Here is a 133,127-nt window from a genome sequence, read left to right as displayed (position 1 = left end):
ATCTATCTATGTTTGCAGGGACAAGCAGGCAGCTCCCCTTTGTTTTCCTGGCAAATTGGTCTTTTTAGTTGATGGTAAATTCGTACGATCGTTCTGAGAAGATCGTGGTCTCACGATGAGCATCTGATCTTTTAGAAATCTCAACATCTATGGTCAGCTTAAAATATAATTAATCCTTATTGGAGGCAAAACCAGCCTATTGGGTTTATTAAATGTTTACATGATTTTCTAGTAGAAGAAGAAAAAGAAGAAGTGAAATCAAAACACTATTAATCCATAAACACTCACTTCAAAGCAAACTAGTTCAGTGTGGCGCCTATGTAGTATGATTGGCAAAACTGCCTTAAGTAAAACTTAACTTTTAATAAATTAGGCTAAAAAGAGAAAAGCGCCCACGAAAGACAAACCCACTGCTAATAGCCCATAAGGCCGCGGCGCAGGAACAATGCCCCTAAAAAACATTCAATTAAAAACCAGCAAATGGTGGAAACGGTGGTATCTTAATCAGCCCAAGAAAATACTTAGACGGTAGTAGTATAAACCATTGGTTAGAGTGCAAACACTACCCGCTCCCACCCTTCCATTTGTGCCCCAAAGTGGGAGCTAGGCTGCCACCGTCCACCTATGACGCCCAACGCGTTTCGCTGACTACATCAGCTTCCTCAGGGGCATAAGTGGTGGGCGGTCATCTTTGCAAAGTTTAAATAGGCATTCGCGCCACGTGTTCGCGCCGCGTGTTCGCGCCGCGTGTTCGCGCCGTATGTTTGCGCCGCGTGTTCGCGCGAGATTACGCTGGACACGATTTCCGGGTATTGCGCATGACATCATCAAAAAAGGTCATGGAGACGTTTTCGCTGGCGTATTTTCGCACAGATATATTGCGCCTGCGCGCCTAACAAGTATGCTGGCGTATTTTCGCACATTCATATGGCGCCTGCGCGCCTAACAAATAAGTGGGAGTTTTTTAATAGGAGGTGCATATTTAACCCCCTATAAGGCCAAAAAAGGGGTACCTAGGTGCAAAGTTAAAGAAAAATAACAACAAAAATCAAAAGAATTAGAAACATAAAAAATAGTCACTCAATTGCAGGAAAAAAGGGGAAAACTGCCAGGCAAATATTGCCTAGCTCCCACTTTGTCCCTACGTAGACAGGCAGGTTTTTGCTGACAAACTTGGGGCACAAATGGAAGGGTGGGAGCGGGTAGTGTTTGCACTCTAACCAATGGTTTATACTACTACCGTCAAAGTATTTTCTTGGGCTGATTAAGATACCACCGTTTCCACCATTTGCTGGTTTTTAATTTAATGTTTTTTAGGGACATTGTTCCTGCACTGCGGCCTTATGGGCTATTAGCAGTGGGTTTGTCTTTCGTGGGCGCTCTTCTCTTTTTAGCCTAATTTATTAAAAGTTAAGTTTTACTTAAGGCAGATTTGCCAATCATACTACATAGGCGCCACACTGAACTAGTTTGCTTTGAAGTGAGTGTTTATGGATTAATAGTGTTTTAATTTCACTTCTTTTTCTTCTTCTGTGATTAGTAGTTAAATCTACACAAACTTGCAGTGTGGTTGCCTTCGTTACACTGTGTCTACGGCTGCTCATTTCATTTTCTATGATTTTCTAGTAGACTTAAGGTATGAAGATCCAAATTACGGAAAGATCTTATGTTTTTTTTTCCACTAAGAATTGTCAGAATAACTCAGATTTTTAGAGGCTGTAGAGGTATCTGTATTTTTATTTTTTTGGATCTTTTAATAAATGGCATGACATTCGTGGTTTTAAAGAAAGTGAGTTTAGTCGTGGTTTCAAAGACCTCTAAAACCACTACAAGACAACATTTAATAATAGGCCTCTTGGGGTGAGATTAGCACCTTTTCAATTGGTCTTCATTATTTATTTTTTATAGTTTTGTTAATAATTTGCCTTCTTCTTCTTCTGACTCTTTCCAGCTTTCAAAATGGGGGTCACTGACCCCATCTAAAAACAAATGCTCTGTAAGGCTACAAATGTATTGTTATTGCTACTTTTTACTACTCATCTTTCTATTCAGGCCTCTTCTATTCATATTCCAGACTCTTATTCAAATGAATGCATGGTTGCTAGAGTAATTTGGACCATAGCAACCAGATTACTGAAATTGTAAACTGTAGAGCTGCTGAATAAAAAAAAATAACTAAAAAAATGAAAACCAATTGCAAATTGTCTCGGGATTTCACTCTCTATATCATACTAAAAGTTTAAAGCTTAAAAAAACCTCACACACATGCTCAGATTTGGGGCAATTAGAAGCCCGTGACAAATCTCCTCTTCTTCGAGCGACTAATCTCCCCGACAGGCCCGGATTTGTGCCAAGCCCACAAAGGCTCTGGCCTAGGCTGCAAAATTTAAGTGGCGGCATTCCCCCCAGCCGCATCTAAAAGAGTATTGGGAGCCGCATATGCTTGCGCGCTCACTCATTTGCAGGGTGAGGATGCGTGCATGTTTCATCGGCAGGCACTAGGACCTGGTGGCCAGCGCATGTGCTCAAAGGGGCACGGGCGGGTGCTAGGACCCAGGCTACCCAAAGATACTCAGCTTGAGATAGGATCTGGAGCATCCAAAACGTTGCTGGAGCTATCTTTTGACTTTGAGCTATAAGGTATGTGAAGGTGAACACATCTTTTGTGTGCACCCCCAGAAGAAAATACATATAACGTGCGCTGGAAGATTGCTGTTTGTGGTGCTAGGACCCAGGCGGCCTAGGGGCGGCAAAAAAGGAAATCCGGAAACTTCGGGCGACTTCGGAAAATGAATTGCTCCGAGTGCCATCCCGCCAGTGATTTACATTCTAGCCAGCGGGAGGCAGTTCGGGGAGATTAGTCGCCCCCGAAGAAGAGGGTATGCCCTGACCCTAAAAGTTGTATCTTGTCATTACTCTTTGTTATCAGTAGGTGGCAGGGCTGCCTCGCGTATTAATCAAACATAATGTTAATTATCAAAAACAACAGGTTTATATTCACAGATCATAAACCCATCTTCAGAATTTATGCTCCTGCAAAAAATGTGTGACCTGTACCCCCATATTGTAATGGCACGGGGACAAGGCTATGGAGTCAGGCTATGTACAACAGCCTCTGTACCAACTACTCTTATCTGACTTGCCTAGTAAACCATTCATGCATCAAGCGTTAGTAATCCTTAACCCTTTGCTGGCAACTTTTCTTCCAACAAGTTACATTTATAAAACACCCAGTTTAGGTGAAAGCACAGGGTCACCCAACCTGGGAATCACAACTAGATCCAGTTATACACTAGCTATGTCACTGCTCATACCCTGTGCTAAGGTGAGCCTATATTTTTACCCATTGCTTGTAACCAGGGCGGCCATTAGAAATCACGGGGCCCCGTACAACAATATTTTTGGGGGCCCCTGGGACCAACCCACCCGCCACTTGTCCCCCCTGTCCCCCCCTGATGGCGGCCCTGCTTGTAACTATGGTGTAAGGAGCTCCAAGAAGCAAGGGAACCCTGTGTATACCATATAGCAGGGGTCCTCAATCACCGGGCCGTGGACCAGACTATATTAGCTGCACAAACAATGAAAAGGGCCCTAATTACTTGGAATCCCAGCTCCCTGATGCTCCATTGCCATAACAGCTGTGCGAAGCCCAGAAAGATTGCAATAAGGACCAAAATATTGTTTGGACAATTTTTTGATAAGCCTAAATTGCACCCTTCTTCAACCCCCCCCCCCCCGCCGTCCTGGTAAAAAAATTATTTTTTGAAACTGGTCTGTGGTGCAAAAAGGGTTGGGGACAGCGGCCATATAGGATTTCCTTAATATATTTATTTTTGTGCAAATTATCATCTCCCAATATTATTGGGAATTTCTCTGCTGTTTTTGAGGTATGAACAACTTTTCAGGCAGAAATCACCCCAAAATTGTTACGTATATTACAAGCCACACGCTAATGTCATATGGCATATTTTCTCTGCTAGAGGATTTTTGGCAGCTGGTTTGCTGGTGCTGTACTAATGGTGAGAGAAGGCCGTAGAGGAAAGATAGGACCCTAAATCCCTGACCTGTCTAGGACCCCATTCACAAAGAGCAATCGCTTTATAAAATTGTTATATTATTGCCTTAAACAGTTTAAAATCAGACTGGCCACTAACCCATAGAGTGGAACCTTGTCTATGGGATATCATTCTATTATTTATCTATCTATAACAGGGATCCCCAACCTTTAGAACCCGTGAGCAACATTCAGAATTAAAAGGAGTTGGGGAGCAACACTAGCATGAAAAATGTTCCTGGGGTGCCAAATAAGGGCTGTAATTGGCCATTTAGTAGCCCCTATGTGGATTGCCAACCTACATTGAGGCTCTGTTTGGCAGTACACCTGGTTTTTATACAACCAAAACTTGCCTCCAAGTCTGGAATTCAAAAATAATCACCTTCTGGGAGCAACATCCAATGGGTTGGAGAGCAACATGTTGCTCACGAGCTACAATTTGGGAATCACTGATCCAAAGTGATGGTGAATAAATTTGAAAGGTGCGAATTTGTGGCGAATTTCTGCTTTTCGTGAAACTGCGGTTAAAAATCTGCCTGCGTCAAAAAAAAAATTGACGTGTGAAAATAATTGACACCCCTTGACTTCAATGCATTTCGCAATTTTTTTGCGGTTTGCGCTAATGCACACGCAGCGATGCGTTTTCAATAGTGGCCCAAAGTTGCCTCAGGCGATGCGTTTTCAATAGTCGCCCAAAGTTGCTGGCAACTTTGGGCGACTATTGAAAACGCATTGCCACGTGTGCATTAGCACAGGCGATTTTGCGCAGTTTGGGGAGATAGTCGCGCAAAAGACGTGGCGATAAGTCGCCAGGCGACAAAACCTCCCCGAATCTCCTCGTCTGGCCTTACCCTTAATGTTTATCTCACCTAGTGGAAGAATGATATCCATATATACGTTACGTAGCACCCAACCAATGACGCACACTGATAGATGCAATTCCTTATCAGAAACAATTCATAGAGTCATTGCATTTGGACATAATTAAACCTACATGGTTAGAGATTTTGCCAAGCTTTGAGCTGACATCTACCTCATTCCCCTGCCCAGATAAGCATTGTGAAATCAATGATATAAATACTCGGCTAATCACAGGGATCGAATCTATTTATTTACAGTGTAATTCATCTAATTACATAGGTCATAGAGGGTGTAATTACAGCTTTCCGAGAGATGAACACTGATTTTTAACTTGGCTAAATTGCAGCAGTGCACTTCATTTAAACATAAAATGGAGGTGTGGGGGGTAATTAAACCTATGTTCTTTTATTACGGCAGAAGTGCCCTATTAGTGCCCGCACTATGAGACTCAAACACTGGCATTCATGGGATTTATGGCTGCTGCAGCTGTTCGATTGTTTGCACCTGAATTTAAGAATTGTCTCCACTCTAGTTTGATGCCATTTTGGGAAACATTTATAGGACAGAACCTAATATTTCCTTGATGCATTGCTATACTTGTTGACTGTTGTAACAAAGTCCAGGGCGCAAATTGCAAAATATGGGCACAAATGTTTTTGCAGACTGCACCGTGAGTAGTTGTAACTCTCTAAAATCTAACATGCCCCTTAGTGCTCTATTACTTGCAACTGAGGTCATTGTAAGCAACCACCTTGTGGGGCACAAGAAGCACAAACCCAAACTGGTGGCCTTGTTGTAACTAATCTAACTCTGGAGCAGGTGCAGAATGTGCACCCACCTCCCCACACAAACACTCTGGACTCATGCTACATGCACTGCATATGTTTGCACATAAAATCGCCCTGCCCACCCGCCAGGAATTTACCTTTTTTTCTGGATCCCAAGGGGGTATGGGGGGTGTAGTTACATCACTAACTGGTGGTTTATAGACCATGATGGTGGCTTATGGCCACCAGATCCAATAGATTTAGCGACTTTATGCCCAATATGTTTGTACATAGAAAGGTTCCTGTAGGTAATACTGTAGATCATGTAGCCAGGATTACATTGTTTGTAAATTGTTCAGCTGGGCAATGTCACCCCAGGATCAACACAGTATTAGTTGCCTTAACGTCTAAAGGGTTCCATGTCTGGTTAACATGTAGATAAGGATCTATAGCTTTTCTCTTGCTGCGGTATCATACCTGTGAGAGGCGGCGGGGGATATGAAAAAAGTTCCCAAGGGATACAAAAAAGGGCTGTTTTTGGTTATTTGGTAACCCTTTGCGGACTGATAACCTACAGGAGACTCTGTTTGGCAGTGCACCTGTTTTTTATGCAACCAATACTTGTTTCCAAGCCTGGAATTCAAAAATAAGCATCTGCTTTAAGGCCACTGGGGGCAACATCCAAGGGATTTGTAGGCAACATGTTGCTCACAAGCCACTGGTTGGGGTTCACTGGTCTAGAATAACAACTGGTGTCTCTCTACATCTAAAACCCATGGCACAAGGAGCATTGGCGCCGCTGCTCTTTTTTGCAGGCTGAGAGAAGGGGATCCATTCTCTTCCCCAGCTCCCTTTATCCACGCTGAAAATGACAGCTTCTGCATGCAGGCCACAAGCCTGTCCAAGTACTGAGCGTTCGGAGGGTTTTTCAAGGATGCCTGACCTGTTGCAGGACTTTACTCTCAGTCTAAGGGGAAAGAGGGATTTACTTGCACGTCTACCTTTACCACTGCACACAATTAATGGCAAGAAGGGCTATTGTGAGGATGTTAAATGCCTTTATCTATTAGGGCTTTAGCACACGGGCAGATTCGGGGAGATTTAGTCGCCTGGCGACTAAACGCCTCTTCTGCGGGACAACAATCTCCCCGAACTGCCTTATCCCTGCCTTCCGCCTGATAAGGGCTTTAGCACACAGACAGATTTGTGGAGATTTAATTGCCTGGCGACTAATCGCCGCTTGTTCGGGGCAACAATCTCCCCAAACTGCCTTCCACCTGCTAAATTTAAAAATCGCCTGCGCAAAGGAATGGTGGCGCTTCGATTTGCAAAGTTGCCGGAAGTTGCCTCACGGGGAAACTTCGAGCGACTTTAAAAATTGAAGCGCCGAGAGTGCATTGCCGCAGACGATTTTTCAGGCCAGGCGACTAAATCTCCCAGAATCTGCCAGTGTGCCTTAGAGGAGTGAAGCTGATCAAGTTCAATGTGCTTTTTTCTGGATTTGTAGTGGAAGTTTTTTCTAGCTGTGTGGAATTGGGATAAGACTTGTCTCTTTGTTGGATGAGTAAAGCTAAGCAAGCTTACTGTGCTTTTGATGGACAGGTAGAACTGGCTAAGCAAGCTCATTGTGCTTTTAAAGGATGGGTAGAAGTGACTAAGCAAGCTTACTGAGCTTTTGATGAACAGGTAGAACTGACTGAGCAAGCTCACTGTGCTTTTGATGGAGAATTTGAAATGAATAATGTTTAGTGTAACTTACTTTGGACTTTGAACAAACATCCCCAACAATGTTCTTTCCCAGCCGTCTTATCACTGCCTTGCTATAAGCAGATATATGTCCATACAGACACTGCCCAACCATCTGAGCATGTACTATAATCCTGTAATCCTGTTGTGGACTGAATTGAAGATTTTTATCAGTTGGCTGAAAGAAAGCAAAGAAGAGGGAAGGGACAGTAACAGTGCAAAGGTGCCATGGATTATTACACTGTTAAACCCTCGGCTGAAGTTTTCATACCTGTGGAGATGGTATTTAAAATGTGTCTGAAAGAGTGCTTTTCCTTTGATATGCATCACCTACAGAGTGTTCACCGCCACAGTCATATTCAATAGGATACTAATTAATGCAGATCCCTTTAGCTGCAGAAAAAAATATAAATCAGTTCCATAAACCATGGAAAACAGTGGACCTGGCCTCTCAAAAGCAGATATGTCTTAAATATACAAACTGCCCTCAATATGTCTCTACTACAGTCAAATGAAAAAGTTTGGGAACCCTTCTCAGTCTGCATAGTAATTTATTCCACTTTCAACAAAAAAGATAACAGTGGTATGTCTTTCATTTCCCAGGAACATCTGAGTACTGGGGTGTTTTCTGAACAAAGATTTTTAGTGAAGCAGTATTCAGTTGAATAAAATTAAATCAAATGTGAAAAACTGGCTGTGCAAAAATGTGGGTAATGTAATTTTGCTAATTTGAATGCATGTAACTGCTCAATACTAATTACTGGCAACACCAATTTGGTTGGATTAGATTGTTAAACTTTGAACTTCATCAGCAGGTGTGTCCAATCATGAGAAAAGCTATTTAAGGTGAAAAATTGCAAGTTGTGCTTTTGTTTGACTCTCCACTGAAGAGCGACAGCATGGGATCCTCAAAGCAACTCTCAAAAGATTTGAAAACGAAAATTGTTCAGTATCATGGTTTAGGGGAAGGCTACAAAAAGCTCTCTCAGAGGTTTAAACTGTCAGTTTTAATGGAATGTAAAGAATGTAATCAGGAACTGGAAGGCCACAGGAACAGGTCTGGCAGGCCAAGAAAAATACAGGAGCGGCATATGTGGAGGATTGTGAGAATGGTTACAGACAACCCAAAGATCACCTGCAAAGACCTGCAAGAACATCTTGCTGCAGATGGTGTATCTGTACATCGTTCTACACAATCAGCACAATTTGCACAAAGAACATCTGTATGGCAGGGTGATGAGAAAGAAGCCCTTTCTGCACTCACACCACAGAGTCGATTGTTGTATGCAAAAGCTCATTTAGATAAGCCACAGTCATTTTGGAACAAAGTCCTTTGGACTGATGAGACAAAAATTTAGTTATTTGGTCATAAAAAAACACTTTCTATAAAAAAACATTCCAAGAAAAACACCTGCTACCTACTGTCAAATTTGGTGGAGGTTCCATCATGCTGTGGGGCTGTGTGGCTAGTTCAGGGACTGGGGCCCTTGTTAAAGTCGAGGGTCGGATGAATTCAACCCAATATCAACAAATTCTTCAGGATAATGTTCAAGCATCAGTCACAAAGTTGAAGGTACGCAGGGGTTGGATATTCCAACAAGACAATGACCCTAAACACACTTGGAAATCTACAAAGTTATTTATGCAGAGGGAGAAGTACAATATTCTGGAATGGCCGTCACAGTCCCCCGACTTGAATATCATCAAAAATCTATGGGATGATTTGAACCAGGCTGTCCATGCTCGGCAGCCATCAAATTTAACTGAACTGGAGAGATTTTGTGTGGACGAATGGTCAAAAATACCACCATCCAGAATCCAGACACTCATCAAAGGCTATAGGAGGCGTCTAGAGGCTGTTACATTTGCAAAAGGAGACTCAACTAAGTATTGATGGAATATCTCTGTTGGGGTCTCAGATATATGCACCTGTCTTATTTTGTTATGATGCATATTTTCTGTTAATCCAATAAACTTTATGTCACTGCTGAAATACTACTGTTTCCATAAAAGGAAGTTGCTGCTTTGAAAGCTCAGCCAATGATAAACAAAACTCCAAAGAATTAAGAGGGGTTCCCAAACTTTTTCATATGACTGTATACCACTATCACATCGATTTATTATCTAATAGTGGTCACAACCAACCATTGTGGGCTGCACAGAGACTACCCAGAGGCTGTTGGCTCAGTGACAGCATAAATCTGGTGGCCGCATGGTCAGTTTAAAGAGAACATTCTCCCCACTATGCAAAGAAGTCTCTGACTTTTCAACAATATGGTAAATCAGCAAAAATGAATTGGCCCCACGAACACTGGCTGTATTATCAGTTCATCTGTTTCTGATGCGCGTGCTGTACGTTCCTGTAGGATGTACTAAAAGTCTTGTACATGCCACCCAAAGCATATAACAATTTGCTTCCTTGTGTGAATCACTAATGTGTATCAGAGCTGCACTAAATTCTCTGGATATCACAGTTGTGTGCTGGTGTTCGTTCCTCTGCTCTTCCTTATTGGGAGCAATACAGAAGTAGTTTGGAGCACTATGAAAATGAGTTGCCACAACATGCCAACAAACTGCACGTTTCACCTACTGTTACTGTTGCCAAGCTACCTGTATATATGGGTACCCAACCCAATCTGAAATCCAGAAATGAATCACAGATCTCCAATACTCTCGGTGGAGAACGGACTTTAAAGGGGGGGATCTCCACTCAAAAACTGGTTTTGGTACATAATGGAGGGCAGGGCCGAATTTACATAGTGGGCGCCCCTAGGCCCATTGCAGTTCGTTGCCCCTGTCCCCTCACCTTTATTCGTGCAAATTTTCATCATCTGGACCAGAGCAATGGGGATTGGCGCACGGCAAATTAAAAATATTATTGTATTTCCAGCGCATCCCCAGCATTTTTGAATCATGTAGGTGTGGTTCGGCAGCATGCCGCCCAGTAAAAACCTGCTGCCCTAGGCACAGGCCTAGGTGGCCTTTCCACAAATCCAGGCCTGATGGAGGGAAATGTAATACATAATGGGGAATATTTCTATCATATTTCTATGTTAAGCTTAAGTTCTCCTTTAATAAAATATATGTAGAGACCCTGAGGGTCCCGGCAGCCATCTGAGGGTCCCGGCAGCCATATTCCAGCTCTTCGGTAATCTTCGGAATGAGAGCTGCACTTCGGCATCTTGCGTGACTTTTGGCGCATGCACAGTTGTCGTGAAACAGAATATTGCTCCAACTGCACATGTGCCCATACGCCATTTACTTCCCGAAGATTACCGAAGAGAAGAAGATGACTGCCGTGAACTCCACTGGACATAATCTGCACCAAGGGGTAAGTAAAGAGTTAGGGGCATTTACCTGGGGTAGCAGCTAGGCTGGGGGGAGGAGGGAGGGGGTCTATGTAGGGTAGGGGGGAAGGGTATTTTTTACTTTACAGTTGATTTCTCCTTTACAAATATAAAAGGGAGAGCAGCATGTGCTTGTGGCTCTATTCCTGGAACCTACCTTGTGGGGAGGTGGGTACAGGACTGGGTCTGAGCAGGTTACATGCACTGGCAAGGGTCAGAAGTTAATGTAATAATATCTGTAGGAGTGAAAGTTAGAGTTATCTAGTAAGCAGCTTTCTGGCTTGAACAAGGAGAGTAGTTGGGGTTAACACCCTTGCGGTGAGCAAACCGGCCAGACAGGGACATACCATGGCATACCTCCCAACATTTGGAAAATAGAAAGAGGGACATTTGCCGCTCTTAGTGAAAATCTATTTGACCATTCCCATTTATGGCCACACCCCCTAAATACCATATCTTTTTTTTTACAAGTTTTGCTAATGAAGGTGAATTGCCCTTTAAAGGAGAACTAAAGCCTAAAAATGTCTAATAATGCCATATTTTATATACTGAACTTATTGCACCAGCCAAAAGTTTCAGCTTGTCAATAGCAGCAATGATCCAGGACTTCAAACTTGTCACAGGAGGTCACCATCTTGGAAAGTGTCTGTGACACTCACATGCTCAGTGGGCACTGAGCAGCTGACCCCTAAGCTTAGGGGTCGTCACTAATTATTCAGCAGAAAATGAGGTTGGTCTGTAATATAAGCTGATGCTACAGGGCCCTAAGGTCAGTAAGTGACAGCAGCACAGAGCATGTGCAGTGAATCAGCCGAAAAGAAGACGAGGAGCTACTGGGGCATCTTTGGAGACACAGATCTTTACTGCTAAAGGGCTGTTGTTGCCTTGGGCTGGTACAGAAGCACAAAACATAATGTACAACAAAAAATGGGACAGTTGTGAGGTATGTAGTGGGTCAACTCAAGAGCAGGGAAAGTGCCAAGGAGCAAGATACCCAGTGGGATCCCTAGTGCTGGGAAAAATAACCACTGTCTAATAAATAAGATATTTGTTTGAAGCAGCCCTCTGCACTGCTGTTACTTCCCATCTGGTTAGTCTGTGCACCAGGAGACACCGCATTCCCTCGAGAGTAAGGTTCTTAAAGGGGCCAATACACACTGCTGAGAGTTGCCACCAGATTATGGGTGCTGGGCATACTGTTAGCAAGTCACACTGCTTCTTAATCACTTATCTCAGGCCCACCTATGGGTGTGATACATATAAAGTATGAGTTTATATTTAGTTTCCTTTTCCCTCAGATGCTGACGCCACGCCGGAGCATTGTTCCAGTCTTTACACTGTGAGCTCACGCAGGGGGGACCCTTCCACGGCTCCTGCCTGGTCTTGCTTATTCATTGTCTCATGTCACAGTTCCCCTTTACACTTGTTGCTTTCTAGACGTCACCATTTTACATGAGAAACCCTAGCTTTGGCACGGTGGCGTAACAGCTTGGAACGGCGTGGTTCTGTAGCAATGTAATTAGGTATTCAGCTGCTTATCCAGTTATTCAGGATCTTCCATATGTGTAAGATTTAGTGTAAATGTCAGAGAGAGAGGGTTTGTTTCGGCTGTGAAACCTCCTTGTGTTTGAAATGTTTTTATCTGTGACCTAGAGACAAGTCTGTAAATGCTTTAACACCTTGGGTATAAGGTTAAGATTGTAATCCTGTAAATAACGTGATATTGCAGGCAGGGCATTTGCTTGTTTTCTATTTAAAGGGAAACTAATCTGTAAAAAAACTAAATTACTGGAAATGCTGTATTTTATATAATGAACTTTTTGTAGCAGCCCGGAGAAGAAGCAACCCTATAACATGAATGATCCAGGCCTTTAAAGTTGTCCACAGCAACTCCCCATCTTGGGTCTTGTTAGGCCATCTTTTGTGTGTCAGTGGCACTGCACATGCTCAGTGTGCTCTGTATGTGAATCAGTGATAAAGAAGACAGGGAGCTACTGTGACTGAACCCTCATCATGAGGCACAGATCTTCTGGGCTGTGGTCAGTGGCATAACTACCATACAGTAGATCTTGCTGGTCATGGGAGGCCTAGGTTAAAAGGGGTCTGGATTGTGGGGTCTGTGTCATTGAAGTTCAACTCCCCAGCCAGTTCGAACTTGGTGGCAAATTAAACCTCATCTGAAGGCACAGTATTTATCTTGCCATGTGTTCTGGGTTATGTTACATGGAATTGGCACTGTATTTATCCTGCCATGTGTTCTGGGGTATCATACATGGAATTGGCACTATACTTATCCTGCCATATGCTCTGGGGTAATATACATGGAACTGGAACTATTTATCCTACCCCTGTGTTCTGGGGTATTATACATGGAATTGCCAGTGTATTTATCCTGCCATGTGTTCTGGGGTATAATGTATAAAGCTGGCACTGTATGTATGCTGCTATGTGTTCTGGGGTACTATACATTGAATTGGCACTGTATTTATCCTGCCCTGTGTGGGGTTTATACATAGAATTGCAATTGTATTTTTCCTGCCATATGTTCTAGGCTATGGTATTATACTGTACATGGAATTGGCTCTGTATTTATATTGCCATGTGTTCTGGGGTATTATACATGGAATTGGCACTGTATTTATTTTACCCTGTGTTCTGGGGTATATTACATGGAATTGGCACTGTGTTTATCCTGTCATGTGCTCTGGTGTATTATACATGGAATTGGAACTACATTTATTCTGGCATGCGTTCTGGGGTATTATTCATCGAATTGGCACTGTATTTATCCTACCGTGTTCTGGGGTTTTATACATGGAACTGGCTTTGTATTTTTCCCACAACACACCGGCACAACATGGGTAATTCTAGCAGGTTTAACCTTGCTCGTTTATTTGCATCCGCAATAAACGAGCAAGGTTAAACCTGCTAGAATTACCCATGTTGTGCCGGTGTGTTCTGTGTCTACGCTGTTTTTGAGGTTGCCCAATTCCTCTAACATTGAGCACCTGGGATTCGTTTGAGTTTGGACGGCCAGGGTGTGCGAGTGTAAGTTTTTCTTTTTTGTATTTTTCCCACCATATGTTTTAGGGTATTATACTGTACATGGAAGTGGCTCTGCATTTATATTGCTATGTGTTCTGGGGTATTATCCATGGAATTGGCACTGTATTTTTCTTGCCATATGTTCTTAGTTTTTATAAATGGAATTGGCACTATATTTAACCTGTCATGTGTTCTCCATATTACAAGGAGCAAGAGCTACCATACTACTTTCTTTAGCACAGACATTCTGCATAAATTCCATCAAAACAGAAACATCTCATAGTTAAACATTTCTGGTTTGTTGTTATCTATTACTAATAGCTCATATGTCTAGGTAAGCAATATGGCATCTTCCAATAGAATGTTTAGAACGCAGATATGCAGAGAAGCAATGTACTTTGCACACAATAACCTATGCCCTCACATGTTAGTGTATGTTAATCTAATAAAAGATAACCCTCCTGCTTGGGATATAGTTTTCCTTCTTAGGGCAAGTAATTACTGTTCAGGAGGAAAAAACAGTGTAGCTTTAGAGAGCATTTATTTTTTAGATCGGGTCAGTGATCCCCCCATTTGAAAACTAGAAAGAAGAAGGCGAATAATTACAAAAAACTATAAAAAAAAATGAAGACCAATTAAAAAGCTGCTTAGAATTGGTCATTCTATAAAATGAATTTAAACGGGTTGTTCACCTTCCAAACACCTTTTTCAGTTCAGTTGTGTTCAGATTGTCCTGCAGAAATAAAGATTTTTTTCAATTACTTTCAATATTTTAGTTTTTTACTGTTTTTCCAAAATCTAAGTTTAAAGTTGAATGTTCCTGTGTCTGGTGTTTGAGTCTGGCAGATCAGTAATTCAGGTGCAGACTAGACTCTAAACTGTTACAATTTTGCAACATTTAGGGGCATATGTATCAAGGGTCGAATTTGGAATTGAAGAAACTTCAAAATTTGAATCCAAAAAGACCAACTGAAATTAAGTCGAAGTTTTTTTTTGGTCGAATAGGTCAGTTTTCGATTGAATAGGTCCATATTCGGCTGAATTCGAACCGTACAAATAGACGGAATAGCGCAATCGATTGAATTCGATTCAAAGTTTTTCCCCCCAAAAAACTTCGATTTTTCAAAGTCCACCAATTGACTCCAATTAGGTTCCAGGAGGTCCCCCATAGGCTAAAACAGCAATTTGGCAGATTTTAGATGGCGAATGGTCGAAGTCTAATTTTTAAAGAGACAGTACATGATAAATTTTGATATTCTAATTTTTTAGAATTTGAAAATCGAAATTCGAATTTTTTTCATTTGAAAATTCACATCGACTTTTGATAAATCAGCCCCTTAGTTGATATATTTCTTAGCTGCATCTCTGGAGTATTAGCAACTATTGTATCAATTCTAACAGCTGCCTGTAATGAAACTCAGGGATTCTGCTCAGCAGGGACAAAGATAAGAAATATATCCACCAAGGAGCAGATTTATCAAAGGTCGGGGTGATTTTTTGAAGTTAAAAACATCAAATTTCAAGCTATTTTTTGTGCACGTCCACTATGGAATAGTCCAAATTCGATTAGAATTTGAAAAAAAACTTTGAAATTCGAATATTGAAATGTATCATGTACTGTCTCTGTAAAAGTTCGACTTTGACCATTCACCATCTAAAAACTGGTGAAGTGCTGTTTTAGCCTATGGGGGACCTCCTAGAACCTATTTTGAGTCAATTGGTGGACTAAGTTTTTTTGGGGGAAATACTTAGAATTGAATTCGAGCAAATGCCTTATTCCTTCGATCGTACGATTCGAATTTGGACGAATACGGACCTCTTCGACCCAAAAAACCTTCGACTTCACTTCGGTTGGTCTTTTTGAATTTGATATTCAAAGTAATTTCAATTCTATGTTCAAACCTTGATAAATATGCCCCCAAATGTATCAATTTAGAACAGTTTACAGTGTCGGCGACCCCCCTCCCAGAGCTGCTTTAGAAGGCGAAAAATGACACTTTACACTTCAACATTAGAAAAACGATCACACCTAGAAAATAAAAAGTATTTGAAAAAAACTATTGAGTCTATATAGTCTGAAAACAGCTATTTGTATGAAGGTGAACAACCCTTTAAGGTATCACCCAAATCCTTAGGAAGATGATCTGCCACAAATATATTAAAACTGTGGATCCCCACTAAGCTCTCTGTGCTCCTGGGCCCTGGGTTTGCTTTTATATGAGTGAAGGCTGACTGGAAGCAAATCAACAGTAACTCTGTATGAAACATCTGCTAAGTACTGTTCAATTACTCTATTATCTATTGTGCAAGATGAAAAGTGACCCCTTAACACCGTTCTTGAGTTCCGGCCAGATTCCCAGGAACTTGTTTCACCCTCCGTCGGGATCCCTGCCAACTTCTCCATCACTTACATCTTAGTGTATTGTGTGCAAAGAAACTACAATGAGCTTATGGCACTGAAAGCTGTGTGAGGGCCCGTATACAAACAAGAGGTATTCTTAAGTGCACTTCAGGTGGAGGAAGCTCAGTTCCTGCTGGCAAGAAGAATACGGATCTCTATGTACAAGATGACGCAAGCGATGATGGTGGATATGCTTGTACAGGTATGGGACCTGTTATCCAAAATGCTCCGGACCTGGGGTTTTCCAGATAATGGATCTTTCCATAATTTGGATCTTCATGACCTAAACCTACTAGAAAATGCTTTAAACATTAAATAAACCCAATAGGCTGGTTTTGCTACCAATAAGGATTAATTATATCTTAGTTGGGATCAAGTACAAGCTCCTGTTTTATTATTACAGAGAAAAAGGAAATCATTTTAAAAATGTTGGATTGTTTGAATGAATATGAATATACCCCTATGGTAGACAGCCTTTACGTAATTTTGAGCTTTCTGATTATATAGTGAATAAAGTACCACCTCTTGTAAAATATAAGGATATTATAAGTTACCGAGGAGTTTCTTGACCATATAAAAACATGAGGCCGAAGGCCGAGTGTTTTTATACAGGTCATGGAACTCCTCGGTAACTTATAATATCCTCATATTTTGCAACTGGGGGTACTTTATTTATTATAATACACAAATTTCAGTGAGTCATGTGACAGAAATGACATCACAACTCACCGTTTATAACTGATGACATCAGAACTCACCGTTTATAAGGATATAATTTACAGGATATTCATGGCTTTTGTGTATTGATATCATTTCTGTCACATGACTCACTGAAATTTGTGTATTATAATAAATAAAGTACCCCCAGTTGCAAAATATGAGGATATTTATAAGTTACCTCTGAGTTCCATGACCTGTATAAAAACACTCGGCCTTCGGCCTCATGTTTTTATATGGTAATGAAACTCCTCAGTAACTTATAATATCCTTATATTTTACAAGAGGGGGTACTTTATTCACTATATATCACACAAAGCATCCATAATAATTACCTAACTTCCAGAATATCAAAGGATCTATGTTCAAGTTTCAACTTCTATTAGCACAGGTATGGGAAACCCATTATGGAATGGAAACCCATTATCCAGAAAGCTCAGAATTATGGGAAGCCCGTCTCCCATAGACTCCATTTTAATCAAATAATTCAAGGTTTTAAAAATTATTTTCTTGCAATAATAAAACACTACATTGTACTTGAACGGAACTAAGATAAAATGAATCCTTATGGGAAGCAAAACCAGCCTACATTTAATTAATGTTTAAATTATTATTTTTTTTCTATAGACTTAAGGTATGGAGATCCAAATTACAGAAAGATCCAAGAATTCCAGATGTCCCATACCTATACATTAAAACAACTTTTCCACGGCAGTAGTTAGTGCCACAACTCTGCCTATTTCCAACCTGTAACTGAAAATGACATAGGGTTGTCAGGGTCGCTGACCCCAGCAAACAAAATAAGATCCACTGTGTTTTATTATTAATTTTATTATTCAGTTTCATTATTATTATTTTAATTGCTTATTTATGTTTTCAGGTCCTCTTTATTAATGATTCATTAATTCTTTGAAAGCTTTGACATCTCGTTCAGCAGAAGATCCTTGTCCTGCAATTCAAGCAGATGAGTTTGGTGAGGTGAAGGCAATAAAAGAAAGCCAGTTGCTGAGAGGGTGCACAAGAGAACATGTGCCATTCTTTCCCTCACTGAGTCTCACTATATGATTATAACTTCTTGTTAGTATCTATTTCATCATTCACACTATGAAATTACATACCTGTACAATTGTTCATATTGTTCTATCATTTCATATCTTTTTGTAACCTTAAATAAAGCTGCCTCCCTCGAATTCCCTGGCAGAACTCATTATAATTATGGCTTAAGGCCCATTTACTAAACAGGTGCTGAGTGCGAAGAACAAACAGGAACACCTATAAGTGCAACATGCACACGGAACTCTGGAATAGCTGCTTGTGCAAAGCAGATGAAAAGTTCAGGACTATCTAGCAGCCTATTCTGCAAACCAGTGCACAGCTGAAGTATGAGAGCTGGTTGGTGCAATTTATGACATTTTGACTGGTGCAATTGAGTGCTTATATTTGCACCTTGCAGTCATAAATGAGCCCACTTGTGTGTTGTGAGGAGATGCCAGCAGGGATATATGCCCGAAGTCCCATGCATACAGAAAACCAAGAGAGCACCAGCAGTAAGTAATAAGAATGTAAGGGAAAGTTAACCAAGGCATCTTAAATAAGAAATAGTGTCTATAAACACCTCTAACAAGGAACTATGGCAGATATATTAGGGATGGTGCCTATAGTAACAGTGGGATAATAGTCTCTGGGAAGGGAGTGTGGCTGTGGGATAGCAGGTATAGTAGGGAGAGATGGTGCCTATAGTAACAGTGGGATAATAGTCTCTGGGAAGGGAGTGGGACTGTGGGATAGCAGGTATAGTAGGGAGAGATGGTGTCTATAGTAACAGTGGGATAATAGTCTCTGGGAAGGGAGTGTGGCTGTGGGATAGCAGGTATAGTAGGGAGAGATGGTGCCTATAGTAACAGTGGGATAATAGTCTCTGGGAAGGGAGTGGGACTGTGGGATAGCAGGTATAGTAGGGAGAGATGGTGTCTATAGTAACAGTGGGATAATAGTCTCTGGGAAGGGAGTGTGGCTGTGGGATAGCAGGTATAGTAGGGAGAGATGGTGCCTATAGTAACAGTGGGATAATAGTCTCTGGGAAGGGAGTGTGACTGTGGGATCGCAGGTATAGTAGGGAGAGATGGTGCCTATAGTAACAGTGGGATAATAGTCTCTGGGAAGGGAGTGTGACTGTGGGATAGCAGGTATAATAGGGAGAGATGGTGTCTATAGTAACAGTGGGATAATAGTCTCTGGGAAGGGAGTGTGACTGTGGTATAGCAGGTATAGTAGGGAGAGATGGTGCCTATAGTAACAGTGAGATAATAGTCTCTGGGAAGGGAGTGTGACTGTGGGATAGCAGGTATAGTAGGGAGAGATGGTGCCTATAGTAACAGTGGATAATAGTCTCTGGGAAGGGAGTGTGACTGTGGGATAGCAGGTATAGTAGGGAGAGATGGTGCCTATAGTAGCAGTGGGATAATAGTCTCTGGGAAGGGAGTGTGACTGTGGGATAGCAGGTATAGTAGGGAGAGATGGTGCCTATAGTAACAGTGGGATAATAGTCTCTGGGAAGGGAGTGTGACTGTGGGATAGCAGGTATAATAGGGAGAGATGGTGTCTATAGTAACAGTGGGATAATAGTCTCTGGGAACGGAGTGTGACTGTGGTATAGCAGGTATAGTAGGGAGAGATGGTGCCTATAGTAACAGTGAGATAATAGTCTCTGGGAAGGGAGTGTGACTGTGGGATAGCAGGTATAGTAGGGAGAGATGGTGCCTATAGTAACAGTGGATAATAGTCTCTGGGAAGGGAGTGTGACTGTGGGATAGCAGGTATAGTAGGGAGAGATGGTGCCTATAGTAGCAGTGGGATAATAGTCTCTGGGAAGGGAGTGTGACTGTGGGATAGCAGGTATAGTAGGGAGAGATGGTGCCTATAGTAACAGTGGGATAATAGTCTCTGGGAAGGAAGTGTGACTGTGGGATAGCAGGTATAGTAGGGAGAGATGGTGCCTATAGTAACAGTGGATTATAGTCTCTGGGAAGGGAGTGTGACTGTGGGATAGCAGGTATAGTAGGGAGAGATGGTGCCTATAGTAACAGTGGGATAATAGTCTCTGGGAAGGGAGTGTGACTGTGGGATAGCAGGTATAGTAGGGAGAGATTGTGCCTATAGTAACAGTGGATAATAGTCTCTAGGAAGGGAGTGAGACTGTGGTATAGCAGGTATAGTAGGGAGAGATGGTGTCTATAGTAACAGTGGGATAATAGTCTCTGGGAAGGGAGTGTGACTGTGGGATAGCAGGTATAGTAGGGAGAGATGGTGCCTATAGTAACAGTGGGATAATAGTCTCTGGGAAGGGAGTGTGACTGGGATAGCAGGTATAGTAGGGAGAGATGGTGCCTATAGTAACAGTGGGATAATAGTCTCTGGGAAGGAAGTGTGACTGTGGGATAGCAGGTATAGTAGGGAGAGATGGTGCCTATAGTAACAGTGGATAATAGTCTCTGGGAAGGGAGTGTGACTGTGGGATAGCAGGTATAGTAGGGAGAGATGGTGCCTATAGTAACAGTGGGAAAATAGTCTCTGGGAAGGGAGTGTGACTGTGGATAGAGGTATAGTAGGGAGAGATGGTGCTATAGTAACAGTGGATAATAGTCTCTGAAGGGAGTGTGACTGTGGGATAGCAGGTTAGTAGGGAGAGATGGTGCTATAGTAAAGTGGATAATAGTCTCTGGGAAGGGAGTGTGACTGTGGGATAGCAGGTATAGTAGGGAGAGATGGTGCTATAGTAAAGTGGATAATAGTTCTCTGGGAAGGGAGTGTGACTGTGGGATAGCAGGTATAGTAGGGAGAGATGGTGCTATAGTAACAGTGGGATAATAGTCTCTGGGAAGGGAGTGTGACTGTGGATAGCAGGTATAGTAGGGAGAGATGGTGCTATAGTAACAGTGGATAATAGTCTCTGGAAGGGAGTGTGACTGTGGGATAGCAGGTATAGTAGGGAGAGATGGTGCCTATAGTAACAGTGGGATAATAGTCTCTGGGAAGGGAGTGTGACTGTGGGATAGCAGGTATAGTAGGGAGAGATTGGTGTCTATAGTAAAGTGGATAATAGTCTCTGGGAAGGGAGTGTGACTGTGGGATAGCAGGTATAGTAGGGAGAGATGGTGCTATAGTAACAGTGGATAATAGTCTCTGGGAAGGGAGTGTGACTGTGGGATAGCAGGTATAGTAGGAGAGATGGTGCTATAGTAACAGTGGATAATAGTCTCTGGGAAGGGAGTGTGACTGTGGGATAGCAGGTATAGTAGGGAGAGATGGTGCTATAGTAAAGTGGGATAATAGTCTCTGGAAGGGAGTGTGACTGTGGGATAGCAGGTATAGTAGGGAGAGATGGTGCCTATAGTAACAGTGGATAATAGTCTCTGGGAAGGGAGTGTGACTGTGGGATAGCAGGTATAGTAGGGAGAGATGGTGCTATAGTAACAGTGGATAATAGTCTCTGGGAAGGGAGTGTGACTGTGGGATAGCAGGTATAGTAGGAGAGATGGTGCTATAGTAACAGTGGGATAATAGTCTCTGGAAGGGAGTGTGACTGTGGGATAGCAGGTATAGTAGGGAGAGAGGGTGCCTATAGTAAAGTGGATAATAGTCTTGGAAGGGAGTGTGACTGTGGGATAGCAGGTATAGTAGGGAGAGATGGTGCTATAGTAAAGTGGATAATAGTCTCTGGGAAGGGAGTGTGACGTGGGATAGCAGTATAGTAGGGAGAGATGGTGCTATAGTAACAGTGGATAATAGTCTCTGGGAAGGGAGTGTGACTGTGGATAGCAGGTATAGTAGGGAGAGATGGTGCTATAGTAACAGTGGATAATAGTCTCTGGAAGGGAGTGGTGACTGTGGGATAGCAGGTATAGTAGGAGAGATGGTGCTATAGTAACAGTGGATAATAGTCTCTGGAAGGAGTGTGACTGTGGGATAGCAGGTATAGTAGGGGGGGGGGGGGGGGGGGGATGCAGGTAGTAGGAAGGATGTGACTGGGATGAGTATAGTAGGAGAGATGGTGCTATAGTAACGTGGATAAAGTCTTGGAGGAGTGTGACTGTGGATAGCAGGTATAGTAGGAGAGATGTGCTATAGTAAAGTGGATAATATCTCTGGAAGGGAGTGTGACTGTGGATAGCAGGTATAAGGGAGAGATGGTGCTATAGTAAGTGGATAATATCTCTGGAAGGAGTGTGATGTGGATAGCAGGTATAGTAGGAGAGATGGTGCTATAGTAATGGATAATAGTTCTGGAAGGGAGTGGACTGTGGATAGCAGTATAGTAGGAGAGATGGTCTATAGTAACAGTGGATAATAGTTCTGGGAAGGAGTGTGATGTGGATAGCGTATAGTAGGGAAGATGTGCTATAGTAACAGGATAATAGTCTCTGGAAGGAGTGTGACGTGGATAGCAGGTATAGTAGGAGAGATGTGCTATAGTAACAGTGGAATAATAGTCTCTGGGAAGGAGTGTGACTGTGGATAGAGGTATAGTAGGGAGAGATGGTGCTATAGTAACAGTGGATAATAGTCTCTGGGAAGGGAGTGTGACTGTGGATAGCAGGTATAGTAGGGAGAGATGGTGTATAGTAAAGTGGATATAGTTTGGAGGGGTGTGACTGTGGATAGGGTATAGTAGGGGAGATGGTGATAGTAAAGTGGATAATAGTTTGGAAGGGAGTGTGACTGTGGGATAGCAGGTATAGTAGGGAGAGATGTGCTATAGTACAGTGGATAATAGTTTGGAAGGGAGTGTGATGTGGGATAGAGTATAGTAGGAGAGATGTGCTATAGTAAAGTGGATATAGTTCTGGAGGAGTGTTGTGGATAGAGTAAGTAGGGAAATGTGTATATAAGTGATAATAGTCTGGAGGGAGTGTGAGGATGGTATGTAGGGAAGATGTGCTAAGTAAGTGATAATAGTTTGGAAGGAGGATGTGGATAGAGTATGTAGGAGATGTGTTATAGTAAGTGGTTATTCTGGAGGGAGTGTGATGTGGGATAGCAGGTATAGTGGAGAGTGTGTATAGTAAGTGGATAAGTTTGGAGGAGTGTGATGTGGATAGCAGGTAGTAGGGAGAGTGGTGTATAGAAAGTGGATATAGTTTGGAGGAGTGTGATGTGGATAGAGGTATGTAGGGAGAGATGGTGTATAGTAAAGTGATAATAGTCTTGGAAGGGAGTGTGATGTGATAGAGGTATAGTAGGGAGAGATGGTCTATAGTAGTGGATATAGTTCTGGAGGAGTGTGCTGTGGATAGAGGTATAGTAGGGAGGATGTGCTATAGTAAGTGATATAGTCTTGAAGGAGTGTGAGTGGGATAGAGGTATTAGGGGAGATGTGTATAGTAAAGTGGATAATGTTTGAGGGAGTGTGCGTGGTGGTATGTAGGGAGAGTTATGTAGTGGATAATGTTCTGGGAAGGGATGTGACTGTGGGATAGCAGGTTAGTGGGAGAGATGGTGCTAAGTAAAGTGGATTAGTCTGTGTGGGAAGTAGGGGAGATGTGTATAGTAAGTGGATATATTTGGGAAGGGAGTTGATGTGGATAGTTAGTAGGAGAGTGGTGTATGTAAGTGGTAATAGTTGGAAGGGTGTGACTGGGGATAGCAGTATAGTGGGAGAATGTGTCTATGTAAGTGGATAATAGTTTGGAAGGGAGTGTGTGGGATAGCAGGTATAGTAGGAGAGAGTGTATAGTAAAGTGGATATAGTTTGGAGAGGATGTGACTGTGGATAGAGGTATAGTAGGGAGAGATGGTGCTATAGTAACAGTGGATAATAGTTCTGGGAAGGAGTGTGACTGTGGATAGCAGGTATAGTAGGGAGAGATGGTGCTATAGTAAGTGGATATAGTCTCTGGGAAGGGAGTGTGAGTGGGATAGAGGTATAGTAGGGAGAATGGTGCTATAGTACAGTGGATAATAGTCTTGGGAAGGGAGTGTGACTGTGGGATAGTCAGGTATAAGGGAAGATGGTGCTAAGTAAAGTGGATAAAGTCTCTGGGAAGGGAGTGTGACTGTGGGATAGAGGTATAGTAGGGAGAGATGGTGCTATAGTAACAGTGGATAATAGTCTCTGGAAGGGAGTGTGACTGTGGGATAGAGGTATAGTAGGGAGAGTATGGTTGCTATAGTACAGTGGGATAGTTAGTCTGGGAAAGGAGTGTGCTGTGGGATAGAAGGTATAGTAGGGAGAGATGGTGCTATAGTAAAGTGGGATAATGTTCTGGGAAGGAGTGTGATGTGGGATAGCAGGTATAGTAGGGAGAGTGGTGTTATAGTAAAGTGGGATAATAGTCTCTGGGAAGGGAGTGGGGATGTGGATAGAGGTATAGTAGGGAGAGATGGTGTCTATAGTAACAGTGGGATAATAGTCTCTGGGAAGGGAGTGTGACTGTGGGATAGCAGGTATAGTAGGGAGAGATGGTGCCTATAGTAACAGTGGATAATAATCTCTGGGAAGGGAGTGTGACTGTGGGATAGCAGGTATAGTAGGGAGAGATGGTGTCTATAGTAACAGTGAGATAATAGTCTCTGGGCTATAAACAGTCTGGATGTTTATATTTGATATATAAAAGGAGATATATCTCGTGCTACGATGTTTCAGACATAAGTGACAAGTCCACACAACAGACAGGTGCAATAAATAAAAATCATAGTTCCCTCGCAGTACACTGGAATGAGGCTGACAGACAGGTACAATCACGTGGTACAACCAGGTAGCGCCATCTTTAAAGGGGACAGGTGCACTCAGGGTCTCTAGAGGCCTCTGAATTAAAGGTACAGGAGACAAGAGAAATATTATAAGTAGAGTTCAGCCCCAGTCACACATCCCACTTCTCCCCCCAGACACACTGTGCAACTCCCTGCAGCGTACTGGGAATCCATTGCTCACTGTATTTGCTCAGTGTGCGACCCCCGGGGTAACAGTGAGAAGAGAACAGAGCCGGGGGCGGGGCCTCGCACACAGGGAGGAAGAGGAGTAGCCGGCTGTTCCTATGCCAGGATTTGTAGCCAGGGGTGGGGTGAATGTGACGTCACGCGGTTTGATCTCCAGCAGAGGAGGAAAGTTACCGGGGGAACCTGCCGACTGAGTGAGTCTCAGTAGTTGAGATCGGACGGCTGCGGAAGGAGCGTGTGACTCAAGCTCGGAACAAGTGTCCTAGTGTGTGAGCGGCGAGGAAAAGTAGGACAGGTATAGTGAGCAATGGATTCCCTGCACGCTGCAGGGAGTTGCACAGTGTGTCTGGGGGGAGAAGTGGAATGTGTGACTTGGGCTGAACTGTACTTTAATATTATAATATATAATATAATATTTATCTTGTCTCCTGTACCTTTAATTAAAGACGGCGCTACCTGATTGTACCACGTGATTGCACCTGTCTGACTGAGCCTCATTCCCCTGTTGTGTGGACTTATTCCTCTCTGTTGTGTGGACTCACTCCTGTCTGTTGTATGGACTAGTCACTAGTCTTTCATTTAACTATTTGTTACCCTGGCAAGCGAGCACGTGTGTCACCTGTCCTGATTTAATGGGGCACTACCACTGTGTGTTCCAGAGCTGTACCATCAGTCTTTTGGGGGGGAATAGACAGATTTCCTTTGCTTTGGGACACTGTGGGAACACTTGCCTCTGGGAACAGAATCTACCTGATTCCACTTGCTCTTTGGAATCCTGCCAGGCTGATCCATACTGACTAGGCTCAGTGGTGGGTTAGTAGACTTTAGGGATAATGTGCTGTGCTTGTGAGTTGTCAGGGGCCACTTGTGGGGCCCTCTGAAAGACTTTCCCTTCACTGATGAAGTAGCAAGCTGGGAGTTGTGTTGCGTTATTCCTTATATACAGGAAGAAATCAGGTACCGCAAATTAAAGATGCCCGTCAGTAGAATATATAAGACGGTGACTGGTGCTATCTTTATAATTTCTGGAGAAGCCAACTGTAGGGTTTCAGGACACAGAGGAGTGGGGGAGATTTTAGTTGAAAACTAGGCTACTAGTTTACATTTGAGTTAACTGTTAGTATGATGTAGAGGGTTATATTCTAAGACAATTTTCAATTGGTTTTCATTTTTTATTATTTGTGGTCTTTGAGTTATTTAGCATTTTATTCAGCAGCTCTCCTGTTTTGCAATTTCAGCAATCTGGTTTCTAGGGACCAAATGACCCTAGCAACCATGCATTGATTTGAACAAGGGACTGGAATATGAATTGGGGAGGCCTGAATAGAAAGATAAGTAATACATAGTGGAAATAACATTGCATTTGTAGCCTTAAAGCCATTTTGTTGTTTAGATGGGGTCAGTGATCCCCATTTGAAAGTCAGAAGAAGAAGTCAAAGAATTTAAAAACTATAAAAAAAAAAAAAAATAACCACCAGTTGAAAAGTTGCTTAGAAATGGCCATTTTATAACAAGAGAAAAATTGGAGTGTGTGCTGCCACAAGAAAAATATAATGTAAATGGTACCACTCTAATAAACCAAAAAAATTTCGTGATTAAGTAAATAGCAAGGAGATTCACTCACAGTATGAGTGCCTATGAGTAAGTGCCCTATCAGGCACGAAACGCGTTAGGTTTTATGTCCTAATACATTTTCAACTTTTTTTAAAAAATATTTAGCTCTTGATTATTGGAGATCCTCACATTTTTCCTTTTGGATTTAGTGTCTTGCATTTTATAACAATACAGAAAGTTAACGTAAAGGTGAATGGCTTGATCACATTGGAGGGTGCGTGGGGTATTTGATGGTGTTTTATCTTGGTGACGTTTGTCCTGTGTATGGGAACTAAATATCCTAACCACTAATATCTGGTCAGATGTTGGCCACATATCGGTCAGACCGGCAGGAAAATCCAGTTAAACGAGGATCACATTTGGCTGCTGCCTTCTGATCACTCTGCTCTGGTCTCTAAAGTTGCTTAATCATTGGCTTCAGGGCACAAATTGGGGCACCAACTGGTTGATAAAATTAGGCCGGTTCAGCATTTTGCAGAGTATGCGAAGTGGAGTTTTGGGGCCACGCATGTGTTGTTTTCTATTTTCCTTTTAGCCAAAAACCGCACTGGGCAACATTGTCCATACAGCCAGATGTTTGTCGGATTGCAGTTGGTCTTCTCTAGTACAAGTCAAACGTGGGGGATCGGAGCGGCACAGCAGCCCTTGGATCTCCTGATTTGTACTGCCATACTGTTTTGAGTGTTTACTGATCCAAAATACTGTACATCACTAGTAACCGCAACTCCCAGTATCCTTCGGACAGCCTTCAGTTTGTTCTAAGGGGGCAGCAGTAGAGACACTTGAGGGTTTCCTTTTTGCCCATTGTGGGGTGTTAATTGGATAACTGGATAGGCCAGAAGGAGATGGGAAGCCTGTTTATCTGGTATTCCCTGGCTACTTAATCAGCTCCACCTTTTTTCCAGTTAAGGCCTGTGCCGAAGAGGGGTCATTTTTTAAAGGACTAGTGAAACTACAGGGTGGGTTGCTGGCCGAAGGGCATGTGCCTTATGGGACCCTGCTGACTGTGTTTGGCTAATTTAAAATTAACTGTTAGTATGATGTAGAGAGCGATATTCTGAGACAATTTACACTTGGTTTTAATTTTTTATTATTTGTGGCTTTTGAGTTATTTAGCTTTTTATCTGCAGTTTGCAATTTCAGCAGTCCGGTTGCTAGTGTCCAAATTATCTTAGAAACCATGCATTGATTTGAATAAGAAACTGGAATATGAATAGCAGTGGCCTGAATAGAAAGATGAGTAATAAAAAGTAGCAATAACAATACATTTGTAGCCTTCCAGATCATTTGTTTTCAGATGGGGTCTGTGACCCCTTTCTAAAAGCTAGAAAGGCAAATAATTAAAAAAACTATAGAAAATAAATAATGAAGACCAATTGAAAAGTTGCTTAGAATCGGCCATTCTATAACATACTAAACATTAACTTAAAGGTGAACCACTCCTTTAATTGCAAATTAAAGTAGTATCTGTCTCTTTTCTTCTTGTTTCTGACTCTTGAAACAATGTATCGGCTGTTGCCTCGTCTCCATCGGAGACAGGTGTGTTAATCGGCTGTTAATCAAGTATCAGAACCAGCAGAGCAACAAACTGGTTTCAACTGCAATTACGTTTATAGATAAAGGACTCGCCCTCCTGCATGTGTCAGAACCAGCAGTGATACTATAGACATGATGGTGACAGAGCCCCCCCACCCACCCCTTCCTTCCTGCTCACTGAGAATATGCTCAGCAGTCGCGTCTGTCAGTGCATGTGTGGGTCACCGGGTTGTGGTTGGTTGAATCATTGTCACTCCGGGGCAATATGTACTGCTGCTTCCACCTATGCGTATAATAATCTGCTTTCTAGTTCTGAGTCAGACGGACGCACAGACTGGTGTCACTGATACTGTACTGACCGCAGCTACACGGATTCCTTGTTTCAGTGCTGGCCACTCTCAGATTAACCCCCCATGTTTCTTAACCATGGCTCCCCAAATTTTGCTGACCTACAACTTTAAGCATTATTTTACGTTGGAGGATTGTGGGAGTTGTAGTCCAGACTGGGTCCCCAAAGTTATTAACCCATAGAATAATTAAATGCACCCCCCAAAGCTGTGGGGCTTGTCTCCCTTGGGGACGTGGAGCTGTATAAGGGGGGCTCAGCCTGAAATCCATATTAGGTGAGATCTTGGGGTTACAGGCATGGGACCTGTTATCCAGAATGCTTGGGACCTGGGGCTGTCGGGATAATGGATCTTTCCATGGGAGAAGTAAATGAAGTCCATGGGAGACGGCCTTTCCGGAATTCTGAGCTTTCTGTATAATGGGTGTCCGGATAATGGATCCTATACCTGTACTTAGAATTTTGGCCATATAGTGTATATGTCATTTGTGCTGAAGAGGCCTTTTCTATATTTGGATTTCCATAATTTGGAACTTCATACTTTAAAGTGGACCTGTCACTCAGACATAAAAAGCTGTATGATAAAAGTCCTTTTCAAATTAAACATGAAATCCAAATTCTTTTTTTATTAAAGCATTCATAGCTGTTGTAAGCTCATTTAAAAATCCCAGCTGTTAATCAAATATTGTCTGCCCCTCCTCTATGCCTTAGGCATAGAGGCATTGCCAGCAATTACTTTCCATTCAACACTTCTTAGATGTCACTGCTCTCCCCACATTCCACAATTTCCCTCCACCCTTTAATTGTGTAGCCAGGACATGGGGATGGACATCAGGTCCCCCCATTCTGGTGCACAAACAAGATTCTGAGATGATACAAGGCTTGTCTTAATAACAGTGTCCACAAAATGGCTCCTGCCTGCTTGTTATAATTATGAATTCCCAGACTGATGGAAACAAGATTCAAATAAATGAGGGGCTATTCTAAGCACTTTTGCAATGTACATTCATTATTTATTTAGTTTTTATTGCAAGATATTAAGGGATACATATACTGTTAATATGAATGAATTTTGTTACAGCAGCACCACCTGCTGGTCAGTTTCCCACCAGTCTGACCACCAAGTAGTCAAGGAAGTTGTCAGGAGAAAGAAAGAGGCTGCTCTGATGTTTTTCTGGTTTTCCTAAGCAGAAGAACATCAGAGCAGCCCCTTTCTTTCTCCTGACAACTTCCTTGACTACTTGGTGTTGCTGCTGTAACAAAATAAATTCATATAAACTACATGTATCCCTTAAAGGTGAACCACCCCTTTACAACTAGTTGTTTTTAGATAGATCGCCAGAAATAGAGACTTTTTCCAATGACTTTCTATTATCTATCTGTCACTGTTTTTCTAATATTGAAGTGTAAAGTGTAATTTCTCGCCTTCTAAAGCAGCTTGGGAGGGGGTGGGTGGGTCGCCGACCCTGTAAACTGTTCTGAATTGATACATTTCTTATCTTTGTCCCTGCTGAGCAGAATCCCTCGGTTTCATTAGAGGCAGCTGTTAGAATTGATACAATAGTTGCTAATACTCCAGAGATGCTGCTGAGAAATGGATCAACTAAATGTTGCAAAATTGTTCACCTGTTACTGAGCTGCCAGACTCAAACATCAGACGCACAAACATTCAATTTTAAACTTCGATTTTGGAAAAACAGTAAAAAAATAAATAATGGAAAGTCATTGAAAATAGTCTTTATTTCTGGGGAACAGTTTGAAAACAACTGAACTTAAAAAGTGTTTGAAAGAACCCCTTTAATATCATGGAATTTAAAAAATAAATAAATAGTAAATGTAAATTGCAAAAGCAATTAGGATGAGATTCAGGGTGAATGCTTATTTGCTCTGATAGTCTATACTGGATGACACAATGTATCCCAGATCTATAACCTTGCTATCAGCTAAGGGGGGATGTTGCAGAACTAAGGTTGACATTCCAAAAAATCCAGCAACCAATGCCTTATTATTGCTCATACCCCAGTATTGTGCAGTCTTAGAATATCCAATGGGAAGCCTTATTGCATGCACCCCAATGTGGGGCAGTCCCAGAATAACCAATGGAGCACATGGCACACCCCTATTGTTCTCTTTATGAGGTTAAAGCAACAAGTCAGATTAAAACGACATTTAATTTCTAAGTAATAACATCCCAGTTAGAATATTTCTCCCAGGCATAATGGTACAAGTTCAGTCTCTCTCGGCTCAGTTGGGTGTTTATTTCACTTTGCACTGTTCCCATATTGTGGAGAATTCCCCGCTGTAGTTTATTAGGACATGAGTGGAGCTAATTACAGTGTATCCAGATGCTGCACAATACAGTAACAAGGCTTAATGGCTTGTGGGTGTAATGAGTTAAACCTCCAGGGAAAGCACTTGTGCTGAGCCAACCGCACGCAGTAACCCTTACACTGCCAAATAGTGAGCCATGTTGCAAAGCGGCTTTGCTCTCGTTGGGAAGCTGGGAGTTGTAGTTCAAGTACAGCTGGAGACCTGATGTTCACTTTATGAAAGCAGTAGAACTGCTGCCCTTTGGTTTAAGCGGTTATTCACCCTTAAGTTAACTTTTAGTATGTTATAGAATGGTTAATTCTAACCAACTTTTCAATTGGTCTTCATTTTTTTTTAATATAGTTTTTCAATTATTTCCCTTTCTTCTGACGCTTTCAAATGACCCCCATCTTAAAAAACAAATGCTCTGTAAGGCTACAAATGTATTATTTCTACTTTTTTTTACTACTCGGCTTTCTACTCAGTCCCTCTCCTATTTATTTTGCAGTCTCTTATGCAAATCAATGCATGGTTGCTAGGGTAATTTGAACCCTAGCAACCTGATTGCTGAAACTGGAGAGCTATTGAATAAAAAGCTAACTCAAAAACCACAAATGATGAAGACCAATTGCAAGTTGTCTCGGAATATCACGCTCTACATCAGTGATCCCCAACCAGTAGCTCGCGAGCAACATGTTGCTCTCCAACTCCTTGGATGTTGCTCTCAGGGTCCTTAAAGCAGGTGCTTATTTTTGAATTTCAAGCTTGAAAGCAAGTTTTGGTTGCATAAAAACTAAGTATAGTGCCAAATAGAGCCTCCTGTAGGCTAACCAGTCCACATAGGGGCTACCAAAATAGCCAATGACAGGCTTATTTTGCACCGCAAGGGACTTTTTTTATGCTTGTGTTGCTCCCCAACTTTTTTTTACATTTGAATGTGGCTCAGAGGTAAAAAAGGTTGGGGACCCCTGCTCTACATGATACTTAAAGTTAATTTAAAGGTGAGCAACCCCTTTTAACTATTTGTATGCTTTAGAGAGTGATATTCCGAGACAATTTGCAATTGGTTTTCATTTTTTATTATCTGTGGTTTTTGAGTTTGGAAATTCAATTTTACATCCCCTGATTTTAAGTTTACCCCCATTTTACATTGTTGTTTTGTGGTTCCACCTATATATTAAGCATAATACATTTCCCTGACGTTACATTTTCCGTTTTTTTAAAAAAAAATTCTGGTCCCCTGAAAAACGTAAAATGGGGGTTCTTCTTGTGGTTTTTGAGTTATTTAGCTTTTTGCTATTCAGTTTGCAATTTCAGCAATCAGGTTCCTAGGGGTCCAAGTTACCTTAGCAACCGTGCATTGAATAAGAGACTGCAATATGAATAGAAAGATGAGCAATACAAATTAGCGATAACTATAAATGTGGAGCCTTACAGAGCATTTATTTTTTAGATAGGGGTCAGCACATTTGAAAGCTGGAAAGAGTCAGAAGAAAGCAAATTATTCAAAAACTATATAAAAAAAATAATAATGACCAATTGAAAAGCTGCTTAGAATTGGTCATTATACAATATACTCAAAGTTAATTTAAAGCTGAACCACCCCTTTAATGTAACGCTGGTAACATTTACTCCAGTTCCTGTAACCCATAGCAACCTTTGAAATGCCTGCTTTTATACAGGAGACCAGTTATTGCTCCGTGCTGTTTGGTCAATATGGGTTACTGTACCTGGGGCAAACTTTGCTTGTGTCACATTATGTCTTGGAGTTTTAGACATTCTATCGGGACATAAATAAACGTAATATGCCCCTATAATGCTCTGCTGCTCCCTATGTTGAATCTGGACCGTGAGTCGTTATTTTCTCAAGAGGAGGCAGAATAAAAATAGGGAAGAGGCATTTGGTCAGTAGTCAGAACTTGCAGTAACTTTAGTCGCTATTAGTTTGCTCTAGACTTCCAGGGGCTGATGGGAAATGTAGTTCACTGCCCCCCCCTCATGTTCCACTATAATGTACTTTAAAGGGGTTATTAACCTTTTCACTATGATGTAGAGAGTGAAATTATTTGACAAGTTGCAATTGGTCTTCATTGTTTTTATTTTATTTTTTTTACATTTTTTAAATTATTTAGCTCTTTCTTCAGCTTGGAATTTCAGCAGCAATCTGGTTGCTGGGCTCCAAATTTCCCTAGCCACCAGGCAGTGGTTTTAAAAGGGAAACTGGAATATGAATAGGAGAAGAGGATCTGAATAGAAAGATGTTACAAATAATAATAATACCAATAAGGATTAATTATATCTTAGTTGGGATCAAGTACAAGCTACTGTTTTATTATTACAGAGAAAAAGGAAGTCATTTTTAAAAATTTGGATAAAATGAAGTCCATGGGAGACAGCCTTTCCGGAATTTTGAGCTTTCTGTATAATGGGTGTCCGGATAATGGATCCTATACCTGTACTTAGAATTTTGGCCATATAGTGTATATGTCATTTGTGCTGAAGAGGCCTTTTCTATATTTGGATTTCCCTTAAAGTGGACCTGTCACCCAGACACACAAAGCTGTATAATAAAAGTCCTTTTCAAATTAAACATGAAACCCAATTTCTATTTTTTTATTAAAGCATTCATAGCTGTTGTAAGCTCGTTTAAAGATCTCCGTTGTCAATCAAATATTGTCTGTCCCTCCTCTATGAGGCGGGGCAAGCAATTACTTTCACTTTCCATTCAGCACTTCCTAAATGTCACTGCTCTCCCCACATTACCCTTTTTCTTTACCATTTTATTGTGTAGCCAGGGCATGGGGATGGACATCAGGTCCCCCATTCTGGTGCACAAACAAGATTCTGAGCTTATGCAAGGCTTGAATAACAGTGTCCACAAAATGGCTGCTGCCTGCTTGCTATAATTATGAATTCCCAGACTAAGGGAAACAAGATTCAGATAATTTATATAGTGTAAAATAAGTTCATTTTGCTTGACTAATGTGATGAAATAGGATTTTGAATAATGTTTTTGGGTGAAGGGTCCCCTTTAAAGCTTTTGTCTATAATCTCCCAGTAAGATAAAAAATGGGCACAGCTGATTGGACGCTGTTGTTAAAGGGCCTCTGACATTTAACATGATATGGAACCTGTTATCTTTGAGCTCCTGTACTGAGGCATTATCAAAGTTCAACGGCCTTGTTTGTTTTGTGTCATCCAAATCTCTCCTATTCTAGCCGATTAAATACAACTCCCTGCAACAGTGTAATTATAGGAATTGGGCTTTTCTGTGTGTGTATGTTACATACTACTAAATGCAAGAATTCCTCTAATGAAGTGCCATTGGGTTAAAGGGGTTGTTCACATTAAAGTTTAGCATTTACTATGATGTAGAGCGTGATATTCTGAGACAATTTGCAATTGGTTTTCATTTTTTATTATTTCTGGTTTTTGAGTTATTTAGCTTTTTATTCAGCAGCAGTTTACATTTTCAGCAATCTAGTTGCTAGGGTCCAACTTACCCTAGCAACCACTCATTGATCTGAATAAAAGACTGGAATATGAATAGGAGAGGGCCTGAATAGAATATGTAATAAAAGTGGAAATAACATTGAATTTGTAGCCTTGCAGAGTATTTGTTTTATATATACCCCCCCCCCCATTTTAAAGCTGGAAAGAGTCAGAAGAAGGCAAATAAATTAAAAAAAAACTACACCAAATAAAAAGCCAAATAATTTAAACTATAAATAAATAAATCATGAAGACCAATTGAAAAGTTGCTTGGAACTGGCCGTTCTTCTACATACTTAAAGTTAAAACAAAGGTGAACCACCCCTTTAAATGAAACTCTGAATCGAATCTGAGGTTGTGGGTCGTACAGCTGGTGGTGTGTATACCTTTAAACAGCAAATCACTGCTTGAAAGTCAAAGGTTTAGTTTCAGGGTTGTGACTGTGCCACTTATTTAAAGATAGGGGAGTAGTTTGCTTGCGGTTGGCATTGCTTAATCTTCACTTTCTGTTGAGAAAGCCTTGGGGTCAGTTCAGTTCATTGCTTTGTTATTGTAATCTCTGCTAACATTACTGTTTGGTAACCACATACACAGTTACCTGCCCACCTTTATTATCAGACCCTGCCCAAACACTAGTGGCCTTAAAGGAGTTGTTCACCATTAAGTTAAATGTCAGTGTGGTGTAGAGAGTGATATTCTGAGACAAATTGCAATTGGTTTTCATTTTTTATTATTTCTGGTTTTTGAGTTATTTAGCTTTTTATTCAGCAGCTCTCCAGTAATCTGGTTGCTTAGGTCCATATTACCCCAGCAACCATGCATGAATATGAATAAGGGACAGAAATATGAATAGGAGAGGGCCTGAATAGAAAGATGAGCAATAAATAGTAACAATAAATGTGTAGCCTTACAGGGCATTTGTTTTTTTCAGGTGGGGTCAGTGACCCCCATTTGAAAGCTGGAAAGAGTCGGAAGAAGATGGGAAACTATAACAAAAAGACAAATTGAAAAATTACTTAATAGAACTGGATTATGAATAGGACAGGGCCTGAATAGTAAGAAGAGTAATAAAAAGTAGCAATAACCATGAGCTGCCTCAGCGTTTTTCCCCATAGGTTGCAATGAAAAGTCGCCTGCGCTAATGCAAACGCGGCGATGCGTTTTCTATAGTCGCCACGACTATAGAAAACACATTAGCGCAGGCGACTTTTCATTGCAACCTATGGGGAAAAACGCGGAGGCAGTTCGGGGAGATAGTTGCTCAAAAGACGAGGCGATTAGTGGCCAGGCGACAAAATCTCCCCGAATCTCCTCGTGTGGACTAGCCCTAAATGTGTAGCCTTACAGAGCAATTGTTTTTTTAGATGGGGTAAGTGACCCTCATTTCAAAGCTGGAAAGTCAGAAGAAGAAGGTAAATAAATTAAAAAAAAAAAACTAGGGATGCAGTGAATCCAGGATTCGGTTCGGGATTCGGCCTTTTCCAGCAGGATTCTGTGTGTGTGTGTGTGTCTGTCTGAACGGAATCCAAATCCTAATTTGCATATGTAAATTAGGTGTGGGAAAGGAAATTTACATGAATTTTCATCTCAAAACAAGGAAGTAAAACATTCTTTTTCCACTTTCTTTCCCCGCCTATAATTTGCATATGCAAATTAGGGGTCGGTATTCGCCCGAATCTTTCGCGAAGGATTCTGGGATTTGGCCGAATCCCAAATAGTGGATTCAATGCATCCCTAAAAAAAACCTATAAAAAATGAAGGCCAATTGAAAAGTTGCTTAGAACTAGCCATTGTATAACATACTAAACGTTAACTAAAAGGTGAACCACTGATTAAAGCCATGGTCAGGTTTTATAGCAGCAAAGCATTGGGCTGCCAAGTATTAAAGTAACACAGTCGGGTGCTGCGGGGCCGGCAGCCTGAATAAACACCCCGCTCTGTAGGGTTACAGCAAGGATTGAATTGTGACGTCACCTTGCTTTCCTACCATGAAAGAGAATTTCATGTTTGTTTTTAGTTTCATATATTTCTCTCTTGAGCAGAGTAGGGGGTTCAGATTTGTTTATAATCCCCCTGTAAGGGGCACAGACAAAGGCTGGATATGCAGGTCGGGGGTCATTACAAACAGTTCTGTATCGAAACAAACAATAGATAAGTATAAAACGGATTGTAATGGGCCACACTGTGCAGTCACACCATGTGCCTCCTTATTTGTGTATTGTGACGCTGCCTCTTTATTGTGTGCATGTGTTTAAAGGGGAAGTATAGATAAATCAAATGAACCATTACACATGCATGGGACTCTGGGTTTTCCCGCATAATGGATCTTTCCATAATTGGTGATCATGGGACATTGAGAAGATGGTGACGTGGAGCCCCCATAGAAAGGGTTGTGTGTTTTTCAGTTCCAGGGCTGCTGGATCTATTCACTCGGGTTGTGCCAGACATTGTAATCCACCTCCCATGAATTGCACTTCGTTAATCGGGACATAAGTATAGACTTTAGTGCCTAAAAGTTGGTCCAACCATTAGAACTATGCCAGTATCTGGGCAGCTTCATTGGCTTTGGTCTCAGGTACTTCTGGTTCTAAATATAACCGGGATAGAGGATTCACTACTTTATGGCACGTGACTTCCTTGAGGAGTTTCACTTGGTGAGTTGGGACAGGGCAGTGCCAGACAGGTGCCCACGGAGGTTCCTGTTGCGTTTAAGGAAGAATTGCTGAGCAAATATGAGAAGCGTGTGTGCGTAAGTACTTACTTGGTACTCGCCGTGCAACAGGTTTTTGGGGTGTGTCGGGTAACTCCAGGATTTTCTGGCATGATGTACTGCTATGGAGCTTTCCCAAGGGAACAGACTTGTACAGATGCTGGTGTGTGTGTGGTGCAAAGGAGATGGTTACGGGCAAATCAAAAAGTCTAAAGTGAATCTATTCTCTTCCAGCCCTGTTTCCTCTTCATTCTCTACTTTCTCTTCCAGCCCTGTCTCTCCTCCATTCTCTACTTTCTCTTCCAGCCCTGTCTCTCCTCCATTCTCTACTTTCTCTTCCAGTCCTGTCTCTTCTCCATTCTCTACTTTCTCTTCCAGTCCTGTCTCTTCTCCATCCTCTACTTTCTCTACCAGCCCTGTCTCTTCTCCATTCTCTACTTTCTCTTCCAGCCCTGTCTCTTCTCCATTCTCTACTTTCTCTTCCAGCCCTGTCTCTTCTCCATTCTCTACTTTCTCTTCCAGCCCTGTCTCTTCTCCATCCTCTACTTTCTCTTCCAGCCCTGTCTCTCCTCCACTCTCTTCTTTCTCTTCCAGTCCTGTCTCTTCTCCATCCTCTACTTTCTCTTCCAGCCCTGTCTCTCCTCCATTCTGTTCTTTCTCTTCCAGCCCTGTCTCTCCTCCATTCTCTACTTTCTCTTCCAGCCCTGTCTCTCCTCCATTCTCTACTTTCTCTTCCAGCCCTGTCTCTCCTCCATTCTCTACTTTCTCTTCCAGCCCTGTCTCTCCTCCATTCTCTACTTTCTCTTCTCCATTCTCTACTTTCTCTTCCAGCCCTGTCTCTCCTCCATTCTCTACTTTCTCTTCCAGCCCTGTCTCTCCTCCATTCTCTACTTTCTCTTCCAGCCCTGTCTCTCCTCCATTCTCTACTTTCTCTTCCAGCCCTGTCTCTCCTCCATTCTCTACTTTCTCTTCCAGCCCTGTCTCTCCTCCATTCTCTTCTTTCTCTTCCAGCCCTGTCTCTCCTCCATTCTCTTCTTTCTCCTCCAGCCCTGTCTCTCCTCCATTCTCTTTTCTCCTCCAGCCCTGTCTCTCCTCCATTCTCCTTTCTCCTCCAGCCCTGTCTCTCCTCCACTCTCTACTTTCTCTTCCAGCCCTGTCTCTCCTCCATTCTCTTCCAGCCCTGTCTCTCCTCCACTCTCTACTTTCTCTTCCAGCCCTGTCTCTCCTCCATTCTCTTCCAGCCCTGTGTCTCCTCCACTCTCTTCTTTCTCTTCCTGCCCTGTCTCTTCTCCATTCTCTACTTTCTCTTCCAGCCCTGTCTCTGCCCCATTCTATTATTTCTCTTCCAGCCCTGTCTCTTCTCCATTCTCTTCTTTCTCTTCCAGCCCGGTCTCTCCTCCATTCTCTACTTTCTTTTCCAGCCCTGTCTCTCCTCCATTCTCTTCTTTCTCTTCCAGCCCTGTCTCTTCTCCATTCTCTTCTTTCTCTTCCAGTCCTGTCTCTTCTCCACTCTCTACTTTCTCTTCCAGCCCTGTCTCTTCTCCATTCTCTACTTTCTCTTTCAGCCCTGTCTCTCCTCCATTCTCTTCTTTCTCTTCCAGCCCTGTCTCTTCTCCATTCTCTTCTTTCTCTTCCAGCCCTATCTCTTCTCCATTCTCTTCTTTCTCTTCCAGCCCTGTCTCTTCTCCATTCTCTACTTTCTCTTCCAACCCTGTCTCTGCCCCATTCTATTATTTCTCTTCCAGCCCTGTCTCTCCTCCATTCTCTACTTTCTCTACCAGTCCTGTCTCTCACCCTCCTCCATTCTTCCCATTCAGCTCTCAATCTCTCCCCCCCCATACTCCTCTTCCAGTAGGAACTATCGTGCAAAGCAGGGTGCAAACAAGAGGGGTTAAATATGAGACAACTGTATCCTTTTAAAATGCTGTTGGTTTCTATTGACAGTGACCCCGGCAACCAGACAGTGGATAGACTATAAAGCGGAGTTATTGTTGAAGTGTAAATATGAAAGTGACAAGTTGCAAATAAGCATTGTCAGAATGTCATTGTCATGTCTCTGTAGGGTGAAGTCTATTCATGTGATGTTACAGTTCAGAGGTGGGTTGCTGTATGTACACACATTGTGGTGTTTGGTGTAAATAGCCGTTTGTTTTGAGCATGCTTGGGCCCCTTGCCTGCCATATGATACAGGTTGCGAGATGTTTTGCTTGACTTTTGTAGCATTTGCTGATCTGGTTGTTAGGTCCCAATTCACCCTAGCAACCAGGCAGTGTTGTGAATGAGAGCCTGGAAGATGAATAAGAGAGAGTCTGAATTAAATCAAAAGTAACTATATAAATAAAACTGTAGCCTCACAGAACACTGTTCTTTTGGCTGCCAGGGTCGGTGACCCCCATCTGAAAGCTGAAAAGAGGCAGAAGAGGAAGTCAAATAATTTAACCACCTTGTTATGGGAAAGTGAATTTCCTTTGTACGCTGCACTTCCTGTTTGTTTTTGGCTTTGGACCACAAGACAGTGACAGGGAAATGAATGCTGGGAAGTTACACATTTACCAGCTCTCCATAAAACTCCGGGAGTGATAGAGAAAGGCCATCCAGCCCCTGCTGAGGGTGTCGGGAGTAGGAAGGGCCCGGTGTGGGGGCCCACATTGATTTTCAGTGTAGAACATCACCTACAATCTCTAAAGGGTTTTCCTGTGGTTTGAGGTTGAGAGTAGAGAGACACTGAAGGATGGTGCTGTCGCTGGTCTCCTGTGGAACGGCACTTGATCAGCCTTTATTATAAGTGACAGGGCTAGGGACTTGGTTACTGTAATAATTCCACCCTGTGCAAGCTGAAACCTGCCTAATCCCTGCTGTATACCCACTCCCTGCTGTATACCCACTCCCTGCTGTATACCCACTCCCTGCTGTATACCCACTCCCTGCTGTATACCCACTCCCTGCTGTATACCCACTCCCTGTTGTGCTTCAACATACAAAATGTAGTGTGAGAACTCGCCTGTATGTGTATCTTTTATTGTTATGTTTCATATATACTCCAGTTGTGTTTTATACTCCTTATTTGTACATTGAAAGGACAACTGAAGCCGATGACCCAACATACACACTGCTACATTTCTCCCCAGTATCTGGGGTTACTGGGTGTCCCAAGTCTCCCTGGTGCTTAAAGGGAGTTGTTCACCTTTAAATTAACTTTCCTTATGATGTAGAGAGGAGTATTCTGAGACAATTTGCTGTTGCTTTTAATTTTATATTATTTGTGGTTTTTGGCTTATTTAACTTTTTATTCAGCAGCTCTCCGGTTTGCAGTTTCAGCAGTCTGGTTGTGATGGTCCAAATTACCCTAGCAACCAGATACTGATTGGAATAAGAGGCTGGAATATGAATAGGAGAGGCCTGAATAGAAAGACGAGTAATAAAAAGTAGTAATGACAATACATTTGTAGCATACAGAGCATTTGTTTGTAGGTGGGGTCAGTGACCCCCATTTGAAAGCTGGAAAGAGTGAGAAGAAGATGGCAAATAATTCAAAAACTATATAAAAAAAAGACCAATTGAAAAGTTGCTTAAAAATAGCCATTCTATAACATACTCAATAAGGTGAACCACCTTTTTATGTCTACTAGAAAATCATGTAAATATTAAATAAACCCAATAGGCTGGTTTTGCTTCCAATAAGGATTAATTATATTTTAGTTGGGGGTCAAGTACAAGCTACGGTTTTATTATTACAGAGAAAATAGAAATAATTTAAAAAAATTTGAATTATTTGGATAAAATAGTCTATGGGAAGACGACCTTTCCGTAATTCTGAGCTTTCTGGTAACTGGTTTCCGGATAACTGTCCCATGCCTGTAGTTTAAACTAAATTTGTTTAAAGGGATACTGTCATGGGAAAAAAAAAATTTCAAAATGAATCGGTTAGTGCTGCTCCAGCAGAATTCTGCACTGAAATCCATTTCTCAATAGAGCAAACTGATTTTTTTATATTCAATTTTGAAATCTGACATGGGGCTAGACATATTGTCAATTTCCCAGCTGCCCCAAGTCATGTGACTTGTGCTCTGATAAACTTCAATCACTCTTTACTGCTGTACTGCAAGTTGGAGTGATGTCACCCACTCCCTTTCCCCCCCCCCCCCAGCAGCCAAACAAAAGAACAATGGGAAGGTAACCAGATAGCAACTCCCTAACACAAGATAACAGCTGCCTGGTAGATCTAAGAACAGCACTCAATAGTAAAAATCCATGTCCCACTGAGACACATTCAGTTACATTAAGAAGGAAAAAAAGCAGTCTGCCAGAAAGGCACAAGTCACATGACCAGGGGCAGCTGGGAAATTGACAAAATGTCTAGCCCCATGTCAGATTTCACAATTAAATATAAAAAAAATCTGTTTGCTCTTTTGAGAAATGGATTTCAGCGCAAAATTCTGCTGGAGTAGCACTATTAACTGATTCATTTTGAAAAAAAAATGTTTTTCCTATGACAGTATCCCTTTAAGTGCTGTGGTGAGGAGGAGGGTAAGCTGTCTGAGCTTGTATGTTTATACTAAACCAGGAGCTGCCATATTGCTTACGAGACTCCTCTCCTAGTTATAATAATACATGAGCTTTTGAAGTGCATTAGCCTCCTCCTCATTGGGAATCTACAAGTGCACAGACTTTGTACTTGAATATATTTAAAGGAGAAGGAAAGGTTAAAATGAAGTAAGCTTTATCAGAAAGGTCTATATAAATACACCAGTAAATCCTCAAAGTAATGCTGCTCTGAGTCCTCTTGTCAAAAGAAACACCAAATTTCTTTCCTTTTATTGTGTTAACATGGGCTTCTGTATCAGACTTCCTGTTTTCATCTTAAATCTCCAGGGCTTGGGCTTGAGCATGCTCAGTTTGCTCCTCTCTCCCTCCCTGCTGTAATCTGGGAGCCCAGTCCTATGCGTGAGCAGGGAGACACTCAGGCAGGAAGTGATGTCACGCCAAGTTAATATGGCAGCTGCTATCCTAAACAAACAGAGAGCTTCTAGAGCTTTATACTTTGGTATGGAAAAACATTCTATAGAATAAATATAGCATTCTAGCTTGCACTATTGCAGCTAAATCTATTGGCAATAAAATGCCTCCGTAGCTTTCCTTCTCCTTTAAAGGAGAAGTTCAGATTTGTATTCTTTATGGTTTGTTAAATTATATTTATTACTGAAAGAAATGTACCATAAACAGTTAATTTTGAACCTTGGGGTTAAAAGGGCGGTTCACCTTTAAGTGTACTTTTAGAATGTTATTTATTGGTCAATTTAAAACTTTCATTGCATGGTCATCATTATTTTTTTTTTTTTTATAGTTTTTGAATTATTTGCCTTTCTCTTCTGACTCTTTCCCGCTTTTAAATCAGGGTCACTGACCCTCCCCCCTCATCTAAAAACAAGTGCTCTAAAAGGCTACACATTTGTTATGGCTACTTTTTATTACTCATATTTCTATTCAGGCCTCTCCTAGTCATAGTCCAGTCTCATATTCAAATCAATGTATAGTTGCTAGGGTATGTTGAACCCTAGCAACCAAAATTGCTTACATTGCAAACTGGAGAGCTGCTGAATAAAAAGCTAAATAACTAAATCTGGCATTTCTTTTCAGATGAAAACATTTCAACCTGTTACATTTTTACCCCCTCCCCAAACTTTAATGGTTTGCAATTATTTGTAGAGCCAGCCTTGAGGCTAGTTGGGGCTGTTAATCCAGTCTCGCTTATTTACATGCATAATATCTAACTGAAGCACAAGCCTTTCACTTGACAAGCAGCTCCATCAGGGCTTATTCTTAATGATCGCAACGACTGCTTCATAGGGTCAGTGTCTTCCCTAAATGTGTCTCTAGTCAAGCCAAACTCACTCTTTCATGCCCAGTTTAACTCTATGTTGCTTTTCTTCCCCAGGATGCTGCAGACCTTTTACGACTATTTCTGGTGGCACAGACTATGGCTGCCCATTAACCTAACCTGGGCCGACCTTGAGGATAAGGATGACCGAGTTTATGCCAAAGCGTCAGACCTCTATATCACGATACCCCTTGCTTTTGTGTTTCTCATTGTGCGGTATATTTTTGAAATGTGAGTATCTTGAATCAATATTCCAACTGTATTGTACAATGAACTGCAGGCCTGTTAGTCTGTCTAGATCAGGGGTCCCCGACCTGTTGAGCCACATTTAAATGTAAAAAGAGTTGGGGAGCAACACAAGCATGGAAAAAGTCCCTGAGGGTGTCAAATAAGGGCTGTGATTGACTATTTATTAGCCCTTATGTGGACTGGTGGCCTACAAGAGTCTCTGTTTGGCATTATAACTGTTTTTTATTTAGGGAATGCACTGAATCCAGGATTCATTTTGGAATCTGGCCAGGATCCGGCCTTTTTCAGCAGAATTCGGATTCAGCCGTATCCTTGTGCTTGGCCGAACCAAATCCTAATTTGCAAATGTAAATTAGGGTTGGATAGGATTTGGATTCGGTATTCGGCTAAATCTTTCACTAAGGATTCAGGGATTCGGAGGAATCCCATATAGTGGATTCGGTGCATCCCTATTTTTATGCAACTAAAACTTGCCTAGAATTCAAAAACAAGCACTTACTTTAAGTCCATTGGGAGCAACATCCAACTGGTTAGTGAGCTCAAGAGCCACTGGTTGGGGGATCACTGGTCTAGATAATGACAAATGCAGGCAACTATGGGTTTACTTGCTGCTACAAATACTCCATAAGTAGGAGATGCCATGTGCTTGTTTTAGCCATCTGGCATGCTGCCTCACACAGAATATCTCTGCTTAGTATGGCAGCTCGCAGGGCAGATGGGTTGAGTGGACCATGTTTTTGAGTTCCTGGCCTTTAGTAGATGTTGAGTTTCTATCCCTGCCATGTTTAAGTAGAATTTGAGGCCTTATGGGATGCACAGTGCTTTATAGCATTGACTTGAATGGGACAGAGCTAGACTATGTCAGTACTTGCTCTTTTCAGCTTGTAACTGATCCCCAGAGCGTTTTTATGGTGAAAAGCAGCAGTCGGGTCTCCCATTCAAGTGTCCAGGGTATGGAACCAGTGGGAATGATTTCCATTGCTTTATAGGGTTACCCTGACACTTCTTTTTTTGTTGGTTTTGGCAGTTCTGTAGCTGGTCCACTCGCAAATCTCCTCGGTGTAAAAGATAAAGTGCGGCTTCGGGCAGCACCCAGCCCCGTTCTTGAAAAATTCTACACCTGCTCATCGAAGCTCCCCAGACAGGTACGTTGTGCTCCGGTTTTGGTTAAACTAAACCACCTTGACCCCCCCTTTTTTTCCAGATTTCCCACCCTAACCTTAGGTTAACCTCACACCGGTACTGTCCAGGGTTGGAAGTAACTGACATCAATGGTGTTTATCTGTCACTGCACAAATGGGGCTTCATCCCATGACATTGATCAACACTGGACAGTACTGGCATTTCCTCTCCATGGCAGAACAAACCCCAAAAGTGGTGTAAGCCAGGGCTGCCATCTGGACGGGACAGTTGCCCAAGGGTTTTTGTGTCTTAGGTGGGCCCGGCTGTGCTGGACTTGCTTGATTAGCCGGGCCCCCCTGCTTTCAGCGAGCTGCAGACTTTGGAAGGGAGGGTGGAGCTCACGTGCGGCATCATCTTTATGTAACAACTTTCTCTACTTTTCATTGGTCACTGAAGTTTGTCACAAGAAAGATGCATGGGGATTGGATAGGCTGAAGGGGAAGTTCAAACTTGACCCAGCTGTACCGGGACTTAGGCTTAGACCTGAGCTCCTGTCCTCCCTTCTGAAGTTTTCACCTTGGCCACCAATATTTTTTTTTTTTTTTTTTTACTCTTGGGGGAGGGTTGCCATTAATAGTTTATTTTTTAATTTTGTGGAGTTGGTGTTGTCTATTAATGTTTTTTGTAACTTGCAGGGGGGGGGCTAGCCACCAGTAGGTCTGGGGCTGGCATGGGGTGCTGCCAAGGGGGCCCAGAAAATTGACGCACTAGGCCCCGCAATGTCTGATGGTGTCTGCTTCCTCCACCATTATCAGCTTCAAATAAATAAAAAGTATTCAATACTTTTATGAGCAGAGACAAAAGGTTACACAGGGAAGAGGAGAGATGAATGCAGATAGAAATGTCCAAGGTCCAAGGGGAAATACTGTTTGTTATACAATAAAACATCAAGGCTGGAGGAGGATGTGAGGTTAATATAGGACATTGGGCTGTTATAGATGCAATACCTGGAAGCTAGGCCCTGGCATGTCCCCAAAAATGATTTGTACCTCCATGAAACAGAACTTTAAATTCCTATTTCCACTTGCAGATTGATCTGGAGAACCTCTCGAAGGCGAGCAGACTTACTGTGCGACAGGTGGAGAGATGGTTCAGACGGAGGAGGAATCAGGACAGGCCAAGTTTGCAGAAGAAGTTCCGGGAAGCAAGGTACGGGGGAAAACCCACTTATAATTCTTAAAGAAACAGTTGTGTTACAATTAAAAACTGGATTAACAGGCTGTGCAAAATAAAAAAATGTATCTAATATAGTTAGTTATCCAAAAATGTAATGTATAAAGGCTGGAGTGACTTGATGTGTAACATAATAGCCAGAAAACTACTTCCTGCTTTTCAGCTCTCTCTGAGTTAGTCAGCGACTTTAGGGGGCCAACATGGGACATAACTGTTCAGTGAGTTTTCAATTGATCCTCAGCATTCAGCTCAGATTCAAAAGCAACAGTTATGACCCATGTGCCCCTCCCTCAAGTCACTGATTGGTTACTGCCTGGTAACCAATCAGTGGAAACCAAGAGAGCTGAAAAGCAGGAAGTAGTGTTCTGGCTATTATGTTAGACATCCAGTCACTCCAGCCTTTACACATTACATTTTTGGCTAACTAACTATATTAGAAACATTTTTATTTTGCATAGCCTATCTATTTACCCAGTTTTTATTTTTACACTGAACTGTTCCTTTAAGACTGCAGCATACAAGGAGATTCCTGACAATCCAGTGCTTCCTACTTTATGGCATACGTTTGGGGAAGGCTTTGTCTTGTTTCAGTACAATAATGCCCCTATGCATATAGCCAGGGTTTCATAAAATGGGAAGAACCTGACTGATCCCTGACCCTCAACCCAAGTGAACCCGCATGGGATGAACTGTAATGTGACAGTGAGCCAGGCCTGATCCCCAATATCACTGCCTCATTATGTTCTTATGGCTGAATGGAAGCAAATCCCACTAACAATGTCCCAACATCTAGTGGGAAGCCTTCCCAGAAGAGCAGAGGCTCCTATATCTGCAAAGGTTGGACCAATGTCCTACTAATCACTCAGTTGGGGAATCAGATGTTGTTCAGGAAGGTGTCTGGATTCTTTTGGCCATATAGTGTATTTGAGATCTGTTCTACAGTGCATTGTCTAGAAAAAAGGGTATAACAGCCCCTCTAGTGACTGTAGATAGATAGATAGATAGATAGATCAATAGATGATGGATAATGATAGATATACAGTGGTGTGAAAAACTATTTGCCCCCTTCCTGATTTCTTATTCTTTTGCATGTTTGTCACACAAAATGTTTCTGATCATCAAATACATTTAACTGTTAGTCAAAGATAACACAAGTAAACACAAAATGCAGTTTTTAAATGAGGGTTTTTATTATTTAGGGAGAAAAGAAATCCAAACCTGTGTGAAAAAGTAATTGCCCCCTGAACCTAATAACTGGTTGGGCCACCCTTAGCAGCAATAACTGCAATCAAGCGTTTGCGATAACTTGCAACGAGTCTTTTACAGCGCTCTGGAGGAATTTTGGCCCACTCATCTTTGCAGAATTGTTGTAATTCAGCTTTATTTGAGGGTTTTCTAGCATGAACCGCCTTTTTAAGGTCATGCCACAACATCTCAATAGGATTCAGCTCAGGACTTTCACTAGGCCACTCCAAAGTCTTCATTTTGTTTTTCTTCAGCCATTCAGAGGTGGATTTGCTGGTGTGTTTTGGGTCATTGTCCTGCTGCAGCACCCAAGATCGCTTCAGCTTGAGTTGACGAACAGATGGCCGGACATTCTCCTTCAGGGTTTTTTGGTAGACAGTAGAATTCATGGTTCCATCTATCACAGCAAGTCTTCCAGGTCCTGAAGCAGCAAAACAACCCCAGACCATCACACTACCACCACCATATTTTACTGTTGGTATGATGTTCTTTTTCTGAAATGCTGTGTTACTTTTACGCCAGATGTAACGGGACGCGCACCTTCCAAAAAGTTCAACTTTTGTCTCGTCGGTCCACAAGGTATTTTCCCAAAAGTCTTGGCAATCATTGAGATGTTTTTTAGCAAAATTGAGACGAGCCTTAATGTTCTTTTTGCTTAAAAGTGGTTTGCGCCTTGGAAATGTGCCATGCAGGCCGTTTTTGCCCAGTCTCTTTCTTATGGTGAAGTCGTGAACACTGACCTTAATTGAGGCAAGTGAGGCCTGCAGTTCTTTAGATGTTGTCCTGGGGTCTTTTGTGGCCTCTCGGATGAGTTGTCTCTGCGCTCTTGGGGTAATTTTGGTCGGCCGGCCACTCCTGGGAAGGTTCACCACTGTTCCATGTTTTTGCCATTTGTGGATAATGGCTCTCACTGTGGTTCGCTGGAGTCCAAAAGCTTTAGAAATGGCTTTATAACCTTTACCAGACTGATAGATCTCAATTACTTTTACTAGTTTATTTTTTAACAAGGAGGGCAATCACTTTTTCACACAGGCCCATGTAGATTTGGAGTTTTTTTTCTCCCTTAATAACGTAAACCTTCATTTAAAAACTGCATTTTGTGTTCAATTATGTTATCTTTGACTAATAGTTAACGGTTTTTGATGAGCAGAAACATTTAAGTGTGACAAACATGCAAAAGAATAAGAAATCAGGAAGGGGGCAAATAGTTTTTCACACCACTGTAGATGATAGAGAGATAGAAAGATATATGCATAATATAGATAGATAAAGAGAGATAGATGGAAAGAATGATAGATAGAAAGATATATGATCGATACAAAGATAGATAGATGATAGATGATTGATAGATAGATGATTGATAGATAGATGATAGATAGATAGATGATAGATAGATAGATGATAGATAGATAGATAGATAGACAGATAGATAGATAGACAGATAGATAGATAGATGATAGATAGATAGATAGATAGATAGATGATAGATAGATAGATATATATATATGATTGATAGAAATATAGATGGATAGATATATGATAGAAATATAGAGAGATGGAAATATAGATGGATTTGATATAAATAGATAGATTGATATAGATATATGATGATATATTCCATGATCTCGTGTGAAAGAACTTGTTTTTGGCTAGAGTGTCTCTCCCATAATGTATTTCACAAGCGGCACCTCAGGAAGGGCCCACATCACCAGTGAATGAAGGGGGTGCTGCAATCTAGCCGTGCATGTGGGTACAACTAACTAGGCTGCTAAGCTGACTTGTTCCTGTATGATAAAGCCTGGCCGCTCAGCTGCATCTGCCACTTTCTTTTTACAGTTGGAGATTCACCTTTTATCTTCTTGCTTTCATTGCTGGCATTGCCGTCCTTATAGACGTAAGTAGATTCCTACATCCATGGGTTGCACAGAGTGAGCTGCCTGCACTCTCATTTCATTCTCTTGACATTCTTATATTAGGATTTGTTTTATCTCATACCCCCTGTGTGCCTTACTTACTCCAACTCTTTCTTTTCTCTACCAACCTCTAACATCCTATTGCTTTACCCACCTGCCACTTACTCATTTCCTAATTAAACCTTTAAAAAAAAAACTGAACGTAAAATTGCTCCGGGTACTTTTCTAAACACTTTTACAATTTGCATTCGTTTTTTTCCATTTAAGGGTTGGGATCAGTTATCCAGAGACCCGTTATCCAGAAAGCTCTGAATTAAGGGAAGGCCATCTCCCATAGACTACATTTTATCCAAATAATACAAATTTTTAAAAATAAAAAAAGAGAACAATAGGGGTGTATCATGTGCTCCATTGGTTATTCTGGGACTGCCCCACATTGGGGTGCATGCAATAAGGCTTCCCATTGGGTATTCTATGACTGCACAATACTGGGGTATGAGCAATAATAAGGCATTGGTTGGAATGCCAACCTTAGTTCCGCAACATCCCCCCTTAGCTGATAGCAAGGATATAGATCTGGCATACATTGTATCATCCAGTATAGACTATCAGAGCAAATAAGCATTCACCCCGAATCTCATACTAATTGCTCTTGTTGCTGGACTGTTGGGGGAATCCTGACAATTTAACAATTATTGTACAGGTATGGGATCCGTTATCCGGAAACCCATTAAGATCCAAATTACGGAAAGCCCGTCTCCCATAGACTCAATTTTATCCAAATAATCCAAATTTTTAAAAATATTTTCCTTTTTCTCTGTAATAATAAAAGAGTAGCTTGTACTTCATCCCAACTAAGATATAATTAATCCTTATTGGAAGCAGAACCAGCCTATTTGGGTTTATTTAATGTTTACATGATTTTCTTGTAGCCTTAAGGTAGGAAGAACCCGTTATCCAGAAAGCTCAGAATTATAGGAAGGCATCTTCCATAGACTCCATTTTATCCAAATTTTTAAAGATGATTTCCTTTTTCTCTGTAATAATAAAACCGTAGCTTGTACTTGATCCCAACTGAAATCTAAGTAATCCTTATTGGAAGCAGAACCAGCCTATTGGGTTTATTTAATGTTTACATGATTTTCTAGTCGACTTAAGGTCAAAATTCCGAAAAGATCCCTTATCCGGAAAACCCCAGATCCCAAGCATTCTGGGTAACCGGTCCCATACCTGTATACGTTTTTATTAACGTCCTATCAAATGGATTTTGTAACATCACTGCCATCTGCTGGTCAGTTTCTGTAACTTTGCAGTCAAACGCAGAGATACCTTTAGAAGAAAAACGTAGAAGTGTTCTGATGTTGCTCTGCTCAGGAGAGAGATGGGGAAAGGGCACCTGAGGCTTCTGATCTCTTCCTGAGCAGAGCAACATCAGAACACTTTGAAAATCTCCCTCTTTGATTGTCATTGACTGTACAGTTAGGGGCAAATTTTTATCAAGGGTCGAATTTCGAGGGTTAAAAAACCCTCTAATTCGACCCTCGAAATAAAAAAGGATTTAGAGCAAAAGCTTCGATCGAACAATGAAATCGTTCGATCGAACAATGAAATCGTTCGATCGAACAATGAAATCGTTCGATCGAACAATGAAATTTTTCGATTGAACAATGAAATCGTTCGATCGAACAATGAAATCGTTTCGATCGAACAATGAAATCGTTTCGATCGAACAATGAAATCGTTTCGATCGAACAATGAAATCGTTTCGATCGAACAATGAAATCGTTTCGATCGAACAATGAAATAGTTTCGATCGAACAATGAAATCGTTTCGATCGAACAATGAAATCGTTTCGATCGAACAATGAAATCGTTTCGATCGAACAATGAAATCGTTTCGATCGAACAATGAAATCGTTTCGATCGAACAATGAAATCGTTTCGATCGAACAATGAAATCGTTTCGATCGAACAATGAAATCGTTTCGATCGAACAATGAAATCGTTTCGATCGAACAATGAAATCGTTTCGATCGAACAATGAAATCGTTTCGATCGAACAATGAAATCGTTTCGATCGAACAATGAAATCGTTTCGATCGAATAATGAAATCGTTCGATCGAACAATGAAATCGTTTGAAACGAACGAGTCTAAAGATTTTAATCGATCAAAGGATTTTTATTCTGTCAAAAAAAACTTCAAAAAGTGCTGGGGAAGGTCCCCATAGGCTAACATTGTACCTCGGTAGGTTTAAAGTGGCGAAGTATGAAGTCAAAGTTTTTTTTTTTTTTTAAAAGAGACAGTACTTCGATTATCGAATAGTCAAACTATTTTTACTTCGAATTTGAACAATTCAATGGTCGAAGTACCCAAAAAAATACTTGGAATTAAAAAAATTTTCCATTCGAATCCTTCACTCGAGCTTCGTAAATCTGCCCCTTAATGTGCTGTTGTTAAAGCACCTCAATCTCCTTGCCTTGCTCACCCTTCTACTCCTCTCTCAATCCCTCAATAAAGCGATTTCTCTGACTGTCATAAAAACCTTTGCTCAGTCTTTCAGAAAGTTACCTTGGTCTTTGGGTGATACCTTCCAAAAACAAAAGCTCTCAAAAATTTCATTAAACAACTAAATGCACTGACTTTGCCTGCTTGCTACTTGATGCATTGGAGGGGGGGTATCCCTGTAATAACAGGTGCAAATGTTGTCCCGCCTCTAGTAACCTACAGCAACTAATCCATTGTATTCTTTCAAATAGCGAATCAACTGTCGCTTATTGGTTTTCTGAGGGAATGGGCAAAGTGCCAGTAGCAGAATATATCAGACTTGCTGGCCCTGTTTGTCATTCCCCGTGGTGTATGCCATCAACCAATTAACATTCGTCAAATCTATCAATCCTGGTGAAAGAGACCAGCCTGCAGGAACCTTATGAATGTAGAGCTTGGATGATCATAGAAACTGCTACATGTGATTGGTTGCTATGGGTTACTAGACTAATGTTGCATCTGTTACTATATAACCACTTTCCCTTTACTGAAGTATGTATGTATGTATGTATATACAGGCATGGGATCCATTATCCGGAAACCTATTATCCAGAAAGCTCCGAATTATGGAAAAGCCATCTCCCTTAGACTCCATTTTATCCAAATAATCCATATATAAAAATGTGATTTCCTTTTTTTCTGTAATAATGAAACAGTAGCCCAACTAAGATATAATTAATCCTTATTGGTAGCAAAACCAGCCTATTGGGTTTATTTAATGTTTATATGATTAACTAGTAGACTTAAGGTATGGAGATCCAAATTACAGAAAGACCCGTTATCCGGAAAACCTCAGGTCTGTTAGACACTGTTTTAAAATTTCGTAAGGGGAATGGAACACAATAGGAGGGCTGTGGGAGGAGCCAACCAGCTTAAAGGGATTCTGTCATGGTTTTCATGATGTAGTTTTTATTTCTAAATTATTGTTTACACTGCAAATAATTCACTCTACAATATAAATTTTATTTCTAAACCAGCAAGTGTATTTTTTTTAAATTTATAACATTGGTGTGTAGGCGCCATCTCAGGTCATTTTGCCTGGTCATGTGCTTTCAGAAAGAGCCAGCACTTTAGGATGGAACTGCTTTCTGGCAGGCTGTTTCTCCTACTCAATGTAACTGTATTTGTCTCAGTGGGACCTGGATTTTACTATTGAGTGTTGTTCTTAGATCTACCAGGCAGCTGTTATTTTGTGTTAGGGAGCTGCTATCTGGTTACCTTCCCATTGTGGATACTGGGGGGGAAAGGGAGGGGGTGATATCACTCCAACTTGCAGTAAAGAGTGACTGAAGTTTATCAGAGCACAAGTCACATGACCAGGGGCAGCTGGTAAACTGACCATATGTCTAGCCCCATGTCAGATTTCAAAATTGTTTGCTCTTTTGAGAAATGGATTTTCTCTGCTGGAGCAGCACTATTAACTGATGCGTTTTCCCATAACAGTATCCCTTTAAAATACATGTTTAATCTAGTAAGGCTAAGCAAGACTTTATCACAGATAGGTAGAAGGTTGGGCCGAGGTTACCCTGCCTTTCCCACTGAATTCCACGCACCCCTCCCTTAACAAACGACTCCCCTCTGAGATATAACAATTACTTGATTACATAACCCGGAACATGCAAAATGGGTTTTGTTATCGCTGGGGTGTTGGACTCCATCCACATTTTACTGGAGATAAAAAATAACCCGTAAATAAACATCTAAAGGCTATTCTATTCCTCCTAAAATAAATGTTTTTGTATATTCAAAGAGGAACCAGAAGTAGGCTAAATGGAGCTAAGAAAGCTTTTCAGTGTTACAATTAAAAATGGAAGCGATCTATACACATCCACGAGGAGCGGACGCTTGCGAATCACTGATTTCTGCAATTGCTGCTACAGGTATGGGACCTGTTATCCAGAATGCTCCTGGGGTTTTCCAAATAACAGAACTTCATGCCTCATTTTATAGAAAATCATGAAAACATTAAATAAACCCAATAGGCTAGTTTTGCTACCAATAAGGATTCATTATATATATATATATATATATATATATATATATATATATATATATATATATATATATATATATATATATATATATATATATATATATATATATATATATATATATATTTTTAGAGTGTTGGCTCTGCCAGTCCTTGATATTGATGTGTATTTTACTTTTGTGCAGAAACCATGGTTTCATGATCTCCACGAGGTCTGGAATGGGTTCCCCAAGCAGGTAATGCAATACAGTCTGAGGGGAGGGGGGACACTGATATTGGCTGATTGCAAATGGATCACTAGATTAATGTTGAAGGAACAGTAACATTAAACAAAAGGAAAGACAATATAGTTTACTAGTGTCCTGCACTGGTGCAACTGATTTGTTGTTCAGTATCAAAATAAAAACTGGGTAAATAGATAGGCTGTGCAAAATAAAAAATGTTTCTGATATAGTTAATTAGCCAAAAATGTAATGTATAAAGGCTGGAGTGACTAGATGTGTAACATAATAGCCAGAACACTTCTTCCTGCTTTTCAGCTCTCTTGCTTTCCACTGATTGGTTACCAGGCAGTAACCAATCAGAGACTTGGGGGGGGGCACATTGGTCATAACTGTTGCTTTTGAATCTGAGCTGAATGCTGAGGATCAATTGCAAACTCACTGAACAGAAATGTACCATGCGACCCCCCCCTTCAAGTCACTGACTAACTCAGAGTTAGAGAGCTGAAAAGCAGGAAGTAGTGTTCTGGCTATTATGTTACACATCCAGTCACTCCAGCCTTTATACATTACATTTTTGCCTAACTAACTTTATTAGAAACATTATTTATTTTGCACAGCCTATCTATTTACCCAGTTTTTAATTTCACACTGAACTGTTCTGTTAACGATACTTTCATATTTTTGTCATTTGCCATATGCACCCTATATAGCCAAGGTCAGACTGGCCCACCTGGATGCCAAAAAAAATCCCAATAGGCCCTGGTCCTGTCGGGTACCATCCCTTCCCCCTGCTAGTTCTGCTCCCCACCCACTTTATGCCCACAGTATCACTGAAAGGGGCAGTCCTTGACCCAAGTGATCAGCGGTGCCTGGGGATATTGCCTGCCAGCAGCATTAGTTGGGGGGGGGGGGGGGTTGTTAGTTTGGCCCTACAAGTTGGGTTCCTGGGTGTGGCCCTAGAGATTGGGTTCCTGGGTGTGGCCCTAGAGGTTGGCTTCCTGGGTGTGGCCCTAGAGGTTTGGTATCTACGTGTGGCCCTAGAGGTTGGGTTCCTACTTGTGGTCCTAGAGGTTGGGTTCCTGGGTGTGGCCCTAGAGGTTTGGTATCTACGTGTGGCCCTAGAGGTTGGGTTCCTACTTGTGGTCCTAGAGGTTGGGTTCCTGGCAGTTCCAAAGTACCTACACTGCCTATAGCCCATAACCTCTTTACTATTCATATAGACTTCTCCCAGATGGTTTACAACAGGGTAACCTTGCTTATCTGTAAGTGAGGGTGGGAGGAGGGGTCACTAATTCAATAAAGTCAGTTCTTTACCCTCTCCCCTAATAATTTCCTTCCCAGACAATGCTGCCGTCCCAGTACTGGTACTACATGATAGAACTGGGCTTCTACTGGTCTCTTCTTTTCAGAGTGGCATTTGACGTCAAGCGCAAGGTAAGTGATCTGTCCGCTTCCATGAGGTTCACCTTTAACTTAAACTTTTAGTATGTTACAGAATGGCCAGTTCTTAGCAACTTTCCAATTGGTTTTCATTTTTTCTTTTTTTAGAGTTTTTGAATTATTTGCCTTCTCCTGACTCTTTCCAGCTTTCACTGATCCCATCTAAAAAAAACAAATGTTCTGGAAGGCTACAAATGTATTGTTATTCTTTTTATTCCTCATCTTTCTATTCAGGCCTCTCCTATTCATATTCCAGTCTCTTTTTCAAATCAATGCATGGTTGCTAGGGTAATTTGGACCCTAGCAACCAGATTGCTGAAACTGCAAACTGGAGAGCTGCTGAATAAAAAGCTAAATATGTGAGACAATTTGCAATTGGTTTTCATTTTTATATTATTTGTAGTTTGAGTTATTTAGCTTTTTGTTCAGCAGCTCTCCAGTTTGCAGTTTCAGCAATCTGGTTGCTAGGGTCCAAATTCCCCTAGCAACCATGCATTGAATAAGATTTGAATATGAATAGGAGAGGGACTGGATAGAAAGATGAGTAGTAAAAAGTAGCAATAACAATAAGGGGCATATTTATCAAAGGTCGAAGCTAAAAAAACTTGGAACTTCGAATTCAAAAAGACCAATCGAGTTTTTTTGGGTCCAGTGGGCCGAATTCGGCCTACTTCGAATCGTACGATCGCATTTTGAATCAAAGTCTTTTTAACTTTAACCTTCGATCTCCCAAACTCCCCCAATTGCCTCCATACAGGTTCTAGGAGGTCCCCCATAGCCTAAATCAGCACTTCGCCAGCTTTTAGGTGGAGAATGGTCGAAGTCGAAGTTTTAAAGAGACAGTACTTCAAAAAAAAATTCGACTTCGAATTTCAACGTTTTTCACTTCGAAACTTCACCTCGACCTTTGATAAATCTGCCCCTAAGTGTGTAGCCTGACAGAGCATTTGTTTTTTTAGATGGGGTCAGTGACCCCCATTTGAAAGCTGGAAAACAATTCAAAAACTATAAAAAAAGAAAAAATGAAGGCCAATAGATAAATTTCTTAGAATTGGCCATTCTATAACATACTAACAGGGTTATTAGTCCAAAATTTATCTAAATTTTCTGCTACAAACTCTGATCAAAACGGCTCGGGTTTTTTACACTTATTTATTTATAACATTTTTCCGAAAATTTGCTTTGCTTTTTCAAGATTTTTTCGGATTTTTCACCCGAAAACTCAAGATTTGTTATGCTTTTTGCCCCAAAAACACTGGGGTATTGCATGAAACCAGTGCACATCAAAAAATCATTGGGACTTCTCCCATTGACTTATATGCAACCTCAACAGGTCTGAGATGCCGGATTTTCTGATTTTTATAGAAGTCCGATTTTTTTTTTTTTTTTTTTTAGAAGTCCGATTTTTTTTGAAAGGTGAACCAGCCCTTTAAGTGAATCGTTACATCACGTGTGTGATGCTTTGGGAAGTAAAAGTCTTTGTAGCTGATGGAAGACACAGGAAAGTAGGGTTGTATGGATAGAACAAACGTTGGCTTGTGATTGGTCTGATTTCATGTTACTATAAGACTATATACATGAAGTAGTTAGCACAGGTATTGGGTACTTGGCTTACAGGCCCCTGTTTAGCTCCGTCCGTCAATTTCAAGATAATTTGCTCTGCTTTTAGTTCAGCCAATCTTCATTTCATACCTCTTGTAGGTGCCCCATTGGGATATTAATTGGGATTAATAATAGGATTAATAGATATTCGCATTTTATAGTCAGGGCACAAGTTTCTGTCTAACCCTATAGGTGCCTCATTAAAGGGATACTGTCATGGGAAAACATGTTTTTTCCAAAATGCATCAGTTACCGTATATACTCGAGTATAAGCCGAGGTACCTAATTTTACCTACGAAAACTGGGAAAACTTATTGACTCGAGTATAAGCCTAGACACAACTACAGCCCTGTCTCCCAGCAGCGCACATTCCGCCAAAGCGACCCCCCCAGCGATCAACCGGACTTCTTTGCAAAGTTGATGGTGACAGAGAATTGCCAAACGGATTACTGTGTGCATTGTCCCACTGTCCCACTACCATGTGCAGAGGGTGCTGTGTGATATTGCCATCACTGTTAATCCTTCATATAACCAACAGAGGGTGCTGTGTGATATTGCAGTCACTGTTATTCTTTCATATAACCAACAGAGGGTGCTGTGTGATATTGCAGTCACTGTTATTCTTTCATATAACCAACAGATGGCGCTGTGTGATATTGCAGTCACTGTTATTCTTTCATATAACCAACAGAGGGCACTGTGTGATATTGCAGTCACTTATTCTTTCATATAACCAACAGAGGGCGCACTGTTATTCTTTCATATAACCAACAGAGGGTGCTGTGTGATATTGCAGTCACTGTTATTCTTTCATATAACCAACAGATGGCGCTGTGGGATATTGCAGTCTCTCCCCAAGCGAACTGTTGGTATAGGAATGATTAAAAGTGACTGCAATCTCAGCTACTGCCCACTGACTCGAGTATAAGCCAAGGTAGACTTTTTCAGCACATTTTGGATGCTGAAAAATTGGCTTATACTAGAGTATATACGGTAATAGTGCTGCTCCAGCAGAATTCTGCACTAAAATCCAATTCTCAAAAGAGCAAACAGATTTTTTTATATTCAATTTTGAAATCTGACATGGGGCTAGACATTTTGTCAGTTTCCCAGCTGCCCCCAGTCATGTAACTTTACTCTATTAACTGATGTGTTTTGAAAAAAACATGTTTTCCCATGACAGTATCCCTTTAAGGGGGTGGCTCACCTTTAAGTAAGCTTTTAGTATGTAATAGAATGCCCAATTATAAGCAACTTTTCCATTGGTTCTCATTATTTATTTTTGATAGTTTTATAATTATTTGCCTTTTTCTTCTGACTCTTTCCAGCTTCCAGATGGGCGTCGCTGACCCCATCTAAAAAGCAAATGCTCTGCAAGGCTACACACTTACTATTACTGCTACTTTTTATTGCTCGTCTTTCTAGTAAGGTCCTCTCCTATTCATATTCCAGTCTTTTAGTCAAATTAATACATGGTTGCTAGGGGAATTTGGACCCCAGCTACCAGATTGTTTATAATGCAGATTGAAGAGCTGCTGAATAAAAAGCTAAATAACTCAAAAACCTTAAATAATAAAAAATGAAAACCAATTGCAAATTGTCTCAGAATATCCCTCTTTACATCATACTGAAAGTTTAAAGGTGAACAACCCCTTTAACAAAATGCTGATTAAACAAAAAAAGTGTGTTTTCTACAATTTGATATGTAAAAAGTTTTTAACTCGCATTTGCATTATTTTACTAGTTTTATCTTAATGAACGAGGCAATATTAGCAATTGGAGTGAATATATTATCTAAAGGAAAAGTAAAGCCTCCCAGACATTTTTTTTCAAGTTTTAGCAGCAATTTGACACTTGATAATAAAACACATTTCTGATACAAATCCCTATATTGTGCAAAATAGAATAATTTGTATTTAGACAGAAGTGGAATTACACAGACGCGTAGGCTGATTTAGAAAGCCCAGATTATCCTGAAAAAAATATGGACAATTTTCTTGGGTAAAACGAATCCCCTCCCCCGGAAATTCCGATTTGATGTCTGACTGGCAGGTGTAGTAAGAGCTAAAGACAAATTCAGAAAGACAAAATCTGAAAAGTGTCTGTTTAAAAGAGAAATTCACAAAAGTGGAGATAGCGGTTTGTGAATTTGGTGGGAAATCGGACACTTTAATATTCACTTTTATTTTGTCTCAATATCATCATCACTTTTGTGAATTCTCCCCACAGAGGGAGGTGTTTGTTCTCAATATTCCTGCAATTATGGCTGAAGGGAGGCTCTGAACAAAGGAGGTTTGAAGCCCATAAGCTTGAAGGCCAGTCCCATATTAAGTCGTTTTGTCTAATATTTTGTCTGTCCCAAACAGGACTTTCAGGAGCAGATCATCCATCACGTGGCCACCATTGTGCTCATCAGCTTCTCCTGGTGCGCCAACTACATCCGGGTGGGCACCCTGGTCATGGTGTTGCACGATGCCTCCGACTACTTCCTAGAGGTGAGAGGGCAAATGCCATACGGCTAGAGGAATAGTTTACTCTGTGTGTCAAATTGCCAATCAAACCTACAAATGAAGGGGAGCGGCCATTTTTTTTCCTTAAATTTAAATTCGCAAGGTTGTAGCGTGTGTTGTAATTAGTTTTAGGCAATTCTAATGGGGAGCGGCCATTTTTTTCCTTAAATTTAAATTTGCAAGGTTGTAGCCCGTGTGTGTGTTGTCATTAGTCTTAGGCAATTCTAATGGCAGTTTAGGACCCTGCATACGAATATATGCACAAGCTGTACTGTCTCTTTGAAATACCATTACATCATGAAGAACTTGCAGAATTGTGTTAAAGGAACAGTAACATTAAAAAAAAAATTTAATTAAACAATCTACTACTCTGTACAGGCAGAGTGTAGGGGGCTTGTTACGTCTGCAGTAATACCTATAAAACCTTCATTTTTATTCTTAATTTTTGGCAACCACACCCCATTAGAATTGGACGACTGATCCACTAAATTGTGGGGTATAGACCAATAGGAGGGTTATGGGAAATTATCAAGAAATCGGGTTGTTTACTTTCCAAACAGTTTTTTTTTGTCTCCGTTTAATTGTTCAACAGAAATAAAGCCTTTTTTTTTTTTTTTCAATCACTTTTTTTACCGTTATTTCCCCAAAATCCAAGTTTCTCTGGCGTTTGAGTCTGGCAGCTCAGTAATTCAGTTACAGATTCTGAACTGTTACAATTTTGCAACATTTGATCCATTTCTCAGCAGCCTCTCTGGAATATTAGCAACAATTGTATCAATTCTAACAACTGCCTGTAATGAAACCCAGAGATTCTGCTCAGTAGGGACAAAGATAAGAAATGTATCCACTAAATGTATCAATTTAGAACAGTTTACAGGGTCGGCGACCCCCCCCCCTTCCCAGAGCAGCTTTAGAAGGTGAAAAATTACACTTCTAATATTAGAAGAACGGTCACACATCGAAAATAGAAAGTAACTGGGAAAAGTCTTTATTTCTGGTGAACTATCTGAAACCAGCTGAACTGGAAAAAGTGTTGGAAGGTGAACATCCCCTTTAATCATGGAAGTTGAGGGGCGGGAATAAGAAATCGAATTCCCCGGTTTCCTATATCATATTAATATCATTGTCTTCTGCAGTCGGCCAAGATGTTTAACTACGCAGGATGGAAAGAGACCTGCAACAATATCTTCATTGTCTTCGCTCTGGTCTTTATAGTCACCCGAATCATTCTGTTCCCTTTCTGGTAAGTCAGTGCTTTGGGGCAACGTCACAATGATTGAGGCGCTGGAAAGAATTTGCATCTCTACCTTATGATGAGGCCACCACTAATCAGCAGTTGGCTCGCTAATCGATTTCTTCTTTAGGATCCTGCACTGCACTTGGGTCTACCCCCTGGAGATCTATCCACCTTTCTTTGGCTATTACTTCTTCAATGTGATGCTGTGGGTACTCCAGTGTTTGCACGTCTTCTGGGCTTACCTCATTCTCCGAATGGCCCACAAATTTATCACTGGAAAGGTATAAATATTTATTATTTTCAGCAATATTTTTATTCAGCAACTTCTTAGACTTCTAATATCCTAATCATTTACAGTAGGGGGTACATTATCCCTTATAATACATGAGTGATACTCAGAGTTCCCTGTATAACTCAGCCTGCAGCCTTGTGCCTTTATATGGTTACAGAACAACCCCTCAGTGACTTCTAATATCCTTATCATTTACAGTAGGGGGTACATTATCCCTTATAATACATGAGTGATACTCAGAGTTCCTGTATAACTCAGCCTGCAGCCTTGTGCCTTTATATGGTCACAGAACCCCTCAGTGACTTCTAATACCCTTATCATTTACAGTAGGGGGTACATTATCCCTTATAATACATGAGTGATACTCAGAGTTCCCTGTATAACTCAGCCTACAGCCTTGTGCCTTTATATGGTCACAGAACAACCCCTCAGTGACTTCTAATATCCTTATCATTTACAGTAGGGGGTACATTATCCCTTATAACAGGGATCTGCAACCTTGGCTCTCCAGCTGTTAAGGAACTACAAGTCCCACAATGCAATTAAGGAGTCTAATGAAGGAGTCTAAAGGCAAATGCATTGTGGGACTTGTAGTTCCTTAACAGCTGGAGAGCCAAGGTTGCAGATCCCCTGCCTTATAACTCAGCCTGCAGCCTTGTGCCTTTATATGGTCACAGAACCCCTCAGTGACTTCTCATATCCTTATAGTTTACAGTAGGTGGGTATGTTACTCTTTACTGTTCAACAAAACATAATTAAAGAAAAAATATAAAGTCATAGTAGTGATTGGACACCAGTGGCTGTTGGCTGTAGATGTTGCTGAAACTATAAATCCCTGCACCCCCAAACAGGTGTGTGTAGGATATATATATATGCCAAAGAAAGGATCCATCAGTCCGTTATTTGAGGTTTGCAAAGGCAAGCTAGGCCAGAGTAGGCTTGCAGAACTCCTGGTAAGAGGAAACTAGAAGCTGTAGTTCTACTGCAACATGAGCATTGAATGATGTCTCCTCAGATTAGCGGTTTTATTTTCCTTCCAGCTTGAACAAGATGAGCGCAGTGACCAGGATGAGACTGACATTCCAGATGAAGAAGAGGAAGAAGAACCCACCAAGAACGGAACTCTTTCCAATGGCCATTCCATGCAGAACAACAACCACCATAAAGCCGACTGACCACCGAATAGGAAACGGCCTCTCCCTCAAGATATAAATTCCTGGAGAAACCAATCAGGCAAAGGAAACCTAAAAACAATCAACACTACTGTAAATCATGGCCATCACCTTCTGAATATTGACTTCCCACAGATTGGTTTTATATACGTAAAACCTTCTACACCGAGCGTGAGACGGGTAAAGCCAAGTGTTTCTGTATGACCATTTTTAATTACATTGTGTAGGTAGGAGACTGGTGGACTCTAGTGGCCTTTCCATACAGAAACCTAAACAAGAGACTTTATTTTTTTTCACATTGTTCATGTTGACTTCACGTTGACTGCTCTCCGTTAGTTCCTGCTGCTTTATCACTTGTTGGAGAGATGGTCAGATGGATGCCAAAATCATTCCTTTTTTTTTTTTTTCACCCAATCCGCATATCATTTGAAGAGAAAAATCAGTGAACAGTCTTCCAACTCTCGTGGTTGTCTTTGTGCCTTCATTTCCAGTGATGACCCAAACGTGAAAGTTCACACAGGAACTAACACATTTAGGGTCTTGTGACCTGGAAAAGTATCTTGGATTTCTTTCATTTTTGCGGGAGAGCACTGTTAAGCTTTGATGTCCACCTCTTTATGCAAATTAAGCAGGTGGATTGAGCGACGGTTCTTGGACCTGGACACCCTCTACTTGTGAAACCATAACCTTATCTCAACATCAGTTCTTGGGTATGAATACTCCCTCCTTGTGAACCATATCCTTGATCTCAACAATGATTCTTGTATATAGACACCCTTTACCTAATCCCAGCAATGGTTTTTGGGTAGGGTCAACCTCCTCTTGTGGAAACATAACCTTGATCTCCGTGACGGTTCTTGGGTGTGGACTCCTTGTGGAACCATAGCCATGATCTCATTGACGGTTCTTTGGTATGAACACAGTCTACTTGTGAAACCACAATCTTGATCTCCGTGATGGTTCTTTGGATATGGTCAACCTCTCCTTGTGGAATCATAATCTTGATCTCTGTGAGTGTGGACTCCTTGTGGAACCTTAGCCATGATCTTATTGACTGTTCTTTTGTATGAACACCTTCTGCTTGTGAAACCACAATCTTGATCTCCTTGACTGTTCTTGGGCATGGACACCTTCTTCTCATTGTGGAACCATATCCATGATCTCATCGATGGTTCTTGGGTATGAACTCCCTTCTGCTTGTGAAACCAAAACCTTGATCTCCGTGACGGTTCTTGGGTATGGTCAACCTCTCCTTGTGGAATCGTAATCTTCATCTCTGTGATGACTTTTTGGTATGGACACCCTCTCCTTGTGAAATTATAAAGTTCTATCTCAGCAGTGGTTCCTTGGTATGGACACCCTCTTCTGGTGGAATCGTAGCCTTGATCTCAGCCGCCTTGTAACGCAACCTCCTCCTCCTCCTCCTCCTCGTTCTTTGAAAGCCAAACTTTGCTGCTTATAAATGTTAAGTTATTGTGATCATGCATCTTCTGGGGAAAAATGATGGCATCTCCCAATGATAAACAGAGCAGCCTTTACTGAGGCTGTATATAGAATGCTTAATATTGCAATGATTTAAGGGGGTCGGATAACCTTTATTCATGGCAACATGGCTTTTCTAGCGGTTATAAAAACGAGGTGAGAATTCACAATTTATTGCATTTCAAACCTCCATGTCTTACCTGGAGCACAAACCACTCTCTGGAGATGATCCCTTACACCTTGGATTCCGTAATGTTTTTAAAATGTTTTTTTTTTTTTTTTTCAATAAATTTTAATTGCAGTAGAGGTTGAACACAATATTACTTAGAAAGGCATTTGAAGAAGCCATGCAATCTCTTAAAGGCATTATGGTTTCTGACAGCCAATCCAGTTTGTATATAATCGAGTATAATTTCATTAGTTCTGCAATTGTTCCCAGTAGGCAAGACAGGCGAGCAGTGATAATGTGGATCATCTAATCTGTATTGCACGTCTGTCTTTTAGAAGCCATATTGGATGTTCATTGAATGTAGTGATCCAAGGGACCCATATTGACAAGGGACCAGTTGCATATTAAAGGGGAACTATCAGGAAAATGTAATATAAGATTCCTTATACTGAAATAAGAAACTTGATAAATAGAATCAATTAAAAAGTCTGCATTATTGCTTAAGTTTATCTTCACTATTCCACTCTCAGAACCCATTTCTCTTCATTCTGTCTTCATGCGGCAGTTGGGTGTCAGATATTCATTGACAGTTAGATCCAATATATCTTATATATAGGGGGGCTCCTTTTGCCTAGAAGATGTATTAGAGCTCACTCTATTTAAATCACCAGCTATCATGTCTCTCTACATGCAGGACTTGTGCAAAAAGCAGTTATTTTGTTAGATTTTGTTTGTACTGGAATCAGTTATTTGAGTGAGCTCTAATGCATCTGCTAGGAAGGGAAGCCCCCCTATAAGATATATTGGATCTAACTGTCAATGATTATCTGACACCCAACTGCTGCATGAAGACAGAATGAAGAGAAACAGATACTGAGAGAGGGATAGTGAAGATAAACTTGGTTATTTCAGAAACAATGCAGAATATTTAATTGTATTTAAATTTCATATTTCAATGTGATGAAGCTTATATTAAATTTTAGTTTGTTGTGATCGTTCCTCTTTAAGAAGGGAGGAAAATGAAGCTGGCTGCTGAAATACAACTCCCATCATTCCTCCAATAGATCAGTTGGCAGTTAGGAGTGACAGAGAGGCTGCTTATCCCTGGTTGGACTTTTTCTTTCTTTCTATCTTTCTTCTTTAGACTGTGAAATATGAGGGCAGAGCTTTCTTTGGTTGGGGTCTCTATGGAAGCTGTTTTTTGAGACTGGGAGGAGAAGCTGGAGCTACCATGGTGCTTAGCTCAGTTAAACAGGATGTCCCAGTGTAGCACAGGAAACAAAGATTAAAGGATAAGTAAACCTTAAAAATAAGTGAATGTAAAATTGATAAGGGGGCTAGTCTAAGCACTTCTGCAATGTACATTCATTATTTTTTAATTCCAAGATATTAAGGGATACATGTACTGTTAATATGAATTATTGCTGTTACAACAGCGCCACCTGCTGGTCAGTTTCCCACCAGTCTGACCACCAAGTAGTCAAGGAAGTTGTCAGGAGAAAGAAAGAGGCTGCTCTGATGTTTTTCTGCTTAGGAAAGATGTGAGAGGTTTCTAATTTTTTTTTCCTGGTGGGAAAATGACCTGCAGGTGGCGCTGTTGTAACAAAATTCATTCATATTAACAGTATATGTATCCCTTAATATCTTAATAATGAATGTGCATTGCAAAAGTGCTTAGAATAGCACACTTTTCACTTATTGTAAGGTTAACTTGTCCTTTAATAAGCGCTTGCCTGCAGGATAACTCTTGAAATATCTTCTTTTTTTGGGGGGGGGGGGGGTCCTGGTACTCCTCCTATTTTAGCCCCACACTACATCATGAAGGAGCTGTGACCATTAGAGAAGTGGGAGTTGCTGTAGGTCTGTAGTCTGTTTGTACATATTGGACTCAATTGTCATGTTTCATGGATTCCCAGTCCTGTGGCGCATAGCTCGGCCGAGGCAATATGGCAGCTCCCGTTCATGCATTTGTATAGAGAAGAAATGGCTTGTAGCAATGTGTGCCCTTACACGCCAATGTCTGAATAGAAGTCCTATAGATAAATGGCGGATCAGGTAATGACCCTGCGCTCTGCAATTGCTCTCCTGATATTGGGAGGCCATAATGCCAGGCTGCTAATGTTTAAAGGAGAAGTCAACCCTAACATTAAAAAAAACCCGACCTCCCTCCCTCCAGCCTAAGTCTGACCCCAGGTAAATGCCCCTAACGTTTTTCTTACCCCTCTGTGCAGATTCAGGCATCGGAGTTCACGGGCGCCATCTTCTTCTCTGCAGAATGAGACCGGCGGCGCATGCGCAGTTGGAGCAATTTTCTCTTCTGGGACAACTGCGCATGCGGCAAAACTCACGAAAATTGCAGAAGGGCCGGCCTTTTTCCCGTAGATTACTGAAGTGGCTGAAGATGGCCCCCCTGAACGCCGATGCCTGAATCTGCACCGAGGGGTAAGTAAAACGTTGGGGGGCATTTGCCCAGGGTAACACTTAGAGTGGGTCTCTATGTAGGGGAGGGTTTTTTTTTAAGTTTAGGGTTTAGTTCACCTTTAATGACAGGTGATTACAGGCACAGTATTTATAGAAACAATAGACATCTGATCACTTCAGTAGTGGGTCAGCGAATCCAGTGCTGTAATTGGCTGCTGAATGACTGGGCTGGGTATGGTCCATATAATAATAAATAGAGGTACAGTAGTGCGATATTACTAGTGTAGGGCTAAACAGTATGGCAGCCACACTTACTAATGAGTAAGCGCAAGTTATGAGCACACAATAAGCTAGGACACCAGACTCTACCATTGACTTCAGGCAAAATACACAGGAGGTAACTCTGGATTTATCTTTATTGAGGGCAGGAGAGCAAATTCTGTTATGTTAGTGTGCCTTAAAGGGGTTTTTTTTTTGGGGGGGGGGGATAATTTTAACGTGTAAGTGGGTTTGTACTGGAATTCACCAACAGTTACTGGATGTAGTGAAATAAACATTATATATATTTCATACCGTGTTGTCTCCGACTCCTTGTGTAGCACCGACACTTGCTCAGTCACTTCCTATTACCAACACCTGTTGTAGGGGAACTTCACCTTGAATTCGGTTTCTTAACCTCATTGTCCCCCTCGTAGGTTACTGTACTGATACTCCCAGCATTACAGGGGTTGTTCACCTTTAAATTAACTTTGTAATCTGGTTGCTAGGGTCCAAATGACCCTAGCAACCATGTATTGATTTGAATAAGAGACTGAAATATGACTAGGAGAGGCCTGAATAGAAAGAGGAGCATTAATAACAATACATTTGTTAGCCTTAGAGTATTTGTTTGTTTTTTTTAGATGGGGTCAGTGACCCCCATTTTAAAGGTGGAGTCAGAAGAAGGTAAATGATTAAATTATATAAAAAAAAAAGACCAATTTTTAAGTTGCTTAGAACGAGATGTTCTATAACATGCTAAAGTTAGAATAAAGGCAAACCACCCCTTCAATCATGGGCAGTAAGTAGAAAGCAGTAACGCTCCAGGAACACTTGCACTTTAAAAGATGCTTCTTACATCTCTAATGATTTGCAGACTGACCTACAATGAAATGACAAACACGTGATACATCTCTCTCTAGATCTCTTTATATACAGTTGGGTCCATTGATCTTTGGACAGAGACAACTTTTTATTCTAATGTTGGTTCTGTACATTACCACAATGAATATTAAATGAAACAACTCGGATACATTATGAAAACATAATGTACAACTTTTCTAGCTCCTTCTTTAGTTAAGCTTTAGTTCTCCTTTAAAGCTGAAAGTCTGCAGTTCAACTGCATCCGAGTTGGTTCATTAAATATTCATTGTTGTAATGTACAGAACCAAAATTAGAAAAAGTTGTCTGTCCAAAGATTTATGGACCTTACTGTATCTCTCTCACTCTATCAATCTAAATCTTTCAACCTCACTCTTGTTTTACCTTTCAACCTCCCTCTCAACCTCTCTTGTTCTACCTCTCACTCTATCAACCTCTCGCTCTCTTTCAACCTCTCTCTCGTTCTCCCTCTTAACTTCTCTCTCGTTATCCCTCTCAACCTCTATCACCCTTTCTCGTTCTACCTCTCACTCTATCAATCTCTCTCTCGTTATCCCTCTCAACCTCTCTCTCGTTATCCCTCTCAACCTCTCTCTCGTTATCCCTCTCAACCTCTCTCTCGTTATCCCTCTCAACCTCTCTCTCGTTATCCCTCTCAACCTCTCTCGTTATCCCTCTTAACTGCTCTCTCGTTATCCCTTTCAACCTCTCTCACCCTTTCTCGTTCTACCTCTCACTCTATCAATCTCTCTCTCTCGTTTTCTCACTATCAACCTCTCGCTCTCTTTCAGCCTCTCTCTCTCGTTATCCCTCTTAACCTCTCTCTCTCGCTCCCTTGTTCTACCTCTCTCAACCTCTCTCTAAGGCTAAGCCTCCCCAAACCGTTGTCCATTGTAAATATACCCTACCTTGTCTGAAATATTGTGCTGTAGAAGGGTCTAACTAAAAATCAAGTGATTAATGTGGCACGGGCAAAGTGCTGTGGGAAGGGTGTGATAGAGAAGGGAGGTGTAAGATTAAGACAGTAACAATCCAGCCTGATATACTCCGCCTTCCTAGTAGAAGGTTGAACAGCACCACCAACTTTCAAATGGTTAAAAAGCCTTTATTTATGCTTTTATTGGCATCACCACAACGTTTCAGGCCATGCGGCCTTTTAACAAGCTTCGATACTTCACTTTGTTGTCTCAGGAGTTCAGTCTTCCTTTGTTCCTTGGCTCAGAATCTATTGCTCTTCCCTGCCCTCCAGAACAATTGCCCGGCCAGCAGGGGGAGGGGCTACATGGAGCTAAATCTACAGAGCAGGGAAACTGAAGCTCAGAGCAGCAGAATGTGTGGAATATAATTATTAATAATAATCTCCCTGCTATTCATGCATTAAACGTGGCTGCATTTCTACATACCGTATATACTCGAGTATAAGCCGAGTTTTTCAGCATCCAAAATGTGCTGAAAAAGTCTACCTCGGCTTATACTCGGGTCAGTGGGCAGTAGCTGAGATTGCAGTCACTTTTAATCATTCCTATACCAACAGTTCGCTTGGGGAGAGATTGCAATATCACACAGTGCCCTCTGTTGGTTATATGAAAGAATAACAGTGTGCCCTCTGTTGGTTATATGAAAGAATAACAGTGACTGCAATATCACACAGCGCCCTCTGTTGGTTATATGAAAGAATAACAGTGACTGCAATATCACACAGTGCCCTCTGTTGGTTATATGAAAGAATAACAGTGACTGCAATATCACACAGCGCCCTCTGTTGGTTATATGAAAGAATAACAGTGACTGCAATATCACACAGCGCCCTCTGTTGGTTATATGAAAGAATAACAGTGACTGCAATATCACACAGCGCCCTCTGTTGGTTATATGAAAGACTAACAGTGACTGCAATATCACACAGCGCCCTCTGTTGGTTATATGAAAGAATAACAGTGACTGCAATATCACACAGCGCCCTCTGTTGGTTATATGAAAGACTAACAGTGACTGCAATATCACACAGTGCCCTCTGTTGGTTATATGAAAGAATAACAGTGACTGCAATATCACACAGTGCCCTCTGTTGGTTATATGAAAGAATAACAGTGACTGCAATATCACACAGCGCCCTCTGTTGGTTATATGAAAGAATAACAGTGACTGCAATATCACACAGCGCCCTCTGTTGGTTATATGAAAGAATAACAGTGACTGCAATATCACACAGCGCCCTCTGTTGGTTATATGAAAGACTAACAGTGACTGCAATATCACACAGCGCCCTCTGTTGGTTATATGAAAGAATAACAGTGACTGCAATATCACACAACACCCTCTGTTGGTTATATGAAAGAATAACAGTGACTGCAATATCACACAGCACCCTCTGTTGGTTTTATGAAAGAATAACAGTGACTGCAATATCATACAGTGCCCTCTGTTGGTTTTATGAAAGAATAACAGTGACTGCAATATCGCACAGCGCCCTCTGTTGGTTATATGGAAGAATAACAGTTACTGCAATATCACACAGCGCCATCTGTTGGTTATACAAAAGATTAACAGTGACTGCAATATCACACAGCACCCTCTGCACATGGTAGTGGGACAATGCATCTGTTTGGCAATTCTCTGTCACCATCAACTTTGCAAAGAAGTTCGGTTGATCACTGGGGGGGTTGCTTTGGCGGAATGTGCGCTGCTGGGAGACAGGGCTGTAGTTGTGTCTAGGCTTATACTCGAGGCAATAAGTTTTCCCAGTTTTCGTAGGTAAAATTAGGTACCTCGGCTTATACTCGAGTATATACGGTAGATGGTTTTGTTGTATATGGGAGCTGAAGGAATTGTTTGCGATTTCTAGAATACCGAATACTAATACCGACACAAGTCTAAGGTTAAGACAAGGAGCCTTTTGTGGCAGTAAGAGTTAATCTTGCTGGGGAGGCAGGAATATCAATCCTAATGGCATTTATTGGGGATTTTTTAATTGGAGGGGTTATTTTGGGGGCTTAAGTTTTGGAAATGCAGCAAATGAAGTGAAGTGAGGGCTGGGCCTGCTAAGATACAAGATCTGTGGGACAGAAACAAATAACATCCTGGGAGTGGCTGAGTGTAATGCAACTGTGAGTATTGAATTCATCTAATAGTAAAGGGCACATGCTGGGAAAAAATATTATCCCCAACCAAAGGTACAGCCTAATAGAGCTCACACTCCAATTGAGGGTGTCTTTTTTTTTTTTAATTCCCCCCCCCCCCAGCAGTGCTAGGCCACCAGCACCGAGAGGGAGCTCCTGTATGATCAGGCCACGCTGGGCACACGCGTGTATAATCAGCAAACGTACTCATTATGCACGTGACTCACTATGTACAACATGGTCGCTTACAACACAAGCTCCTCCCGCTGCGGGTGTCAGGGGGCAATTTAAAAAAAAAAAAAAGTTACCCCCCAACCGTAGTGCAGCCTCTATTAGCCCGTTCCTTTGCTTGGGGATAATAGTTTTGCCCAACAGGTGCCCTTTAAGTGCTCAGACAGAGGGAAAGCTATGAGACTGGATGAAGATGAAAAAGTATATTTTCTATTATAAAAATATATTTTATATCACTTTGAACTGCATATTTTAAAAGGGTTTAAACATTTTGTTGTACTTTTAAAGTTAACACCATTTATACGTGACACAAAATTATAAAAGAATTGTTAAGTCATTGCATATAGATACTTAAATATTTTTTAGCCTCCCCAAACAAAAAAATTCACCATCCCCCTATGATTCCTCTCTCTCTATCAACCTTTCTATCAACTCCTCTCTTTGGTTCTACCTCTCTCTCTCGTTCTACCTCTCTCAGCCTCCCTTTCACTCTCGTTCAACCTCTCTCACTCTCGTTCTACCTCTCTCAACCTATCAACCTCTCTCACTCTCGTTCAACCCCTCTCACTCTCGTTCTACCTCTCACTCTCGTTCTACCTCTCTCACTCTCGTTCTACCTCTCTCAACCTCTCTCACTCTCGTTCAACCCCTCTCACTCTCGTTCTACCTCTCTCAACCCCTCTCACTCTCGTTCTACCTCTCACTCTCGTTCTACCTCTCTCAACCCCTCTCACTCTCGTTCTACCTCTCACTCTCGTTCTACCTCTCTCAACCCCTCTCACTCTCGTTCTACCTCTCACTCTCGTTCAACCTCTCTCAACCCCTCTCACTCTCGTTCTACCTCTCTCAACCTCCCTCTCTCTATCTACCTCTCTTTCACTCTCGTTCTACCTCTCTCTCGTTCTACCTCTCTCAAACTCCCTCTCTCTATCAACGTCTCTCTCACTCTCGTTCTACCTCTCTCTCGATCTACCTCTCTTAACCCCTCTCACTCTCAACCTCTCACTCTCGTTCTACCTCTCTTAACCCCTCTCTCTCAACCTCTCACTCTCGTTCTACCTCTCTCTCAACCCCTCTCACTCTCGTTCTACCTCTCTCTCGTTCTACCTCTCTCAACCCCCCTCTCTCTCTCTCAACCTCTGTCTCTGACTCCGTCTCTATCTGTATACAGAGTGAGATCTCAGGACACAGGGGAACTGGTGTAAGGGTACAGGGAGTTCCATAAAACTAACTATACAATTTTTGTTGCTGTTCTCCGTGTATGAACTGCACAGTAAAGTAATAATAAGTATCTCAATGTGTGTGTGTTACATTATACAGGCTCCAGCAGGCACTTGATATTGAGTTATTAAACCCAGTCATGAGCAGCCAATCACCAATGCAAGCTCCGGGACAACTCAGAACACAAGTCACATTTCTCTCTTTAATTCGGGACAGTAAGGAGCATAACCCTTTTATTACGTTTTATTTATACATGGAAACAAACGGCTAAATCTACAAAAAAAAAAAAAATCTGGGGGGTGGGAGTGTGGCAGACTTATAAAGTATCTATACAAGACATACGGATAGTGCGCTGACTTACTGGGGATTAATTCACTGTCACATGATCATTTCACAGGGAAACAAAAGCAAGAGAAATGTAGGGATAAAATGAAAGGCCTGATATAACCTTTACAGTGAGTTTATAGGAGACGACCCCGACATTCTGTGGATCCGCAGCAGCACAGGAGTTTCTTTCCTTCTACACTGCCCACCTCATAATTATAATCCCACGTGAGCTCAGTACCAGCCCGAATCCTCCTGAGACACAAGAGACAACTGTAAGTCTTCAACTTTTATAAACAGACAATAAAAGTGGCTAAATAGGGACATCTAGTGGCAGAGCATTACATTACATGCAAAGTATGAAAGTGTTTTAAAGGACAAGGAAAGTCTAAAATAGAATAAGGCTAGAAATGCTGTATTTTGTATACTAAACATAAACATGAACTTACTGCACCACAAGCCTAATCAAACAAATAATTTATGCTTTCAAAGTTGGCCACAGGGGGTCACCATCTTGTAACTTTGTTATACATCTTTGAAAGACTAAGACTGTGCACATGCTCAATGTGGTCTGGGCTGCTTAGGGATCGACATAAACAAAGCTGCTTGAATTCTGCATGGCTGGTAAGTAATGCGGGGGCTCCCCCTGCTGTTCATAAGTATGATTGTTTCCCTGCTCAGCCATTAGGGACCATCTGACAATTCCTATCCACAGCAGTAAATGAGAGAATTTCACTACATACAGTCAGGTTTCTTATAATAATGGGAAACATTTTTTAATTAAAGTATATTGGAGATAGGTTTCTTTTTCATTAAAGAAAGTAAAAATGGGATTGTATTTTTTTTGCCTTTCCTTGTCCTTTAAAGGAATGACAATATCATGTTGTTCTACGCTAGTAAATCTGCTTTTTGCTTCCGAAACACTACTATAGTTTATATAAACAAGCTGTCGTGTAGCCATGGGGGCAGCCATTCAAGCACAGGATACACAGTAGATAACAGATAAGTACTACTATAGTTTATATAGACAAGCTGCTGTGTAGCCATGGGGGCAGCCATTCAAGCACAGGATACACAGTAGATAAGATAAGTACTGCTATAGTTTATATAAACAAGCTGCTGTGTAGCCATGGAGAAAGGCTCAGGTTACACAGCAGATAAGTTCTGAAGAATCCCATTGTATATTACAGAGCTTATCTGCTGTGCAACCTGTGCTTAAATGGCTGCCCCCATGGCTACACAGCAGCTTGTTTATATAAACTATAGTAGTACTTATCTGTTATCTACTGTGTATCCTCTGCTTGAATGGCTGCCCCCATGGCTACACAGCAGCTTATTTATATAAACTATAGTAGTACTTATCTGTTATCTACTGTGTATCCTGTGCTTGAATGGCTGCCCCCATGGCTACACAGCAGCTTATTTATATAAACTATAGTAGTACTTATCTGTTATCTACTGTGTATCCTGTGCTTGAATGGCTGCCCCCATGGCTACACAGCAGCTTGTTTATATAAATTAGGTTTTTTTTCTGAAGCAAACGCCAGGTTTATCAGTGCATGCCAACAGTATATTACGTTAATTAATTTAAGACACTTTCATTGGTGTTACTGTTCCTTAAAGTTAAATTTAGTAAGTTTTAGAATGGCTACTTCTATGCCACTTTTTAATAAGCCTTCATTTTTTCTTTTTTTATATACTTTCACGATTATTTGCCTTTCTTCTGACTCTTTCCAGCTTTAAAAAGGGGGTCACTGACCCCCATCTAAAAACAAATGCTCTGTAAGGCTACACATTTATTGTTACTTTTTATTACTCATCTTTCTATTCAGGCCTCTCCTATTCATATTCCAGTCTCTTATTCAAATCAATGCATGGTTGCTAGGGGAATTTGGACCCTAGCAATCAGATTACTTAAACTACAACTGAGGAAGCTGCTGAATAAAAAGCTAAATAACTCAAACACCACAAATAATAAAAAATGAAAACTGAATAATAAAAAATGAAAACCAATTGCAAATTGTCTCAGAATATCACCCTTTACATCATACTAAAAGTTAATTTAAAGGTGAACAATCCCTTTAAAGGATAAGTAAACCTTAGTAATAAGTGAATGTAAAACTGATGATGTTGCTATTCTAAGCTCTTTTGCAATGCACATCATTTTTTTTTAATTCCAAGATATTAAAGGGATTGTACAGCATTAAAATAACTTTTAGTATGATGTAGAGAGTAGTGATGGGCAGATTTATTCGCCGCGAATCTGCGCATTTCACTGCCGGCAAATAAATATGCGAAACTGCCGCAAAAATTTGTCGTTTCGCTAATTTTTCACCAGGGACAAATTTACCCATTACTAATAGAGAGTGATATTCGGAGACAATTTGTAATTGGTTTCATTTTTTATTATTTGTGGTTTTTGAGTTAATTCGCTTTTTATTCAGCGGCTCTCCAGTTTCAGCAATCTGGTTGCTAGGGTCCAAATTACCCTAGTAACCATGCACTGATTTGAATAAGAGACTGAAATATGAATAGGAGAGGCCTGAATAGAAAGATGAGTAATAAAAAGTAGAAATAACAATACATTTGTAGCCTTACAGAGCATTTGTTTTTAGATGGGGTCAGTGACCCTCATTTGAAAGCAGCGGCAATAATTTAAAAACTATATAAAAAAAAAAAAATTAAGGCCAATCGAAAAGTTACTTAGAATTAGCCTTTCTTTAACCCTCTCCAGTTTCCTAATAATGGGACAGAAACCTTTCATAAATTAAAGATGAGACCATGACTTACTTGCTGGCAAAGAAGGCCACCCACGGGAAGCGTAGATCATGTGTATCCACAAACACGTTCTGTACAAAGAGGTTGGGGCTGCAGCTATGCTGTAATGGGGGGGATGCAGAGAGAAAGATTTAATAACATTACCAAAAGCATTGGCCCATATACTTCTCACTCACATGTATAACCTTATAGGGGTATATTTATCAAAGAGTGAAATTAGAGATCGACACAGTCCTCCAGAGGGAAATTCCGCCACTCTCCATTCATTGCTATGGGATTGTTAAGAGTATTTATCAATTGGTGAAAGTTCATCCTTTGATAAATACGCCTTTCAAAATCCCATAGAAATAAATGGAGAGTGGTAGAATTTGTATGTATGTATGTATGTATGTATATTTCTATTTGTATAGCGCTCCTTGAGAGCAAAGCACTGTACAGCAAAACAATAAATTAGGATTTCACTCTAGAGGACTGTGGTGATCTCTAAATTCACTCCTATGTATACATTTGAATAGTCCTGGGAATAGTTCCCAGAATTCCAAGGCTTGCGGTGGAAATGCCACTGGGGGCTGCTCTAGACCAATTCAGCTCCATTTTCAGCAGCAGCAGCAGCACAATATGAAATATGACTTACATTCAAGTATCGACCCAAGTTGCCTTCAAGTTTTGCATCAATAATGTAACAGGACTCCTCCCCATCAAAGAACTGCCGTGTGTTCCTGCGCCCGGGACCGCCCTCACCAGACGCCATGTTGCTTTTCACAGTGATGCCGTGTGTGGATTTTAAGGCAAATCCTCGGGTGGATTTTACGGCCACTTGTCTTTTTACAGGACCTGAACAAAGAAACAGAACAGAATGTCACTGTATTCAGTACTCATGAGTAAAGGTCGTAGATTAGCCACAATAGTGCAAGATATAACACTATATTTATTCTGTATAATGTTTTACCATACCTGAGTAAACAGCTCTAGAAGCTCTCTGTTTGTTTATGATAGCAGCTGCAGTATTAGCTTAGTGTGACATCACTTCCTGCCTGAGTCTCCCTGCTCACTTATAGTTCTGGGCTCCCAGATTACAACAGGGAGAGGAGCAAACTGAGCAGGCTCAAGCCCTAACCCTGGAGATTTAAGATGAAAACAGGAAGTCTGATACAGAAACAATAGTAGGAAAGAAATGTGATGTTTCTTTTGACAGAGGACTCAGAGCAGCATTACTTTGAGGGTTTACTGGTGTATTTATATAGACCTTTCTGATAAAGCTTACTTAGTTGTATACGTAGAAGAAACAACTGGATAGCCTTTTCAAATCTTGGTGTAGTTTTATTGAAGCTCTACATGTTTCGGACCACTTCGTTTTAGCCTTTCCTTCTCCTTTAACGACCACAAGAGCAGTGAACATAGTGTAATGTCAATCGCTGCCAACATTTTTTTACCCATAATGCAGCATTTTTTTCTAGGGATGCACCAAATCCACTATTTTTGGATTCGGCCTAACCCCTGAATCCTTTGCGAAAGGTTCAGCCGAATACCGAACCAAATCTGAATTTGCATATGCAAATTATTTGTGGGAAGGGAGAAACATTTTTTTACTTCTTTGTTTTGTGACAAAAAATCACGAGATTTCCCTCCCCACCCCTAATTTGCACATACAAATTCGGTTCGCCCTGGCAGAAGGATTCAGCCGAATCCGACTGCTGCTGAAAAAGGCCGAATCCCGAACCAAATCCTGTATTCGGTGCATCCCTAATTTCCCCCAACCCCCACCCACTGTTGTAGCACTCGCACCAGAGGGAGCTGCACCTGACACAATTGTGCTAAAAGTTTTCCAAGTCCAGTTGGTGTCATTTCCGGTGTTTGGCATGATGGGGACACATGATGCTCCTGATTTAGGTCTGGACTGGGAGTGGAAATAGGCCCCGGCATTTCAAGTACACAGAGGCCCAAACAACCCCCCACCAACCCACTAAATTGTTAATGTTTGTGGCATCTTACAGCAGCCCCTGTGGCATTTGCCAGAACTCACAGATTGCCAGCTCCGGTCCGTTAGATGCAAAGACCCTGGTCAGGAGGTGGCAGTTGCTCTAATGTTCCTCTGCATCAATAGGTGCAGCAACACATTCGGTTTGGAACAAGAGGCAGGAGGAAGGCAGTGGCAAGCTGTAGGCACAACTATATGGAAGTGCAGGGAACAGGGCTTTTACACAACTGTCTGCGGGAAGGCAACTGTGCTCGCAGTCCTAATTAAAGGCCAGGTAACAATAAAAAGTAAAAAATCCATTCTTCCCCCTCCAATAATACTGCTATCCTGGACAAAGTTAACTCTCTTTAATATTTAATACATAAAAAGTGCAAAATCTCAATTCTGGTTTGTTCTAAAAAGGCGATGTGGCGACCTGCACTTATGTGCGTACTCCAATCTCCTGCTAGCCGGCTTCTTTCTAAAACTGGAAGTTACTGGGGCAGCTGCTGTTCATCCAGTGACTTTTTATTCGCTTTTCTCCTTCTCTGTCGAGCTTGGTAGCTGCTCACTTCCCCCACCCCTCCTTCCCTTCCCTCTCCTTTCCCAGCCACCTTGTTCCCCACACTGACTCACGCAGAGCAGAGCGGGCTCTGCACCACATATTGACTCACTGGAAGTTACTGGGCAGCTGCTCTTCAGCACACACATCACATAGTGGGCAAAGTTTCTCACAGACTGTTCCGTGGCACCATTCTGTGCACCGAGCAGAGAGAGCAGAGAGGCTAAACAGCAGCTGCCCAGTAACTTCCAATGAGTCAATATGTGGTGCTGCAGCGGAGTCCTCTCTGCATGAGTCCATATTAGAGTCCTGCGCGGAACCAATTTGTTAAACCCAACCCGCAGCCGGACCTGCAACCAGCATTATTACCCGCTTGGACCTGCTACCCTACCCGCAAGTACCTTATCCGCAACCTGATCCCCTGACCATCATGAAACAGGAAGTGCAGTTATTGTAAAATGGAAGTGACATCATTAGAAGTTGGCGTGATCAGAAAAAAAGGAGTAAAACAGGAAGTGCTGTCGTGGTAAACCAGAAGTGACATCATTGGAAGTAGGTGTGATCAGAAAAAAAAGGAGTAAAACTCGCTATTGAGAAGACACGCAAACCCGGAGAACCGCAGACCTGCGTCTATACCCGCTCCCGTAACTTCTATCTGCAACCGGCATGGTTCCGCAGGTTTTTGCGGGTAACCCGCTGCAGGACTATAGTCCATGTGGGGAATGAGGTGGCTGGGAAAGGAGAGGAAAGGAGGGGTGGGGGGAGTGAGCAGCTACCAAGCTCGACAGAGAAGGAGACAAGCAAATAAAAAGTCACCGGCTGAAAACCGATGCCCCAGTAACTTCCGGTTTTAGAAACAAGCCAGCTAGCAGGACATCGGAGCGCGCACATAAGTGCAGGTCACCCCATCGCCTTTTTAAAACAAACCAGAAGTGAGATTTTGTTGCACTATTTATGTATTAAATATTAAAGAGAGAGAACTTTGTCCAGGATAGCAGTATTATTGGAGGGGGGAGGAATGTATTTTTTTACTTAAATTTTTTTAATGGCTTATGGCTCAGATTGGCTCATACCAGTATTTGCACTCACCAGCAGAAGCAGCTACATTCTTCTTCTCCTCTTCCTCATCGGATCCAGATGAAATTGTCTGAATGTCGTCACTATCGTTGGCTGTGGCCTGAGCTGCAGGTTTTTTGCTACCATTGGTCCCACTTCCCACCTCACTGTCTGAGCTGCTGGATAAAGTCAGGACTTCCTAATGACACACCACCAAAAAAAAGAGTCACGTTGTTATCAATCATGGGAGTAAAAGTCTATGTAAACAGTCTAATGGTTCCGGGTATTTCGCCCACAATTCCAAGGCTTTAAGAACCCAGGGAATAATATCAGCAGCCATATGAAAGGGACTTATATTAAAGTATCAACCTAAGTTGCCTTCAAGTTTTGCATCAATAATGCAGAGGCTGTACATGGGAGACTTCAGGAGAATACAGGTATGGGACCGGTTATCCAGACCTGGGGTTTTCCGGATAACAGATCTTTTCATAATTTGGATCTTTATACCTTAAGTCTACTAGAAAATCATGTAAACATTAAATAAACCCAATAGGCTGGTTTTGCTTCCAATAAGGATTAATTATATCTTAGCTGGGATCAAGTACAAGCTACTGTTTTATTATTGCAGAGAAAAAGGAAATCATTTTTAAAAATGTGGATAATTTGCATATGCAAATAAGGGGCGGGAAGGGAAATCACATGACTTTTCATCACAAAACTAAGTAAAATATTTTCCCCCACTTTTTCCTTTCCCTTCCCCGATTTGCATATGCAAATTAGGATCTGGATTCAGTATTCAGCCGAATCTTTCACAAAGGATTTGGCCGAATCCCAAATAGTGGATTTGATGCATCCCTAAAAATGATTGAACCACTATTGTTTTATTGGACCATATAGCACTGCATTTTTAAAAATTTGGATTATTTGATTATAAAACACAAAAGCCATGAAGATCTTGTAAATTATATCCTTATAAACGGTGAGTTCTGATGTCATCAGTTATAAACGGTGAGTTCTGATGTCATTTCTGTCACATGACTCACTGAAACGTGTGTATTATAATAAATAAAGTACCCCCTCTTGCAAAATATGAGGATATTAGAAGTTACCTCGGAGTTCCATGACCTGTATAAAAACACTCGGCCGAAGTCATGAAAATCCTTGGTAACTTATAATATCCTTATATTTTACAAGAGGGGGTACTTTATTCACTATATAATGGATAGAATCCATTATAATCAAATAATCCAAATGCTTAAAATTGCAGTGCTATATGGTCCAATAAAACAATAGTGGTTCAATCATTTTTAGGGATGCATCAAATCCACTATTTCGGAGACTGCCTTTCCGTAATTCGGAGCTTTATGGATAATGGGTTTCCAGATAATGGATCCCATACCTGTACTACATATATCAATCACTCGTCATGCCACTAAGTCATGTTTTTCTTTATTCGGGGTATTCGAGAGATTTATCATGTGCTGCAATTATTTCTTTATTCTAGGAATAATTCAGGCACATTTGTGATTATCAGGCCCCACACAAAGCTTTAATGTTCTCACTTCAGTAGGTTGTGCTGAGCTTGACTGCCGCTTGATCTGGTGTAATGCGGTTTTGGTGACAGGTCGCCGCACACCATCTTTTTTGGTCGGGGTGGGGTTGTAACCGTACGCTCGGTTTCCTTCTGCGAATCTACAGCGAGAGACAGGAGTCAGATACACAGCACAGACAGACTTGTATATACATTAGTGCATCTCTATATACATAATTACCTTGGGTATTTGCTTGCCTCTTCTGATTCCTGAAAAGAGATATAATAAGAGTTCAAATGTTTTACTTCTATTATTGAAAACCTCTTTAGTTTATACGTTCCCAAAGACCAAAAACAAACAAACACACTTTATTCTCAGGTGATTGAGGGAAGAGGATTGACAGGATAAATATTGAACGTGATGTAGTGGAGGCTCCTATGGTTACTGCACTTTTTATTAGGGATGCACCAAATCCACTATTTTGGATTCGGGTCGAACCCCTGAATCCTTTGTGAAAGATTCGGCCGAATATCATAAAAACTAGGGATGCACCGAATCCAGGACTCGGTTTGGTATTCGCCCTTTTTCAGCGGGATTCGGATTTGGCCAAATCCTTCTGTCCGGCCCAAACAAATCCATATCCTAATTTGCATATGCAAATTAGGGGTGGGAAGGGGAAACCATTTTTAACTTCCTTGTTTTGTGACAAAAAGTCACACGTTTTCCCTCCCCACCCCTAATTTGCATATGCAAATTAGGATACAGCTTCGTTTGGGCCGGACAGAAGGTTCTGGCCAAATCCGAGTCCTGCTGAAAAAGGGCGAATCCCAAACCGAGTCCTGGATTCGGTGCATCCCTAGTTTTTATGATAATCTGGCCAGGTCGATATTTCAGACTACAGGGGATATGTAATAAAAAGGTCTAGTCACCTATAGCAACCAATCAGCAGACAGCATTAATAATAAACATTTGATTGTTTGCTGTGGGTGACTGGACCTGAGCAAACTTAGCGCCTTTTATCATATATGGGAGGTACATTCACAGAAACCCCTCTCTTCTAATTGGCCCTTCTGCGGTTTCTATGGATTCATTCATAAGCAGACAATCTTTACTGTAATGGTGGCAAGAGATTAAAATAATATAAAAAAAATATATATATATATATTTTTTTTTTATATTAATATAATACACAAAAGCCATGAATATTTTGTAAATGATATCCTTATAAAAGGTAAGTAGTGATGTCATCAGTTATAAACGTTAAGTAGTGATGTCATTTTTGTCACATGACTCACTAAAACTTGTGTATTATAATAAATAAATAAAATAATAAATAAAGTACCCCTTGTTGGAAAATATTAGGATATTAGAAGTCACCACGGAGTTCCGTGACCTGCATAAAAGTTCTCGTGCTTTTATATGGTCATGGAACTCCTCGATGACTTAAATTTTGCAACAGGGGGAATTTTATTTACTATATATTAACTAACAAAATTCGAGGAACACAATCGGAGTATTGGTAAATTATTTCTTAATAAAGACTTAGCAATTTAAAAGTTTAAGATGTCTTTGTGGTTTTTTTTCGTGCTATACCAACCAATTTTTTTTAAAAAAAACAAAATTGATGTTACTGATCCTTTAAGAAATAACTTACCGAAACTCCGCTTGTGCTCCACTTCAGAAAAGACGATCCATCGTGCGGCGCTTGATTTCTCCTCCTTGCTTTCCTTATAGTAGATAGCCAGGGAGGAGAAATCGATGTGTCGCCTTTTCTGAAGAGGAGCGCAAGAAGAGTTCGGTGAGTTATTTCTTAATAAAGGCTGTGCAATTATAAAGTTTAATTAGCCTTGGTGGGGTTTTTTTGTGGTATACTAACGTATTTTTAAAAAACATTTTTTTATGTTACTGGTCCTTTAAAGGAAAACTAATGTGAAACTTAAAATTTAATATCAGCTTATGCAAACTGAAATAAGCAGTTTACTAAAAATAATCAATTAAAACATTCTGTACCGTTTATGAAAAAATCAAGTTTATCTTCACGATTTCCCTCTCAGCATCTGTTTCTCTTCATTCTGTCTTCATGCAGCAGTTGGGTGTCAGATATTCATTGACAGTTAAATCCAATATATCTAATAGGGGGCTCCTTTTGCCTAGATGTATCACCAGACATCATGTCTCTCTACATGCAGAATTTGTGCAAAACGCAGTTATTTTGTTAGATTTTGTTTGTACTGGAATCAGTTATTTGAGTGAGCTCTAATTCATCTGATAGGAAAGGGAGCTCCCCTATAAGATATATTGGATCCGTCAGTCAATATCTGACACCCAACTGCTGCATGAAGAGAAAATGAAGAGAAACAGAGAGAGGAATAGTGAAGATAAACTTGATTATTTAAGAAACAATACAGAATATGTTATTGATTGTATTTAAAAAGTTTATCATTTCGGTATGATGAAGCTTATATTACTTTTTTATTTTCGCAATAGTTCCCCTTGCAAGTTGCATTTCATGGTCAGGACAAGGCTTCATGTAGATGTCAGCAGAACGGATTTTGAATCTGGACAGAGACACTTGTGATTGGATTGCAGGATTAGATCTTGAATACATGGCTGTATACTACCTATATAAACTATAGCAATTACAATCTAACCAAAATTAATTGAAAAAAAAAAAAAAAATGTTTACAACTAGGACCAAGTCAATCTGTAACCTGTGAGACCAGATACGTAAAATATTTGCCATTATATTATTAGAAAAGAATCAAAGCACAGAGGAAGCCCAAGGCCCAAAACGGGCAGCCAAGATCTGTGTCATGCTGCTGTAAATAGAGTTTTTAAATGTAATTGAATAAATTTCTACTTTTTAAAATTTTTATACTGGCTTCCTCGGTGCTCCGTTTTTTTCTTTTTTCTGGATATGATCTTGCCAAGTGTCGGGTAAGTGCTCCCACTGAATTACTTGTGCAGGACTCCATTACTGTATATTATTAGAAATGACAGTTGACATTCAGCTACTAGAGGACTAGAATCTTGCAAATAGCGGAGCAATGGATTGGCTCACACTGGGACAAAACTCCCCACCTTAGGTTTATCGGTCTCTAATGCCTCTCCCATCTTTAGGGAGGACCTGCTGTCAGAGTCCATAACAGAGTCCGCCATGGTGTTTGAACTCAACCAGGAGGCCACTTTGTTCTTGGAGGTCTCCTCTGGCAGTTTGCAGTCGGTGGTCTCATCCCGAGTCCTTGAATCCTTGGAAGCAGTCTCGGACGTTCCGTTCTCCTTCTGGCCTCTTGTGGTTCTGCGGGTGGCATAACTGCGCCACACTGAGCTGGTCGTGATGTCCTCGTTCTTGCCAAAATTGTCATCTGAGCTGTCATTGGACTCTTCCTGATCTTCACTGCCACTGTTTTCCTCATGGTCCTCTTTGAGGTCTACGCCGCTGCTATCGGAGGAAGACTTGGCGTCGCTCTCATAGCCCTCCTTAAAGTTCTCAACACTTTCTATGTGGTCCAGGTTAGCAAAGTACTCGTCGCCCATCTCCAGGCCTTCTTTGTCCGCAAAGTCATCAGTGAGGATCTTACCTGCAAGAGATGAAATCAACCTCAAGGATGGAGCCTTATTAAGTTAAGTTACTTTTAGTATGTTACAGCAGGGGTCCCAAACCATTTTTGGCCTGGGGACCGGTGGACCAAGGGTCAGCGGCCAGCGTCCAATTCTGGAGCGCCGGCATCTAATTCGGCGGCCCAGTTGAAGACTGTCCGCGGCCCAGTACTGGACCTCAGCCCGGCGGTTGGGGACCCTTGTGTTACAGAATCGCAACTTTTTAATTGGTCTTCATTATTTATTTTATATAGCTTTTTAAATTATTTGCCTTCTTCTTCTTCTTCTGACCCTCTTCAGCTTTCAAATGGGGGTCACTGACCCCCGTCTAAAAACAAATGCTCTGTAAGGCCACACATGTATTGTTATTGCCACTTTTTATTACTCATCTGTCTATTCAGGCCTCTCCTATTCATATTCCAGTCTCTTATTCAAATCAGTGCATGGTTGCTATTGTAATTGTAATGACCCTAGCAACCACATTGCTAAAACTGCAAACTGGGAGTAGCTGAATAAAAAGCTAAATAACAAAAAAAGCACAAATAATAAAAAATGAAAACCGATTGCAAATTGTCTCAGAATATCACTCTCTACATCATACTAAATGTTAATTCAAAGTGAACAACCCTTTAAGTTAACTTTTAGTATGATACAGAATGGCCGATTATGAGCAACTTTTCAATTGGTCTTCATTATTTTTTTATAGGCTTTTAATGATTTGCCTTCTTCAAATGCCTCGCCAATGTGAACAAGCCATTCGTTTTAAAGGGGAGGTTCACCTTTGAGTTGACTTTTTGTATGTTATACAATGGCCAATTCTAAGCAACTTTTCAATTGGTCAGTTTTTTATTTTTTATAGGTTTTAAATTGTTTGCCATCTTCTTCTGACTCTTTCCAGCTTTCAAATGGGGGTCACTGGCCCATCTAAAAAAAATGCTTTGTAAGGCTACAAATTTATTGTTATTGCTACATCTTTCTAGTCAGTCCCTCCCCTAATCTTATTCTAGTCTCTTATTCAAATCAATGCATGGTTGCTAGGGTAAGTTGGACTCTAGCAACCAGATTGCTGAAACTGCAAACTGGAGAGCTGCTGAATAAAAATCTAAATAACTCAAAAACCACAAGTAATAAAAAAAGGAAAACCATTGCAATTAGTCTCAAAATATCACTCTCTACTACATACTAAAAGTTCATTAGAAGGTGAGCAACCCCTTTAAATGGATTGCTGTACCACTATATTACTTGCAGTCGCTCATTTAAAAAGTAGCAATATTTTTTCTTGGTTGAAGCCCATCGTACCTGCATAGATGCAGACAAAGGAGCCTTTCGCTATATCATCCAAACCCCGGATCCCCCAGCCCTTGTTCTGGGTTTTGAAGAGTTGGAGTCGCACCTGAAGCCCATGTTGTACAAGGCGGTTGTTGCACATATTAGCACTGCATTTGCATCTCTTGTTGCACTCGTAAACCCTGGGTGGAAAGAGAAGAGGTCTTTATAAATCCACAGCATGTGACAGAAACACAAATCCAGCATGTATGTACAGTAAGGCCCATAAATATTTGGACACACAACTTTTTTTTTTTCTAATATTGGTTCTGTACATTACCACAATGAATTTTAAATGAAACTGCAGACTTTCAGCTTGGGTTGAACAAAAAAATTGCACAAATTGAGGAGCTAAAGCCTTTTTTTTTTTTTTAACATAATCACTTTATTTCAGGAGCTCAAAAGTAATTGTATAACCTTAAAAAACTGAAAATAAAATGTTCATTTCTAATACTTTGCTGGTAATGACATCCTGAAGTCTTGAACTCATGGACATCACCAGATTCTGAGTTTCCTCCTGTTTAATGCTCTGACAGGCCTTTACTGCAGTGGCTTACAGTTACTGTTTGTTTGTGGGCCTTTCTGTCCGAAGTTTAAAGTGAAATGCAGCTCAATTGGGTTCAGATCAGATAACTGACTTGGCCATTCAAGAATATTCCACTTCTTTGCTTTAATGAACTCCTGGGTTGCTTTGACTGTATGTTTTGGGTCATTATGAAACAACATCCCAAACAATTTGAGCAGACAGTGTCTCTGAACAGCTCAGAATATGCTTTGGATCATAAGCTGTTCCACGCCTTCTCCATACTTTTTTCTTGCCATCATTCTGGTAGAGGTTGATCTTGGTTTCATCTGTCCAAAGAATGTTTTTCCAGAACTGTGCTAGCTTTTTTAGATTTTTTTTTTTAGCAAAGTCCAATCTAGCCTTTCTACTCTTGATGCTTATGAGTGGCTTGTACCTTGCAGTGCACCCTCTGTATTGACTTTCATGCAGTCTTCTCTTTATGGTAGACTTGGATATAGATACACCTACCTCCTGGAGAGGGTTGTTCACTTGTTTGGCTGTTGTGAAGGGGTTTCTCTTCACCATGGAAATGATTCTGCGATCATCCACCGCTGTTGTCTTCCGTGGACGTCCAGGTCTTTTTGCATTGCTGAGTTCACCAGTGCTTTCTTTCTTTCTCAGGATGTACCAAACTGTAGATTTTGCCACTCCTAATATTGTAGCAATTTCTCGGATGGGTCGTTTCTGTTTTTGCAGCTTAAAGGAACAGTAACGTCAAAAAATAAAAGTGTTTTAAAGTAATGAAAATATAATGCAGTGTTTCCCTGCACTGGTAAAACTGATGTGTTTGCTTCAGAAACACTACTATTGTTTATATAAATAAGCTGCTGTGTAGCAATGGGGGCAGCCATTCAAATGAGAAAAGGCTTAGGTTACACAGCAGATAGCAGATAAGCTCTGTAGAACATAATGGTGTTATCTGTTATCCACTATTTAACCTGTGCCATATAGCCGTTTTTCAATTTCCGCCATTGCTACACAGCAGCTTATTTATATGAACTATAGTAGTGTTTCTGAAGCAAACACATCAGTTTTACCAGTGCAGGGCAACACTACATTATATTTTCATTACTTTAAAACACTTAAATGTTTTGGTGTTACTGTTCCTTTAAGGATGGCTTGTTTCTCCTGCATGGAGAGCTCCTTTGATCACATGTTGTCTGTTCACAGCAAAATCTTCCACATACAAGTATCCCCCCCCCTCAACTCCAGGGCTTTTATCTGCTTCATTGATAATGACATAACAGAGGAATTGCCCACACCTGCCCATGAAATAGCCTTTGGGGGGAATTCACAAAAGTGTCGGTAAAATAAGTAACCCAGAAGTGGTGGTCGACAAATTTGTAAAATGACGTACGAACGGCAAATTCACAAAGGCAGATGTTACCATCTCTGAATGTCTCGTAAGTCTGTCAATTTTCTAAAATGTCGTATATCTTTTCATCGTACAAACGACATTTACCACGACTTTTTAAAAGACAATTTGACTGACATTTTCATTTTGGAGAGCCTAAAGTGTCTGAAAAATTGGCGGTAAAAAAAATGAGTTTACGAGTAATTCATAAAAATGTCGGGAAAAGTGGCGCCGAAAAAACCACGCCCACTTTTAACGACACTAATTCAAAAGTGTCGTACATGTCGGAAAATTGGCAGAGAAATGCTCTGTGAATTTGTCGGCTGTTGCTACGACACTTTCTACGACATTTTAAAGACATTTTTTCGTTCCCGACACTTTTGTGAATTCCCCCCTTTGAGTCAATTGTCCAATTTCTTTTGAGCCCCTGAAATGAAGTGTGCCCGGTTTGCCTTTAAAAAAATAATTCCAAAAAATTTAGTATTTAGTACCACACTTTGGCCAAAATACGTAAGCTCACGTGCCACGTCAAGGCCCCTAATTGTACGCAAGTCCTACACTGTTTGTGAGCATTATAAGTGTGTACTGCATTTAAAATCAAGTCCCCCAGTAACCAGTGTGACTGAGTAGTAAGACCATTGTGCACTTACCCTTAGCTCAGAAGCTCTAGTGGGAAAGCTGGGAGCGTTTAAGCCTCAGCCAACAAACATACACCTGTGAGTAATTTCCTTCCTACACAATTAGCATTTTAGCTTAGTAGTGCTTTAAAATCAAGTCTCCCAGTAAACATGTGACTGAGTAATAAGACCATGGTGCACTTCCCCTTAACTAAGTGGCTATAGTGAAATAGCAAAGAGCTTTTTAGCCCCAAGCCAATTAACATACATCTATATGTGATTCCCTGTTTTAAAGGCTAAATGGCAGCCAAAACAAAACACAGAAAGAAATAGTCAGCGTTTAGTCAAACTCAGGCTGTGGCGTTGACCAGCTGCCGTAGACAACATTGTCCCATCGCTCGGACTTACCCACATTCTGGAGTTGACCAGCTGCCGAGCTTCTAGAGCTTCTGAGCTAAGGGTAAGTTCACAATGGTCTTACTACTCAGTCACACTGGTTACTGCGGGACTTGATTCTAAATGCACTACAAACTTATAATGCTCACAAACAGTGTAGGACGTACACTGAGGGGCCTTGACGTGGCACGTGAGCTTACATATTTTGGCCAAAGTGTGGTACTAACACCTTATTTTTTGGAATTATTTTTTTAAAGGCAAACCGAGCACAGCAAATTTTCTCTCTTTTTGTGTACAAATATCGGCTTTTTGTAGTTTTCGGCAGCTGGTCAACTCCAGAATGTGGGTTAGTCTGAGCGCTGGGACAATGTTGTCTATGGCAGCTGGTCAACGCCACATCGTGAGTTAGACCGAGCGCTGACGATTTTGTTCCTGAAATGAAGTGACTGTGTTAAAAAAAAAGGCTTTAGTTCCTCACATTTTTATGCAATCTTTATATTCAACCCACTGAATTAAAGCTGAAAGTCTGCAGTTCAACTGCATCTGAGAATTTAAAATTCATTGTGGTAATGTACACAACCAAATTTAGAAAAAAAAGTTGTCTGTCCAAATATTTACGGGCCTAACTGTATGTGCATTGGTAACGCATTGAAGATACGCCGCCTGCAAACCCTTAAAACAATAGAACTAAAAAGGACAAGTTGTTGAGGTTTGATAACCCCTATACTGAACCTTCATTTAATTTGCATTTAATGTGGCCAATATGATGGCACTAAATGTATAGAAGTGGAGGGTTTGCAGCGTACAGTAAAGCAACATTCTTGAAATATGAGTTTGAACTGGATGAAACTAATGCAATGGGTGGTAAAGATGGTGGCTTGAAAATATAAAGGGGAAGTGCACTTTTCTTTCTTTTTTTTTTCGAGGAAGTTCCCTTTTAACAGCAATTAGTATTGTATGGTGTGAATTATTAGCCTTCCAATTCTATTTCCAGGCTGCAATTGAGAATGTGATCTGCTTGTAAAGAGGTATTGATCGCTGCAAGTAAATCATAATCATTCAAGCCCTCTTCTACCCATCTTACAGTCTGACTTCCAGATTGCTGCCTGGATGCTAAGGTAATTAAGCCCTAGCAACCAGATGGCTGTAAAATTACGAGGGTAACGGCAACATCGCCGGAGTAGGATACATAATGTAATATTACCAGGGACAGATGCCAATCCCCCCCTCCCACACTCCTTTGTTCCCATAAAATGCAGAGTGTAGAGAATATTTCCCAGCAGATGAGGTTTAAAAAAAAAATTAAAAAAAAGGTGACTGAGCCAAACTTTGATTTCCATCTACAAACTGGATCTGGGCCACTCAATCCATCACGAGAGACAGAAATTACACTTTGGGAGACTGTAGTATCAGGTTAATAGGATTTTAACAACTCTTTTGCTGCCAAGGCAACAGTAAGCGGAGCCAAACTTTTCATCCATATTATACGAAAAGCTCCTGGATCTGCAGATACAGCTGAAAAACTGCATGTGAATGACTGGTTAAGTCCCGGATAAATAAATCAGTAAAGATTGGATGCAACAATAATAATAAATATTCCTCCAAACTGTATAGGATTCTTAAGGAGACCTAAGCTCACACTGTTCTGGGTTATTTATCAAAAAATTATCCGAGTATTTTCTGAAAACTACTTTGACCAAATCCGCACGGGGGGGGGGGTTTCCCCCTTATATATTTATACATTTTTCCCAAAAAATGTGTGTGCGGGAAAAAAGATCAAAAAAATTGTGATAAAATTGGATTGTATGCATTTTTTTATTTTTTGCCTGAAAACCACAAAATCTTTGGATTTTTGCACAAAACCCAGCGCAGATCAGATTATCTTCGGGACTTCTCCCAATGACTTACTATATATACAACCTCGGCAGGTTTGAGATGCCGGATTTTCGGATTTGTACTTTTTTCATCCTCGGGGTATAATAAATCCTTAAGTCTTTGGACCCTTAAACCAAAAACGAGTCTATACATTTGGGCATACTCATTAGTGAAATGTTCAACTCTGTAGACTCTGCTTACCCAGTGGGAAGACATTCTTCCAAGCGCTTGTGCTGGTATCCGGCCATCGGGTTACTCTGGGCCCCTGGAGTGCAGGCCGTGGCTTGAATGGTCAACTGGTGACATGCACATTTGGATCTAGAAGCAATAGGGAATGCAAATATTTATTATGGCAAGAAACCCGTTTGGCTGACTTATTCTAAGCAACTTTTCAATTGGCCTTTTTTTTTTAAAAAAAAAAAAAAAAGGAAAACTATAACCCGACTTAACCCATATGCAACAGATAGTTTACATCATATTAAAGAATATTACCAAATCGATCTATATATTTAAGTAAATATTGCCCTTTTACATCTCTTGCCTTGAGCCACCATTTTGTGATGGTCTGTGTGCTGTCTCAGAGATCACCTGACCAGAAATACTGCAGCTCTAACTGTAACAGGAAGAAGTGTTGAAGCAAAAGACACAACTCTGTCTGTTAATTGGCTCATGTGACCTAACATGTATGGTTTGTTCGGTATGTTTGTGTGCACAGTGAATCGTACGATCCCAGGGGGGCAGCCCTTATTTTTTAAAATGGCAATTTTCTATTTCTGATTACCCAATGGCACATACTACTAGAAAAGTATATTATTATGAAAATGGCTTATTTACATGAAGCAGGATTTTACATATGAGCTGTTTTATGCAATATCTTTTTATAGAGACCTTACATTGTTTGGGGGGTATAGTTTTCCTTTAATCACATTATTTATTTTATATCACTTGTTGAGGATTAACATGGTCAAAAAGGTAGGGATGCACCGAATCCACTATTTGGGATTCGGCCGAATCCCCAAATCCTTGGTGAAAGATTTGACCGAATACCGAACTGAGTCACTTGATTTCCCTACCCGCCCTGAATTTACATATGCAAATTAGGATTCGGGTTGTTTCAGCCAGGCACAAGGATTTGGCCGAATCCGAATCCTGCTGAAAAATGCCCCAATCCTGAACCGAATCCTGGATTCGGTGCATCCCTACAAAAAGGGGATGAAAATAAGTGGCAACCTACTTGTCTCTACACCCATCTGTGCAGTCGCATCCCACAAGGTAATCGGCACCAGTATTAATGAAGACTCCTTTCCCCGGGATGCGCTCCTTGCTGTAGGCAACTTGAGGAGGAGGGGTCCTGTCTATTTCGTTGACACAGGACAGCATAACGTCTTCCTTTCCATACGTGATATCTGGGATGTAGTAAAAGGGTTTCTGAGGCTGAAATTTACGATCGACCAAGACGTAAGGGTCCAGACAAAACATTTCCAGGAAGAGCATTTTGCACTGGGTCTCAAAAAGATAACGTTCAATCTCCGGCATTGTGCGCAGGCTCAGGCCACAGGGGCTCTTGTAGATGACGTGGAAACCCATTTTGCGGTTCACCCGGCGGCGGGCGGTCATGCGGCGGAAGTCGTAAAGTAGCGGAACTAGGAGGGGGTTCTTGCCTCGGTGAGAGAGCGGGCGAATACGGGACAGGCAAGTGTAGTTGCAGACGTGAGGGAGGTAGAAAAGCTTTTCTTTGGGGGCCTTGTAGGTGCTCTCTGCAGGAATATTTTCTGTCCGTATTATTTGGAATTGTTGAATAGAAGTCACAATCCTGTAGGAAGGAAAATCCATTTTACAATTGGGCATTTAAAGAGATACAAGCATTTATGTGTATTAAAGGGTTACGGTCATGGGAAAACATGAGTTAATAGTGCTGCTCCAGCAGAATTCTGCACTGAAATCTGTTTCTCAAAAGAGCAAGTTGATTTGTTTATATTTAATTTTGAAATCTGACATGGGGCTAGACATATTGTCAGTTTCCCATCTGCCCCGATCATGTGACTTGTGCTCTGATAAACTTCAGTCACTCTTTAGGGTCAGGGCTCACAGGCAAATTCTCCTCATGAGGCAACTTCGGAAAACCATCCCGCTGGTGATTTACATTTTAGCCGGCGGGAAGGCAGTTTTGGGAGATTAGTCGCCCCGAAGAGGAAATTTGTTGCCGGGCGACTAATCTCCCTGAATCTGCCTGTGTGCCCTGACCCTTATGCTGTACTGCAATTTGGAGTAATATCACCCCCTCCCTTTCTCCCCCAGCAGCCGAACAAATGAACACAGAACAATGGGAAGGTAACCAGATAACAGCTCCCTAACACAACATAACAGCTGCCTGGTAGATCTAAGAACAACACTCAATAGTAAAATCCAGGTCCCACTGAGACACATTCAGTTACATTGAGTAGGAGAAACAACAGCCTGCCAGAAAGCAGTTCCATCCTAAAGTGCTGGCTCTTTCTGAGATCACATGACCAGGCAAAATGACCTGAGATGCACCTACACACCAATATTACAACTAAAAAAATACACTTGCTGCTTCCGGAATGAAATGTTATATGAATTAATTATTTGCAGTGTAAACAGTATAATTTAGAAATAAAAATCATGACAGAACCCCTTTAACTGTCAGTCAGCTTCAAAAAGATTAGCCTGGAGTAACTTAGTTTTTAAAAAAACATGAATTGAACCCTTTGTCTGCCAGGAAAGCTTAGAATTTCAGTCTCGAAAAGCAGAACAGCATAACAAAGTTGCTTTTAGGGGGTAGACGTGAATTTTTCAGGGATGCACAATGCAGACCTAATTTTATCGCTCTGACATTTGGAGCACAGGATCATTTACAGACCTCAAGTCATTGGGGTATATTTATCAAAGAGTGAAGTTAGAGATCGCCACAGTCCTCTAGAGTCAAATTCCGCCACTCTACATTCATTTCTAAGAGTATTTATCAATGGGTGAAAGTTCATCCTTTGATAAATACGCCTTTCGAAATCCCTTAGAAATTAATGGAGTGGCAGAATTTCACTTTAGCGGACTGTGGCAATCTCTAACTTCACTCTTGGATAAATATACCCCAAGGGATTATAGGTTAACTAACACATAAAGGTTAGAAGTACCTGCCTATAGCCTATTCTTCTCTATCCAAATAGCATTGTACTCCTTGCTTTTCCCAGGCACCAGAATAGATGGCCTTGGGTATCTATAAGGACTGTTTCACTTAAAATTCTCAAGTATCCCATTACACGATAAATGTACCTGTTTCCTTGGAGAGTCTGGATTGTCTGTAGAGGTTGAATGGTTTGGATAGGCTGGAGAGTTTGTATGGATTGAATTGGCTGGATCGCTTGGATGGTTTGAATGCCTTGAATAGTTTGGATGGTCTGTATATTGTGAATGGGCTGAATGGGCTGAATAGACTGGACAGGTTGCACAGATTGGTTGGACTGGAAAGGACGCGGAGCAGCAGGAGGTTGAGGTACTGACTCGGTGGGGATTGGGGAAGACTGGCCGGATCCCGCTGATCCTGGACGGAATGAAGTGCTTTTCTTAGCCACTTGCTTCTTGGACTGGGCCTGCTGACTGTCCGAGCTGAATAAAGGGAAGCACAAGATAAAACAGACAAAAACCAGTGCTATGTTGGCAAATACAAGCCTCACAAAATATAAATAAGAAATAGATCGTGTCAAGACAACCAGGTTTTGGGACAGAGGGGATGAATTCTGTGCTTTTGAACACAAAAACTGTTTTCTTGTAATATTGTAGAACAGGGCCCCATTGTGTGTCCCCCCCCCACCCCACATGAAAGTCTGCCTGCTGTGTCTGCTTACCTTTGTAAGATTTAAAATGTATCAGTACTGAGATTAATTGGCCCCTACACCTCAAATTCAGACTAATCCCCTGTGTTGTTCACACATGTAATCCCCCTGCATTGTTCACACCTGTGATACCTCTATTGTTCACACCCTAAAGTCCTGTACTGTTCATACCTCAGGCCCAGCCTACAAGTGCCCACATTGTTCACCTGTTCACTCTCATACAAACTACTGGAGGGGCACCAGCACTGTGTCTCTGTATGTAGCACAGTATGAACTGTTCCTGATAGGTTTCCCTGTCTCCTGCTCTGTTCTGCTTGCCCTATGCTCCATGTGTGTGTGCCATACCCTGCCTGTCCTATGCTCCCTGCATGTGCCATACTCTGTCTGCTCTATGCTCCCTGTGTGTGCCATACTGTGCCTGCCATATGCTCCTTGTGTGTGTCATACTCTGTGTGTGTCATGCTCTGCCTACAGTGGGTTAACCTGGTGGGGGTTTGTTAGCATTTGGAAATCCTATACCCAGACCCACTCCACAGAACCTGATCGCATAAAGAACACACAAAGCAGGCACAGAGGAGGTCCTGCGACTGGGGAGGGGGATCTTGGGGGGGTCCTGATGTGGCAGCCCCGGTGGGCTCTGCCCCCCCCCAGTCCAACCCTGTATGAGTGATATCGACTGCACTGAGCACCAACCATTTGGTTTTATGGTGTGCTACCACCATTAATGTGGATAATAGTCTTAAAGGTTCTTGTAATAACATGGGTGTGGTTTACAGTGGGTGTGGTTTAAAAGAGGGAGTGGCCAGCACTGGTTTCCATTATCGGCTCTCCACTACGTAGGCCAGCAAAATTCCGGCTTTCGATTGGACAGCACTGTTTTAGAACATACAATAACCGACAGACAATGACTTGCAAAAGGACGGAACTTACTCTGTGTCAATGAGCTGGGGCGATGGCATTGACTGAGGAGATGGGGGTGCAGCAGGATTGTGTTCAGGCTCATTGCCAGTCAGGTCATGTGTGAATTGTACTACAGGCCCCTTGCTCCTTATGGCACCTAACAAAACACAAAATGTACCATTATCGATATCTTGAAACTATTTGTCTTGATAGAGGAAATATTTAGGTTTTTTTATTCTACAGGACAAACAGCAATAACAGCTGATGCACAGCTGAGCTTTTCACACTTTATGAATTAACCTCCCCTTTTGTTGTGCTGCATTTACTCAGGCTTCCTATCATACCCTGATATAGTTACAGAAGTGCCCAAGGCAGCAGATTAGAATTCACCTTAAAATTTTGGTGGCTGGCCTTTAGGATATACCCGGCTCAGAGTCCACAGAGTCACATTTATGTATAACATTGAACTACTTAAAAATAATTACGTGAACCAAAATGTTAAGATCCATATTCCAGCATGCCAAAAAAAAAAAAAAAAAATGTTAGTAAGTAGTCCGCCATGCGAATGACCTGAACTCTGCGCAAGTAGAGCTTTAGAGTTGTAACCGGTTCCAGAGCATGTAAAGCCTTCTCCTTAAGATTGGAAGGTAAAGGGCCAAAGGTTGATATTTTAATTGCTTGGTTTCAGTGAATCCCTGAAAACTACCCTTGGCAAAAGGAAGGAAATTGTGTAGAGAACCACCCGATTGTGGAGCAAGAACAGAAAAAACGGTTTGCATGATGCGCCGAGTTCTGAGACGTGTCTTGCAGAGGCAGTAGTCAGAAGGAAGGCAGTTGTCTAGGTAAGCCAGAGAAGCAGTAGTGAGCCTTCTTGAAGGGTGTGTAGAACTAAATTGAGGTCCCATAAGGAATTCGGTGCTCGTACTGGAGAAGCCATATGTGCTACCCCTTGCATAAGGTCTTGACATCGAGGACTGATAAAGCTGAGACTTGTGATTTAAGAGAACCTAGGCATAACCCCATGGACAGGACCTCCCGGATGGCAGGAGTTGAGAATGGTTTGAATCATGTCTTGTGCTGAATGCACCACTGGTGATAGGTAAACCAAACTCCAAGACAAGCCTTGCTGAGACTGGTTTTCTGGCAGCACACATGGTGTTAACTGCTGTTTGGAGAACCCGTTAGAGTAGAATTTTGGTCTCAAGAGTCATGCCGTCAATTGAGACTTATTGGGCTTAAGTGCTGGAATGGTCCTTGGGTTAGGAGGTCCGGGAACAGAGGGAGGGTCCAGGGCTCTGCCACAGGCGAGATGAGAGGTCTGTGAAGCCATCTTGGTGCTATGAGGATGAGAGTGGTCTGCTCTCGATGAATTTCCTGAGAGTCCTGGTATGAGGGACAGAGGTGGAAAGGTGTAGCGAGACTAAAGTGCCGCTTGGCTGTTAGGGCATTGGCTGTTATGGCTAGTGGATTCCTGCATCGTGCCGGAATGCAGATACCTTGCCGTTGTGCCGGGACACCATGAGATCCACCTCGAAGTACCTCACATTTGTGGTATCTCGAAAAAGATCTCGTTGTTCAGTGACCACTCTACCAGGTCCAGAGACTTTCTGCTTAGGTAGTCCTATTCCCAGTTTAGAAAGCCTGGAAGGTAATTGCTGACAGATGAGCCTGATGTGCTTCAGCCCATTTAGGATGAGGTTGACTTTGTCTAGTGCTCCTCTGCTTCTTGTGCCTCCCCGGTGAGGCTACTGCCGCAGTGTTGTCGGACCGGATCTTTATAGCTTGACCTCTTAGTAAACCGCTGCCATGAAAGAGGCCCCGGCAGATTGCTAGTATTTCGAGCAGGTTGATCTGTAGTTTCTTTGCCCGTAAATTCCACTGACTCTGCGCAGAGCAGCCCACGAGAACTGCTCCCCAGCCTTACAGACTCTCGTCCGTCGCGAGGACGCGCCATTGAGGTTCTCCCATAGATCTGCCTGAGGACAGGTGGGTGCTATCTAACCACCAGAAGAGGAATGCTCGTGTTTTGCCGGGGAGTTGGATCTCTTGAAGAAGGGATTTCCTCTTCCAAACACTAAATGTTCCACTGGAGCTCCCTTCGATGGAATTGGGCGACTGGAACCGTTTCCATGGTGGAGACCATAACTCCCAGTACCTTTATGCAGAACCAGACTGAGTATAGAGGTTCCTGCAGAACAACCTTACAACTGTTTGTAGATGGCTGATCTTCTCTGAGGAAGATAAATCTTCGTGTTTCAGTATTGAACTGCATGCCGAGTGAAACCATGGATTGGAAGGGCGTTAGAGATGACTTGGATGGGCGTTAGAGACTAGCTTTTGAAGCGTGTCTATGGATGTCTGGAATCTCTGGGCATCTGTGAAGTAGGGCGCCTTGAAAGGCAGGTCATTCAGGTAGAGGAGATGGAAACTTCCGTAATGCGATCACTGCTGTCGCTGCTGGCATGGTTTAGGTTAAAAAAAACAAAAACCCCAGGCGGACATCAGCCCAATGAGAGACTTGTGAAACTAGTAGCGGCGATTCTGGAAGGGAAATCGCCAATATCCCGATGCAGAGGGAGAATGTGTACATTAAGGTATGTATCCTTCATGTCGAGAGAACTTAGGAATTGCCTTGGGAACATTGCCGCAACGACTGATCTTAGAGACTCCATCTTGAATCTTCGTTGGCAAAGGAACTCGTTTAGTTCCTGGAGATCCAATCTGGGCCGTACCGATCCCTTTTGGGGACTGTAAGGAGGTTATAGTAGAAACCTGTGAAAAAATTTTGCGGCCGGTACAGGAATGAACAGCTCTGAGAGTAGAAGGTAGGAATGGCGCCTAGACCAGCTTAGTTTTGGCTCCTGTGATAGTCGGGACATAAGAGGGTGATAGCCCCTAGTTACCACCTCGTGGATCCAAGAGTCTTGGAGGTTGACATCATGCTAAGGCGGTCTACGCTCCAGTCTACGGAGTGTACTTCCTGTTCTGCCAGGGAGGTTTCTGCTTACCACTGCACTGCCCTCGGTTAGCGAGGACTGTCATGGCAGTGAAGATCTAGTATTTTTGGTCTGAGAGCCACGAAAAAACATACCCCTGCGTAAGGAGGAGTGTGCTTTAAGTTGGGGTAGCAAGGTACTCTTGCCCACTGTCGAAATTGATGATGCCAGAATTTGAACCCGGGGTTTCAAACATGCAAGTATGTGCTCTACCACTGAGCCACCTCCGCTACCTTGGTTGATAACTTATCGAGCTCCGGCCCAGAAGAAGCATACCCTTAGGGGAATGAAGGTTAGAGACTTCTTGGAAGAAAAGTCTGTGGACCACAGTTTCATCCAGACCTGCAGACTGCCACCAAGGCTGATGATCAACTGATGACTTGAGTTGCATCCAGTGAAGCCTCGCATATGTAAAGTTTGCTTCTTTAGAATATTAGTGGTGAGGTGCCCCGGAGGTAATGGAGGCGAGTAGAGAGTCTGACCAGGACTGGACTGCCCTGCTAACCCATGCCGAGCTAGGACAGGGCGTAAGGTCTGAGACTAAGAACGTGGAGCGTAGAAGACTCTGTAGTGTCTTATCCATCGAATCCCTGACCGAAGAACCATCAGGAGAGAACAGTACTCTTGGAAGCCTGGACGCAGGAGCAACAACTAAGGGTGGAAATGACCATATTGATTCCTCACCTTCTTGGTCTGAATCCGACGAAAACTCACTTTCGGAGCGACCGAGGTCCTCTCTGGATCCCAGTAACTATGGCGAAACAACTCTCGGTGGCGAGTTGCTATTGTAATCGGATGGGGAAGAGTTCTGCATTTAGAAGCTCTCCCCTTGGTATTGTCAAGGCGGGAGAGTACTGTAGTTTGCCCAATGGCTGGGCTAACCCTGAATTCCCACAGCCATCTATGATGCCCACTCCGGCATGGAAGGCAGTCTATGTGGGAGAGAGTCTCAGTTCAGAGAAGATAACTCCCTGAGACTAACCTGGTCTTCTTGGGAGGCACAGGTTCAGGGGGTTCAGTCCAAGCTCAGGCGCTTTGCATTTACCACAAAATGGGTCTTTGCGCCCAGGAGGCAATAGTTTGTGGCATTTGGTGCCAAGCTACATACTTTGGACAACAAGTGTCCCCCCCGAAGGGGATATTACTATGACCTTCAGACATGGTGCTGGTGACTAAGCCCACCGGAAGGTATGAGCAGTTACTACTACACTGCTGCTGTGGCTAGAAGATCAGGGAGATTTTTTTTTTTTAATGTATTTATTATTTATTTTATTTATTTATTTTTTTGGGTTTTTTTTTGGTTTTTTTTTTTAAACCTACTAGCGAAAAAACGCTAGCCCAAACTTCCTAGCTCAACCCACAGGTCGCTATTGGAAGACTCATGCCCCCCCAAGCACCCTTGTGCCTGGACTTGGGAACGCTGTTCCTGAAGGAGCGCTCCAGTGGAAGACAAAAATGCAGCCGCATGAGACAATGCGCACCTCAGCGTGCAAGAATAAGGCCACGCTGCCGCGCTGAGGAAAAAGGTGCCAAACCAGTCGCACGGTAACACGCTGGAGTTACCTCTCTAGCCGGCGGTGCCACTATACTGCTGCTCGTTCAGAGTCTCTGCAGGCATCCACTGCTGTTAGCGTTCGCCCCGGACTGGTGCGGCCCCCTGGAACGTTAGTGCGCCTTTTGAAGATGGCGCCTTTAGGGAAAAAACCACCTTATCCGCGTAAGGGCGACACGGGATAATATACTTACAGTTCCCTCTGTCCCCGCTAGTTAAAAACCGCTCTGCCTCTTGCACGTTCCTTTATTTCCCCCGTGGCAGTCTAATGCGGCCCTAGTTACCTGGGCTATCAGCGGGGAAGCAGGGAATAGCTGCAGTACCCTGTATAGGGAGGAGATGGCTGGTGTGAGGCAAAAACGCATTCTCGGTGGTGGCTGTTAGGCAAACCACCCCTTCCCGGCGGCAAGGGAAAGGGGGAGTGCGGAGAGGAATGTTAGCACAGGTAACATACTCACTGTTTCGTGCCTCTCTCCTCTGTCGTCCGGCCAGTCAATTTCCACCTATAAGGAAGGGGAGATCAATGACTGGGTGGTCTGCGTGCAAGAGCTCAGGGACCCCGGAGACAGGTCCCACGCTGGGGGATGCCTATGGGAATCCTCTACTCTGTGTAGAGGTCCTGGTCATCCCCTGGTGTCAAGTAAATGAGAGAGTATACAATAAAATGTAGAGAAATAAAAATAACGTCCTATCCTCCCGAGGACACAACTAAAACTGAGCTAAGCTCCGCCTGCTGGGGGTATAGCCAGTAGGGGAGGAGCTAGTTTTTCCTATTGTTGTGTCCTGCCCTCCTGGAAGTACCAGCTATACCCCACTGTCCCTGTGTCCCCCAAGATGACTAGGAGAAAAGTTAGGTAATAACGATGTCTTTAAAGGGAAACTACCGCAAAAAAATGTAAATTTTAATATAAGCTTCAGCATACTGAAATAAGAAACTTTCTAAATACAATCAATTAAATATTATGCATCTTTTCTGAAATAATCAAGTTTATCTTCACTATTCCTCTCTCAGCATCGGTTTCTCTTCATTCTCTCTTCATGCAGGAGTTGAGTGTCAGATAATCATTGACAGTTAGAACCAATATATCTTATAGGGGGGGTCTCATTTTGTCTAAAAGATGTGTTAGAGCTCACTCTGTTAAAATCACCAGACATCATGTCTCTCTACATGCAGGATTTGTGCAAAACACAGTTATTTTGTTAGATTTTCTTTGTATGGGAATCAGTTATTTGAGTGAGCTGTAGGAAATTAAGCCCGCCCCCCCATAAGATATATTGGATCTAGCTGTCAATGAATATCCGACAACCAACTGCTGCATGAAGACAGAATGAAGAAAAACAGATGCAGAGGGAGGGTAGTGAAGATAAACTTGATTATTTCAGAAACAATATAGACTTTTTAAATTGATTGTATTTAGAATGTTTCTTATTTGAGTATGCTGAAGCAGATATTACATTTTCATTTTTGTGATATTCGCTGGTTCACGCCTAAGAGACTTACCCACATTAGGACGTGTCCTCTGTTGCCCAGCTTGCTGCTTCTCCTGTGTTGAGGCATTAGATGTCTTCATGCTGAACATGGGCTCCAGGCGTGTAGAACCTCGATAGATCCATTCACAACGTTTGTCATCCTAAAGAAAAACGAAAGGAGCCTCACTCACTGTTTGAGAACTAGGCAGCATCTTGAGCCCCCTGCCACCATAAACACAAGCATGTAATATCAACATTTTTGGCCACACACCCCATGTATGCACTACACAAAATATCAGGTAAGTAGGTTTTCCTGGGACAAAAGTCTGAACTTGACTGAGTTTTTTCAACCACAACTACTATGGTACTAACCTACAAATCATTATACAGGAGACAACCCTGAACCTGTGAGAGACCTCAGGAACTATAGGGGGCCCGTTTAGGGGTCCAATGATCTTGCTGTGGGGCCCAAAAACCAGTCATTCCACTGCTGATAAGTTCATGTAGATTGCAATACAAACTTACGTTATTCTATAATAAGTAGTTCATATAGTTAGTTCCATTGATTCGGTGAGTTCATTGGGGATTAGAGGAGTTTGCCCTAAGATTATACTATATACTATATAAAAAAGTTTTGAAAGGCGAACAACCGATCAGAATTAAATTAGGTGGATATTTACCAGAAAAAGGATTTTCACCAGACTCCCGTCTACTTCTTCCACCTTGGATTTCCACCATGTTCCTTCCCACTCTGTTTTAATCAGCTGGCCGCTCTTCAGAAGAACCATTGGTCTATTGGGGTAAGCGTTGACGTATTCCTGAATAAAATCCCGACAGGACACATCCTCAATGTCCTCCCATGATTTGCTCCCTGAAAACATTAAAATAAGTGGCAATTTTAGTCGCAATATTATGATTTTTTTACATTAACAAAATGTCAAAGGCAGAAAAAGAGTACAGGTTTGGGGTCTATTATCCCGAAACCCTTTATCCAGAAAGCTCCGAATTACGGAAAGGCCATCTCCCATGGGGCAGATTTACTAAAGGGCGAAGTGACTAATTCTGGTGACGATTCGCCAGTATTACTGCTTTCAGGCACTTTGCCGATTTACTAACAGGTGCAGGCGTAACTTCGCTAGCGAAAGAGACAGACGCTAGTTGTCATTCACAATCTCACATTCACCAGGCGAAGTGCACTGGAGAGCATAGATCTTCCTCAATCTTCTGTCACTTACATCATATTTTTAGTGGAAAAAAGTCCCAAAAAATGCTTGGATCTTTTCCTGCAAAGCCTGCAAAAATGTTTTTGGGTAACTGGGTTCCCCCATACAATTTCTAACATATGGAACATTAACTATACACTGGGCTTACGTGTAGGGCATTATAACAATATGTAATGTATTTGCTGCAACATATATGTCCATTCAACTTTAAATTTCCCGCCATATGCAAATTAGCCTGAGCGAAGAGAAGGATAGTGAACATAAACTTGATTTCAAAAATGGTACAGAATTTTTAATAGATTGCAATGAACGACCAATCGTCAGACATAAGGATATATATGCACGTCTATGGCCAGCTTTAGCCTTATTTCATGTCTTTATTAGCGATGGGCGAATTTTTTCACCCCATTTCGCCAAAAAAAAAAGACGCCCATAGACTTGTATGGCGACGTGCGTCAAAAAAAAAAACAATTTCGCCGCGCGCCAAATTTTTTTTGACACCCATAGACTTTAATGGGCGTCTGCAACATTTCGCTGGCGGCGAATTTTTGACGAAACGGGTCAAATTAGCCCATCCCTAGTCTTTATTGAGCAACATTAATGGATTAAAAATGTATTTAATTGAATTAAAGGTAAAACCCTATCTAGCAGTATAAAAATGCTGGCACGCTCCTCTGTGGAGCCAAGTCGCAGCACCTCCCAGGTAACAATGACTAGGGACAACACATTTAGGGGCCTATTTATCATGCCGTGTAAAAAGGGGAGTGAAGCATTACCAGCGATGTTGCCCAGAGAAACAAATCAGCAATTTGATTTCAGTTAGAAAATAAAAGCAAAGATCTGATTGGTTGATATGAGCAACATCATCTTTTTCTCATCATCACTTTTTACACAGCATGATAAATAGTCCCCTTAATGAAGCATCAGTTTAAGAAGTAATTCACCTTTAAATTACATTTTAATATTGAGCAAAACATTGAAATGGAAACCAAACCATGATGCGTACAAAGTTTGTTTACATATTACAAAAGAGCATGAAATAGAATAGTGCTACTCACAAGGCCTGCAGACAGGATACAGTTCTGCATGGGTAACATAGGATGCATAGCCATCATCGAAAAAGATCAGATATCTACAAGAAAACATGGACAGCAACTGTAACATTCACCCTTGGTTAGAGAAATTAGAGACACTTAACCCCCCTTTTTTTGATTGATTTTTTTTTTCAATTTATGTTTCAATGGGCGTTTATGAGAGCCCTGCCGAATAGGATTAAATTATGAGAAAGTTGGATACGATAATCTATCAAAAGCCACTCTCTAGAAGTTGAAAACATTAAAATCCCACATACAGCCATAAGACCTCCACTAAAGCACCGTGTGAAAAATAAAATCACTTGATTTACTAAGGGACTGGGAATGCTTTATTCCAAATTGAGAGTATATGATTGATATTTGGCCGTGCACCCCTGCAATTGCTTTGTTGGAGTGCGGATACTGAAGATGTAATATATATATACTGTATATATAGATAAATATATATATATATATATATATATATATATATATATATATATATATATATATATATATAGAGATAAATAGAGATAAATATAGAGATAAATATAGATATATATATATATATATATATATATAGAGATAAATATAGATATATATATATTGAGATAAATATAGAGATAAATATAGAGATAAATATAGATATATATATATATATATATATATATATATATATATATATAGAGATAAATATAGAGATAAATATATAGATATATAGATATATAGATATATATATATATATATATCAAATTTGGACACCGTGCACACGGACAACCAAAAAAGCAATGCCTGTGTGCTGGTTACATGTGTCAATAGTAGTAAGTAAAAAACCTGTTGGTGCGGTTTTTCTTTTTTGCTTACTAGAGATATATATATATATATCGATTTTAGAATGCATACAGCTTCCAACATCTACCTAGGGCTAAACGTTACCTCATTTTATTCTTGCTGCTTGGAGGCTCGGCTACAATTCCAGCATAGAGCCACACCTGGTTTCCATCTTTATACTTGGCTACAACTCTGCTACCAACAGTCAGATTTTCAGGAGGCGGGTGGTAGTCATAGGCAATGTGGTTACCAGACAACAGGCTTTTCCCTTTGTTGTCAAACTTGACCTTGAACTTTTTCCCAGTACCTAAAAAGAAAGGGGCCACATAATTACCAATGGCTACTGTACAAAACTGCTACAAACCCTTTTTAAATCTTTAAATTCATGTCACTATGTTGATTGGCCTCAATGGACATTCCCAGTCACTGGTGATTTCGATTCTGTATTGGCATACATTTGCAAAACTCACCCACACACTGTATAGAGATCAGAGTTCCTTTGTGCCAAGTCTTGGTTCTCTTCTTGCCCAGAATACGCATCCCCACAACAAGGTCTCCATCTTTGCTCATGTCATTTGAGGCACTGGCCTGATTGGAGCCACCCACAGAGCTGGTTGGTGAGGAGGGATGAGAAGAAAATCTAGTCTGAGGTCCATCTACAATGACACAGCATGGAAGGGAAAATATTGATTGCATTTAAATTCTTCCTTATATCAATCACAAATTAAGTAAATTAACTACTTTGAATATCTGTGTGTAAGCGAGTCCAGAGGTATGTGTGTGTATGTTTATATATATCATTTGTTTATTTTATTTATATATATATATATATATATATATATATATATATATATATATATATATATATATATATATATATATATATATATATATATATATATATATATATATATATATATATATATATATATATATATATATATATTTGTTATATATAATTGTATGGGAGTCATAAAATCATGGAGCTTAAAGTAGAATCCTTGTTATAGAATGGACAATTCTTACAACTTTTCCAATGGTCTTCATTTTTTTTTTTATAGTTTTTGAAATATGTGTGGTCTTCAAACTCTTTGCAGCTTTAAAATAGGGGTCAATGACCCCTGCAGCAAGAAAAAATCTATTATTGTTATTGATACTTTTTATTACTTATTTTTTTTAATACAGGCCTCTCCTATTCATCTCTCAGTTTCTCCTTCAAACAGATAGCTGCTGAAATTTTTTAAACTGGACAGCTGCGGAACCAAAAGCTAGATAAAAATAAAGACCAACTGCAAATTATCTCAAAATAGCACTCTCTACATGATACTAAGGGGCAGATTTATCAAGGGTCCAATTTCGAAGATAAAAATATTCGAAATTCGACCATCGAATTAAAATACTTTGACTTTGAATATCGTAGTCAAAGTTTTTTTCAGCAAATTTTGGTATCCTGCGGTCAAAGTAAAATCGAACGATTAAATCCTTTGAATCGAATTATTCGACTTCCAAAAACGTAGAAAAATGCTCTAGAAGGTCCCCATAAGGCTAACATAGCACTTCAGCAGGTTTAATTTGGCGAAGTATAGAAATCGATGTTTTTTTAAAGAGACAGTACTTATATTATCGAATAGTCGAATATTCAAACTATTTTACTTCGAATCGAATTAGAAGTCGAAGTATCCTATTCGATGGTCGAAGTTTCCAAAAAATTACTTTGAATTTCGAATTTTTTTACTTTGAAAATTCCCTCGAAGATTCAAATAATTTATATAGTGTAAGTAAAGTTTATTTTGCTTGACTAACATGATAAAATAGGATTTGGAATCGTTTTTTTGGGTGAAGGGACCCCTTTAAGAGGTTATTACGTAGGCAATATATTAGCACGGCTGCAAAATAAGGGGACGTTTGACATGTAATCCATAGAAAGGTTGCTGCCCTGGTGAAGTCCTGTAACCATACATGTTAGGGTTACCATAGAGATGGAAAGTCTGGGGTCATTTTGAAGTGGTCATACTTTATTATCTGTTCAAAGTGACGTAAATGGAGAAAAATATTTCGAAAAGGGTTTGGTTTTCTGTTGAACATAATTTGCAGAACCTGCTTCCTCTTCATTTGATACCTGACTTCTTTTGGATGGCTTCTACAATGCTCTGCACATCTTGTCTTGATCTTTTCATAGCAGCCATTGCTTCTCGTAACTAATACAGAAAAAAAACAGCATAACTTTACTTTTAAACAACTGTAAGAGGTTGGAAATAACAGTGAGCATTTTGGTCTTTACTTTTTATTGATTCCATAAAAAGTTTACAATACATACAAATGTTTCATGAATTACAACGGGAATAAATATACAATTATACCCTTTTCTTTACCTGGCTGGAGTATCTTGACAATACTATCAGTTTAAAGACACCAGAAGTTAAATCTTTTTTTTTTTTTTACATTTCTCATAACATTTCCTTTGCACGCTGTTTGTCATTTTGCCATAAACTAATTTGCCCGATGCTTTTACATTACCTATCTGATCCCTTGCGTTCTTCTATGGAGGGGTTGCCATATGTATAGCAGTAGTTTGTTAGCAATAGAAACTGACAGGTGGAGAAGGGACAGTCAGGTTGGCAAAACAATCAGGTTTAGGGACTTCAAGTAACAATTACTTACAAAAGCAAACCTACCACCTATATGTAACTTTTAAAGTACAGGTATGGGATCCATTATCCGGAAACCAGTTATCCAGAGCAGGCCTGGACTGGGAGTCAAAATAGGCCCTGCCATTCCAAGTACGCAGAGGCCCAAACAGCCCCCTACCAGCCCAAACATCCCCCAACCAGCCCACTCTATGGTAACTTTCTATGGAACCATACAGCAGCCCCTCTGGCATTTGCCAGAACCCACAGATTGCCAGTCCGGGCCTGATCCAGAGAGTTCGGAATTACTGAAAGGCCGTCTCCCTTAGGATCCATTATAATCAAATAATACAAACAGATTTTTTAAAATGATTTCCTTTTTCTCTGTAATAATACATTGTACTTGATCCCATCTAAGATATAATTAATCCTTATTGGAAGCAAAACCAGCCTATTGGGTTGATTCAATGTTTACTTGATTTTCTAGTAGTCTTAAGGAGTGAAGATCCAAATAATGGAAAGACCAGTTATCTGGAAAGCCCCAGGTCCCGAGCATTCTGAATAATAGGTCCCATACCTGTATATTCATATTCTGCAGAGTAGTTTTTCTTAGTGTCAGTATCACTTTAAAGCAACATACCAGCCAAGCTATGATGTCAAATAAAGCCCAAAATATTCAGCTTTATTATAGGGGTGGTTCCTTTTAAGGTAACTTTTAATATGTTATAGATCATATGCAACTTTTCAGTTGGTTTTCATTATTTATTTTTTATAGTTTTATAGTTATTTGCCTTTTTCTTCTGATTCTTTGCAGCTTTCAAATGAATGTCGCTGACCCCATCTAAAAAACAAATGCGGGGCAGGACTTGGTCCTTGATGGAGTAGCAGCACGCTGTAAGAGTTCCTGCATGTTAATGCAATATTTATCAGAGATTTGCCTGAATACTGAACACAAACACTGAGAAGTGACTACCCAGCACTCTGGATATTGCAGAACTGATCTGGTCTCAAAAAGCCGACAACCCACATAAATATAACTTTACCCTACAAACTATCAAAGACTTACTCCTGGTCTGGAGCAAGCCAGGAAACATAAGATGTTTGCTTTTACGATGTCATTTCCCAACTTGGTGCAGCAATATGCGATACTTAGTGTTGATCACTATAAATATCTGCAAGTGCGCCACTATCTCTCCACACAGTCAACTTTCCCCCTAGCTCAAAAAACGTGGTTGGAAACTTTTGTCTCCAAGATAAGCCATTAAAAGGACTGGTATCCTTTTTATACAAGCTGTTGCTATCGGCAGATTCAGAGACCAAAAATAAGCAAATGATAGGCTGGGAAAGTAAATTCCAATTGCAACTGGAGAATGCTGACTGGGAAAGAGTCATTCAACATGTTAAACGGGCTACCAGATGCGGCAATCATTTGGAACAATATACAAAGCTTTTACTTAAAGGGGACCCGTCAGCCAAAAAAATTATTCAAAATCCTATTTTATCAGATTAGTCAAGCAAAAGGAACTTTAATTACACTATATAAATTATTTGAGTCTTGTTTCCTTCTGTCTGGGAATTCATAATTATAACAAACAGGCAGCAGCCATTTTGTGGACACTGTTATTAAGACAAGTCTTGTATCATCTCAGAATCTTGTTTGTGCACCAGAATGTGGGACCCGATGTCCATCCCCATGTCCTGACCACACAATTATATGGTAAAGAGAACTGGGGGAATGTGGGGAGCAGTGACATCTAAGAAGTGCTGAATTGAAAGTGAAAGTAATTGTCTGCCCCTCCTCTATGCCACGGGTAAAGAGGAGTGGCAGACAATATTTGATTGACAGTTGAGATTTTTAAATGAGCTTACAACAGCTATGAATGCTTAAATAAAAAATAGAAATTGGATTTCATGTTTAATTTGAAAAGGACTTTTATTATACAGATTTTTGTGTCTGGATGACAGGTCCACTTTAACTGGTATCTAACCCCACATCAGTTAGCGCATATTTACCCCGCCACCTCCGCTTTGTGCTGGAGCTGTTGGTACTTTAATACATATATTCTGGGACTGCCCCAAAATTCAACCAATGTGGCAAGATATTGAGAGACTCATTACAACAAAGCTGAATATTTCAATAGTGCTCATGCCAGCTATAGCTCTCCTACATATTTTCCCAACAAACCTAGAACGTGGCAAGGGCTTCCATAGCTAGAATGTGGAAGTCAATTACAGCACCAAAAATACTCCAACTGCTTAAAGATGCACAATATAGCATGACGATGGAGGAATTAATGGATTGTGATATCAAACGGGCAACCCAAAACACAGCCTTATGGAGAGTATGGAGACGTACACAAATACTTGACTTATGCAGACAAACACTACTTACTCAAGGGACAACGGTCTCTGAAACCTGATCTGATTGTACTATGTTATCATATTTTTGAGTAATAGGATCTTGGTTATAGTGAAGGAAGTGCCTTTTCCCCCTTTTCTTATCCCTGTACCCGAATTCTTATCCTTACTAACAACCCTCCTTTCCCTAATGGTACTAAGTTATGCGTAAAGAAATGTGTATGATGCATGAAAGTATACTGTATACCCACTTGTACTTTTTTAAAAATCAATAAAGAATATTTGGAATCAAAAAATAAATGCTCTGTAAGGCTACAAATGTATTGTTATTGCTACTTTTTATTACTGATCCTTCTATTCAGACTCTCTCCTATTCATATTCCAGTCTCTTATTCAAATCAATGCATGGTTGCTAGGGTAATTTGGACCCTAGTTACCAGATTGCTTAAGATTCAAATTGAAGAGCTGCTGAATAAAAAGCTAAATAACTCAAAAACCGCAAATAAAAAAGTTTGCGAATTGTCTTAGAATATCACTCTCTACATCATACTAAAAGTTATCTCAAAGGTGAACAACCCCTTTAAGATGTATTGGCTGCTATTCTGTGATGCTGAATGTATAATATAAACTTACCAAATGCTTCTCTTTTGGAATCTTACTCACTGCTTCACCTGGGGAAAGAGAAAATACTTTTGATCTCAGATGCGAAAGCAAGCACTTAATATAACCCAATGACAATTTATCTACTGAATATCTGAAATCAAACATACGGAATCAAATCTACTGTTTTGGAATCACCCAGACCCATAAAGATGCACAACTAATGTCAACTAAACTAAAGCAACACTGAAACAAAAATAACAAGACTACAGACGCAACGGATTACAGAACCAAAGATACCCAATACTGATCTTTGTATAACATTACAGCAAACCAGTTATAGGTGGATGATACATGAGAGAATAACATGTACCCAATTGCTGTAAAGCTTAAAGGGATACTGTCAAGGGAGAACATGTTTTTTTCCAAAACACATCAGTTAATAGAGCTGATCCAGCAGAATTCTGCACTGAAATCCAGTTCTCAAAAAAGCAAACAGATTTTTTTTTATATTCAATTTTGCAATCTGACATGGGGCTACACATATTGTCAGTTTCTCAGCCGCTCCCAGTCATGTAACTTGTGCCTGCACTTTAGGATGGAACTACTTTCTGGCAGGCTGTTATTTCTCCTACTTAATATAACTGAATCAGTCTCAGTGGGACCTGGATTTTACAATTAAATGCTGTTCTTAGATCTAACAGGCAGCTGTTATCTTGTGTTAGGGAGCTGTTATCTGGTTACCTTCCCATTGTTATTTTGTTTGGCTGCTGGGGGGGAAAGGGAGGGGGTGATATCACTCCAACTTGCAGTACAGCAGTAAAGAGTGACTGAAGTTTACTAGAGTACAAGTCACATGACTGGGGGTAGCTGGGAAACCGACACTATATCTAGCTCCATGTCAGATTTCAAAATGGGATATAACAAAATCTGTTTGCTCTGAATGGATTCAGTGCAGAATTCTGCTGGAGAAGCAGTATTAACTGATGCGTTTTGAAAAAAAAAAACATGTTTTCCCATGACAGTGTCTCTGCTAGTACAGCATAGCACTTTCCTTGGTAAAAAGTTCTAGATTTCAATCTTTTTCTCTCTAAATACTTTTTTTTTTTGTTAGTATTACCAACCTGATCCCACACTCATAACGTCATCATCATCTTCATCGGGGATTTCAATAACCTCCGTTGGTTTTGAAGATCCTTCATCTTCAGAGCTGCTCTCTTTGTAGGTCATTCCTATTTGGTCATACAGACTCTTTACCAACGTCTCACAATCATCCACCGCCCTGGAGCACAAATAAATGGGTTTGTAAAAAAATCCTGTTTTAGCATCTACTGTTAGGTTACAGTCCATTTATTTTTTTGTTTTTTTTTGGATTGAGTTAGAAACAGTCTTTCGTGGTTTTAGTGGCTTTTTGAAACCACGACTAAACTGACTGACAAACAAACTACGAATGTCAGGTGATTTATTAAAAAAAACAGAATAAAAAGTATGAAAGGAAAATTACACAAAACTCTGCATTAAAAAATACAAATTGGAAAAATTCAAGTTCTAGCAAAAAAAAAAAAAAAATCCAAAAACTCTAAAAGTCTGAATTGATTTAAAGGACAAAAAAAAGTTAAACTAAAGAAGTAGCTAGAAATGTTGTACATTATGTTTTGTGCTTCTGTACCAGCCCAAGGCAACCACAGCCCTTTAGCAGTAAAGATCTGTGTCTCCAAAGATGCCCCAGTAGCTCCCCATCTTCTTTTCTGCTGATTCACTGCACATGCTCTGTGCTGCTGTCACTTACTGAGCTTAGGGACCCACTCACAATATACAGTACACATAGAATAGAAATGTCCCAATATAAGGCTGGTTAGTAATTAATACAGATAATTACTACATGGCAGCACAGAAACCAGTGCAATTAGCATCAGAATTTAATAATCAGCCCTGTAGCATCAGCTTATATTAAAGACCAACCTCATTTTCTGCTGGATAATTAGTGACGAGCCCTAAGCTTAGCTTCTCAACAGCTGCTCAGAGCCCACTGAGCATGTGAGTGTCACAGACACTTTCCAAGATGGTGACCCCCTGTGACAAGTTTGAAGTCCTGGATCATTGCTGCTATTGACAAGCTGAAACTTTAGCCTCGTGCAATAAGCAATGCATTTTTAGCCCTATTCATTTTTAGGGTTTAGTTCTCCTTTAAAGAGTTCCAAAAAGATAGGACTATAGGATCCTCACTTTTACCTAGTGTAGTTTTGTATTAAGAGGTTTTTGTGGTTTTTACACTTCATAAATATCGAATTTTTAGAGCTTTTTTTTTTTTAAAAAAAATTAGAACACCGCAAATTTTTAGAGATTCATTGAAAAAGAAAAAACAAATTTGATTGTTAGTAAATGACCCCCCTGAGACTAAGTAAAACAGTTCCATTTGTATTAGGAAATATGTAAGGAGAAACCATTCAGCTTTTTTTACAGATTAAAGTAAAATACACTACAGGTATGGGACCTATTATACAGAATGCTCGGGACCTGGTGTTTTCTGGATAACAGATCTTTCGTAATTTGGACCTTCATACTTACTATATGGTCTACTAGAAAATCATGTAAATATTAATTAAACCCAATAGGCTGGTTTTGCTTCCAATAAGGATTAATTATATCTTAGTTGGGATCAAGTACAAGCTACTGTTTTATTATTACAGAGAAAAGGGAAATCATTTTTAAAAATCTGCATTATTTCATTATGATGGAGTCTATGGGAAATGTTCATTCTGTAATTCTGAACTTTCTGAATAACGGGTTTCTGGATAATGTATTATATCTTAGTTGGGATCAAATACAAGCTACAGTTTTATTATTACAGAGAAAAAGGAAATAATTTGTAAAAATTTGGATTATTTGGATAAAATGGAGTCTATGGGAGACGGGCATTCCGCAATTCAGAACTTTCTGGATAGCGGGTTTCTGGATAACGGATCCCATACCTGTAGCTGCTTTCATGTAAAGCTTCTTGTATAAGATATGAGATACCTGAGCACAGTATATGGCAAAGTACAGCCCAAATAGCCCCCATCGAGTGTAATAAATAGTGACAGTCTATGGCAACTAGAGCCATTTGCCAGAGCTCGCAGATTGCCATGGTTAGATGGTCATTTTTTCTTTATTACCTTGTAGCATTGTCGAAAAGCTTGTCCACGTGATCCACTTCTGCCTCTTTTTGTTTCACCAGTTGCTCCATTTCCAATAGCTGAGCTTTCCGCTGTTTCACAAACTCGATTTTTTCCAGCTCTCTATCTATGAGCTCACGCAGGTCATCCATTGAAATGCCCAGCTCCTTCACCACCATCTGCTCCAACTCCATGGTCTCCTGCGACTCCATCTCTGGTTTAAAAAAAAAAAAAATATATATATATTTTTTTTTTTTCAACTTGGTCCCTACCTGTTTTAGCATGAGAAGAATAGAAATGCTAAGTTAAATAATATTATTGTGCTGAATACTATGATTCGTTAAGTGACAAGCTCAGTTAAACTTCTGATTTTAAGTAATAATCCAATGCAGACAGCTGGTGTATAAAGACATTGTAAAACTTGCCATACACTTAGGATGTAAGAGTTCTGCACCTCTATGTGTGGCTGACTGGGAGGACTCTGGCCCGGGTAAGAGATCTCGGGCACAAGGAGCACACAACTGGGTTGATCGTGTCTCATTTATTCATAGGCAAGCAAACTTTTATATACCCTTATCATTGCACCGTTACACACACACGGGATGTGTGTTTGTGGCATCCTGGGGGCCAATGAAAGACAGAGAAAAATAAACTAGTTCAAGCTAGAGAGAAATGAAACTGTTTCCAGCTAGATCAAACAAGATTAAAATCCAGAGGAATATTTTGTGTCATGAGCAATATCACACAAGCACGGGTATATTTGTATCAAACAAGCACGAGTGTGTATATATATATATATATATATATATATATATATATATATATATATATATATATATATATATGTATCAAACAAGCACGAGTGTGTATATATATATATATATATATATATATATATATATGTATCAAACAAGCATGAGTATATACAGTATGTATCAAACAAGCATGAGTATATATGTATTAAACAAGCATGAGTATAGATGAATCAAACCAGCATGAGTAAATATGTACCAAACATGCATGAGTACATATGTATCAAACATGCATAAGTATATATGTATCAAACAAGCATAAGTATATATGTATTAAACAAGCATGAGTATATATGTATTAAACAAGCATGAGTATATATCTATCAAACAAGCATGAGTATAGATGTATCAAACAAGCATAAGTATATATGTATTAAACAAGCATGAGTATAGATGTATCAAACAAGCATGAGTATATATGTATCAAACAAGCATATATGTTGATCCTTATATAGGGGCTATTTTTCATGCTGTGTAAAAATTGAAGGAAAACAATTATATTTCAACCAATCGGCAATGAGATTTCAACAGTCACCTACAACTTAGAAAATAAAAGCAAAGATCTGATTGGTAGCTGTGGGCAGCATAATAATCGCTGACGTTGTCCTGCAATTTTTACACATCAAGATATATAGGTCTTGATTTTTTCAGTTTAGTTGTTCCCCAAAAATAAACAGTTTTATTTATTTTTTACAGTTGTTCCAAAATCTAAGTTTAAAGTTGAATGTTTGTGTCTCTGGTGTTTGAGTCTGGCAGCTCAGTAAATCAGGCGCAGACTCTAAACTGTTACAGTTTTGCAACATTCAGTTGATACATTTCTCAGCAGCATCTCTGGAGTATTAACAACTATTGTATCAATTCTGACAGCTGCCTGTAATGAAACCCAGAGATTCCCTGCAGGGACAAAGATAACAAATGGATCAATTAGACGAGAAGATTCGGGGGGTTTAGTCACCCGGCGACTGCCTCCCCGTCGGCTACAATCTAAATCCCCGACAGGATGGCACTCGGATCGCTTCCTTTTCCGAAGTCGCCCAAAAATCTCCTTGAACTGCCTCCCCGTCGGCTAGAAATGAAATTGTCAGCGGGATGGCATTCGGAACCATTTTCTGAAGTCGCCCGAAGTTGCGGAAACTTCAGGTAACTTCAGAAAACTAAGCGCTCTGATTGCCATCCCACCGGCGATTTCGATTCTAGCCGGCGCGGAGGCAGTTTGGGGAGATTAGTCGCCAGAAGAAGAGCCGGTTTGACGCCGGGGCGACTTATCTCCCTGTTTCTTCTCATCTGTCTCTGCCCTAAATGTATCAATTTAGAATAGTTTACAGGGTCATCATTGACATCCCCTCCGCCCTGAGCTGCTTTAGAAAGTGAAAAATGACACTTTACAATATTAGCAAAACAGTGACACATACAAAGTAATTGAAAAAAGTCACTATTTCTGGTGATCTGTCTGAAAACTAGTTGTTTGAAGGTGAACAACCCCTTTAAAAGCAGGGCATTCTACTACTACTCACCAGTTTTCTTTTTAAGTTATTTGTAAACTTTGTAAATCTACTGAAAGCAGTACTATTCCCTGCACTGCTGCTCCTGACTCCAGCGAAACAATACACTAGTGCGTCCCGCTGAAGCCAAGACTCTGCTTCCCACTATGGGGGTCATTTATCAACACCGGGCACATCTACCCGTGGGCAGTCACCCATGGCAATTAAAGTGTTGCATTTATTGTTTTACCGGCAGCTGGCTGAAACAAAGCCAATCACTGATTGGTTGCTGTGGGATACTGCCCATGGGCAAATTTGACCAGTGTTGATAAATAGGTTACAGTGGGGCTCATTTATCAACACTGGGTAAATTTGCCCATGGGCTGTTGTTACCTACAGCAACCAATCAGATTGCTGCATACATTGCTCTTCTTTCTGCTGGCTTTATAAAGCTAATCACTGATTGGTTGTCATAGGTAACGACCCAGGGGCAAATTTGCCCAGTGTTGATAAATGAGTCTCATTGTTTATTACATGTTGTTTTCTGGTGTCTATGACAGAACCTGCAGTGCATTATGGGAATTGGAGTCGAGACTGGAGAGGAGTATAGTTCAGTCAGAACCACTGGAAACGTGTTTAGAATGAAACATGATAACAAGGTGTGTTTTCTTTCTTGTATCCGGCCCATGCAGCCAGCACAAGCTTCTGTATTACTGAATGGCGCCTACATTCTCTCATTCCGCAGATACATACCGCCCAGCAGTCCCGGATTTCTTAACGTGTCCCACAGTCCCGGGTCACTGTTTAAAAGTCCCGCAGCGACGTTTAGATTTAGCTTCTTGCCTCCCCTACATCCAGTCTTTCTATACAGAGTCTCATCCCGCTATACAGAGTCTCATCCCGCGAGATCGTGACGTCACACCGCACCGATAGAAGCGCCGTGACGCTGCACGTAGCAGCCAATAGCGAGTGAGCATCTAATAGCGTGAGCGCGAGCTAGATATGGCTTTTGTGAGGGAAATAAAAGACAGTGTCTGCTCAGAGTTTCGGCTTTGGCAGGGATAAAAAAAAAAACACAGCCCCCATTTACAATAATACCAGCTATCCCAATTTAACAAAAATAAAGAAAGAGTTTTTGTGCGAACTAGGGTCAGGGGAATAAAAAAAATATCTTGAGTTTATTTTCGAATCCTTGTGTATGGCTGAATCCTAATTTTCATATGTAAAGTAGGTGTGGGAAGTGAAATCACGTGGCTTTTTGTCACAAAACAAGGAAGTAAAAAACATTTTCCTCACCTTTTCCTTTCCCTCCCCTAATTTGCATATGCAAATCAGGATTCGGTTCGGTATTCGGCCGAATCTTTCATGAAGGATTCGGGGATTCGTCCGTATCCCAAAAAAGTGGATTCGGTGCATCCCTAGTTTTTTGTACATTCGAGGGACTCATTTTTTTTTCACAATTTGGAGGTAAAACAAAGGTTTAGTCAAACAAAAACAAAAGCTGAGAGGAGCCCGGATGATATGTAAAAAGTAGAAAATCTTTATTTAGGACATGCTAAAGCCTGACACGATTCGTGCCAATTGTGGACACTTATATAGAGGCTGTTGGTAGGGTTGCCACCTGGCCGGGATCATGCTTGACCCCAATGTTATTAATAGGGGAAAATCGAAATATACAAGAAGGCCGGTATATTTTTCCAAGAAAGGTGGCAACCCTAGCTGTTGGTCTCCCCTGCACACAATCCTTTTAAAGGGGGGATATTGACCAATAACATTTACATACATGACATCACACAGTGCCTTATCAAAGGTTTAGGACTGATTAAGAGAAGCCAAGTGATGAAGCAATAGTAATCTCTTTAGTAGTTTTTGTTAACGGCAGTAGTATCTAGGGTTGCCACCCGCCTAGCAGATAAAACACCTGCCAAGGCCGGTTAGGGTTGCCACCTTTTCTGGACAAAAATACCGGCCTTCCTATATTCTTGCCATTTTTCCTATTAAAGGGGACCCGTCACCCAAAAAAAAATTCCAAATCCTATTTTATCACATTAGTCAAGCAAAATGAACTTAAATTACACTATATAAATTATATGAATCTTGTTTCCTTCAGTCTGGGAATTCAAAATTATAGCAAGCAGGAAGCAGCCATTTTGTGGACACTTTTATTAAGGCAAGTCTTGCATCATCTCAGAATCTTGTTTGTGCACCAGAATGGGGGACCTGATGTCCATTTCCTTGCCCTGGCTACACAATTAAACGGTAAAGAGAATGGGGGAATGTGTGGAGAGCAGTGATATCTAGGAAGTGCTGAATGGAAACTGGCATAGAGGAGGGGCAGACAATATTTGATTGACAGCTGAGATTTTTAAATGAGCATACAACAGCTATGAATGCTTTAATAAAAAATAGAAATTGGATTTCATGTTTAATTTGAAAAGGACTTTTATGATACAGATTTTTGTGTCTGGATGACAGGTCCACTTTAATAACATTGACATCAAGCATCATTTTTACCGGCTGGGCCTGTAAAATACCAGCCAGGTGGCAACCATAGGGCCGGTACCCCTAACAAAAGCCCTTGGCTTGCCCCCAATCCGCTCAAAACTTACCTTTTCTCCGCCTTCTGGCCATCGCGTGATGTGACTCCACTAGGGTTACCACCTTTGCTAAACCCGAACACTGGGGTCGGGGTAGATAACATTGGGGGTGGGGCAGTGATGTAGGAACAGACATGATGACATCAGAGGTGGGCACAATGATGTTGGTGGAGTTGTGACACCAGGGCAAGGTTATTACATCACTTAGATGCCACTGGCTGGATTTCTATCCAGTATTCTCAATGTTTTAAAGTGTTGATGCCCAGTTCAAAACCACACAGGTGGCAACCCTATCTCTAGCTAAATTCTGCTTGATGATTAAACTCAATCCAGTTACCCAATTACAGGCATGAGATCTATTATACAGAAATCAATTGTCCAGAAAGCTCTGAAATACAGCAATGCTAATTTAGAAAAAAACATTCTTGTTTTTGATTGATTTGCTTTTTCTGTAATAATAAGACATTAACTGCACTTGATAGTAACTAAGCCATGTTGAGGTGAGTATCTTAGTATGAAAATTGACCCTTGTCTGCCTGACCACGCTTTGAACTCTGTTTGCCCAGACCCGTCCTGATTTGTTAACGCTCACTTTCTGCCTGCCTCGACCCGGCCTGTTCCGACTACGATTCTGTCTAAACAGCTTGCACTACGACCTTCTGCCCAAAGACTTTGCTTACAGTTGTGCCCCTTTGCTTGCTTAGAAACTTTCGCCTTGCACCTCTCGTTTTAAGACCTGGTGGCATCTGAGTAACTGAGGGCTCCTCCTGAGGCCAAAGGCGGCTGCTACAGGCGGAAGCACGAGCCGAGACCAGGGTGCTTGGCATTGGTTCTAAATTCAGGGTTCCAACCATTACAGTACCACAGAAGTTGGACAGCACTGTATTAGAGCAAGACTTCTTATCTTTTTTTTCAGGGGACTCATGCTACCTGGTGCTCAGCTTTGTGGGCCAATATTTGTTTTAACATGAATAATTAACCTTATTTTAATTGCTTTTATAAAATGGCAGAGAATACCACAGTATTAAAGAGAATTATGGGGCCAAACACTAAATACATGGGCACCCAATTTTGAATCCTCAGGTTATGAATCTCTGTATTGCAGCCCAAGGCCTAGGCAGTAATGACAACTTTACATTCCCTTTAAAGTTTAATTGGAGGCAACAACAAAGGCAACCGTATATGTTTTGGAATATAGTTTAAAATGAACTGGTGGAAACTAATATATTAAAAATGACACTTCCACTTTAACATGGGGCTCATTGGGTAGCACTTCTGCCTTGTAGCACTAGAGTCCTGAGTTTGATTCCAGCTTGGTTTACTGGCACTGTTTACTCAGAGTTTTTTATGTTTTATCAACGTCCGTAGGATAAAACATACAAACTAAATGCAGGTTAGGTTGTTTGGCCCCTGCTGCGTGTGAATGTGATAGGGACCGTAGCCTGTAAGCTCCACTGGGGCAGGGGCTTATTAATGATGTATAATCTCTATAACAGTGTTGCTCTACAACAGGGATCCCCAACCTTTTGAACACGTGAGCAACATTCAGAAGTAAAAGGAGATGGGGAGCAACGTTAGCATGAAAAATGTTCTTGGGTGCCAAATAAGAACTGTGATTGGCCATTTGGTTGCCCCTATGTGGATTGTAAACCTACATTGAGACTCTGTTTAGCTGTGCGCCTGGTTTTTATTAAAACAAAACTTGCCTCCAAGCCTGGAATTCAAAAATCAGCACCTGCTTTGAGGTGACTGGGAGCAACATCCAAGGGTTTGGAGAGTAACATGTTGCTCACGAACTACTAGTTGGGGATCACTGCTCTATATGAATAAAAGATAATAACTAGCATATGTAGTTATGTAGGTACTGTAGTTCCCTGCTCTTTTATCAGGCCAATTTTTTTTATTTCAAGTAAAAAAATTACCTTTTGTTTAATTAAAGGGGACAAATAACTAAAACTGGTATAGTAAAAATCAATTATAGGTGAGAATGAAGAGAAACAGATGCTGAGATGGGGATACTGAAGATAAACTTGATTTTTTTTTTAGAAATGGCTTAGAATTTTTAATTACTTATATGTTCATTTTCTCAATAGTTCCCCTACTCGGACCACTTCCTTTTCCCAAGTTGCCCGATGTTTCCCCGTGAGGCGACTTCGTGCCATCTCGCTGGTGATATAGATTCTAGTTGGCGGGAAGGCATTATGAGATTAGTCGCCCGAAAAAGAGGCGACTAGTTACCATGCGACTAAATCTCCCCGAATCTTCTTGTGTTTCTCTGCCCTAAGAGCAAGGTCACACTTAGCGTTTTTCATTGCGTTTTTCATTGCGTTTTTAAAAAGACGTGGTTGAGTGTTAATACGCCAACAACCCCCTTAAATAAGGAATGAAAATATACCAACATACATGGGAGCCTGACAGGATACACTGACTGGATAAGTAACACAACCCCTGAATGTGCCAGTGTCAGTAATGGGTGCAGTTACTCTCAATGCGCTGATTTCTCTCAGGCAGGGCTCCTCCACCTATGTGATCAATGATATCAAGTAAGCCTCCTGATACACGTGTGATTACTGCCCTATTCCCTGAATAAATAACATAGTAATACAAATAGTAGGCAGTATCTTACATTTTGGGACAATAACTCGAAATTTTCACAGAAAAAAAATAATAAAATTTTTCGAGCTTTATTATACCCTGATGCTGCAAAGAGCCCAAATCCATATCAAACCTGTCAAGGTCATGTATAAGTCAATTGCAGATAAACCCGATAACATCGAGCGATAAGGGGAGAAAAGTATGAAAAAATCATATGATTCAGGTTTTTTCCCGATAAATTTGAGTTATTTTAATGATAAATAAGACAAAATTGTTGATGGGAGGTTACTCGAGCTTTATTCTTTAAAATATGAGCTAAAAGGTCGATGACAAGCGTTGTGCTGGCGAGGCTCTTTGTAGTTCTGTGGGCAAAGGGCCAACTGGAAACTGCGGGTAAATATTATTAAGAAGAAGTTTCTACTCAAAAATGCAGCATTTGCCCTTTCTTGGAGATTATTGCCTGTCAAAAAGATGTAATTACCATTCAGTTGAATTGGGGGACAATTTTTTAGCATTTTGCAGCTGCCTGTAGATCATCCCATCCTCCATTTACTATTGCTGTTTATGGGCCTAACTCGCCTTCATTCTTTCTTGGTGTTCCTCAAGGCTCTGCCATGGGTCCTCTTTGCTTGCTCTGTATCACTTCTCTAGGAAAACAGACATCTGGATTCCAATACCATCTTTCTGCTATATCTACCCGGCTACTTGCCTTCTCTTATATCCTGAGCCACATATTGCTTTTCTCCTAACCTCCTGGATTTAGAGACTTCTTCTGTGCTCCTGCCTGTATCTTGATTTGCCTACCATTGCTTATTACACTTTTCTCTTCCATTCCAACCTTCAAACACTCCTAAAGACCCACCTTTTGGTTATCAGAAGTCAGCATAGCATAGATATCATCCCAAATTCCTCTTTATATTATAAACTCTTTAATCCCTTGAGTCTCGTTCTGTCACCATAGTTTCTTAATCTATCGACCCCTGTTTGTTCTACAATGATTGTAAATATTGTGTCACTATGTAAATTAATGATGGTTTGATGACAATGATCCTCACTAGCTCTATTAGCATTATTACAAAAAGCACTCAGCTCTTTTGATTTGTTGTGGGCCTCGGGAAGCTGAGTATATCGTAGATTCTGAACTCCCCAAAAAAAAGGATTAGTAAAAACTACTATGGCCAGAGAATTCTCCAGTCCCTGATGCACAGCATGGGTTTCTCCTGACATTTAACCTGGCATATTCTAAGCCAAGGTAAAATATATAAAGCTCTATGTAATTTGATCAATTATTTCCTCTGTCTCAGGCAGTTTGCAAAGGGCATTTTCCTATTAACCACAATTCAGTCACTTTAAAGCACAAGGAGTGACCATTTCTTTGAAGGCTTTACATTTCCACAAGTCAATAAAAGTCTCCTGTCCTTCCAGGCAGTGCTGCTTATTGGTCTTCCCACATGGAGTTTGGGATGTCCTTATAGGGGTCCATTATGAGCCGCGCACAACGGACAATCATCATGGCAAGAAACACACAGAGAAGCAAGAAGAGGGCGATAGCAAATCCCTTATCCACATCCACAAGGGGCAGCAAGGTGGGATCATCCATACAGAGGTTCTTTTTTCTCTCTTCATCTGCATAAAAAGGCCAGGACCTAAAACACACAAAAGCACCCAAAGTTCATTAACTCTAGAACGTCAAGACCATGGTCACCCCTCATATATAAATATGTATTTCCTGGTAATCATTGGGTGCCCCAGGGTGCTCCTGCCATGAGGCAAGCTGAGAACCTTTTATCAGGCATCAGCGAGTGGCCAGATACCAGGGGCAGCAAAAAGCCTCCTCCTGTAATTTAAAAAGCGATTTCCATTTTTTGAAACGGAAATTCGGCTCTGCTAGTGCAGCAAGCACAATTACACCCAGGCCCCCCTTTTCCCTGGACCCCCTCTATAGTTACACCACTGCCCAAGAGGGGTCCCCAACTGGGAAATCCTGCTGGAGTACAGTTTTGGGGAGATTGTAGCTGGGCCCCCTTTCTCAGTAGGCTGCTCCTACAGTTACACCACTGTCTTTGTCTTAAAATAAGTAACAAAAACCTATATTTCATGCTTTAAATGAATACTGTCATGGGACAACATGTTTTTTCAAAACGCATCAGTTAATAGTGTCGCTCAGCACACTTCTGCACTGAAATCTGTTTTTTTTAAAAAAGCAAACTGATTTTTTATATTTAATTTTGAAATCTGACATGGGTTAGACATATTGTCAGTTTTCCAGGTGCCCCTAGTCATGTGATTTGTGTTCTAATAAACTTCAATCAATCACTCTTTACTGCTGTACTGCAAGTTGGAGTGATATCACCCCCTCCCTTCCCGCCCTTCCAGCAGCGCATCAGCAGAACAATGGGAAGGTAACCAGATAGCAGCTCCCTAACACAAGATAACAGCTGCCTGGTAGATCTAAGACCAGCACTCAATAGTAAAATCCAGGTCCCACTGAGACACATTCAGTTACATTGAGTAGGAGAAACAACAGCCTGCCAGAAAGCAGTTCCATCCTAAAGTGCTGGCTCTTTCTGAAAGCACATGACCAGGCAAAATGACCTGAGATGCACCTATACACCAATATTATAGGAGACAAGGGGAGTTGATATTTTAGGGAACAAAAAAGAGGAGGAGAAAGAAAACCTAATTTACGAATGTGCAAGTTCAAAGGTTTAGCTTGAAATTAACTTTTAGTATAATATAGAGCTTGATATTCTGAGACAATTTGCAGTTTGTCTTCACTTTTCTGTGGATATTGAATTGTTATAGCTTTTTGTTCAGCAGCCCTCCAGTTTGGAATTTTAGCAGCTGCTTGCTAGGGTCCAATTTTCCTTGGCAATTTGAATAACAAACTGGAATATGAATGGGAGAGAGGCTGAAAAAAAGATAAATAATAAAAAGTAACAATAACACTAAAATTGTAGCCTCACAGAAGAATCATTTTTGAGCTGCTCGGGTCAAGGACGCCCATCTGATAGTTGCAAATAATTAAAAGACTATAAGAAATAAAAAATGAAGACCAGTTGAAAAGTTGCTAGGAATGAGCCATTCTATAATATACTAAAAGTTAACAAAGGTAAACCGCCTCTTCAAGATGTAAAATCCAGCGTGCATTTTAGTGATATGCGGGTTGGGTAAAACCCGCAACTGACCTGAACCCGCCCTCCTTCCACCCGTGCCCGCCCAGACCCGACTTCCGGCTTCCATTTATAAACCCGTTCCGCCCGCCTATGATGTCACAAAAGGGGCGGGACATGCCACAAAAGGAAGTCGGAAGAAGAGCTCAACCCAGACCCGCCTGCCACCCGCAAATGGGGGTGTGAGGTCGGCCGGAACCTGCCCGTCCCGCGGGGATTGGGCCGGACCGCACATCACTAGTGCATTGATACTATTCACGATTGGTAGGTACTTGTACCCATACAACTCCTAGCTACTTGCAGGGAGCAGCAGAGTGTCCATCCTTCCTGCTCTGATAAACAGGGTGCAAATGCACGCCTTTAGGTATATTTATCAAAGAGTGAAATTACAGCTTGCTACAGAGTGAAATCTCAACACTTCAACATTTCTATTGGATTTTTTAGTGTCAAATACTGTACAGCAAAGAGTGAACTCTTACTTTCACCCATTGATAAAATGATTTCTGAAGATTTCTCATTGATAAATATGCCCCGTGGATGGGAAGCCCTGCAATTAATGCCAGCCTGGATGTGCCAGCAATATAAGGGATCCTTTATCAGGGTGTGGCAATACCCATAGCTGACTTGCACCAGGTGAATAGGAAACAAATGCCATTATGGAAGTGAAGCAGGGTTGGACTGGGCCAGCGGCACACTGGGGAAAAACCCGGTGGGCCCCGCTGGCCCAGATCCACTCCAGCATGGCTGGCAGAGCCGATTCCTTCCTGGCCTTCCCCCACCCGACTGCACGTGTGGGTGGTAAGGGGGGACAAAGGGGGATTTGCTTTGGGCCGGGGGGGCCCCTGGAGGTAGTGGAAGGGGGCCCTTGGGGGGTTGCAGGCCCTGATGTGTCAGCCCTGGTGGGCCCACACCCCTCAAGTCTGACTCTGAAGTGATACCATTCCAATAGAAATATAGGGGAAGTAGCGTGTTCTCCAACTTTCATCCAAAATGGATGCCTTGTTTTGGTGCATTGCACACAAGCTGTGTTGGCTGCAGGGGCGTAACAAGAGCGCACCAGAGCCCCCCGCCAGAAATTTTTTCAGAGGGCCCGGCGCACATAGGTGCTCCTGCTCACACCTGCAACCCAGCCCCCCTCCCCCGCCTTGTGCTTGCGTCTATTTAAAGAAGAAAGCAGCTGGAAGGGGGATTTGAACACTGTGGGGAAGATTCACTAACGGGCAAAGTGGCTGCGGATAGCGAAAATTCGCCATAAATCCGATCCACAGTGACTTTGCCAATTCACTAACAGGCGCAGACGTCAATTCGCTAGCGAAAAGAGACTGTTGCTAGCGTTCGTTCGACTTTTCAATCTGGCGAATGGTCTTTGCGCCACAGATCCACTAAATTCCGGATTTTACTTAATGTTACCTTTTTTGCCAGAGTTTACTTCAAAGCTGCATCTTCCTCATGTCAGTGACATTATATCCTGTACTCCGGAAAGTCATAAAATTTTTTTTTTAAAAAAAACGCTGTCCGCTTTTCTTATTTTAAAGTAGGGATGCACCGAATCCTGTATTCGGTTCAGGATTTGGCCTTTTTCAGCAGGATTCGGCCAAATCCTTCTGCCTGGCCGAACCAAATCCGAATTTGCATATGCAAATTAGGGGCAGGGAGGTAAATCACGTGACTTTTTGACACAAAACAAGGAAGCAAAAAATTTCCCTTCCCACCCCTAATTTGCATATGCAAATTAGGATTCGGTTCGGTATTCGGCCGAATCTTTCGCCAAGGATTCGGGGGTTCGGCCGAATCCAAACAAGTGGATTCGGTGCATCCCTATTTTAAAGTGGGATTGCCTTCAAAAGTCCTAAGCCCTAAGATTTTTGTGTTAACATTTTTCTAACACATTTGAGGAGCATGCCACATATATTTTAGGATGGGCTCATGTCTAGGGCATTCGATGAACTTTTATTTTGCTTCCTTTGACATTTGTAATAAAAAGTGGCCACTTCAACCATTTCCACCAACATCTCTAAAAAAAGATGTGTATACGGCTTTTATGCGCCTCCCCTATTCAAATTGCACTAAGCGTAAAACCACTGGGCACAAACGAATGCTAGCGAATCTTCGCTATGAAATGCACGCACTGAATAAGTATCTCTAGCAAAAAGTCACCAGCGTTCAGTGCCCAGGACGCAACTTCGTATTTTAGTGAATTAGCGTAGTAGTAACGAATTTGCTCCTGGCGAAGTGGCGCGGAGTGTGGCGAAGCGTCGCTGGCGACAATTCGTCCTTTAGTGAATTTGCTCCTGTAAAAGTAACAGACCCTGCGGTCCAGGCCCCCATTTTCTCCAACCCCCTGTGACCTTGGGGTCTCCTACCTCTATAATTACGCCAGTGGTTGGCTGTGTCTTGGCAAGTGCCCTTCTGGGGGGAGAAAAACGCAATGCTGCATTGTGGGTAAAAACATGGTGATTGGTGCTTTGTTCATAAGTCAGGCTTATAACTTCCACTGCCTTGACTGAATTGTGAGCCTCTCTGTTTGGGGTAGACAGAAGCGTAACTACAGAGGACCCAGGAGGTATAGGGGGCCCTAATTAATAAGCAATTTCTTATTGCTGGATATTTTGGGGGCCCTAAAATGAATTTGCTGTGGGGCTCAGTAACATCTAGTTACGGCTACTGGGAGTATACACTGGCACCCCAAATATCACTGCACATTTCACACCCCCAGGAGACACAGATAGTTACACAATTCCAATAACAGCACACTCTCTATGGCAGAATTACAGATAAATACCCAGCACTCACACTGAGACGTGCAAATCATAATTAGCTGCCTGGTTATGTCTCTTTTACAATACCATATCCTCTGAGATAGGAAACGTTCAGATAAAGACCTCAGACATGGCAATAAAATCAATGATATCAGAATTTATGTAATAAACCTAGATAAAGCATCAGGATGTCAGAAATAGCCAGCCTAAATGATGACAGTGAGATTAGGTATCTAGATATGGGCTCATGTCTCAAGGAAGGGAGACTGCAGGATCAATTAGACAGCAGGTTTTAAAGGAGAACTAAAGCCTAACTAAAGAATTAGACAGAAACGTTGTATATTATGTTTTGGGCTTCTGTACCAGCCCAAGGCAACCACAGCCCTTTAGCAGTAAAGATCTATGTCTCCAAAGATGCCCCAGTAGCTCCCCATCTTCTTTTCTGCTGATTCACCGCACATGCTCTGTGCTGCTGTCACTTACTGAGCTTAGGGACCCACTCACAATATACAGTACACATAGAATAGAAATGTCACAATATAAGGCTGATTAGTAATTAATACAGATAATTACTACATGGCAGCACAGAAACCAGTGCAATTAGCATCAGAATTTAATAATCAGCAAACCTGTAGCATCAGCTTATATTACAGGGGAAGCTCATTTTCTGCTGGATAATTAGTGACGAGCCCTAAGCTTAGATTCTCAACAGCCAATCAGAGCCCACTGAGCATGTGAGTGTCACAGACACTTTCCAAGATGGTGACCCCCTGTGACAAGTTTGAAGTCCTGGATCATTGCTGCTATTGACAAGCTGAAACTTTAGCCTCGTGCAATGAGTTCAGTATATAAAATATGGCATTTTTAGCTACATTCATTTTAAGGGTTTAGTTCTCCTTTAAGTCCAACAAGTGCCACCATTAAACCACTGGGGCATAACCTGCCTGTGCCCAGTTACAGTGAGTAAAATGATGTGTGTGTCGATAACCAAACCCTCCCTCCAATTAGTTAACCCCTCTATCTTGTGCCTGTCAAACTACTGAATGCTTCTCCTTTCCTATCAGATTTGTGTAATCCCTTTATCCTTTAACTCATACACCCAACAGCTGGAATGGCTTGACAAGCAGGTGCCCCGACTGCTGATTCAGTGTCTCGCACATAAAAAGGCATCAATTCAACATGAGAACATCACACGGCTGGCCAATGGTTGCCTGGATCCATTGATGTTGTGCCATTATTATCTATTATTATTATCCAATGCCTGCCTATTTATCATGGCTGCCTGTTACTCTGTGTGCTTGAGTCTCGACAGGGTGCTGTTGTGCTCTGCGTCTAAATAAGCGAGATTCGGCTAAGCCTCTGACCTCTTGTTTAAAGGGATACTGTCATGGAAAACATGTTTTTTTCATAATGCACCAATTAATAGTACAACTCCAGCAGACTTCCGCACTGAAATCCATTTCTCAAAAGAGCAAACAGATTTTTTTATATTCAATTTTGAAATCTGACATGGGGCTAGACATTTTGTCAATTTCCCAGCTGCCCCTGGTCATGTGACTTGTGCCTGCACTTTAGGAGAGAAATGCTTTCTGGCAGGCTGCTGTTTTTCCTTCTCAATGTAACTGAATGTGTCTCGGTGGGACATGGGTTTTTACTATTGAGTGTTGTTCTTAGATCTACCAGGCAGCTGTTATCTTGTGTTAGGGAGCTGCTATCTGGTTACCTTCCCATTGTTCTTTTGTTTGGCTGCTGGGGGGGGGGGGAGGGAGGGGGTGATATCACTCCAACTTGCAGTACAGCAGTAAAGAGTGATTGAAGTTTATCCGAGCTCAAGTCACATGACTTGGGGCAGCTGGGAAATTGACAATATGTCTAGCCCCATGTCAGATTTCAAAACTGAATATAAAAAAATCTGTTTGCTCTTTTGAGAAATGGATTTCAGTGCAGAATTCTGCTGGAGCAGCTCTATTAACTGATTCATTTTGGAAAAAAAAAAATTCCCATGACAGTATCCCTTTAATATCTCGTAGCTGAAAAGCAGGTGAAATTAAAAATAATGAACAGACATTCCATATGTTCCAAGAACACTGTCCCTCCCAGTGGTTAATTTACAATAGCAAATTGTCGAGGGCATTTTTTGTCTTTACCACGCGATTCATTTTGCTTGAATCAGACTTGGTCCTAATGTTATTTTATTGTACGTCAGCAGTCATACTACATATGTTTAATGTTTCTGTATACATAACTGCTCTGTGCTGGGAGAAAGCAATGGTCTGGAGGAAAACCCATCTGAGGAATATTATGAAGCACTCACACATACAAGCTGACTTAAAGGAGAAGCAAATGTTAAATCACTAGGGGGGATGTCAATTGGTTTAATATGTTGTCTTCTTAAAAAGTGCACCAGCCTGGGATGCATTCCTGCAGAGTCAATCACCAATATCTTGCACCCACTACCAGGTGCCCACAGTCACACTCCCTCTCCCTACTATACCTGCTATCCCACAGTCACACTCCCTTCCCAGAGACTATTATCCACTGTTACTATAGACACCATCTCTCCCTACTATACCTGCTATCCCACAGTCACACTCCCTTCCCAGAGACTATTATCCACTGTTACTATAGGCACCATCTCTCCCTACTATACCTGCTATCCCACAGTCACACTCCCTTCCCAGAGACTATTATCCACTGTTACTATAGGCACCATCTCTCCCTACTATACCTGCTATCCCACAGTCACACTCCCTTCCCAGAGACTATTATCCACTGTTACTATAGGCACGATCTCTCCCTACTATACCTGCTATCCCACAGTCACACTCCCTTCCCAGAGACTATTATCCCACTGTTACTATAGGCACCATCTCTACCTACTATACCTGCTATCCCACAGTCACACTCCCTTCCCAGAGACTATTATCCCACTGTTACTATAGGCACCATCTCTCCCTACTATACCTGCTATCCCACAGTCACACTCCCTTCCCAGAGACTATTATCCCACTGTTACTATAGGCACCATCTCTCCCTACTATACCTGCTATCCCACAGTCACACTCCCTTCCCAGAGACTATTATCCACTGTTACTATAAGCACCATCTCTCCCTACTATACCTGCTATCCCACAGTCACACTCCCTTCCCAGAGACTATTATCCACTGTTACTATAGACACCATCTCTCCCTACTATACCTGCTATCCCACAGTCACACTCCCTTCCCTGAGACTATTATCCACTGTTACTATAGACACCATCTCTCCCTACTATACCTGCTATCCCACAGTCACACTCTCTTCACAGAGACTATTATCCCACTGTTACTATAGGCACCATCTCTCCCTACTATACCTGCTATCCCACAGTCACACTCCCTTCCCAGAGACTATTATTCTACCGGAGTAAAATGTCTATAATCTTTAATTGAGGAAAACAGGGAATAAATAGAGCTAGAATATAATACTTTTGCCTTCAGCTTTAGCTTACAGTTACCAAACAGGTAGAATTCAATGGATATCACCCACAGGTTAACCCTGATAAGATCTGCTTTCCATGTGTTCATTTGAGTAATTAGCTCTTGGTAGAGAAATGAAGGCAGCAGGCAAATGAATAACCTTCCTTGGCATTGCATTTGAGAGATGATCTTCTAAATGACCTTCACGGTTCAGGAAAGAGAAGAATCCCATAACAAAACACCTTCCCTTTTTTTCCAATGAGTTTGTCAACCTTATTCATTGTCAACCTTATCGCTTTGCCGGCTGCTGTGCTCTGAGAATGAGATCTGATGCTTCAGATTATCCATGAAAATAAAATACTCTTTGAATGGGAGCTGACCTGCATCAAAGGCAACAGAACCAAGAAATAGTTATAGGCTAGACGCTAGAAGAATAAAACTGTAACAAAAGCCAAATAAAGGAGTTTATGAAATGTGACTATGAGATTCCATTTAGTGGCTACCAATCATTCTTGCACTTTACCATAGGGATAAAGGTTTTCAGAAGGTTACTAAAAGCACATATTTTATAATATATGATATGACTTATCATTGACATGTCAGCTATCCTGAAACTGGTGTTTTTTAGATTTTTATGGTTTAGATAATTGTTACTGCAAGAGTTGACATTTGATAAAAAAGAAAGGTTTTTACTATTCTTAATATCATTAATATTTAAGGGGGTTATTTATCAAATCTGAAATTTTCTGATGTTTTAAAGGAACAGTAACACCAAAAAATTTAAGTGTTTTAAAGTAATGAAAATATCATGTAGTGTTGCCCTGTGCTGGTAAAACTGATCTGTTCAGAAACACTACTATAGTTCATATAAACAAGCTGCTGTGTAGCAATGGTGGAAATTGAAAAACGGCTATATGGCACAGGTTAACTAATGGATAACAGATAACACCATTAGACAGACAGAGCTTATCTGTTATCTGCTGTGTAATTTGAGCCTTTTCTCCTTTGAATGGCTGCCCCCATTGCTACACAGCAGCTTATTTATATAAACAATAGTAGTGTTTCTGAAGCAAACACAGCAGTTTTACCAGTGCAGGGCAACACTTCATTATATTTTCATTACTTTAAAACACTTTTATTTTTTGATGTTACTGTTCCTTTAAATAAAAAGTCAGACCAAACTAGAATCAATAAAGAAACTCGAAAAAAATCGGATCGGGTTTCGGATTGTTGCACAGAAACGAAACTTTTTCGGATTGTCACGCGAAAAATCTGAATTTTTCTGATTTGACGAGCGAAAAGTCAGAATTATTTGTGAAAACAGCGAGAAAGTCAGAAATGTTTGGATTATCGTACAAAACCCAGCGCTAGACAATAATATGTTCAAATTGCAAATGGGACTTCTGACTCAGATTTGGTGTTTTTTCCACTAAAGTAAAAAAAAAATAAAGTGTTTCAAGTTTATAGCATTCATACTTTAATAAATAACCCCATTATTAAACCACAGTATTTGTGCCTTGAGCTTACTCAGGACAATCTAAACCTATCTGGCTTATAGTGTTCCCCAATTGACTTCTTATAGGTATGGAACCTTGGCCCTTAAGTATTTATTCTTATGTGTTTAGATTATTTTTTCCCTCTATCCTGCAGTTGCACAAAGCACATTTAATCTTTGGTGTATTTTACCTAACGCAGAGTTTGTTAATCTATTTATTAGGGGACCCGAAAAATGTCTGAAAATTAACATGGCCGTCCTTGAATTGGTTTAACATTAGCTAGATACTATAGTGTATTGAAGCAGAACATTTACTTATATTACAGATTGCATTGAGATCCAACTGAATTGGGACGAAGTCAGGCCCAGACTGGCAATCTGTGGATTCTGGCAAATGCCAGTGGGGCTGCTGTAAATTGCCATAAACAGTCACTATTTAGTGGGCTGGTGGGGGTCTGTTTGGGACCCCGTGTAATTGCAATGCCAGGGACTATTTTGACTCCCAGTGCAGACCTGGACCGAGTTTGGGTCTGTCCCAACAACATGCATGCTTTATCACATCCAGTTAATATGGGGAATGGGGTTAAGAAATATTTTAATGGGGAACTATCGCAAAATTTAAAATGTTATATAAGCTTCTTCATACTGAAATAAGAAACTTTCTAAATACAATCAATTAAATATTCTGTGTTGTTTCTGAAATAATCAAGTTTATCTTCATTATCCCTCTCTCAGCATCTGTTTCTCTTCATTCTGTCTTCATGCAGCAGTTGGGTGTCAGATATTCATTGACAGTTAGATCCAATATATCTTATAGGGGGGGGCTCCCTTTCCAGCAGATGCATTAGAGTTTACTCAAATAACTGATTCCAGTACAAACAAAATCGAACAAAATAACTGCTTTTTGCACAAGTCCTGCATGTAGAGAGACATAATGTCTGTTGATTTTAATAGAGTGAGCTCTAATACATCTGCTAGGAAAGGGAGCCCCTATAAGATATTTTGGATCATTCATCTGACACCCAACTGCTGCATGAAGACAGAATGAAGAGAGCCAGATGCAGAGAGAGGGATAGTGAAGATAAACTTGATTATTTCAGAAACGGTACTGAATGTTTAATTGGTGGAATTTAGAAAGTTTCTCATTTCTGTATGATGAAGCTTATATTAAATTTAAATTTTCGCTATAGTTCCCCTTTAAGGGCAAGGACAAGAAATTTTTTGGGGGTGCCTATTTTATCAGGCACCCCCTAGTGAATAGAATTGCTGACCTTTTCCCCAGGGCTGGTGCTCCCCTTCATGGATATATTCCTCATCCGAGGGAAAACTCCTACCAACACCACTCCACCATCTTCAGATACTCTCCCATTGCCCATGAGGCAATGTGTGTGATCCTGGGCAGCCAGGGATTGCAATAACTGGTCCTGACACACCCAGATAGTTTCCACTTTCCTTGCCCTTTAAAATTACATGACCTGTTTTAACAAATCATCCATATGCTGAATTCCCAGAAATGGTATATCTTTTAACACCTAATTCAAGTGGTAGATCCACCTAAAGTTCCATACCAAGGAGCACATAGGTAGTACAGGTATGGGACCTTTTATCCAGACTGCTCGGGACCTGGGGTTTTCTGGATAATGAATATTTCCGTAATTTGGATCTTCATACCTTAAGTCTACTAGAAAATCATATAAACATTAAATAAACCCAATAGGCTGGTTTTGCCTCCAATAAGGATTAATTTAATATCTTAGTTGGGATCAAGTACAAGCGACTGTTTTATTATTACACAGAAAAGGGAAATGATTTTTTATAATGGAGTATATTCTGAGCTTTCTGGATAATGGATCCCATACCTGTATTAACAAAAATAGGTCATTTTATGAACAGGTGAAAAAGTATGTTATCACCTGGAAATGGGGTCCGAGTGATGACATAATTATTATTTGATAAACATATCCCTTTGATCAAACTGTTTTGTTTCTATTCTCGTACAGAACAGTCATTAAAAGGTTAAAAACTGGTCTCACTCCATTTCAGAGTTTAAGGCAAATTATTGGCTGCCCTGATCAATTTTCCAATAACGCTTATTATTCATTACAGGCCGCGCAGTCATGGCTTTCTCGGCCAGCGCAGGCAACCTTGGGGTCTCGGCAGGCAACTGTTCAGAGCGAATCATCACATCGTGATATAATACACTTGTGCCGTTGTGACTAATAGCCCGTGACATAATCAAATCCAATAGCGCCGCGCAGATGAGACGCATAATTAAAATCTGGCACCCATGTCTGGGAAAGGTAACTGTCTCTAATGAGATCATGATCACAGTAATGTTTAGTGTTTAGCGAGGTTGCCAAACGAGCGGATCTTAACCCGATATGCCCACCAAAGGCAGGTCGATATCTGGTTAATCCGATCGTTCGGCCCTAGGGCCAAACAATTGGATTATAATGAAGGAAATGGGCGCCAACTCGTTGTAGGATTGCATCAACTAGCTGATGTGGTCCTCGATTGCAGGAAAAATTTGCCCAATCGATATCAGGCCGATTTTTGGACTGATATAGATCAGGAGACCCCTCGAGAAAATAAGATGCCTGTGTTTATGACCACCTTTACGCTGGTTTATGGTGGCCATAGACATAAAGATCTGCTCATTTGGCAATATCGCCAAACAAGGGGATCTCTTCCCAATATGCCCACATTGAAGTGGACGATATTGGGCTGATCCGATCGTGGACCCTAGGGCCCAACGATCGGATCAGAATGGATCCGATACAGGCGGTTGGATCGCGGGACCACATAGACGTACGCAATCCGACTGGATTTTTTAACCTGCCCAATCGAGATGGTCAGATATC

General features: G+C 41.1%; 3 protein-coding genes across 4 annotated transcripts; 1 reads left to right on the top strand and 2 right to left on the bottom strand.

The window, feature by feature from the left end:
- Positions 1-24,948: 24,948 nt before the first annotated feature.
- Positions 24,949-63,314, top strand: cers2.L (ceramide synthase 2 L homeolog). Its single transcript, XM_041573466.1, has 11 exons — positions 24,949-25,168; positions 42,817-42,990; positions 44,036-44,153; positions 45,221-45,339; positions 48,445-48,502; positions 53,243-53,293; positions 54,623-54,715; positions 58,690-58,818; positions 59,970-60,076; positions 60,198-60,351; positions 61,403-63,314. Exons 2-11 carry the CDS (start codon positions 42,818-42,820, stop codon positions 61,535-61,537), a joined length of 1,137 nt encoding a protein of 378 aa, XP_041429400.1. The 5' UTR covers positions 24,949-25,168; position 42,817; the 3' UTR covers positions 61,538-63,314.
- An 8,200-nt stretch (positions 63,315-71,514) lies between these two features.
- setdb1.L (SET domain bifurcated 1 L homeolog) lies at positions 71,515-115,100 on the bottom strand. 2 transcript variants are annotated; one of them, NM_001091607.1, is given in 22 exon segments: positions 71,515-71,896; positions 74,432-74,520; positions 75,054-75,253; positions 78,028-78,193; positions 79,557-79,686; positions 79,767-79,795; positions 82,608-83,107; positions 84,426-84,595; positions 89,461-89,577; positions 90,494-91,072; positions 92,551-92,883; positions 94,041-94,167; positions 100,060-100,189; positions 100,709-100,899; positions 102,310-102,383; positions 103,261-103,462; positions 103,626-103,811; positions 105,275-105,353; positions 108,774-108,811; positions 109,865-110,022; positions 111,896-112,109; positions 114,942-115,030. In NM_001091607.1, coding segments are annotated over 21 exon segments (3,828 nt in total). In that variant the 5' UTR covers positions 112,108-112,109; positions 114,942-115,030; the 3' UTR covers positions 71,515-71,778.
- A 4,656-nt stretch (positions 115,101-119,756) lies between these two features.
- On the bottom strand, positions 119,757-121,027 carry LOC121396912 (cortexin domain-containing 1-like). Its single transcript, XM_041572553.1, has one exon. It carries the CDS (start codon positions 120,978-120,980, stop codon positions 120,816-120,818), a length of 165 nt encoding a protein of 54 aa, XP_041428487.1. The 5' UTR covers positions 120,981-121,027; the 3' UTR covers positions 119,757-120,815.
- Positions 121,028-133,127: the final 12,100 nt, after the last annotated feature.

The sequence above is a fragment of the Xenopus laevis genome, chromosome 8L, assembly GCF_017654675.1.
Source record: "Xenopus laevis strain J_2021 chromosome 8L, Xenopus_laevis_v10.1, whole genome shotgun sequence".
NCBI lineage: Eukaryota > Metazoa > Chordata > Amphibia > Anura > Pipidae > Xenopus > Xenopus laevis.
Note: the sequence above shows the minus strand (reverse complement) of the source record. Positions and strands in the feature narration are given on the sequence as shown.

What these genes read in the sequence shown, in the direction of transcription:
- setdb1.L (XM_041571995.1), bottom strand. Translation starts at nt 112,107, where the DNA reads ATGGAGTCGCAGGAGACCATGGAGTTGGAGCAGATGGTGGTGAAGGAG. An exon ending in CTTTTCGACAATGCTACAAG is followed by an intron (nt 110,023 to 111,895) that starts GTAATAAAGAAA and finishes TTTGTGCTCCAG; the next exon opens with GGCGGTGGATGATTGTGAGA. An exon ending in AGCCATCCAAAAGAAGTCAG is followed by an intron (nt 103,812 to 105,274) that starts GTATCAAATGAA and finishes GTGTCATTGTAG; the next exon opens with ATGGACCTCAGACTAGATTT.
- LOC121396912 (XM_041572553.1), bottom strand. Translation starts at nt 120,980, where the DNA reads ATGGATGATCCCACCTTGCTGCCCCTTGTGGATGTGGATAAGGGATTT.
- cers2.L (XM_041573466.1), top strand. Translation starts at nt 42,818, where the DNA reads ATGCTGCAGACCTTTTACGACTATTTCTGGTGGCACAGACTATGGCTG. An exon ending in CATTTGACGTCAAGCGCAAG is followed by an intron (nt 54,716 to 58,689) that starts GTAAGTGATCTG and finishes TGTCCCAAACAG; the next exon opens with GACTTTCAGGAGCAGATCAT. An exon ending in ATCATTCTGTTCCCTTTCTG is followed by an intron (nt 60,077 to 60,197) that starts GTAAGTCAGTGC and finishes TTTCTTCTTTAG; the next exon opens with GATCCTGCACTGCACTTGGG.